Here is a 120,290-nt window from a genome sequence, read left to right on the forward strand (position 1 = left end):
ATCTGTAAGACACTTTAGATGGATAAACTAATAGTACATTGAGATGTAGTTTTATATAAAGAAACCTGATAATTACCTTTTATTTAAACAACCCATGATCACACTTTATTTTAAGGTAAATTCTGGCTATTAACAAACCATTAACTACGACTTTTGCCTCAATAAACTCCTAATTTGCTGCTTATTAATAGGCAGTTGTTAAATTTAGGTGTTGGGTAGGATTAGGGATGTAGAATATGGTCATGCAGAATATGTGCTTTATAAGTACTAATAAACAGTCAATATGTTAATAATAGGCATGCTAATAAGCAACTAATTAATAGCGAGAATTGGTCCCTATACTAAAATGTTACCAAACTCAAATATCATATTAAATTACATATGCATCTCTAATATGTACTGAATTACAGATTTGTGCTGATGAAACAAATATTAGCAAAACACTCCACCATATAGACTACTGCCACATTCATATTAAGTCAAGTTAAGTCACCTTTATTTATATAGCGCTTTTAACAATGCAAATGGTGTCAAAGCAACTGCACAGTATCAAAAAAGGAAAATAGTGTGTCAATAATGTAAAATGAAAAGATTAAAAAAAAAGATTTTCCAGTTAAAGGCATTTCATTACTGAATTCAGTGATGTCATCATCCAGCTCAGTTCAGTTTAAATAGTGTCTTTGCACTCAGAAATGAAAAGCCACATACACACAACCCAAGGCCCGTAGAGGTCCAGATCAGCAGATCTTCAGGAGACTGACATGGTGACTGCTGACTGCAGATCTGACACTAATAATCAATCAGTTCATTAGTTCAGTCTCAGCCCTCATTACACACTTTCACAAGTTTCTCACTCAAAACACACGTGCTGTCTGTAATGTTTGTAGCTGAGATCAGCTAACTACAGATAAAGAAGCAGCAACAGCAGCAACATCAACTCATCACAAACATAGTGTATCATGTATCAACGTCTATGACAAATAATGATATACAAGGGAAATCTTTAAAAATATCGGAAAATTCTTAGTAATGCAATCTTTGCATTCATGTTGTTTTTTAATCTTTTGTACTATCATCAGAAAAAAATACATGATGGTAAACTTGGTGTAACCACTGTGCAAAATATGCATTTTTGAATATTTTCCTAGGGTTTTACAATTTGACATGAACCTAAACTAATCCCAAATTATCTGAAATGTTATTATCTTCACAAGGATCTACAAGAAGGACTATTTCCTGTTCCAGGAGGGTCACTGTCTAAAGAATTTAGTTTCAACCCAACATGAAAGCGTGTAATTTTAAGGTCATTGACAGGAGATCCCAAGGTTATCTCAACCATTTTTGCTGCTGTGATAATGGGCTTTGAACCTAATGTTATCTGTGAGGTTTTTAGCCTTTTCTCAGGATTTACATAAGGATCACTGGTTTTGAGTTGGTTCTTCCTGTAGGAGAGATGATACTGAATCATTCATGAGAATATCACATTCCCTATCTGACCAAAAGCAGAGCACACAACACCCTCAGGACAGAAACAACACTTCCACCTGTCAGCAGCAGCTTACATAAGAGGCTTTCAGATATGATTTTTTTTTTTACCCAGCAGATGGGGCAACAACATCACATCTGAGCTCTAGTTACCAGCACTGAACTATGAAACCAGAAAATAAATCTCAGAAGTCTTGTGATGTTCTAAATTTACTCTTTCTTTCTTTGAGAGTGGAAGATGAACATCAGGAGAATTAGTTTTTGACATAAAAATTATTACTCACTGTGGCAAGTTGGCTGCCTCCCCCCTTATTATCATCACCACCCCATCCCTTATTCGCCGCCCTTCACCAGGCTCCCGACGGGAGTGGGTGTGTGAGAGAGGAGGGGTGCTGAAACAGCCCGGGCTGGCGGCGTGTGATGAGGCGCACCTGATCCGAATAGAGCCTCATCACCGCCGCTGCTTAAATGCTCGAGAGACCGGTCTCTTTCCTGTGCATGCATGCTGGTGTCCTCGTGGGTCCAGGAAGGGAGCGTAGAGGGACTCCCGCACCACCAGAGACGTGAGCTGCCGGACCTGCAGTCCAAACTCCGTTCAGGAGCATAGTGTGAGGATTATTTTTTTCTCCTTCCTTTCCTCATGTTGTGCTGTATTTTTCTTCTCTATTGTATTTCGTTGCCTTGTATCTACATGTGCAATGACAATAAATTGAATCCAATCCAATCCAATCCAAACGAAACCGCACCCGTGATACGGTCATCGGGCCAGGATGCCGGGCCGACTAGTCTCGTCGAGCGCCGTGGTCCTAGAGGTAGACAAAGCCGCTGGAGAAGCCACCGTCCCTCGTGCCCCGGACCTCAGAGGGGAGTGCGTGCGACCGCCGGACTCCGCCCCTTACCTGGACCCTTCCTTCCAGAACACTGCCCTCCTTCACGAACCAGCACGACGAGGACATCAGATCCCCTGTTTATTTGGACACTTTATCCCCTTTGGACACTTTATTTTATTATTTCTGTTTAATAAAAGCCTCTCCGAGGCCTGACGCCACACCCACTGTGTCTGTCGTTTGCTCTTCCCGCCACAACACCTATTAATTGCCTCCTAATAATAAGATGTACTGGTTAAAGCTTGGGTCCAGTAAGTAAAGATTGGTGGTAAAAGAACAATAAAACTTCTGTTCACCTCTCAGACAATAAAACAGGTGAATAAATCTCATAAAGAGGGACCAAAATATCTACTTGACTTAAGCTAGAAGCAACCACCCAGAACAGAGTAGCAGAAACTTAGTAATGCCCTTAAAATGAACCTGAACACCCTTAAAGCTACATAATAACTCATAAAACCACTCAGAACTTAATATCAACTCCCACGTAACCAGCCATAACACACCAGCCACCGCATCCTTTAAAGTGAATACAAAAGAAGAATGATAATAATCAATTCACATATTGTGTGGCCTGTGTGGGTCCTAAAGGCCATGACACACCAAACCAACATCAAAGAAAGCTGACTTTGTTGTCGCCTGCATCTGGGCCAAAAACGTTGTGCTTGAACATACCACAAAGACTAAAGTCAACAGTCAACGAAGATTCTTCTTGTGCAATGGTTTGTTAAGCTCAACAGGCAATCAAGTGCTGCGTTTTACTCAGTTGGCCAAAAAGCAGACAACAAGGTCTGACTAGCTTTGTCGGTGTGGAAAAAACTGAGATGACAGACGCTCAATGACAGCCCGACTTTGACCGATGGACGACCATCATCATGTGTCATATCCTTAATCCCCAGTATATTGATGCAGACATTGTTTGGATGATATTTAGACTCTCTGCAATCATTAAAAATCCCACAATTGTAAACAAAAGCTGCCACCACAATGGAGACGTACAGCACTGTCTGTAACCACTGTAAAACAGGTAAAAAGTAGAAAAAAATAACCAAATTGATACAACATGTGACCTCTTGCCTGTAAAATCCTAAGAAACAGGGCAGCATGTGGATGAGTTTAAGTGATGTATGGCGTGCTGAAACACCTGACAGTCTCTGTTAATGCAAAAACAATCTACTGTAGCCTACAGCACACACACTAAACACTCCTAACAGTGCTGTCCACTCGAGTGTTTCCAGCTGTTTCCCGTCAGTCTGAACGCTGCTGACTGCAGCTCTACAGAACACAACTATATGAGCTTCAGCTGGGGAAACCCAGGCTCTAATAATACACTGGGAATGAAATGCAAAGCAAACACTCACACACACACACACGCATGCATTGCAGTGTTGCAGCACGACAAAGCCCCGCCCCTCGGCTCCCTGCAGCCAATCCCTTTGCTCTCTGAACCCAGCCCCCTTCGCCTGAGTCCCGCCCCTCAGCTCTATGAGCCCCGCCCCTTTTCTTAGAGCCCCATCTCTGTTTTACCATCAGCATCCCACTCCATCTGATCCCAGAGACCCATCCGCCGGCCAGTCATGGAAGTTACATTAACATTTATTTGTTTAGAAGACACTAATAACAAAAGTGACCAACAAATGAGGAACATCGAGTGCAAATTCAGTTTTCATGTCTCCTGTGTTCAATAAAGATTAGGGAGGATCAAATGGATCAAAAGGATAAAATAACATCAAACTGAAATTACAAATGGTTTGTTTAATTTTCACTTCACAAAGAGCAGCTTAATTTTTTCCATGCCAGCATTTTTGATCATTTTCACAAAACTTTCATGGTCCCCAGAACATTTTGTTGTATTAATATCTGGATTTGTTTTTTACACTTGAATATGGGTACTAAATTAATTAGGAATTAAAATGGCAAAATTTTTAACAAAAAGCTGAGAAAATGGCACGTTTGTCTCTCTCTCTCTCTCTCTCACACACACACACACACACACACACATACACACAAACGACGCGTTACTCTACAGTGTGCAAAACAGTCAATTTGAACAAAACATTTGAACAGTCAATAGCAAATACTTCAACTAATAGCAAAACATACTTACAGTCGCTGATTCAGAAGCGCTAGATTGTCAGAGCAAAGTCAGAATTGTCTCTTTTTTTGTTTTAGAAATAGCCTTCGTGCACAGCCGGCCTTGTACTCTCCTAGGTTCACAAAACTGTCCTCCATAAAATGCGTTGCACAAATTCGAACATTTGGATTGTGCTGTTGTACTGTAAACAAATCTTAACAATGATTCCTAATTGCATCTACTTTCAGAAGGCCAAATAAAGTGCTTTTGCTTTCACATAAAAACACACAGCATCTCCCTGACATGGCTGCATCAACACTACTGCGGTTACTGAAACCATGCCTTTCCTTGCTTGAACTTTTGGGCGGCATTATGTAAATATTTCCACATCGTGATGTAGACATGTGAGGGCGTTTGAATGAGGCGTTTCAGCTTGTATCAGCCTTCTCTTTTAGATAGAATAAATCCTTTAGTGGGAGACTTTGAGCTTTGTAACTCTACAGATCTTATACATGCACAAACAGCTACATAACACACTAAAGAGAAGGAAAAAGAGAAATCGAATCATATGACTCCTTTAAGGTTAGTTTATGACGGTTATTTGTGCTGGTTTAATTGACTAGCAGCTGGTTCTGTTTAATTGATTTGAAATTGTGATAAATATTCCCTTAGCACCAACGATGTGAATGTGAGATACTAGGTTTCATTTTATCTGAAGCTGCAAATTGGAATATCGCTTAAAACATTTGCGAATAAAGCACTGTGTCCACCCCATGTGTTCAAGGGAACAAAATCTTCACTTCCTGGGTAACGGATATTTGGGAACACAATGGTGTTTTAAAGGGTGTTTTAATTATACCAAATAATTTTGATGACAGACTAAGACATTTCAAAACGACTAAAACAATATTTTAGATGGTGTGCAATTTGATTGGTGCACTGTTTAGTCCGGTTCAGACATGACAACTCTCAAAATGGATATGGCAATGTTAATGTATTTGGTCTTGGTGGAAAAGATCTGCTAAGCTTCTGCTGCTGTTGATTACTGTTGATTCTGCGGCTGAGCAAGTACAGAGACTTGACACTGGCAATTTATCCAAAGACATACTGCTGTGAGCTTGTAAGATATGCTGCTGCTGCACAAATAGCATACATTGAATCACCCGTAGCAGACCTATGCAGGTGGAGCTGGGGGAGGTGGAGGGTACAGACTAACTTACAGCAAACACAGAACCAAGCTTTGTCAAGCAGCAAGCTTACTGTCTACAGATGCAGAAGAAACCAAGCTTGTGCCATGTAATGATCATGTGATATCTAGCATTATGGACCCGTCTGTGTGCATCTAGAGTCTCGTGACTGAATTATATATTTATCGAATCACATGATCTGTTGAGGCAAAGCCACATGAGCTTTGATTGTGCATATTTGAGGCATGTTTTCTATTTCCATCCAGCATTTTGTAAAGGATTTTTTTCAAAGTACAATACAGAAAAAAAACAAACAACATTGTCTCAGACTGCACATGCACCCACAAAGAAAATAATAAATAAATAAATAAGAATAAAATAATTAGAAATTATACAAAATAGTTATATAAATATTAATAATAATATAAATAATAATAATAATAATAAATATTTAAATTGAATAATAACAATAAAAAATACACATACAGTATATGCAATATCTTAGACATAAATTATAATGCTAACAATAATAAATAAGGTAAATGTACCCATTAAGCACACTTTCATTTTGAGCTCAGATTATAAAAAGTAATACTAATTGATTATCCTACTTGATGTCTTCACCAATTGATGTGTTTGTTAATACATACCTCCAGTAATTTGAAGTCAATCAGATGATCACACGCTGAGATATGAGTCTGCATGTGTTCTCTCTGTCTGACGGACATTTAGAAAGCTGTCTAAAAACTCTCACCAAAACAGGAGCCCTTTAAATTTGCATTTTTTTTTTAGATGTTTAAGCCTTTATTTTGGGTAAATTCCCCTACTTACTGTAAAATTAAGAGATTAATGTTTGGACTTTTGCACATTTATAACCTGGAATTTGGATGTGGGAAATAATTACATTAGATCCAAAAGATGGTTTTAGCAACAGATGCTACAGAACACAGTTAGCTGACTAGCTGGATAAGATTGTGTGCTACGCTAACATATTACTGCACAAGCATTACTGGCTTGTACTTTTACATCCATAATATTATACATTGACAGTTTATTGCTGGTCTGTGGTTTTACAGTGCTGTAATTTTTTAAGATTTCATATTATTTTAAGATGAGCTTAAAGGCTGCACTACTATGAAAATCACAGCTTCAGAGTGACATCAATAAGAACAATTATAATTTCATAGGAATTGTTAATAATAGTTGTTCATATTAAAATATGAACTTAATAAATTAACTAGATTATTTATTTAGCAAAATCTTGTCATTTTAGTAAATATTGCATGAAATGTATTACAAATAGTTGCTGCTCTATTTAAGCTCTTCCACATTGAACATCTGTGTAAATACTTCAGAAACAGACTTCACATATTAACTGATGGCTGTCACTTTAAGTTAATCTTTATAAAATGTCTAGTAACTTATTTTAACAGCTTTAAGATGACAAAATCAAGACATAACTATAGTTTATGCCCAAAGATGAAAGAGGCATGTCGTCCATCAGAAACCTGTCGTATCTGTCCAGGAAAAAAGCAACTAAAGGCTGGAATACACTACATGCCTTTTAAAATGTGAACAATTTGTAAAACACCAGGCATCATACACTTAACGAATAGTCCCAAAGGAAAACTGGCCATCGTACACTAAACGACTGAGGATCACACACTAGCAGACTTTAAATCCCTTCCGATCACAACAAACTCACACAGAAATGTGCGCTTTGCTTCGTGATCATCCCCATGAATGAAATGTTTTATTAGTGTGTTTTCTTTCATTTTTGAATGTGTTATTTAGCTGAAAGTGGACTAGTATAGATGTTGATGTGTGCTTAGATGACACTTCATTATGAATATATAACTGATCAAATTGAATGCCCTGTTGCTTGATTTTAGTGGGTTTTTTTGTTTTGTGTTTTTTTGATTGACTTTGTACCTTCAAATAAGGGGTGTGCTTAAAGGGTACACAAATGTACCCATTAAGCGCAGCCAGACTTTTTTGCATTTAATGATGTATATCTTAATTGAAATTCTTTTGTCATTTAAAATAAAATTTAATATTTTTATGTGAGAGATTAACATTTTATTTTAACATAACTTTTTGTACCAAAACCAGTATCTTGTGCACTAAAAATGTCTCAATGTAGATTTTGGTGAGCTTAATAGGTGCGTTTACCCTACAGGTTAAGTAGTTAGACATACCATTAGAGGTTGTTTGGGCAGCTAGTTTGTCTAAATGTCCAAGAAATGATCCCCAGACAACAGAAAACTTTTCAATGGAGTTAGACCTCAGAAATCAAATTCTTTCCATTTGTATGACAGAGATCATGTCCATAATCCAAATTTGAAAAAAGGGAGGTGAGGATGACTTCCAGTTCTTTAATATAAGTCTTCTATCCAGCATTTTTAATGCAATCCCTCAACATTTGCATAAAAATGTGCATTCTCTTTTAATGTCATGCATACTACAGACAAATGATTGATTATCTGTAAAGAGCAAGAAAACTGACTGAACACATTCTACTCATGATAAAACTGAAGGATTAGGCAAAGTCTAACAAACGTGTTTTTCACTATACTAAAGACTAGTAAGCTCAACATTCATTAGACTATGAATGTGTGTTCAATGAATGAAAAAGAGAGGCACACTCACGTCCCGGGCAGCACACAGGAGCTCAGAGAAGACCACTGGTGTCAGCCAAAGACACAAGCACCTTCAACACAACAATCAGACAGCACTGAATGATCTATGAGCCGTGTGCTGGCCCAATCTGCTGCAGGCTGGGACAGTCAGTAAATAAGTAATGCTGTCTGCTGTCTCAGATGAGTAGATCAAGTTATCTGAGGTCTCCAATGTCACGCTGCTTCTTTACTGAGAGTTTCTTCTCACAAACATCATCTACTTCACAGAAACTCCAATTCAAATGGAGTTTTTGCTTTAATTGGCTTCACAAAAAAAAAACAACAACATAAAATTGCAACCCGAATTCTGGAAATGTTGGGACATTTTAAAAATTTGAATAAAATGAAAACTAAAAGACTTTCAAATCATATATATTTTATATATTTTACATATATTCACAATATTTTATTCACAACTGAATGTAGAGAACATAAATGTTTAAACAGATACATTTTTACTAAATGAGCTCAATACAAATTTGATGCCTGCTACAGGTTTCAAAAAAAGGGGCAACAAAGGGCTGAAAAAGCAAGACATTTTAATTAGCTTTAAAAGGGATGTCTTGGAGAGGCAGTGTCTCTCAGAAGGAAAGATGGGCAGAGGCTCTCCAATCTGTGAAAGAGCACGTAAAAAGATTGTAGAATACTTTAAAAACAATGTTCCTCAACGTCAAATTGTAAAGGCTTTGCAAATCTCATCATCTACAGTGCTTATATAACATCATCAAAAGATTCAGAGAAACTGGAGAAATCTCTGTGCGTAAGGGACAAGGCCAAAGACCTTTGTTGTTGCCAAGGCTCATTTAAAATGGATGGTTTCAAAGTAGAAAAGTGTTCTATGGTCAGACGAGTACAAATCTGACATTCTTCATGGACGCCGTGTCCTCCGGGCTAAAGAGAAAGGAGACCTTCCAGCATGTTATCAGCGTTCAGTTCAAAAGCCAGCATCTCTGATGGTATGGGGGTGCATAAGTGCATACGGTATGGGCAGCTTGCATGTTTTGGAAGGCACTATGAATTCTGAAAGGTATATAAAGGTTTTAGAGCAACATATGCTCCCCTCCAGATGACGTGTATTTCAGCAGGACAATGCAAAACCACATACATCCGCTATTACAACAGCATGGCTTCGTAGTAGAAGAGTCCAGGTGCTGAATTGGCCTGCAGTCCAGCTCTTTCACCTATAGAGAACATTTGGTGCATCATTAAATGAAAAATACATCAAAGATGACCACGAACTCTTCAGAAGCTGGAAACCTATATCAGGCAAGAATGAGACCAAATTTCAACACCAAAACTCCAGAAACTCATAACCTCGATGCCCAAACATCTTCAAACTGTTTTGAAAAGAAGAGATGTTACAGCATGGTAAACATGCCACCGTCCCAACTATTTTGAGACCTGTAGCAGGCATCACATTTGAAATGAGCTCATTTTGTGCATTAATTTGTACAATTCTTTGTCAGTTTAAACATTTGTTGTGTTATCTATGTTCTATTGTGAATAAAATATTGGCTCATGTGATTTGAAATTCTTTTAGCTTTCATTTTATTCAAATTTTAAAAAATGTCCCAACATTTCCAGAATTTGGGTTGTACATGAATACAAGAACATCAGTATGAAAGTATCTGTTTCACATATTAATTAATATTTTCCCTGTGGGGAAAAGTAGACTGGTAAAATAACTACAAAATAAAATAAATAAAATATGAAAAGATATCTTTATAAATCAAGCTTTTTAGAACCATTCATATTTATTTTGTCATTAATTTTATTTTTATCTCAGATATAAAAATATAATTGTGAGTATATGTTGCCATCTGTCTTTCTCTCTGTTGGGCCATTTGTTTCATATTCTGTGCTCTATTGTGTGTTTACATGTTCATTTGGACTTTTATTTTGTGCTTTCTGTTTTCATAGTTTCCTGTTTCTGTTTGTAGTCAGTTTGTAGTTTTTCTAGTCTCTGTCATTAGCCCTAGTCTCTCACCTATGTCTCATTTCCTTGATTAGTTCCCAAGTGTAGGCTATTTATTCCTTGTTATCCGCTCAGTTTGGTGACTGCTGTTGTCTATCTAGGGTGTTTCATGTGTGTTGTCATCAGTTTTGCCCATGTTTCCACATGTTTGGATTTATTTTTATTAAATATTTTATGCTGCACTTGGATCCTACACTCTCTGTCTTCTCTGAGTCATGCGTTATGCATCAAAGTAGTAATTGTTGTTCTATATTAAAACAATCCAACAAACAAACATAAATCTATATCCCTCTATATCCTGACATAACTGGAGCACATATGAAGCATTCGACACAATTTGTCCCAAACTCCCACAAACAGGCAGCCTGTTGTAAAGCAAGAGAGATGCCACATTCTCGGTAAGAAAGGTTCACTGGGGTTCTGCTGTAGATTAGTTTCTTTTAAATGTGCAGTATTTGGGGGTTTTAGAAGACCTTATTCCTTTAAAATCTCATGTTACTGGAGCTGTTTTCAGAATTGTGTAGTCTGACCACCAGAACCCTTCATGATAGGAAGCCATGAGACCATGGTCCGCATATTCAGACTACACCTTTATGTCCAGTTAATCCCACAATCCCACACCCAGAAACCTCCCCAGACTGTTAAAATAATTCTCTCTCTTTAAAGGGGTCATGACATGAGAAACCACATTTCCACATATCCATCTTTTGACACAGAAGAGGTCTTTGTACGCTTAATACATCCTGCAAGTTCCAGAACTTAAAATGTCCTCATCATCAACAAAAGAAAAAGCGCTTATAAAGACCCTCAGAAAATGGTTTGTTTTAGATCCTATGGGACAAGGTGATGTTATCCGGGTGCAGTCTTTTGCATAAACACCGCCTCCAAATGCGAGTGTCGCATCGGGTCAAAAACTAATAGAAATTACGATTACTGTCGCTATCTTGTCTATACTGGATACAGTCAAAGACTACAGAAATACAAAGACGGTTCACTTCTATACTTATGAATGGGAGAAACTGCAACACGCAACATGGCGGGATAGTCCCGCCTTCTAAATGAAAGAACCAATCGCTGAATGGTAAAGTCATTGCATCACTGCAGCATCCGTTATAAGCTCCGGTTCCCATAGAAACCTGAGGCTAGACCAGCCAATGCACAGTCTTAAGCACATTATAACTGAACATGCGCATTGGCTAGTCTAGCCTGAAAAATACGCTTTTTAAATGCTATTTGAGCAGAAGAAACAATATTCATGGGGCAGTTCATTTTAGATTTTGTTGCTGATTTGAAATATGCTATTTAATTACGAGTTCAGCAGGCAGTTTTTGCCCCATTCCTGATTCCTGACAAGCCTTAAAGGACACGCCCCTTAAAACAGGTAAAAAATAATAAATAAATAATAATAATTTTTCCACATTTATTAGTTGTATTTTGTGCAAAAAACTTTATTAACATTATAAGTAAACCTCAAGGAACGTTTTAAAATAATAAAAAATCCATGTCATGACCCTTTTAAAATGTGTCAAAAACTCTTAGAAACCCCTGAACCAGAAAAAATGTTCAATCTGCAAATAAAATTGTAAGAAAGTGCAACTTCTATTCAAATGACTAAAATTCTTCAAGTAATGTTTGATATAATTAAATTCATAGATCACCACTAAAGTCAAATACTGTAGTACAGACTTTATGACCCTCAGTATGCAGTAGTAGTTGAGAGAATTGTGTTACCTTGATTAAAACACGTTTGATCAGGAGTTAAAACACCCCATTTTAATTCCATAATGTGGTATATTTTACAGTTAAACAGAATATTTAATGAGAAAATGTGCAGGGCAAGACTGTTATCCCTCTGGAATTGATGGGATGATGAAAAGTGGCTGATCTTTACTAGCACAGAGTCAGAGCTGAGCGTGAGCTGACGGTGGAAACACACTTCTGAAGAGGCTTTTTGACTGGGATAGAGCATGTGCATGCACCCCTTGTCAAATCTAGCATTACATGCTATTGTTTCTGTAACAATAATGACAAAAGCCACAAAATACTGAATAAACCATTTGCAAGATTTCAGAAGGACTGCTTTACCAACCATAACCAGCTGAAAACATTGCCTAAACAGCTGTTAGTGTATTGGTAACATTTACAGTAGCCCACATGGTCAAGGTGACATCAGTTGACAAGTCATTTAAATTCAATCTTAAAACACAAAACAACTGTTCAAATAGGATCAATTATGATTGCCATGTTCAATATAAATTCAGCTTGTGTTGTCAATCCAAAATTATTTTAAGAGCATGCAACATGTTTATTATTTAACAGACAACTCACACTTACCTTTTGAAAAATGCGCTATTAGGCTGCAGGCACAAAAACTGCCAATAATCCAAACACAGGGCTTTAAATCTTGACATGTTCAGGGCTGAACGCTCAGTCACATGGCAAAATGATCAAGCTCCGTTTTCGCCTGAGAGACGCAAGCCAAAGATTCGTGCAGCAGAGAAGATCTCTGTGCGTGTTACATGCTGTTTGCAGGTCGTGCAATGCTGCAATGGATCTGACGGGCCAAACACACCTGACAGTCCCACCGTCCAGCTTTCTGCTTCCTCTTGCAGCTGTGAAGAACCCAAAGCATCCTCCAGAGCTCACAGACAAGCCCGGTACACTCTGTGTATCCAGGAGGAGAGTCCTACAGCGTTCGGCTCCTTGATAAGGAAACCAGGTCAGCTCCAGATCCACCCTCACTGCATCAGCTTCAGCGTCTTCACATATAGATCCAGAAAACACCCAGAGGATGGAGTCTCTGACATGCACCTCGGAGTATACTGTATAAACCGTATCAGATTGACATCTGAGAGTGAACTTCCAGTGCTGCAGGATTTTCCTCAGCTGTTCCCTACGAGTGCATTACAGCCACTGCATCCATGAAGAAATCTCCACCTATATATGCTGAATGCTGGTTGCCTGGCAACAACATCACTACTGAACTTGCAAATGGTTTGCTGACAATCCCCCGGTGGTTCGCTGTCAGAGGGGAGGGACTCCCTCATCCTCAATACTATGATGTCATGTACATAAACCACAGTGTATATTAATTCTACTGCATTGAAAAATAGTGCGGTCTTGCAGTAAATAGAGAAATGCAAAGCAGCTTTTCTCATCAGACCCATCTGTAAGGCTCAAGCGCTCCTCCAAATGGCCATTATTACAATGATTCACAACAGAACCACTAAGAAGCATGAGAAATGCACAGCATTTAGTGGTGTGATTGGCTGAGAAACATTTTGAGAGACATTTGATGGCTCATGCCCAGCTAACAGGGAATGTTCTCACAACTTTCAACATGTTTTAACAGTTAAATAAATGTTAGGACAAAACGTACTTAGAACATCATTCACGAAATATCCTTGTGACATTATTCATACTTGATGATTCATACATTATTCATACTCGTCCTTATGATGTTATTTGTACTTAAACATTCTAAGAAATGTTTTTTGTAACCTTTCAATGGCGTTCTAATCATGACATTCAACATTCTTAGAATATTACAAATAAACATTCCAAAAATGTTTTATTATGGGTGAAAATAAAATCGATGTAAGAAAAAAAATGGTAACCTTTAAATAACTACAAGACAACTGGACATTTCAAAGTTTTAGAAACATTACTAAACAATGTTCTTACAATGTTTTTATTCCCTAAATTTGTTACCTGGGTAGACAAGAAAAAGAGTTTAAAGAGTAAAGTGCAGTTTTGCTTCTGGAGTCTTTTTTTTTTTTTTGTATAATAACTATATTTTTACATTTGCAAAAAATGTGAGACACTGTTTCCTTAAAACATGCCCCTATTATGTTAGGGTGTTGCTAAATGAGTTTGTGAAGGTTTTCTGAACGGTTGTTAGCTTGTAAATATGCTAGCTGTTCAGTTGGTTAATAATCTAAGGCCCAGTTTCACAAATAGGCCTTAGCTTAAACCAGGACTAGGCCTTAGTTAAATTAAGATACTTAAGTAACTTTTACAAAAATGCCTTAGAAGAAAACATTAAGGTGTGCATCTTGACACATATTTTGGCATATTTTAAGATGTTTCAGAGCAAGATATTTTCAGTTGAGACAGCTCAAACATGCATTTTAGTCTGGGACTAGCTTAAGCCTTGTCTGTGAAACCGGGATAAGTGTTTGCTTTTTGGTCACATCAAAAAAGCATATTCTCAAGATGCAGAAAGGTTAATTCATTAATAACTTCAAGGCCAAAGCATCGGTTGTAATATGATGAGTATAATTCAACACATAATACTTACAAAGTGTAAAAATATGCTATCTACTCCGCTTTGCTGCAATGCTGCATTCATGCAAGCTAGTATTCTTTTTAATAGGTCACACCATAATTTATCAATCTCCTGTCGATCGCAAACTTTGACTTTGGAAAGCATTGAAATTCGAGTGAACTTGAGTTGCCTGTCTACTTCATTAGCATTCACATGAAATGAAGGAAAATTAAATGAAATGCCCCTTTACTGTTTTTATTTTTTGTCTAATAATAAAGGGACATCAATTAGACCCTATCAGAGCTTTGAGTCATAGACAGAGGTAGCATGCAGGTATCATGGGGTAATTACCCAGGTGAAAAACAAGTGCACTTCCATAATGCACTTAAAGTGCTCTATTTTCGCGCACTAATTTTGTACATAATATACTAAAAAATATCCTTTTGTACTTCTTAAGATAAACTTAAGATCATCTAAGTGTACTCAACTGTGCTATTTTGAGACACCATGAATATGAACTAAAATGCACTTTTAACATACTGTCTTTGTATTTAAAAAATGTATTTAGCTACCACTTGTAGTACACTTGAACCCATCTTTCATACACTAGTACACACTGGAAGCAATTCAGTGTGTACTAGTGGGCAACACAACATTATAATGCCATCATATTCACTCCAAACCTCCTTCTATGAGCGCTGCACCTTCAAGCTGAAAGCACATTGATTGATTAGTGCAGCTCACAGCAGAGACAGTCACAGTTTATAGCATGTACTGATGCACTGAAGTATTCATGAGAGTCTGTGAGCATCAGCCATCAGCATTGAAAGAAACTGCCGTCAATAAATCAGTCATAAAGGGCTCACAAAGAAGAGAACACACACAAATTATACAGTTTTAAAACAGCTGCAAATTATTCTAATTGTCACAAGAAAAACTGCATCAATGATGAAATGATTTCTTCATGTTGTAAGCATAAACTTTATAAAACATTGTAAAAATGTACGCACAGAAAAGCAGCATGTTAAGAAAAAAAGAGTACTGGTAGAATCCAGCACTTATGTGAATTTTGTCTTCTTCATTTATAAATGTAATAATTCTGCATTTTGTTTACTACAGGGATTTAATTGTAAAAAACTTTTTAATTGTAAAAAACCCAGCGTCTCTGGCCTTAGGCGGAAACAACCTGGACGGATGGTAAGTCCATCACAGGGCTCACACACACACACACACACACACACTTACAGGCAGTTTATTGTGCACTAAAAAAAATGATACATTGAATTTGCTAATTTTTTTTAAGGTAAGTGGTTGCAATCAATTTATTTTAGCTACATTTAAATAATTTTTTTTTTACTGAAAGTTAGTCAACTATATTTGATTATTTAAATGTAGCTAAAATAAATTGATTGCAACCACTTACCTTAAAAAAAATTGTAAATTCAATGTATCATTGTTTTCAGTGTGTCTACTTCACTGATGCTGCATGTCTTTTGGATTGTGAGGAAACCTGTGCTCCACCCAGAGGAACCCACGCAGACACAGGGAGAACATGCAAACTCCACAGAAAGACCTCCTAGCTCGGCCGGGACTGGAAACAGGGACCTTCTAACAAGAAGGATGCTGATCGTGCTTAAGCCCACTGCCTACTACTCAATAAACTGCAGCTCTATCTCCATATTTCAGGCTGCTGGACAGACTACAACTCTTTCTTCCCGCCAGATAGCAGTGACACATCCTGATCAACATCACACCATGTTCATTCTTTTAGGCCAGAAGAGAACTGGATCTTTCTGTCAGCTGATGGAGTTTGGGTTCTTTGCCACTGTTGCCTTTGGCTTAATTAGTTGAGGTCTGAAAGACACTTAACATTAGGGGCTTTCACACCGCGTAGTTAGGAGCTCAGCTCTAGGAACTAGCCAGCAGGGTGGTTCCTAGAGAACCAATTAGAGAACCAATTTCCCCCTCGGGCCGTTTTCCTGGATGCATTTGCACCGGCAGCAGGAACTTTGAAGCGGCCGACAGCAAAGTCTTTATGCGCTGCATTTACATACGTCACCAATCGTTGAATGGAGGACGCCATGATCTGAGCTGTTTTTGTTTTGGGTTTGTGATAATGGAGATGGAATGTAAATGCACAATTTACTCGACTGAAAGAGCAAAAAGTTGGGCTAAGAGACGAAATCTCCTATGACAACTTGCAGTGTTACATATTGAGGCTGAGAAAAGAACACAACGCTGCAGACAACAGGTAAATACCATTATCCCTGTTTTCCATGTTCATGGAGTAAGTATTTTTATATGGCTTTTTGAAAATGGCATGCGTTTGGCCAATCAGCGTACACTTACGTCACTAGTAGTTCCTATAGAACTGTTTTAGACCCTACTCTGAAGTAGGAGCTAATTTAGTTCCTAGAACTAAAACCATGCCTAGTTCCTGCGGTGCGAACACGCCAAAAAGCGGGTACTTCCGCCAATAGTTCAGGTACAATGAAAAATTTCCCGCTGTGCGAAAGGCCCTATTGAGTAATAACATCGATTTGACGGCACTGTTACTATCGGATGAGAACAAAACTTGAACTGAATAATGACACTAACCGTATTCAGTAGAGCTGTTAGTAACACTTTAGTTTAGGGACCAATTCTCACTATTAACTGGTTGCTCATAAACATGCCTGTTATTAACATATTGCCTGTTTATTAGTATTTATAAAGCAGTATAGACGTTTCATCGGGCGCACATGCGCCTGGCCCGAAGTTAACTTCTGGTCTGTGTTTGTTTATCGGTCTGGTTAGTGGCGCCGACTACAAACGCAGTTAAAGTGATGAGTAAGTTTGGCTCAGGTTGTTGTGCTGTGGGATGTGTTTCCCATACATTTATTTATTTGTGGCGACCTGCCACAATATCAAAACTGATCGATTTTCCAAAAGGCTTCGTTGAATAAACATGACCACGTACTGCACGTTTAAAAATAAAAAAATCACCGTATTTCTGAAGGAAGACTGTCTTTAGAAAATGTTCAAATGTCATTCATTTTCATTTCATCTTGCAAGAAATGGAGGTTTACTCGGTAATGCCTGATAAAGCTTGCAAGTAATGCCTGATAAAGCAGCGTTTGTGAGCTCAGCACTGCTATGTGTACAGCCGTTACTGAGTAAACCTCCATTTCTCCCGCTTTAAAGTGCCTCCTGCTGGCAGAGAATGAATTAGCATTTTCAATAAGTCCGTCTGATTTACGCAGCAAACACATTTTGCTCGTTATCAAAAATAATCTACTCTAGAGAGACATAGCTGTTGTTATTGATTCTATTTGGAAGTCTACCGGAAGTGAAGTTAGGGCCACAAAAGTAACGTTTATGTCGTTGCCGCTGAAACGTCTATATTCTACATCTCTAATCCCACCCAATACCTAAACTTAAAAACTACCGCATTAACTATTAATAGGCAACAAATTAGGAGTTTATTGGGTTACACTTTTTGATAGTTCACTTTAGACATTCTACTAACTATAAGTAACTTTGTAACTACATGTCAACTAATTCTCATTAATTTGCAACTACATGTCTACTAACTCTCAGATTATACTGTTAGGGTAGGTTTAGGGTTAGTAGAATAAGTTGACATATACTTGCAAAGTTTCTAATACTCAGTATGTTGTATGTTGTGAACCCATCAAAATAAAGTGTTAGAAGATATTAAGCAGACAGTCTACTGATACTCTAATGACTGACATGTAGCTGCAAAGTTACTTACTGTTAGTAGAATGTCTAAAGTGGACGATCAAAATAAAGTGTTACCGTTTATTGAGACAAAAGTCGTAGCTAATGGTTTGTTAATAGCGAAAATTGGACCTTAAAATAAAGTGTGACCAAGCTGTTTATAGTTGAATTGAACTTATTTCAGGTGGAGTGAACTTTACACACTTATTGAACTGAACTGAATCAACACTGAACTGACTGGAGCTGAATAATGACACTATATGCTCTCACTACAGACGCTTTAAAGCCCAATTTGGATTTGCATCATTTTTGACGTGTATGTCATTGATCCTGTTACTTTCCGGTTTAATACTGTGAAGCTTCTTTGAAACAATCTCTACTGTACAAGTGACATAACAATATCAATTCATACACTATCCACCCAATACACCCAATAAGATAGAGAGATTGAGTAATGTGTCCCAAATCAAAGGATTTTGAAAATACTACACCAAAGGTTCTTGGACAGCATACTGTTGCATCAGCAAATAACATACTTTTCATATTTAGAAGTATGAACTGGGATTGAGCCAAGATCTTGATGTAATGGTCTGTGTCGTCCACTAGAGGCAGCACAAGGGCTTTTCACTCATGAACTATTCTAGTCATCCTAAACCCCGGGTAACACAATCCTGTACGCATGTAGTATGAATAAAATATGGGCATACAACATCCAGAAAGTTGGCACTGTCATATATATTATTTTTATTTCATCGCAAAATGTAAACTATATTATCAGCCAGCTCTTTATATAAAGTTAGCTATATTTGTTCAACAATGTACTCACATAGGGTGATATTTACTATGTACTGTAGCAAATGTCAACTGCTTAATTGCTCGTATCATCTCAAAATGTGAACTAAATTATCACCCAGCTCTAATCTGCTAAATGCAACTATAAAGGAAGATAGTAAGAATAAGATATAAACATTATAAAACATCAACATCATGATTTTCTGTAAAGCTGCTTTGTAACAATGTGTATTGTGAAAAGCTCTATATAAATAAACTTGACTTACAGTACAACATCAGCCACATTGCTATTCCCAGCCATTACCTGTCATTTACAGTGTGACAAATGAACAGGAAGTATCAGCCTGAACTTGTTCTTAAATCAGTATTTGACAAGACAGGCAAGAGTAAAGTGATTTTACCACACAATTTGATAATAAAAAAAAGAAAGAAAAGCAACATAAATATATGATGAGATGATGCAATGTAACGAGGTCATGTGGCAAACATGCAGCATACTACTGTTTAAACATACTCCTATTTTATCATTACATAGTGTTTCACATGAAAATAAACACGGTAAGCAGTATACAGCACTTACTGAGTAGAATGCAACAAGCTAGTATGCCAATCTGAACACAGTCCTTATTAATCCCTCAAGAATAACTAAAAAAACAATCCACACATGAAAGAAAAACACAATATTGAGTGCAAATAAATAAATAAATACAAAAATAATAAATCATATACAAGAGGGTAAAAAATGAAACTTTTAATTTGAATCTTGTTACACATTCAAGACAATAAGCTACTGATATCAAGCAAAGCAAATACAGCTATGATGTAGTAATTGGTTTTTAAATAGATATTGCTTTTTCATTTCATGCATCACTCGGAGAACTGAATGAAGTTGCTCTTCCACTCGTTTTACTCTTCCACACTGTGCAACACACTCAGTTCTGCATCCTTGTATTAGAGGTACATGTTTGAGGTTCAACACTCGACTGTATGCATACGTTCTAGCGCTACAGTTGTGTTCTTCCAGCGTTCATGAAATGAACTACTGCAGGAAGACTTCCATCTGTGCTACATGTGAATGCGACAGCACACACAGTGACATTTATTCCCTCAGAGAAACACAGTGTTCCCTCAGGAGACGGATGGATGGATGCTTGTATGAAGAACGCTTTGAGAGAGAGGACAGATCCGTGGCCGGCTGGAGATGTCATTCCTGCTATCTTGAAGGACTGCTGCTTCCAGACGGAGGACAGCAGAACTGATGCAGAACATTATCATCCCTGTGAGAGAAGCACACTATAAGAACAGCACACTTCAATGTGACGCACTGCATACTCTAGGCCAGCGCTTCTCAGCCACCACTGCTCAGGACGCAGGTTTTATACTGGACATCATGTGGCGGCCCAAACACGTCATCAAACTTGTTTATCGTACAAAGGTGAACAGAAATGTTCTGACCTTCATCTGCATAGATGCAACATACATTTTTGTTGCTGATGTTTGACCAAACTATTTTGGCACATTTATTGAATGAGAAAGAAGATATTTTGAAGAATGTGGGTAACCAAACAGTTTCTGGTCCCCATTGACTTGCATTGCATGTTTTATTTATTTATTTTATTTTTTCCATATGGAAGTCAATATGAACCAGAAATGTTATCTCTTTAACATGGCTAAATAGACATGGCTTAAAAGGCTAAATAAGCAAATCAATTATTTTGTTGATCAGAAGTGCAATTTACCCATTTACCTGTATTTAAATGTAGACAGGTTACCTTTTGTAGTTTTGTTTATGCTCTTGTTGGCGATTATCGTCAATTTGATTTCACAGATACTATTTAAACTAAACTGATATAGACAATGACATCTCTGAATTCAATAATGAAATGCCTTTAACTGAAAAGTGAGTGTTTAATCTTATTATTATACATTACTGACACTCTATCATCCAATCTGATACGGTTAAGTGCTTTGACACAATCTGTATTATTAAAAGCACTATATAAATAAAGCTGACTTGACTTGTTGGCATCTGTATCATTTGGCCTCCAATAAATGTGCCAAAATACCAAGAGTTGGTCAGATGTAGGGTTGCAAAAAGTTGGAAAATTGTCAGTAAATTTTGGAAACTTTCCGGGAAATTTTGGAATCTTCCTGGGATTTTTGGAAAGGCTGAAAAGTTTTTTCCACTGGTTGCATTTTATTATTTGTATTTTATTACCCGATTGTATTTCCCAAACAGATCTGAGACTGATTTTAGGGTCAGTTGAGAACCGCTGGTCTAGGGATCCTAAAGCACTTATCATCTGACTTCTCTCTAGGCTGTTTACTATATTCCTGTGTATAGACCAATCCCAAAGTCTGCAGCACATGTACACTCAATGATGGCAGAAAACCAGCAGCATGTTGTATCCAAACAACTAGCTAGCCAAGTCACAACAAAATTCAAAAGAGAATTGGTCTGACAGTTTTCCACTATTTACTAAAATGAGGGAACAAATTTGTGAATCATGGCCACAATTTAACTAAAAATAAACAAATGAAGACTGAATTCTTAATATGTGGCCACAATACAGTATACAGTTGGGTAAAAAAGTATTTAGTCAGCCACCAATTGCGCAAGTTCTCCCACTTAAAAAGATGAGAGAGGCCTGTAATTTTCATCATAGGTACACTTCAACTATGAGAGACAGAATGGGGGAAAGAATCCAGGAAATCACATTGTAGGATTTTTAATGAATTAATTGGTAAATTCCTCTGTAAAATAAGTATTTGGTCACCTACAAACAAGCAAGATTTCTGGCTCTCACAGACCTGTAACTTCTTCTTTAAGAGGCTCCTCTGTCCTCCACTCGTTACCTGTATTAATGGCACCTGTTTGAACTCGTTATGAGTATAAAAGACACCTGTCCACAACCTCAAACAGTCACGCTCCAAACTCCACTATGGCCAAGACCAAAGAGCTGTCGAAGGACACCAGAAACAAAATTGTAGACCTGCACCAGGCTGGGAAGACTGAATCTGCAATAGGCAAGCAGCTTGGTGTGAAGAAATCAACTGTGGGAGCAATTATTAGAAAATGGAAGACATACAAGACCACTGATAATCTCCCTCGATCTGGGGCTCCACGCAAGATCTCACCCCGTGGGGTCAAAATGATCACAAGAACGGTGAGCAAAAATCCCAGAACCATACGGGGGGACCTAGTGAATGACCTGCAGAGAGCTGGGACCAAAGTAACAAAGGCTACCATCAGTAACACACTACGCCGCCAGGGACTCAGTGCCAGACGTGTCCCCCTGCTTAAGCCAGTACATGTCCGGGCCCGTCTGAAGTTTGCTAGAGAGCATTTGGATGATCCAGAAGAGGATTGGGAGAATGTCATATGGTCAGATGAAACCAAAATAGAACTTTTTGGTAAAAACTCAACTCGTCATGTTTGGAGGAGAAAGAATGCTGAGTTGCATCCAAAGAGCACCATACCTACTGTGAAGCATGGGGGTGGAAACATCATGCTTTGGGGCTGTTTTTCTGCAAAGGGACCAGGACGACTGATCTGTGTAAAGGAAAGAATGAATGGGGCGATGTATCGTGAGATTTTGAGTGAAAACCTCAAAATCAATGCTCAATCAGCAAGGGCATTGAAGATGAAACGTGGCTGGGTCTTTCAGTATGACAATGATCCCAAACACACCGCCCGGGCAACGAAGGAGTGGCTTCGTAAGAAGCATTTCAAGGTCCTGGAGTGGCCTAGCCAGTCTCCAGATCTCAACCCCATAGAAAATCTTTGGAGGGAGTTGAAAGTCCATGTTGCCCAGCGACAGCCCCAAAACATCACTGCTCTAGAGGAGATCTGCATGGAGGAATGGGCCAAAATACCAGCAACAGTGTGAGAAAACCTTGTGAAGACTTACAGAAAACGCTTGACCTTTGTAATTGCCAACAAAGGGTATATAACAAAGTATTGAGATCAACTTTTGTTATTGGCCAAATACTTATTCTCCACCATAATTTGCAAATAAATTCTTTAAAAATCCTCCAATGTGATTTCCTGGATTCTTTCCCCCCATTCTGTCTCTCATAGTTGAAGTGTAGCTATGATGAAAATTACAGGCCTCTCTCATCTTTTTAAGTGGGAGAACTTGCACAATTGGTGGCTGACTAAATACTTTTTTGCCCAACTGTGTATATATATATATATATATATATATATATATATTTTTTTTTTTTTTTTTTTTTTTTTCGCTGCATGGCATGTAGGGTAAACGCACCTATTAAGCTCACCAAAATCTACATTGAGACATTTTTAGTGCACAAGATACTGGTTTCGGTACAAAAAGTTCATCTCTCACATAAAAATATTTAATTTTATTTTAAATGTCAAAAGAATTTCTATTAAGATATACATCACTAAATGGAAAAGGTCTGGCTGCGCTTAATGGGTACATTTGTGTACCCTTTAAGCACACCCCTGTTCCCATTAAACTCACATCATGTTTTATTAAAAATTCTTGTTTATTTTTAAAAACTTTTTTAAAGAATAATTGAAAAATGTTTTATTTGAAGTCAATCAATAAAAAAAAAAAAAAAAAACCCTACTAAAATCAAGCAACAGGGCATTCAATTTGATCAGTTATATATTCATAATGAAGTGTCATCTAAGCACACATCAACATCTATACTAGTCCACTTTCAGCTAAATAACACATTCAAAAATGAAAGAAAACACACTAATAAAACATTTCATTCATGGGGATGATCACGAAGCAAAGCGCACATTTCTGTGTGAGTTTGTTGTGATCGGAAGGGATTTAAAGTCTGCTAGTGTGTGATCCTCAGTCGTTTAGTGTACGATGGCCAGTTTTCCTTTGTGACTATTCGTTAAGTGTATGATGCCTGGTGTTTTACAAATTGTTCACATTTTAAAAGTCATGTAGTGTATTCCAGCCTTTAGTTGCTTTTTTCCTGGACAGATACGACAGGTTTCTGATGGACGACATGCCTCTTTCATCTTTGGGCATAAACTATAGTTATGTCTTGATTTTGTCATCTTAAAGCTGTTAAAATAAGTTACTAGACATTTTATAAAGATTAACTTAAAGTGACAGCCATCAGTTAATACTTAAAGTCTGTTTCTGAAGTATTTACACAGATGTTCAATGTGGAAGAGCTTAAATAGAGCAGCAACTATTTGTAATACATTTCATGCAATATTTATTAAAATGACAAGATTTTGCTAAATAAATAATCTAGTTAATTTATTAAATTCATATTTTAATATGAACAACTATTATTAACAATTCCTATGAAATTATAATTGTTCTTATTGATGTCACTCTGAAGCTGTGATTTTCATAGTAGTGCAGCCTTTAAGCTCATCTTAAAATAATATGAAACCTTTAACAATTACAGCACTGTAAAACCACAGACCAGCAATAAACTGTCAATTTATAATATTATGGATGTAAAAGTACAAGCCAGTAATGCTTGTGCAGTAATATGTTAGCGTAGCACACAGTCTTATCCAGCTAGTCAGCTAACTGTGTTCTGTAGCATCTGCGCTATGTTGCTAAAACCATCTTTTGGATCTAATGTAATTATTTCCCACATCCAAGTTCCAGGTTATAAATGTGCAAAAGTCCAAACATTAATCTCTTAATTTTACAAAATGTAGTGAAACTTACCCAAAATAAAGGCTTAAACATCTAAAAAATGCACATTTAAAGGGCTCCTGTTTTGGTGAGAGTTTTTAGACAGCTTTCTAAATGTCCGTCAGACAGAGAGAACACATGCAGACTCATATCTCAGCGTGTGATCATCTGATTGACTTCAAATTACTGGAGGTATGTATTAACAAACACATCAATTGGTGAAGATATTAAGTAGGATAATCAATTATTTTTACTTTTTATAATCTGAGCTCAAAAATGAAGTGTGCTTAATGGGTATGAGAGCTTAATAGGTGCGTTTACCCTATATCAAAATGAATTTAGATGTAACACAATATATCATTGTGTCAAAATTTAATCCAAAGTACAATTCCACAATGATTCCCATGTACTTTGATGGCAAAGGATTCAGTGAGGTTATCAGCCACATCGCAAAAAAAGATGCTACAGGCCTCTAGCGTACAGTAGATATAGCGATGCTCAGAGCATCAAATGCTTTGTGAGTGAGAGAGAATGTGTTGTTTTGACAGAAACAGCTCAGCACAACACTGTAGTCCCTCAACAGCACTGGGCTTATGCTTCGAGTCGCTCTTTTGAGTGTAACTACTTGGGACATTTTTGCCACTGGTTTATTGTGTGACAAGCTGTGACGCTGACAAGAGATTGGTCTACAATTTCAAAAATAAGCTAATAAGATTCCAGTTCATGAGAATAATAGGACAGACAGCAGATTTGTGAAACAGCTCTAAAAACTAATCTAATCAAGCGTCGAAATCAAGAAAAAAATCAGACATTAAACAAATCTTATTAAAAACAATACTAACAAAAATCTAACAAAAAAAAACCTGCCGACCATACATAAAAATGTTTACTCAACTAGGGAGCAAACTGAGTCACATTCAAAGATTCAACAGGCTACATTTACACAGCAGAGTCAGAACAAGAGATTCACAACCGACAGAAAATAATGCAGCTGTCAGTCGCAAACACTGAACTGATTCACAATGCTTCAGACTTGAATTAGGCAAAATCACAAAGAAGTGCTTTGAGGATATATATATACTGTATACACACACATTTTGTTGGTTGTTTAAATCACATGGGTTGTAATTTTATCCAATCATCGTCTTGCTTAAAATGAACCAATTTCAATCACATCACATGACATTTCACAGGATGTTATTCTCGTTAAACCTCATTAGACAGCTTGATATAGAAACAAACAAAACTTATTCTAATGAACTGGAATTACAATAAACCATGTAAAAAAAAGCATACAGGAGAAAACAGTCACATCACATTTCTGAATATTTGCCCTGACACTAGAAATTTCATATTTACAAATATCTTCAAATACCCCAAAGCAAAGACTTCAAGTTCATTAAACAACAATTACATTTGTCGTCTACCATTAAATTCAGGTACTGTAATTGTGAACCACTAAAATATTCAAATTGCTACTGTTCCATCATATTATTTGTGATGAACCTAGCCAACAGTGTTATTACTGACAACTTATATTATACAGTACATAAAACCTTTAAAATGAGAGACAGACCAAAATATGAAAGAAGCTGATGTAATGCATTTAACTTGACTATAACAGATACAACAAACAGCAGGGCTACTGAAAGTTTGCACAGAGCATTACGTAACGTCTAATAGGATTGAGTGTGGACAGCAGTTTGATAGGATGCATTCTGACTAGAGCGCCTCTTACCTGCACTCAGAGAGAGGAGCAGGTACAGCTAGCTGCTTAGAGCGCAACGGCGCGGGACAGCAGTACTGGTGCAAAGCATTTACATACCTACGACACAAGGAGAAACAAAGACGTCATCTACTCCACACTACAAACACACTTCAGCCCATCACTCTCACAGATCAGCTGCCTCGTGTCCTGCAGTACTCTGCTCAGTGTGTTGATATGAGGATTCTAATACAAGTTCATTCTCAGACAGGACAATCAAATTATTTTATACTCTTTTCTTTTTTTTTTTACATTTGAATAAAATGAAAACTAAAAGAATTTCAAATCACATGAGCCAATATTTTATCCACAATAGAACATTGATAACGTAAATGTTACAACTGAGAAATTTTACAATTTTATGCACAAAATGAGCTCATTTCAAATGTGATGCCTGCTACAGGTCTCAAAATAGTTGGGACGGTGGCATGTTTATCATGGTGTAGCATCTCTTCTTTTCAAAACAGTTTGAAGATGTTTTGAAGTCTGGGCATCGAGGTTATGAGTTCCTGGAGTTTTGGTGTTGGAATTTGGTCACATTTTTGCCTGATATAGATTTCCAGCTGCTGAAGAGTTCGTGGTCGTCTTTGACATATTTTTCGTTTAATGATGGGCCAAATGTTCTCTATAGGTGAAAGATCTGGACTGCAGGCAGGCCAATTCAGCAGCCGGACTCTTCTACTATGAAGCCATGCTGTTGTAATAGCTGCAGAATGTGGTTTTGCATTGACATACACATCATCTGGAGGGGAGCATATGTTGCTCTAAAACCTTTATATACCTTTCAGCATTCATAGTGCCTTCCATAACATGCAAGCTGCCCATACTGTATGCACTTATGCACCCCCCTACCATCAGAGATGCTGGCTTTTGAACTGAACGCTGATGACACGCTGGAAGGTCTCCTTTCTCTTTAGCCCGGAGGACACGGCGTCCATGATTTCCAACAAGAATGTCAAATTTGAACTCGTCTGACCATAGAACACTTTTCTACTTTGAAAGCATCCGTTTTAAATGAGCCTTGGTCCACAGGACATGACGGCGCTTCTGGACCATGTTCACATGGCTGCCTTTTTGCATGATAGAGCTTTAGTTGGCATCTGCAGATGGCACGGCGGATTGTGTTTACCGACAGTGGTTTCTGGAAGTATTCCTGGGCCCATTTAGTAATGTCAATGACAGAATCATGCAGATGAGTGATGCCGTGTCGTCTGAGGGCCCGAAGCCGAAGACCACGGGCATCCAACAAAGGTCTTCGGCCTTGTCACTTATGCACAGAGATTTCTCCAGTTTCTCTGAAACTTTTGACTTTGCACTGTAGATGATGAGATTAGCAAAGCCTTTGCAATTTGACGTTGAGGAACGTTGTTTTTAAAGTATTCCACAATCTTTTTATGCACTCTTTCACAGATTGGAGAGCCTCTGCCCATCTTTACTTCTGAGAGACTCTCCAAGACATCCCTTTTATAGCTAATCATGTAACTAGATGTTCTCCCAGCTGAATCTTTTCTAAATGTATTGCTTTTTTAGTCCTTCGTTGCCCCCGTGCCAACTTTTTTGAGACCTGCAGCAGGCATAAAATTTGAAATGAGCTCATATGGTGGATAAAAGTAAAATTTCTCTGTTTAAACATTTGTTATGTTCTCTATGCTGTATTGTGAATAAAATATTGGCGCATGTGATTTGAAAGTCTTTTAGTTCTCATTTTATTCAAATAAAAAAAAAAAACGTCTCACCACTTCTGGAATTCGGGTTGTTGGAGAATTAAATGCTTTTTAGCATATTCTCATTTCCAGATAACATTACGAATGCTCTCATCCTGTGAAACAATAGGCTTATAAAGAGTTTGCTGGGTAAATGGCGATTCGTGTCTGATATTGATGTATAAATGACTAGTGAAGATGTCAGTTCATTTCTCGATGAGTACTCAGGTCTTTATGTAACTCTGCACCAGACTGCTGTCACATACACAACGTTACTGCTTCAGACACAGATTCTCATACACTTACATCAACGTAAGAGGAATATTTCACAAAGAGAGCTTAAATGTCATTAATGCATTCAAATGTTTGTCAAACATAATCACTTTACATTGGGGATCACATGCAACTCTTTTAAGAGTGTTTTTTTTTTTTTATAATACATCCACAAAAAATATGAATTACATCATCTTGGCCACCTAATATTAAGTGGCAAATTATGTTCCTGGCTGTAACATAGGCCTAATAAATAAAGGTTGTTGCTTATTGTTAATAATAATAATAATAATAATAAATAAAAATAAAAATAGGATGTCTTGTTCCTACTTCCTGTTTTTCATTTAGAAATAATAATAATTATTATTTTTATTATTATTATTATTATTATTATTATTATCATCATCATTATGTAACCATATTAATCTATAAATAAAAACATTTTGGCCAGCAAACCTGTAAAAAACAATTCTGAAACTGTAGCTCTAAATACAAGCAAAGAAATACAAGAGCTTTATTTACAACAATATCTGTCATACAACAAAATAACTAACTAAATATATATCTGATTATAATGATAACTGGATGCCACTGGCTGAATTAAATGCAATGTGATGAAAGTGAAGTGACATTCAGCCAAGTATGGTGACCCATATTCGGAATATGTGCTCTGCATTTAACCCATCCAACGTGCACACACATAGCAGTGAACACACACACACCGTGACACACACACACACACCGTGAACATACACCCGGAGCAGTGGGCAGCATTTATGCTGCGGCGCCCGGGGAGCAGTTGGGGGTTCGGTGTCTTGCTCAAGGGCACCTCAGTCGTGGTATTGAGGGTGGAGAGAGCACTGGACATTCACTCCTCCCACCTACAATCCCTGCCGGCCCGAGACTCGAACCCACAACCTTTGGATCACGAGTCCGACTCTCTAACCATTAGGTCATGAGACAACAATGCGACATACAGCTAATGGAAATGTTATCGTTGCACACATCATACTGATTTGCATGCTATTTGAAAAATAAATAAATAAATGAATAATAAATAAATAGCTATCAGTTTAAAGTACACACTGTACAGTATAAGCAGGATGCTAGTGTTCCTTACTGAATCACTTTAAATTCACAGCTGGAACGTCCTACAAAGTGCCCAAATAGCCATAAACCCATGAACTAGTGCTAAAGTGCCCTTCAGTTTAACCTCAGTCACCTTGAGAGGACTGAATCTCCAATAAACACTCATACATCTCTGATGCTGCTTTCAGATGCTTATAGTACGCTTTATATACTGACAAGAGCAAGAATAAACAAATTGCAAAAATAAAAATCCAAAGCATCAAAAAGATTTCGGCAGTTATTAATGAGACAGATGGCCAGACTGAACACTGCACGTGAAGGAGAAATACATCACAAATCAGAGTCTTTAGCAGCACATTGTGCTCAAAGCATGTGACTGTGAAATTGCGTCATAATGCACATCAGCTACAACCAAACACACACACACACACACACACACACACACAGAGGGTCACAGCTCCTCGTGTTTATGCGACACATGAAAACACCTCAGCTCAGCAAAGCAAGCACAGAGCTGTCACTGCCATTTACAGCAACAGTCAAGTCAAGTCACCTTTATTTACATCACACTTTTAACAATACAGATTGTGTCAAAGCAGCTTTACAGTATCAAATAGGAAAATAGTGTCAATAATGCAAAAGGCCAATAGTAAACACTCAATTTTCAGTTAAAGGCAGTTCATCGATTCATCGTGTCATCGTCCAGCTCAGTTCAGTTTAAAGCAACAGCGCATCCCAAACACATTATGACCAATGCAGAACTCGCCTCACCATCCAGACATTAGTCCATCACCACAAGCTCAATCGCACAGCCTCTGTGTAAAACACATGAGCGCTGTAATGCATGCAGACCACGGATCTGATACTCACATGACGCCGAGTCTGTGTGCCATGGCCGCCGGTCTCATTCAGTCTGCTCAACGCTACAGCGCTGTGCTCCTGGCCTGCGACGTCACACAAGCATCACACACTTACATCAGCAAGCGAACACTGACACTGCGCAGAACGAGGACAGCAATTCACAGATGCTGCTGAGGAAATGTGCGTGTGTGTGTGAGAGAGATTTCTTAATGTGTAGGACATGTGCTGCCTCCTCCATCTGCAGCCTTTAGTACAGTCCACAGCCAGGGCAGCTGATTGGCTCTCTGGTCTCCATAGAAACAGGAGGAGAGAGATCCTGAACGCAGCACCCATTACACACGTAATACATCAACATCACAGCCAGAGGTCAAGCAAGGAAGAGAGAATCGCTTTCTGTTCTGAAAGAGAAATGAAACCGCATGGCCAGTAAATTAATCATTTGTTAATGTGAATGATATGTGGTAAAAAGGTCATGAATATAATGTCACTATATGAAAATATGAAAAATTTAGATTGAAAAATGTTCAATTATGTCATGATTTTATTAGTTTTTTAAAGGGTAAAATATGGCCTGGAGATGGAGGTTTCATAAAAGCGGTCCATTAAAAATTATTATTATTACCCACCACCTGTCCACTATTCAATTAAATATCAAACATATTTTGGTGCTACTGCTACAATATTGTGGCACATGAAAGTAAATCTAGTCTGAGCGTCGAATGGAGCTCAAGTGTAGTTCAGGCAGACCACAGCGTGCCTGCAGCATCAGCTGACGCTCAGCTGATCGTAACTCCTCCCACTACAATTGAATAAGATATAAAAGATCATCTGTACTCACACTTGCCAGAGTCGCATAGACATGCGCTTACCCTCCTCCATCCCCAGCTCCTCCTTATGCAGATACACGGTCACTAACTGCTTGCCCACAGAGATATATCATCTGTCCAGCTCATTGCTAAATTTGTCCAAATTTATTCACAGTACTTTATTACTCTACTTGGAATATGCAACTGTTGCATATAAAATATCTGGCAATTGCTTAGGCTTCAGGGGGGTTCAAACCTCAGTGAGGTTTGCCTGTGGATAGCTCAGAATCTGAACCCTTCAGAGCGAAGCCTGCCGCCAAATATAGAGTTCAGGACCTCTACAACAATCTTACTCAAACAGAGTGGTCCTGACTGAAATCAAATAAATTCCACCTGACTAAAAATAAAACTAAAACTGTACAGTGGTCCAGAGTTCACTGGAGAAACTATTGACACTTCACAGGTGTTCATGAACGCTGATGTTCTGTACAAATCCACTGCTGCTGGACATACTGTAGGAGAAATAGAGATGGAAATGTGCACAGAAAAAGAGACTGAAAGGGTCCAGTTTATGTTGGGAGATGCAATTTTAAGGAATGTTCAGTAACACTTTATTTTAAGGTGTCCTTGTGACATGTTACATGTACTTACTATTTTAATAACAATAAATTATGCATAATTACATGCAAGTAACCTTAAGCCAAACCCTAACCCTAACCATATAGTAAGTACATGTAGTTAATTAATATTACTCAGTACTTAAATGTATAATTACACTGTAACAAGGACACCTTAAAATAAAGTGTAACAAAATGTTCATTCTAGGTTTCATCTGTATTAAAGTTTATCTAACATACATAATAGTTCAATTCCTACTGAAGTTCCTGGAAACACATGGCACTATTAAGGGATGTAATGTGAACTGAAACTCAGGATGAGATGATATCGAGAGCCTCATCCCCTTTTATACATTTTGTTTTATTCAAGTCACAGCCAGGCAAAGCCTCATTTGACTGTGTGTGGCGGCCACAGCTGTATTAAAGCCAGTTCACACCATCAAAGACAGACGCAGAGAGAACCAAAGCCACATTCACTTAGTTTAGTCGGATCAGTGTGTTACCCAGTCAGCATCTGATTTTCGGAGATTGAACATGCTGAATCTGTCTTTCTCTGGTGTTGGAATGCCTGTGCATTATGGAATGAAATTAGTTTCAAATTTACTAACAAGTGCATACACAATAATCCATGAACTTGATAAATGTTGCAAATGAATCTCACTATCCACAATCAAATGCCTGTCAATTTGTGTCTGTGAAATTCAGAATTACATGAACATGCAGCGATTTGTACAAACAGAAACATGTTTGTGAATGCAGATGTTTTCATTTGCATTATTGTATCAGTTTGTGCATGCAACAAGGAAGATGAGCATGTGTGCATCAAGTGGCACGTGTGCATTCGTTGGCATCTTTTCCGAGTCAATCCTATTTGATTCATTTGGATTTTGAGACTTTCTTTGCACAGTTATCAGCATTTCACAACCCACTGTGGTGGTTTTTGTGACACTGACACAAACCGGGCTTTATTCGCCTCAAAGAACAGCATATTTAGACGGTCTGAATCATTCACTGTCCCCTATACAGTGCACAATTACCAGACAGACAACAGTTAAAGTCTGAATAATTGACTGATTTCAGGCACAGCTTTAGAGTCATTTTATCAAGGTGGTGGGTCAGATCAGATTTTGAATCAAAAATGTTGATCTGCTTCTGCATTGGTGATAGAGAGACTATAAAATCTGAATGCATATACAGTAACTTGTAAATTTGAATTTTATCATGCATGTCATTATATTCATAATAACAGACAAAAACTTTATTTATTTATTTTCAGTTGAGATTTAAATTCTAAGAAGTGCCCCATTGTGTCCCATGGAAAGCAAGCAGCGATACAGCAGCAGTGATGGTGCATGGCTGGGAATCCTGCTTCTGCTTCACCCCTCAGACTGTTTTCTGCTGTGTACCTGTGCTAAAAATGGACCTGAGAGCGTGTCTGCACTGCTCTGCCATGCAAGTGTAACAATGGGCTGTTTCCACAGACTAAAACACAAGACAGATTTAACTCTAATATACACAAGCTGAGGCAGAACTGGCGTTAAAATAGCATGTGAAGCTGCAGTATTTGACCTCTTTGACCTCTCAATGATGCCCGGGATGTCACCACTGATTCAAGAAATAAACCAGCTCGGTCTGCCAGAAAGCTCTCAACAAATCACACACACCTTTCTTACAGCTTTCTAAAAATATTCCCATCACGTCATTTGTCACAATTAATGTATTTATTTATTTCCAGTTTCAATATTTTATATGAAATTAAAGTGGACAACAATGCTTTACGAAGTTTAAATGTGTGGTCACAAAAAAGTAAGATCAGTTATGGTCAGTAAGATGAATTGTAGTTATCACCCCTGAAATCAGCTTTGGGAAATCTTTCACCGCCACGCAAAATTCTTATAGAAAATGACAGAATCTCATCCACGAAAATTCGCCAAACAACGGTATATGTGATAGCACCTTAAAGCTGCAGGTCAGAGGAGTCATAATAATAATAAACTTGTTTTTATATAGCGCCTTTAAAAGTAGCATCTCAAAGCACTTTACATACAAATACAAATATGAAGTAAAAAAGATACACACAAAAGTACAGGCAGTAAAAAACAAATAAAACAATACAAGGTCAATATAAAAAAAACAAAGTAATCACATAAAAGCTACCCTTTTAAGTTTTAAGGGACGATTTAAAAACACTAAGGGATTCTGCATTTCTGATCTCAGAGGGCAGGGAATTCCACAATTTAGGAGCCAATGAAGAGAAAGCCCGATCAGCCGTAGTTTTAAGCCGAGTTGATTGAACAGTTAAAAGACCAGCTTCAGATGAGCGTAGAACACGTGTAGGTGTGTAGGGGGTTAAAAGCTCTGACAAATATTGAGGAGACAGATCAAGGCCTTTTATGCAAGCATGAGAATTTTAAAATCGATACGAAAACTAACAGGAAGCCTGTGCAATTTTTCCAAGACAGGTATGATGTGCTCCCTTGCACTGGTCCTAGTCAGTATTCTGGCAGCTGAAGTTTGTACCAACTGTAATTTACTTAGGGTAGCTATGGGTAATCAACCAGTAAGATTACTGCACAGACTGTGTTTGAACACATGATCACAGAATGAAAAATTGAGATTTTAACTTTGTCATTTGCTATTTTGCCAGAAATTTGCCATGTCAACAAAAAATAAGGTCACACACATAAATGGTTCATAGGAATGATCTGAGGTCAGGTTGTCTAATGACTGACAAAAATACTAAAGGCTCCACAATCATTAAGCATATATATCTAAAATAAATAGGCACATTTCTTGATGATGGGGTTCCGTAGCATAATATAGCCACCAGATGGCATTACAGTTAACTACCAGTTCAGAAACAAATCCAGAGACCACAGACCATGCCAAATGGGTCACATCAGATGAACGCCTGTGCCACTGAAAGATGTTGCAATAGTGTGTAAAGAATTGAATTAAAGGGCTAATTCAATTATCTTCAAAAGGGATTCATTAGCATGCAATTAAAATTTCAACATTCAACAAAACAAGCTCAGGTTGTATAGACAGGAGAAAATCAATTCACAGGCAGCATAAATGATGATGAAAAGCCTAATGTTTAAATGTTGTGATATATATTTACTAAGAAATCCATTTTGGGATATTTTTTCGTAACCCAAAATAAAACAAGCTGTTGGAATATGTATAGATGGCTGTTCTCACAAAACAAACATGCATTTCCCTGTAGGACATCATGTGATCGGACACATTTAGACTACACTGTTAACGTGACTGCCATCTGTAAAGCTTTAGGGCACAGATGAACCACGATCAGAATCCTTCTATCCAAATAGAGAGAGCTTGGAATAGACCCTTTTAGGGCTGACATCACAATTACATCACAGCGCTAGCTGGAGGCAAAGCAGAGCAAAAACTGGAGGACGGCCAATTCAAAGCAGCACAGATTCGGCTACACAAGGAGCTTAAAATATCATCTTGTTGTGATGTTGGGTGCCCGAATCGATGTAGTGGAGGCTCCTATTTGAAATGAACGCATACCTGCTGCCACTGCCAGACAAAAAAACTGACCACTGCTGTGGTTAAACGTGATAAAACGAGCAGACTGGACAGAAAAAGTCATCAAAAATGCTTGTGTTTGCAACATTTTATCAGAAAAGGTTAAAGTACTGTATTTTGTTGTTTTGGGCACATCTAAAGATTTCTTATGCATCTCACTGCTATGTAAATTAAATAATGTCTGTGTGCATGTGTGTAAAACAACAAACTGATGATTTATATACTTAATCATTTGTAATTGTATATACATTGTTGTGATTAATTGTGGCTGGAATAATAATGTAGCTGTAAAAATAGTTGCCAGCTGAAATTTAAATATATACACGTCTTCATGACTAGATAGACACGGTGAGTTTGTCTTAACTATACATGTTAGATGTGAGTCACTCAACCGGAGGGAATCCTGTCAGATCGTCCATGCTTTCAGTAGAAGCGTGTGCGGGTCGGCCAATCTGGTTTCGTCCGTTAAAGGTAACCTTTTCAAATAACAATCGCGGTCCCAGACAATGAGTGACCTTACATATGCAAGTAAATTCAGAATTTCTCCAGTTTATTGTTAAAACAAGCTAACAAACTTCATAGATCGTGTTAGTGAAGCAGTCAGGGGAATCTTTCTGCCTCCAGCTAAGCTCCACCATCAGAAAAAACGTCACAATGTTTACTAACAGAAAAAGGGTCTATAGTTGCTATTCTTCCACCTGTATGATCCTGGATGAATTCTGGATCAAAGGACTTATGAACAGATACAGTACAAGCAGAATGCAACACAGGCCCTGTAATGTTAGGCAAAATCCCCAAACATACACACACTGGTAGTATGGTGTTTGGGGATGTTCTACTGCATCAGGACCTGGGCATCTTGCCATCATTCTATGAATTTTGTTCTCCGAGAATTAACTAACAGTTGGGTCGTGCAGCAAGATAGCAAGCAAGTCTACCTCAGAAAGAATGACAAAGTGTTGGAGTGATCAAGTCCAGCTTAAACTCTTTTGAAATGCTCACAGATGCCAAAATTAGTCTGTGTAAATGGACTGTTACACATGATACATACATCATCTTGTGTTTTTATTCATGAAGAATCAGTTTTGTTAATTTTGTATGTTTTTATTGAAGATCTAATGACATGCAGGGCCATATTTTAAGAGTGATGCATCTTGAGGCCATTTGTCATATACATCTAGCAGTGGGCCTAAGTCTCAGGTATAAGTAATAAGTAATTCATCTTTAATCATATAAATTAAACACTACACTATGGCTAGTATTCACTGTACTGTGATTATCATGTTATGTTCCACTGGCTGAGAACATGCACATTGACAGCACCTGCTGGTGGAATCCCTCAACTGCAAATGAGTTTAGACTTTATTAGACTTTGACATTGTTTTTAGATGTCTAACATGCAATATCTACTCATCACAAAAATAGTGCTCCTTTATTTATTTGGACATCCCATTTTGTACATGTCCTGGCACAAGAATCACAGCTTAATTTAGTGCACTTATGAAAACTGCACAAGACTCACTTTTTACAGCACTGGTCATTTCTAGTAAAACAAATATTATAGGTGTTTATTACTGTATGCTTTTGAAAAAGCATATAATTGCATATAAAGCATATAATTGTCATGTAAGATAATTATACAGAAATACTTTGACAACAGTCTTTGCTCAAGCATTTCAGAATGACCATAACAACATATACATGCTGTGAATGAGATCGGTCCGCTGGTTAGTCAAGATATCCCGTCTCATAGCGCAAAGTCACATTACTTTTTCGATGCGCATAGAGGAATTTATTCGGTATATATGTTTGGTAGTTTATGCACATTTTGTCTTATTGGATAAAAAGTTTATCCTACTCAAATGTCCGCATAAGTTTTTTTATGTGCATTTTTAGAAATTATGCGCATCTTGGCATTTCCATCCAGCATTTTGTCAATGTGATATTCCAAATTGTGCATAAAAATGGGTGGATGGAAACATAGCTACTGATAATGGGTCCAGAAAGATCACACAGTGATGCATGTTAAAGGGGTCATTGAATGCAAAATTCACTTTTACATGTTGTTTGAACATAAATGTGTGTTGGCAGTGTTTGTACACATCCACCCTATAATTATAAAAATCCACCCAGTGTTTTTTTTTTTAATCCCTATAAATAATATCCCCTTTCTCAAATCAAGCCGTTCTCCAGATCTCAGGCTCCTCCCATGATTGTTGATTGACACTGTTTTACCTTAGACCTGCCCTGAGTCAATAGTCTGCCATTGTTTCGATGCCGGAGCAGGGGTAGACAAGAATGTCTCGGAAACAATTGAGGTGTTTTGTTGTTGGATGTAATAATGAACATAGTATTATATTCGTCAACGAACCTTTTTTCTGTGACTAAGACAAGACGTTGACGAGCTAAAACTAATATCTGATGATAAAAACTATGACGGAATTTATGCCACATCTTCGTTAACAAGACGAGACGGTACTAAAATGTTATTTGAGGACTACCGGACATTCAAAATACATCCTATAGGCTAAGTTAACTGTCTTGTCTTTCAAAATGTCTCTGTCATTGGATAAGGTGCGTTTGCATGGCAGCCGCGGTGGACGGATAGGCTACCAAAACGCGAACTAGCGATCTGAAACAATGGCCTCAGCACCCGAAGGGTTAGGGAGTGGGTGACCAGACATCCCGTTTTTCCCGGGAGTCACAATTCATTGTCGATTAACTTAAAGTTAGTGAAGGTGCGATAGGCGGAAACGCGCTGATAGAAGTGCTCTCTCTCGCGCGCGCTCCACTTCTTCAGTTCTCATACAGCGCGCGATCAGTTATCAGTGCTCAAATACACACACAGCAGTCCACATGTCTCTCATGTAGAGTATCTCACGGAAATACAGTCCGTTATGGTTTAAGTGAGCTTAAACAGGTGGGTGAAAACTGAATGTATGTCAGTAGGCTATTACATACATACCTTCCGTCTTAAATGGACAGCATTCCTAATTATCTGTCATAAATGTTAACCAACAAAAGATGTTAAATAAATGTATACTTACTGTAGTAAGTAAACCTACTGTATCTGAAAAATACCAGTTTTTCCAAATTCAATCCTTGATTCAAATTTCTCATAACTAAGCTTGATTGATTTGGTCTAAAGAGAGAAGAATTAATGACTATTTTTGTTTGAATACTACATATAAAATAGCTACCAAAATAAATGTTGGTAACTGCAGTTTGACTAAAAGTAATGACTAAAAGTTGACAAAAATGCAATGACTTTTTGTCGACTAAAACTATGAAAGACTCAAATGACTAAAATGTGACTAAGACTATTAAGCTTTTTCGTCTCAAGATAAAGACTAAGACTAAATCAAAAATGCCTGCCAAAATTAACACTGCATCTGAGCCGCTGAAGATGCAGTGGATTGCATTTGTTTTTAAAGGGAATGCACACCCCGATCTACCCATGTTCACACAAATCATTCATGGTCCAGCCTAACCTACAGAAGAAGTGAGTATAAGGTTTTTTAAAGAATCTTTGCAAATTGCCTTTCCTAATAACATGCTAGTTAACAAGTTCCGCAGCTAAATGCGGCTAAATTAAACAGTCTCATGAGAACTAATGGTCACCCCACAGAAGAGAGGGGCGGGATGAGCAGAGCTCATGAGCATTTAAAGAGACATGCACTAAAACGGCTTGTTTTACATCACCATTGAGAATTTTTTTGATTCACTGAGACACATGGCAATGGATATATGATAATGAGTGTGGATTGTGTGTGCAGCAATGTGTGCAAGAACCAGCATGGATGAAATGGGTACTGATGGTGAGTCGCAGCCCTCAGGAACTACGCCCCGAAAACTTTCTTGTCTTGAACAAGGGAACCTATGACGCTCTGGCTCCCGGTAAACATTGGACTATGGTGGCTGGTGTCTCTATTTTCACATTCCGCACAATAGAACTGTCAATAACTAGAGCACTTTCATCAGGTTTCTCAGTGGGTGCATCACTGGATGGGTGCATGGGGGAAGTCGTGGCCTAATGGTTAGAGAGTCGGACTCGTAACCCAAAGGGATTGTAGGTGGAGTGAATGTACAGCGCTCTCAATACCACGACTGAGGTGCCCTTGAGCAAGGCACCGAACCCCCAGGCGCCGCAGCATAAATGGCTGCCCACTGCTCCGGGTGTGTGTTCATGGTGTGTGTGTGTTCACTGCTGTGTGTGTTAACTTTGGATGGGTTAAATGTAGAGCATGAATTCCGAGTATGGGTCACCCAGTTGTCCTGCTACGGGGGCTCTGTAACCGGAACCAAATAATGTACATGGTTCGCTAAGCTAGTCACATCCAAAGCCATATCTAGAGCCCTCACATTCTTACTGTCCTCAATTAAAGTTTGAATGTGTGTCTCTAATTCTGAAATCTTCTCTGTCAGCCTAACTATTTCCCTGCATTTATCACATGTGAATCCCTCGCTGCTGACAGAGACAGATACACTGAACATGTGGCAAGAGGTGCAGGTGACAATGCAAGAACGCATTACTCACCGTGATTGTAGAATAATTCTGACACACCACAGTTGTTTGATGGACTCATAAAAGAATGGAGCGAGACCGAGAGAAAAAAAAAACAGCGGTATGAAATGCGAATGGGGACGTTTTTAACATGCTAATGGAATGCTAATGCGCTGCTAACGCGAAAAAGTGCCAGTCTTGGCCAAGCACCAATTCCAGCTTTGGCTCCAGCCTCAGTGGAAAAGCGGTATGTAAGACCTTGATCTGTCTACCAAAACCAACTGTGTAATTTGACAGTAAGGAGCCCAGCTGGAAAGAGGTGCAGGAGGTGTTCAAAAAAGCAAGAACAAGCTCAGCCCCAGGACTGAGGGGGGTACTTTACAGGGTCTGTAAAAATTGCCCAGGCTACTCCACAGACTATGGAGAATCCTGAAGGTGATGTGGAGGAGGGGCAAGGTAGCCCACCAGTGGAGGTACACAGAAGGAGCGTGGATTCTGAAGGAGAAAAAAAATCAAAGAACTTTGATCAATTCAGAATCATCTTTCTGCTCAGTGTTGAAGGAAATATATTCTTTAGCATTGTTGCAAGGCACCTTACAGACTACCTCCTCCAATGCATACATTGATACTTCTGTCCAGGAAGGAGGAATCCCGAACGGGCCAGGGTGTACAGAACACACAGGTGTGGTCACCCTGATCAGGGAGGCCCAGGAAAACAAGGGGGACCTGGTGGTACTGTGGCTTGACTTCACAAACGCTTATGGATCCACACCCCACAAGCAAATAGAGGTGGCTCTGGCTTGGTACCATACACCAGTCAAGTTCACAGATCTCATCTTGGACTATTACAATGGTTTCAGCCTAAGATTCTCTTCCAGGGTCCATACTTCTGAGTGCCTTGAGCTCAGAAAAGGGATCAACACCATTTCAGTGATCCATTTCTCACTTGCCATGAACATGTTGGTGAAGTGGTAAAGCTCGGTTGAGGTGCAGTGTAAAGGACCCCCTCAAAGACTGGCATCCGACAACCACCAATTAAAGCTTTTATGGATGACCTGACTGTGAGCGAGTGGATACTGGAGGGCCTGGAAGAGCTGATGACCTGGGCTCGCATGAGATTTAAGCCAGCAGGTTTAAGTCCAGATCCCTGGTGTTGAAGAAAGGAAAGGTCACAGACAAGTTAAACTTTTTGCTTGGTAATACCCAGATACCATCTATCACAGAAATAAACTGTTAAGAGCCTGGGGAAGATGTTTGACTGCAGTCTGAGAGACACAGCATCCATCCGAACCACCAACCAAGAGCTAGAAGTCTGGCTAGGTGTGGTGGAAATGACAGGCCTATCTGGAAAGTTTAAGGTCTGGATTTACCAACATGGGATCCTGCCGAGGATTCTTTACCCCTTTTAGTCTATGGGGTTCCAATTTACACAGTGGAGGATTTTACGCAAGTAGCTTGGATTACCCCAAAGCCTAAGCAGCATCGTCTTAAATGAGCAAAACAACAAGCTGAAACTCCCCATCAGCAGTGTGAATGAAGAATTCATTGTGACCTGTCCTAGGCAGGTGCTGCAATACTGGGAGTCGTGTAACCCGAAAATCTCTTAGGCAGAGTAGGGAGCCTGGACAAGGCTGGAACAAGTAGTAGAACGTAGAGTTACTTGGGCCGAGCTCTGGAAATCTGAGTCCCACCAAATTAAATTCTTATTCCAGGCTGCCTATGACATACTACCAAGCCCATTCAATTGGTTCTGCTAGGAAAAGGCAGAGTCACCAGCTACAACATGCTGGGCATCAGAGGGGCCAGTAAGCAAAGGGACATTAATGGCGTTTTTCCACTGCATGGTACGATTCGGCTTGGCATGGCTCGGTACGGCTCAGCTTGGTTTGCGTTTCCACTGCAGTTTAGTACCGCTTTAGTGTGGGCGGGATTATACTCATCACCCCATAAAGCTCTCGCTGGAGCTGCTCCTCTGCTATCAATGAGAGGAACGTCTGTACTTCCTCCACAGACCACGAAACAGCCATTTTTGGTTGTTAAAAAAAAGGTGCGCTCGTTTAAAATAGTTGCATTCGTTCAAAAAAAAAATTCACGTTTGACCCTTCGCTGGCTGTGCTGATTTAAATCTAGAGGGTCTGGTGTCTCGTGTCACAAGTTCATTGACGCGGGTAGTGACGATTCTCTCCGGCCAATCAGTGAACAGCAGGGTTTACATATCACATTTTGGTAATGGTACGGCTCGCTTGGAATCTCAGCCGAGGTGGTACTGAAAAAAGTACCAGGTACCAGGTACTGTACCCAGTGGAAAACCCGCAGAACCTGATTTTACCAAGTGCGAGATGTTCCTGGATCAACATCTTTGTTGACCCTGGAACAACATTGTGATGAACCAATAAGATTTGAAGAACCAGTTTATAGTTTTTGTGTAGTTTAAGCTTACAATCAGTGTTTGGTGCTTGTACATCAGTGCCATTCATCTATCATTTCCTCTGATTTTAGGGATTACTCGTGGTTAAGTTTAGGTGTAGGGATATGGTCAAAACTAAATTTTTGGATTAAAATGTTGTTCCAGGGTCAACAAAATATGTTGATCTAGGAACACATCTAACTCAGCAAAATCAGGACGTGCAGAAAACCCCCCAATAGTGAGCCGTACCGAACCATACCATGCCATACTATGCAGTGGAAAGCGGAATCATGGGTGGGGTAGTGCTACCTGGACACAAGTCAGGTCAACCTTGATCTTGATCAACTTGATCAACCCTGGCTGGGTCACCTAGGCAAGGGTGTCTGATTGTTAAATGACCCAAAACACATGATGACCCCAGGAAACATCTCTGATGATGTGCACAGAAGCATAACATGGTGATCAAAGGTCGCGTTAACTGAAAATTTTCCATCATTGATAGAATTTTTTTAGCACTGACGGAAAAATCTGAAGGCCATCCATCACTTTGACAGATTACACTGAGGGTGATCTATTGTAATTTATAACTGTAATTTCCACCCTTGTCCAGTTGGTAGCAAGTGCGCTCCAGTTTGGCAGCAGAGCTCTTGATCATCAGCTTCAGAACAATAATAAAACTCACTAGTCTTTGCTATGCCTTTGATTACACACAGGCGAGCATCCACTAGTAAAGCAAAAGAGATGATCAGTTCCACTTCGCTTGATCTAAGGTGTCTACAGCGATCTATCACGCCACATTAAAGAGCGCCAAAACGGCATTTACTGCTTTAATTTCCTAAAGAATTGGTCAAATCTGAGACTGTTTCATATCAAAAGTAACAACGCACAAAGGGGCGTAAATTTCCTCTAACAGCAGGGGGGGACAATAAACATAAAATTTAAATGCATGAATTAGTATTTCTGTATTTGACGTTGAGAGCATAGGTCACAATGCAGATATGTTTTTGAGATGGAAAAAAACTGTTTTACAGATGCTAGAAACATGGCTTTCAAATGAAAAATTGCTATCAAACAACACACCTGGGTTCCTAACTGATGAAGAAGAATTGACAGAGCAGCCATAAAATACGACCATATTAGCCCGGTTCTCTCAACACTGCACTGGCTCCCTATCAAACATTGTATAGATGTTAAAATCTTGTTAATTACTTATAAAGCCCTGAATGGTTTAGCTTAGTATTTGAGCGAGCTCTTATTGCATTATAGTCCTCCACGTCAGCTACGTTCTCAAAACTCTGGCCATTTGATAATACCTAGAATATCAAAATCGACTGCGGGCGGCAGATCCTTTTCCTATTGAGCACCCAAACTCTGGAACAATCTACCTAACACTGTTTGGGAGGCAGACACACTCTGTCAGTTTAAATCTAGATTAAAGACACATCTCTTTCACCTGGCTGACACATAACACACTAATACACTTCTATTATTCAAATCCGTTAAAGGATTGTTAGGCTGCATTAATTAGATCAACCGGAACCGGGAACACTCCTCATAACACATGATGTACTCGTTACATCATAAGAAGAATGGCATCTACTCTAATATTTGTCTATTTCTATTCTGTTTCTCAGTCCGTGTCCGGATCAGATGGTGGATCAGTGCCGAGAGATGATGCATGTGGCCCTGATCGTTGGCGGAGGCCGGACAAATACCAAAAAATATAATAAAATACCGAACTACATAATACTATTATTGTTAGAAATTGCAACAATATAAAAATAGAAATATAATACATTTATACATTTAAAATTTAAATGAAAACAATAAGTAAACAATAAATAAACAATAATATCCTGGCCAGAGGAGAACTGGCCCCCCGACTGAGTCTGGTTTCTCCCAAGGTTTTTTCTCCATTCTGTCTCAGAGGGAGTTTTGGTTCCTTCCTGCTGTCGCCTCTGGCTTGCTCAGTTGGGGACACTTCATTTCTAGCGATTATCGTTAATTTGATTTCACAGATACTATTTAAACTAAACTGAGCTAGACAATGACATCTCTGAATTCAATAATGAAATGCCTTTAACTGAAAATTGAGTGTTTAATCTTATTATTATACATTACTGACACTCTATCCTCCAATCTGATACTGTTAAGTGCTTTGACACAATCTGTATTGTTAAAAGCACTATATAAATAAAGCTGACTTGACTATTTGCAAAATATATGGTAGCAAATAGCATAATTATACAGGGGTGCGTTTCACAAAAGCATCGTTAGCTAACTATGGTGGAAGTCCCATTGAACTCTATTGGTAATGACGGTACTTGTGACCATAGTTGCTTTTGGGAAACGCACCCCAGAACGTTAATTAGGTAAAATGATACACAAATTGAAAGGGGAAATAATAAAATATTATATTTATATGAAATAAATATAAAAATATAGCCCTAGCAAGTTAATATAACCTAATTATAATAATAATAATAATATGCAAATGTTAAATGAAATGTTTAATGTTAATAAAAATGTTTTATCCATCTCTGATAATCCCAGGTTGCTATGGTCACATAGGTTTGTTTACACATTAAACTCGTGGCCACGATAAAAATGTCGTTCCCTCAACGTAAGAAGTCGTGGCCACGAGAAATGGATGTTGTTTCAACATAGCATCTAAAGGCCACAGTATAAGGATGTTGTTACCTCGACAAAGCGTTCTCGTGGCCACGACATAGTCAAGTCAATTCAATATTATTTGTATAGCGCTTTTAACAATGCAAATTGTGTCAAAAGTAGCTTTACATCGGCTTGATATAAAGCTGGGTGGCTTTATATCAGCTTGACAGTATTTAGACGGGGAAACAGTTTGTCGAAATAGTGTAAATCACGCATATACGAATATCACGTTCCCACGAGTTAATATGTCATGGCCACGACAAAACTAAGTGAACCGAAGACGGCCCCTCCCGGGCATCGTACGACGCCGACGCGATCCCTTACATAACAGAGGAAAGCAATATAAATGCCTGCTTTATTTTATTTACTTCCGCAATAAGAACAAAACGTTACGAATTGCTTTTATAAAATAACAGGGTGCGCTTTCTGGCGCGCCTTGTTATGTCTAAAGGTCTTCTTAAATAAAACAATCGAAAACAAACTTGTGTTTATTTCATTCGTATAGCCTAAATCCAACAAGAGGTACTGTACATCCAGTGAGCTCCTCTGTACTATTGTGCTCACCAGGCGCAGCGCAGCCTATTCCTTCAGTATAAAGCACAGCCTGGAATAACCCATAAGAAGAACACGATGTGCGCGCTTTCACCAAAAGATCATTTAATAATATAACATCATTAATACACAATTCATATATAATCAGACTAAAGTAGCTATCAAGGCCACCCACACATGTGAAACCAATATTAAAGCTGCTCATTTGTTTACCCACGAACAAAAATAGGCCTACGAAAAATCCAGCTTAATTTTCAAACAGAACGAAAAAATAATAATAATTATTATTATTATTATTAACCTATTAGAAAATCTTTATTTCTTTTTGTTCATATTTCGATTTGTTGTTAAATCAAACTTCAGTCTTTCAAATGAAGAAATATTCAAAGTAACTGTTTTGATCTGATCATATAGCCTAGCTTAAACAAGTCATGGGTCTGAGTGCAGTTATTGGATAGCACTATATTGTAGACAGATTGGAGATTAATTCTAATAACGTGCCGCTACAATTAAAGCCATTACATTAAAAATACATTTAAAAAAGTGTATTTCAATTCAGCAGCATGCAGATCCTCATTTATGTCAGACAGCAGCGTGGACAATCGCTCACATAATGTACCATATATCTATTATAACGGAAAACATATCGTTTTTATGACATAATATGTCATTATTACAAGAAAAAATGTTGTTTTATTGAGAAAAGATGTTGTTTTAACGAGATAACTGTTGTTTTAAGGACATCTCGTTTTTACGAGAAAAGATGTCGTTAAAACGAGAAAAGATGTCGTTAGATGACATATCTCGTTATTACGACATAATTGAGTGTTAAAAATAATATGCGTATGGCAACAATGCATCACCGTAATTTTAAGTATATGTCTATTATATTATTTTCAATACACAGAGTCGCTTGTGATGATATTTTTAGGGGGGACAACCCTCAGATGGGGGGGGGTCCTGTCCTCCCTCCCGTCAATTACGTCTACGGATGGGAGGCGCATTATATGTACTCGTCATTCATCAAGTGAAAACAGAATAGAATGGGATTTAAGAATCGATATTGGTTCCTAAAAATGAGAATCTATTAAAATCGAGAAATCGTTGTTTTTTTGTTTTACCCAGCCCTAGCATGTTTTGTTGTTTTTAGTTGCCTCCGCTGTCACTGCAGGTGTGTGGCTTTGAACATAAAAAGTGAATAAATAAATAAATGCATAAGCCTATATGCTCGTCCTGTAGGTTCATTAATAAAAATGAAAATGTGAACAAAAATAAAAGCAATTAAATATGTTAGTATAGCCTAATTAAAAAGCCTAATGAACATTAAAATGACGGATAATAATAGATTATGACGGAATTGTTTCGACCCTATCCGTCAAAATGAAGGACAATGTTAAAGTCTAATGCAACCTCTGATGGTGATGTATGTTAAAAGAAATACAAATAATAAAAATAATGTAAATTATTAAATCATAATTTTATGGAATATAACAATTTTCATCCATGTTTTAATTTAAACATTAAACCTCTGTTAAGCAGCACCAAAAAATTAAATGAATTAGTCATTTTCATTTGATTGCATTTGAAAATATTTATTAAACTGTTAAAGTTTTATGCATTCATTTAATTACCATCAAGTTAACTGATAATAAAATTTGTATTGGCAGACTGAGGTGCCTTTGAGCAAGATACCGAACCCCCAACTGCTCCCCGGGCGCCGCAGCATAAATGCTGCCCACTGCTCCGGGTGTGTGTTCACGGTGTGTGTGTGTGTGTGTTCACGGTGTGTGTGTGTGTGTGTTCACTGCTGTGTGTGTGTGTGTGTGTTCACTGCTGTGTGTGTGTGTGTGTGTTCACTGCTGTGTGTGTGTGTGTGTGTTCACTGCTGTGTGTGTGTGTGTGTGTTCACTGCTGTGTGTGTGTGTGTGTTCACTGCTGTGTGTGTGTGTGTGTTCACTGCTGTGTGTGTGTGTTCACTGCTGTGTGTGTGTTCACTGCTGTGTGTGTTCACTGCTGTGTGTGTGTGTGTTCACTGCTGTGTGTGTGTGTGTTCACTGCTGTGTGTGTGTGTTCACTGCTGTGTGTGTGTGTGTGTGTGTTCACGGTGTGTGTGTGTTCACTGCTGTGTGTGTGTTCACTGCTGTGTGTGTGTTCACTGTTGTGTGTGTGTGTTCTCACTGCTGTGTGTGTGTGTGTTCACTGCTGTGTGTGTGTTCACTGCTGTGTGTGTGTTCACTGCTGTGTGTGTGTGTGTGTGTTCACTGCTGTGTGTGTGTGTTCACTGCTGTGTGTGTGTGTGTGTGTTCACTGCTGTGTGTGTGTGTGTGTGTTCACTGCTGTGTGTGTGTGTGTGTGTTCACTGCTGTGTGTGTGTGTGTGTGTTCACTGCTGTGTGTGTGTGTTCACTGCTGTGTGTGTGTTCACTGCTGTGTGTGTTCACGGTGTGTGTGTGTTCACTGCTGTGTGTGTGTGTGTTCACTGCTGTGTGTGTGTGTGTTCACTGCTGTGTGTGTGTGTGTTCACTGCTGTGTGTGTGTGTTCACTGCTGTGTGTGTGTGTGTGTGTGTGTGTTCACGGTGTGTGTGTGTTCACTGCTGTGTGTGTGTTCACTGCTGTGTGTGTGTTCACTGTTGTGTGTGTGTGTTCTCACTGCTGTGTGTGTGTGTGTTCACTGCTGTGTGTGTGTTCACTGCTGTGTGTGTGTGTGTGTTCACTGCTGTGTGTGTGTGTGTTCACTGCTGTGTGTGTGTGTTCACTGCTGTGTGTGTGTGTTCACTGCTGTGTGTGTGTGTTCACGGTGTGTGTGTGTGTTCACGGTGTGTGTGTGTTCACTGCTGTGTGTGTGTGTGTGTGTGTTCACGGTGTGTGTGTGTGTTCACTGCTGTGTGTGTGTGTTCACTGCTGTGTGTGTGTGTGTTCACTGCTGTGTGTGTGTGTGTTCACTGCTGTGTGTGTGTGTTCACTGCTGTGTGTGTGTTCACTGCTGTGTGTGTGTGTGTGTTCACTGCTGTGTGTGTGTGTGTGTGTGTTCACTGCTGTGTGTGTGTTCACTGCTGTGTGTGTGTGTTCACTGCTGTGTGTGTGTGTTCACGGTGTGTGTGTGTGTTCACGGTGTGTGTGTGTTCACTGCTGTGTGTGTGTGTGTGTTCACGGTGTGTGTGTTCACGGTGTGTGTGTGTGTGTTCACGGTGTGTGTGTGTGTTCACTGCTGTGTGTGTGTGTTCACTGCTGTGTGTGTGTGTGTTCACGGTGTGTGTGTGTTCACTGCTGTGTGTGTGTGTGTTCACTGCTGTGTGTGTGTTCACTGCTGTGTGTGTGTTCACTGCTGTGTGTGTTCACTGCTGTGTGTGTTCACTGCTGTGTGTGTGTGTGTTCACTGCTGTGTGTGTGCACGTTGGATGGATGCAGTGCAGAGCATGAATTCCGAGTATGGATCACTATACTTGGCAGTATGTCACTTCACTTCACTAATGACCTGAAGATATTGATGTTGTTGAAGATGTTCTGTATGTTGTACGACCTATAATATACCATCAGGTGTAAAAATGACAAGCGACTATCAATATGTTATCAAATTGGACAAAGGAAATAATCACAATGTAGCCAAACAATGCATTCCATTTGCTATGACTTACTGTCACTGATAAAATAATCAAATTCTAGTATAGTATACAAACACCCTTCAATATGATCTAAACAAAGACGAGAGTTTACTGTACCCGAAGGATGCAGACTTCCACTGTCGGCACGGCACAGTTCTCCTGCACACGGCTGATCTGAGTCTGCTGGGACTGTCCGTCCTTTCCACAGGAAGAGAGGCATGTCTTCTGTAGACAGAAACACAACACAGACTCCAGACACTTCACAAGAGTCTGCAGCAGAATGTCCGAGCTGATGCTGCTCCAGGACAGCTGCTGTCACTGAATGTGATGCACCCAAATGAACACTCAAACACCTAGCAGGGTGTTAGCAACCCAACACTCACAGAGTAATGTGCTTTATAATCAACCAGTTTAAAATATTTGAAAATTCAGACAATATTCACCAGTGCAATAGAAGCAAACATACAACTTACCTGACGATTCTTGCACTGCCATATTCTGGCCTGAAACACGCAAAAATAATTTTTTAGGAAAACATATCTAAACAGAGTAGAACAAATCAAAATCACATTTCAAGTCACACTGGAATGAAAAACAGCAATTAAGCAAACCTTCATTTATTGTAAATACATATGCTTTTTAACAAGTGTCACTACATAATTATGACAAGTTTCAGCATATAATTCAGAAATTTCAGTTTTTTCAGCTGCTTAGACACTTTTTCAAAACTTTGCCTCTCTTTTTCAGAACTTTACACACAAATCCAAGAATTGCACACAAAATGCCTCACATCTCTTGCAAAAATGAAGCACTGCATTCAAAATATCACAAAAGCAAACATTTGCAAACACATTTGCCATAATATGAATTCCTGTTAGATTTGTGTGTGTTCCATAGAGAACTGCGTGTTGTGTTTTGCAAAAAGTGTTTCATGAGATTGAAAACTGAGTCAAAGGCAGATAATTAGTGTCTGGTTTTGCAGATTTGGTGTGTGCTTCTGCTGTTTGAGTGTCAGCTTTCAGAAACTGTGTGACGAGTAAAGATTTTGTGTGGAAGCAGCTGAAAAAACTGTAATAAAGTGTTTTCCTGCTGCAACGTGACATCAAAACCCGGAAGACTAAGTCCTTTGAGTTTTTATAATTCATGAGTAAAATAAGGTCTGCAGTAAACATAACTTGACAATACTTGGACATTTTGCTCCACAACGTAATTCAAACAAACAAATTAAACAAGAATTTTAAGGCAGTTATTTATTTGTCTGTAACTACATAAGGTTTGTGTTGTGTGCGCAGTTTACGTTGTACAACAGTCAACACTTATTTTGTAAATACATACAAAATACATCATCAACACTTATTTTGCTCATGACTTTTATTAAAACCCCATTATAAAACCCACAGGAAAATCTCAAGGGAAACCAGTGGTGAATTAGTCTTCCTGGTTTTGACGTCACGGCTGCAGAACTCTGTACTGTCAGCATCTGTGGCCATGAACCAGCTCATATATTAGTATATATATATATATATTAGTGTTCTCATGTCAAATATCAGCTTCGGTGAGGGTAGAATTATGAATTGTATAGGCCTCGATAATAATGGCTTTAATCTGTAAAGGTCTGACTGAATGCAAACATCATTTTGGAGCTGGATGACAAATGCCTGCGGATCTACCGGATCTCAGGACTGTTACATTAGAACAGAAGGCTTTAGAAGTGGGTCTTCTCTCAGCTGCCCACTGCACTGTTTGAAGACGCCACTGTAATAAACATCAGGCCACTCCATGAGAAAAGATGCAATAAACACATTGACTACTGCTCTGATTTACTGCTGGCTTCCTGTGTTATACATAACCCCCTAAATGTCCGTTTGCTCCTCACATAAAACCATGGCTTCAGAAGAAAGCATTCATAGTGTACGGGTCATATACTTTTGTGAAAAAGATGTGCATTCAACTGTACTGAATGTGCTTCGAATCTTATCTTCTTAAAAGTATATTTTTAAGGGAAGCACATTTGTGAAAATGTCTCTGAATTACTGCCACAGCTTTTTGATGAAAACACTGATGGACTTTCAACATATTCCATCTGCTGTAAACAGAGAGCTTATTGATTTCTATACGCTGTTCTAATGGTGGAGGGTGTGAGGTCACTAAAAGGCTAAGCATTAGTTCATGAATATCAGCACAAATAATAAAGCTTTTATAATTTTGATGAATAACTTGTCTGTGTGATTTATTATGTTACTGAAATATCTAATGTAATTAACAAAAAGAAAGTATGATTGTAACTGAACTTATATTTCATTCAGTAGTAAAACTTACCATTTCAAAATCAAATTACTAAATTGTTTCAACCACCTTTTTGTGTGATATGTATTATATATTTTAAGAATTGCATTAGCTAAGTAACATGGCATGTCAGCATTTCCCATACATTGATTTATTTGTGGCAGCCCACCACAATATTAGAAAAGACCGTCACAGATAGATGTGGGTGAAGTCGGGTGTTTGGGGTGCAGGTGTTTTTTATATGAATGTATCTCTAAAGGGAACCAACTGTCTTCAGAAAAGTTTCAATAGCATTTTCATTTCATCGTATACGTATAAAGCCTGATAAAGTAGCATTAATTAGCCTACAAACTTTACATTTACAAAAATTATGGTTTTCAGTTTAATGACTAAGTGAGTAATTTGACTCATTAACTGTTTGGACCAGAATAGTGAACTGGATTAACTGATTTACTTAAACAAATTTGACAGAAAAGAATGACACAATTGTTTCAACCGAGTTCTGCTCGACAATACATCAATACAGTATGCAAGCAAGGAGAACAGTACAGGTCCGATTACAGAGCCTTGTGGGACACCAGTGCTCGGACTCATGGTAGAGTCAACAGACTCATATGTTGGTGTCTATTCTGAAGATATTCTGTCTATAATCAAAGATCCAGTTACGGAGAGAATGTTACTGAATCCCATACTGTGGTGAAATATCAATCTCGTATTTGTTCCTCTCTTATTCTAGGAGTCATGAAGCAATAAGGAGATGTCACGTGCTTTGCCTCAAACAACAGATTTGCAACTAGACAGCAGTCATTCTGCTAAGTGACTCTGCCTTTTTTGTTGAAATCAAAATAGCAGTTTTATTAATATATGAAATAACTACAGACTGGGCAAGAGAAAGAAAATCAACCAGAAAAACCAGTAGACTAATGTGTTATGTGGTGATTCGGAGTATGAAAATCTACTTGCACTCTAAACAAAATCTGTAAAAATAGGGCACAATAAACTGTATAATTTCAAGGAATGTTTCCGTATTTATTTTTCACAGGTGTTTTACCAGTATTTTGAATTTTACACTTCATTGCATTGTGTTTTAGAGTTAACAGAAATGTCTGTAAAATTAATGTCATGTGTAATGAGCCGCCAGTACTTTTTCTGTTACTTTACCTATTTATTTTTACAGTGTATCTCACCTGACATGCTTTCGAGTTGCAGCAGAGGTGTGAAATACAGGGGTAGCAGAGGGTTTCCTAAACTTCATTAACATCTAAACTGTGGGAGTCCCTCATAACAAACTTTAGACATTTGATCACTTGGTGCTTATTTTTTCTTGAACTTGATTGCTGATTTCAGCAGATTTAACCAACATCTGCAACACTGCTGTCTTGGAGCCTGCTTATGGGATCTCTTCAGTCAGAAATTCATCACACACACCAATTCAGAATGCCACTTTCAATACAGAAAACACTTTAGTTAGTTTAGCTAGACAGTATCTAAATCTTAAACCAGCCTAAGCTGGTTGGTTAGATCTGTAGGTGTTTTTATATGGTTTTGGGCACATTATGGTCAGGCTGGGAGACTAGCCTATTGCTGAAAGCATTAACTGCTGCAGCTATTAGAAAAAAAGAAGCACAATCTACTTTAATAGTATTCTGGACATACCAAACACTGCAATTATGTATTTTTCAAAATCAAACTAACCAAACATGCTCCAAAATGAGACGAACTCTAAAAACAATACAATAGCCTATAAATAAAATGTTAAAATAAGCGTCCTGTGTATTGTCGTTGACCTAGCTTGTAATATCTGATTGAGAAGCAGGTTTTTGAAGGAAGTGTATAAGAGGAGTCTTACTGCTGTTGCGGGCTGTTTTCCTGGATGGAGCGCAGTCTGCAGGTGAGCAGGTGCCGCTGGTACTCTTGTCTCAGGCGGCTGTTCTCGGCGCACAGATCGGACACATGCTGCTCCAGCTCAAAGATGCGCATCTTCTGCCGCTCCAGCAGCGTCTGCTGGGTCTCTATGATCTTATTCAGCTCCTTCAGATAGCCCGCTGCCTTCGTCGGATTCTCGGCCCGGCTGTCCATCTCCTTCTTCCTCTCTTACTAACCAATAACGCTAGTCTTTTCTCCAGGTAAAGACGCGCTGTGATATATGAGAGGCGCGCTCAGCCATGCTTCTGAACACTGACTCTGCGTCTCCTGCGGTGGCTTTGTGCCACTAGAGGTTAAATGTGGCTATAGGTTAACATCGTTTCTGTCACACTTCTGGAAGCAGTTCGTGGTGCAGTAGAGAATATTTAATCCACTTTCCATACACTGGAATGCACTTATAAATGGTGGCGCAGTAACACCCTGAATACACCGCATGCAACGCGACGCGACAACGCAGCTGTCTACACTGCGAACGCGCGACGTCGAATAAACCCGCCGCACGCGTAAACAAAGGCTCTGATTGGTCGACTGGGGGTCTGCGTCACGATTCCACCGCAGTCCTGACGGACGCGTCAAGTTTCGCGTCGCGTCGCGTCTAGCAGTTTTTGACCTGTATTTAATCATCGCTTAGATACAGTTCAGGGCCTTAACATCCCAATATATGGCAGTTTTGACTTTTTTCTGATTTTAAAGATAGAGATTTTCCCATTTAGTAGGCCTACTGTTTATTCTAAACACATGGCACTTATTTTGATGTAGTCTATAACGCAAAGACATTTTTATCTGTGGCAAAAGTGTCCAAATAGGGTTCTAAGGCTCAGAGGATCTCCAGAAGGCAGGCACCAGCTCGTGCAGTGCTCCAGGAATCTCGCAGCAGCTACAAAGGAGCTGGATATTACTCTAGTTAGTTCTATCCTAGCAGTGCAGAATATAAACATATTGCTATAAATCGTTCTTTATCGTTTATAAAGTGAAAAATGACAGTAGCTACACCAATAAGAGTAAACAATATTTGAATGCATTTTGATTTATTAATTTGCAGACATGTTTTAATGATAATGTGGATGAATAGTTTCAAGATAGGGCACATATGTTAACTACTACACTGCCTTTGAATACTGACAGCAACTGCTGGAATTTGGTCTGGCTGAACAACCTCTAAACACAACCCTCAAAGAAAATCACAAACATTATTAAGTTTCATAAGTACAAACAAATGCAAGCGTATGTTGGTGTTCAGACTTTTAACTGTCATTTCTAATTCTTGCTTTTCTATTCAATGCAATCATTTCCCTTTAAGAAGCTAATGTTAAATGACTGGCTTTATGTTTAAGGAGATGCAAGCTTTCTCTCTCTTTCTCTCTTTAATATTTAAGGAATAATTTACAATGGGCCATTGTTTTTGAAAATTAATGAAAAATCCAAGGGGATTATGCAGGGAGAGAGAATTCTATGAATATTAAAAAAGTAATTTCTGAAGAAAACATGCATATCCCATTATTTGTCATCTGCTTGATCGATGTCTTTGTGTTTTTGGCTCTTTTACTGTGGTATGATGGGAGGACTGTAAGGATCTTTGAAGTAATTTGGTGAAATTAGATGAACTGTAATGCTGTCTGGACCTGGAATGACTTGATGTGAGGCATGCACCACATTAACAGATTGAGTTCTAGCAGTGCATTCAGACATCTGATCTGTTTTTCACCATCATCTGTACTCTTCAGTATCAGGCAAGTGTTTTAGTGTAGATTTATGACTAATATAGTGAGCAGCACAGCATTACAACACATCTAATGTTTTTGTTAAATGAAAGATTTATTTCCCAAAATAATGAAAACTGTCAGAAGAGGGACAGAACTATCTCAGCTTTCAAAACATCTGTATTAGTCTTCTATACACATATCATGATAGTTTAAATATTAGAAAATCAAAAAGAACATGAAATGTCTTAATGAGTTTAGAAATGGACAAAAGCAGATGTTTCTATGGAATCTTCAAAAAAAAAGGAAAGAAAGAATATTAAAATATTGCATTTTTATGTATCATGTGTAACATATGACCACTCATCACTGCTCACAAAAACTCGTTTGTTAAAAAAAGACATTGTACTTAACACTATGTGACTATATGACTGGTAGAAAAAAGCTCAATAGTCAATGTAGAATGGATTATTCCATATAATTGAATTTCTCTGGAAATGAGCAGCAGTCGAACACACACAGGCTGTGGGGTTATTTGGTATGACATTTGCAAGGAGCACAAAGAACAAGCATTGCAGGATAATGAGGCTACAGATCCTGTTTCAAGACATGATAACAGCAGAGCACTGGACCATTCCTCAGTCACAGATGCTGAAAGACAAGTTTCAGAAGATGACATTGATGTTGCATCAGAGGAAGTGCATGGTGATGGGGCAACAAGACCAATTTTGCAAGAAAGGTTTGAAAGCCATAGGACAATCATCATCATCCAAAAATAAATAAAAAACCCCTGACCAAACTGGTGATGTGGGCCAGGATAAGCTAAATTTGAAATAGCATTCCTGCATAATACTCCAGCTACACTGTGTGCATACTTATTACGCTGTTTTTCATGACTAACTTTACTGCTGAAGAGATACAATACTAGAAGTCCCAAACTTTATTTTATTTTTTAAAAAAAGGGGTTTGTCTCTCTAAAGGGAATTACAACAACTTTCCCAAATATTTGTGCGCACAATTATAAGGCAATTAGATTATAAAGGATTGCTATTCATTTATCTCATTGTGTAACAGTAAAAATGTTCTAATCCACAGAATTAGTGTCTTGATCAGTTCTCGATCAACTAGTTGATGCAGTCACTGTAGTCAATTAAGTTTAATTCAAGGGGGGCAGGCCATCGTTCTGTCACCTCTGGAGAGCTTTCTGGCGAGCCAAACACTGAAATACTTGGCTGCGATAGATAGATCGTCATGCATAAAGACCATGACCTTTCTAAATGCTGGTGAATTGTTAGAGTCTGAATTGAAAGAGTTTGACAATTTCAACCACACCATCACGCATCAGCAATTACACATCACCTTAAAATGATTATTCTCCCTGATTATTAAGATGTATGTAGTTTGGAACTTGAAATGTGTTTGGAAAAAACCCATATGATCAGAATATGCACTTGCCTAATAATTACACAGTATATTTGCCATCTAAGGATATTGCAGTAGCATGCTAATATACTATTCTGAATTCAGCCTTCCGTTCATTAAACACCAGCGCTTTTGAAATTCACATATTACATTCTCACAACTGATTTTTTAAAAGTGATTTCCTCTAAAAGGCTAACCCCTAATCAAACTCAATCAAAGGTCAAATTAATTCCACATTCGTGTTTTTTATTCAAATGGCAAATATGTAAAAACCACTGTGAACAGGTGATACTTAACAAGAGTGTATTTAATGTTTATAGATCACAAACATGCTGCACAAAGCTCAGCGTAAATAAAGCAACGAGCGGTGAACTTTTGAGAAAGTTATGAATGACAGAAGAGCACACATACATTGACAGACTCAGAAGTGGTTACATCATCAAGTCAAAGGTTATGACAGATTCACAATTCCTGGTTTTATTCAGTGCAGCAGCTCTGAGTCACATTATGGCTCTTGCTTACAAAGGCAGTTACTAGAAAAGCCTTCACTCGGTTTCACTTAAACAGGCTCACAAGGCTGAGGTGCTTTTTCGGTCAAAAATAGTCACATATACTTAAATCAACACACAGTTCCGGATGTATCAGCGTAATGTATCTATAGTGGGACTGAGGCTTCATCTGAACAGCAAACAATCATGTCAGAGTACCAGTCAGTCCTTTCAGAAGCCCTTTATATCTAAAGCAACTGAATTAAGCCCTTAAACAGATTTAACATTCACATTAATAACTGAAAGAAGCTGCACTTAGAAGAGTTCAATATCTCATTAAAATCAATTCATATTGTTCCTAAACTAAAACAAAACGACTGGCCGTTAGTTCCTGCACAACAAACACATGTAGAGCACTTTGGACGGAATCAGTGGTTGCACTATTCACAAATCAACAGAGCCGTTTCACATTACATCTCAAAAACTGTCCTGAGCTTCAGAAATTTGAATTTACCGTCGCAATTCAATAAAAATTACAATGTCTCAAGCTATATTGGGGAAAAAAAAAACTGTAAATAATTATAATAAATGAGTTCACACATCAAACGTTTAAATAATCAAACAAAAAGCAGACAAAACAATATGCAGCCCTGCCATATTCAGTCAGATATGCAGCATTTCATCACACGAGGATTCAAATGAAAAAGCTATCGTTTTAAGCATGCAAGCAATACTCTCACAAGTATTTTCCAGCACGCTTCTTATACTCCTGCATTCAGTGGGAAGGCACTTTCTTCTGTCTTCAAGCGGAGACGGTTTATCTGGAGTTATAGTTTGGTGAATACAAGTGTAATCTGGGGCTTGCCTTCGTGTTTGGAGACATGCTGCTGTTGAAGGGGCTTTCAGTCAGCTTCGCTACACCTGCAGAAACAGCAGCATTTACACATGAGTGCTCAATTCAAAGTCCACAGAAGATCCACTACACTGTAAAAAATCTAAAGTTGACAAAGCTTAAATGTGTTTTTTTTTTATTGCATAAAGAACTGTATACACATTTCGCATATCAAAAATAAAAGTTAATGTTCAGTTGAGTTGTTTCAGTGATTCAGATTATGTTTGGTTATGTTCCTGCATGAGTATTTTCCAGATGCATGTACCTGCAGGAGGCGGAGTCTTCTGGATGAATGCAGGATGATGGACAGGATCTCTCGGGGAAAACAGCGCATGGCACACTACAGAAACAGCAAAATACGATGATATTGAAACAGGAACAATCACTGTCTGAAAACCCATCATTCATGATACTGAAACATGTTAGGCAGGATGTGGAAGCATTTACCGATGATGATGACAGCGGTGGCAGCCAAGAGCGAGAATAAAGTGAAGAACATCACTTGATAGGAGTCAATGAACTGTTGAAGAATATTGGGCCCGTCCACTCCATCTACTATATGTGCTACGAGAAAAGTGAAGCATCATGGGTCAGTATAAGACAAACATTAAAGGGCTCATGACATGGATTTTTTTAGGCAGCGGCTATTTGCACATTATAAGTAAAGCTCAAGGAGCATATTAAAATAATAAAAAAATCCATGTCACGAAAACACAATCTGCATTAAAATGCTCCAAAGAACATATAATCTTCCATCATAATCAGGACGCCATTAAAAACCATCCCACTTGTTCCTGATGCTGGAATCCTTCCGAAGGATCCTTCTCACTATGAGGTCAGACAGATGCTGAGGAACAAACCTTGCACAGAAGTGCTGCCGGCTGAGAGATGCATGACAGACACCGGGATGTGCAGCACCTGAGCACTGGACGCGCTGCTCACAGACACAGACGCCGTCAGAGACCCCTGCATCCTCACCACTCTGACCGCGTACCTGATGAAGCTGGGAACGCTGAGAGAAACCTCCTTCTCCTCGATCACAACCGCAGGAGAACTGCTCTTCACCTGAACACGAGAGAGCCAGTCACACAGCTGCTGACCACAATAACACTTACTTCAACTAGGGCTGGGCGATATGGCCAAAAAATGGAGCACCACCATAATTTTTTTTCATACATTTAGTCATTTAACAGACGCTTTTATCCAAAGCATCTTACAAATGAAGACAATGGAAGCAATCAAAACCAACAAAAGAGCAATGATATGCAAGTGCTAAAACAAGTCTCATTTAGCTTAACACAGTACACATAGTAAGTTTTTATATAATAAATAAAAGAAAACGGATAGAATAGAAAAAGAATAAAGCAAGCTATAGTGTTAGAGGCCTCTTTTGCTTTTTGTTAATTGTATAATAAATAAAAAGAAAATGCATAGAATACAAAAAGAATAAATAAGCTAGTGTTAGTTTAAAAAAAGAAAAGAAAACAAGCAGTTAGTAAATGAATAGTGTGTCTAAAAGGGCTAATTATTATATTTTTCATATCAGTTGATATCGATAATTATCACGACACGTCAAATCTTAATTTCTTTTTAAGTTTAAAGCCAGATTGTTCTTCTAAAGTGAGTTATAGAAACCAAAATAAATATCTTAATAGAAAAATGTATTTCTTAGTTTCTGCAGATAATCAATAATAATTAGGGTTGGACGATGTCTACAGTGAAACATCACGATTAACGATGACTACGGGGGGTGGTTTAGCCTGAAGCGTGAATCGTATTCAGAAAGGCATGGAAAACAAATACCGACTGCTAACGGTTGCCTGTTACATTACGGTACTTAAAATTTCACTTACCACAGAAACAGAGTAAGGAGAGATGCCTGAGGATGATGGCCAATGATTTACAGATCCTGAGCACCACTGACAAACATCTAATCTTGTAAAATGTGTGGTAAGTGCTGCCGCTCCACAGTATAAACAGATTAGGTGCGATCGCGAATCTCGAAAGTGAAAGTAAAAATGATCATGCATTCAAAAGCAGTTTCAATGCCAGGTATAATACTCTCTGATGCCCGCAATTTATATACAGTATAATTACCTAATGATATAACTGCGAGAGAATGTATTGACATATGTATTTTCCTACCATCTCGTATTTATTCCCTTTAGGGGTTCTGTATAGGCTACACGTCATTTTCTTTCCGAACACTGTATTGGGATGCAGGGGGAATGGGGGGGGTCACGATGTCTGCTCAACATCGCAATGTCTATCAGCCATCAGCAATGGCATCGTCCCTAATAATAATAATTACTTTGTCTCTTAGAAATGCACATAGTAGTAGTAGCTTGAGTTAGGATGCAGATGTAACGTTTTGTTCATTATCAAAATCAGTAGCATCTGTAAAAATTGTAGCAACCTCATTTTTATATGGCGAAATCTAATTATTTTATTCTAAATAAAGTTTTTTTTTTTTTATTATTAATCATTGTTCTCCCATATTAGCATAAATTTAAATCATGATGAACAGTTAAAACCACACATATAGCACCTCAGTACCATGGTAAAAATATAACTATATTGTTTTTAGGTATTTGTATGAAAAACAGTAACGTTAGTCTAAAAACATTCAGTATAAATGCACACATGCAATAGCTTAATCACAAATACATTCTATAATTATGTTCAATTACTCCTATAAAAAAAATTAAATATGAATATATCCCACATTTCTGCCACAATACCAACGGTTAGTGTTACTACAGTAAACCATGGTAAATGATGGCGATTTGTAGACTGAAAAGCCTTCTGATCATCATTGCACACAGTGTTTCTCCTGTTCATCTGCTGTAAACTAGTTTAAATCACCGAGTCATTTGTGTTCTTGGCTGAACTCAAGCGCGTCACACTGAATCTCACAGCGCTGCTTAGTGAATAAACACATCTGCTCGCTCTGCGCCGCTGTTTGAACTCTGATCCGAGCGGATAAACGGTCAACATGGCACGCTTCAAATGAGTCGCGCTGTTTCCTTCCACTTTTGGCGCATAAAAATTATATTAAGGATGTGCCGATACCAATACTTTTATTTTTGGTACTTGCCGATACAGAGTACCGATACCGATATTTTCACTGTATTCGTAAATGTTTTTAAACATTAGGTACAGAAACCAAAAGAATATGTATAATGTTAGTTGGTTAACTTCATTTACCAAATAGATATATCCTTCAGTTATTTTCACAGTTAATTATGCCTATTAAAATGTATTTTACAAGTTTTAGTTACTTTCACTCATTTTTTTGCTCTCTGGTACATCATCTTTAATTTAATAACATTAGAGCGGCTCAGTGCTGTAATCACACGTTTTGCTGTAATAATGCAGGGAACCACTTGTTATAAATCTTTCAGAAAAATACGTAGTGTTTTTTCATCTGAAATGTGCTTTATATTCCAAATGCAGAAACACTCATGAAGCAAGCAAAACACGCTCAACGCACGCATGTATTTGTATCGGTGCAGAATGAGAGCGACAAGTACAGCCAAGAGCATTTCACACAGGCTATTAGTTTCACTTTCGCCAGAAAGTCGTGTATGCTTAAGGTTGAAAATAAATGTTGTTTATGGCAAATGCCCCAATAAATGTTGTTTTATATCGATAAGTAAATTGTAATCCAAATAATGTGTGTGCTAAGTGAACGAACATCAAATACTCTCCCTCCCTCCCTACAGTTAAGTAACTTGTGCATTGTGTTACTTGTTTTTGACATACCTGACCGAACTACAAACTTTCCAGTGATGTCTATGCGAAATGGATATTAACTCGACAAGCTCGCGCATCTGCGCCGCCACGCGCTCAATCCACTCAGCCTGCTTTTCGCGCACATCAGCTCTACAGGCGTTAATACAGAATGTTTAACATTATATTCATTGCATACATATACTTTGTAGACATCCTTAATCTCTAATAACTCCATTCTGCTGTCTGTTGTTGGTGTTTCTTTGTCTGAATACAGCACTTATCACATGCTGTGTGGTATCGGGGCATTTTAACGAGTACAGGAGCTCAGTATCGGCGCATCCCTAAATTATATCAAACTCTTCATATCGTTTTATCGAGAAAAATTATATTGCGATAATTATCGATTTATCACCCAGCCCTAATTTCAACAAAAACATTTCACTTTACAGACAAAGAGACAAGGATGCAAACGTTACGTCTAGCTGCTGAAGAGCGCCTGCCGGCCCGTAGATGGTCAGCTCCGCAGACGTGTGCTGATTGCTCAGGATGATGTCTGTCTGATCGGCGTAGATCCCTGGACTGACAGGCAGCCGGGCGCTGATCTGCTCTCCGCTGAAGACCGATCCCTGCACGCCGGCCCTCACCTCCACGTCCGTCATAGACAGGCTCAACACCTTCACCTGCTGGTCGCTCATGGGCTTAAAGCTCAACACGCAGCTGTAGAAACCTGACGGTCAGAGGAGACACAGATCAAGGGGTTACACCTGTCAGTGTGAAGTCAGGCTGAAGTCCAAGGTTCATGTGAGAGACCTGTGCTGGCGTCGAATGCCGTGTGAGTGTGGTAGACATCATGAGCGGAGAAATCCACGGCGCTGCTGGTGAAGCGCAGCTGACAGCTGACGGAGGACTCTGGGTGGAGCAGAGCGATGCTGTCAGACTGAAACGACGAGCAGCTTCCTGTGGACAGAGGAAACATGTGTTAGGATGCTGTTCAGAAAAGCACTACGATTTAAATAAATGGACCACAGCACCTGTTTATGAGACTTTTACATTTGCTCAATTTACATTGAGCTGTTTCAACTGAAATAAACTTGCACTGACTGATCTTAAAATATATCAGTGCCTTTGTTTTGTCTCAAGATGGACACCAGTAATGTTTTTTCTAAGGCATGTTAATAAAAATGACTTCAATATCCTAATTGAACTATGGCCGAATCCTGGCTTAGTCTAAGACCTGTCTGTGAAACCGGACTTATGACATTTAAGACCTAATAAAATTAATACCACATGAGCAGGGTAGGGCAATGTCTATAGTAAACTGTAAAATGCACGATTTACAGTCTAGATAAAAGTTTTCACAAAAACAAAAAGTTTTATAAAATAATACACTTAACATTTCAGCCTTTCAACCAGTTGAAAGAAAAAGTATGCTGAAAAGTATTAGATTTAAACAATTATCAATAAATTATATTAATTACATTACATGTATATACATTTGACTGTTTAGATATTTATAATGCATTATCTTCTTATCGATCCACCAGCTCTGCGTGTTTGCAACATAAAAATATGGGTTGATTTTTGCATTGGTCTGAACAAAAACAACAGGCTTATATAAAATGCACATTCATTCCCTGCCAGTAGGTGGCGCCTTCGGAACGGCAGAAATATATTTGTTTCCATGGCAACACAGGACTCTCATATTTATTTAATGAAATAAGGGCTGCACGATAAATCGAAGTGAAATCAAAATCGCGATTAGACAGAAGTTGCGATTGTCATGCGCATCTTTCAGTGAAGCATGGTTCTGTGATCAGTAGTAAATCTTCCTCCGAAGGCCAGAGGGCGCTCTAGCAAGGAAACTCCAAATACACCTCGCAGAAGAAACCCAGGAAATGCCAATCGCTGCAGATGAATAAACAGAAGATTTAACTGCTTTCATTTTTTATCTGAGTTCTTATTATTATATTTTTCATTATAAAAGTATATCTATAATGCAATGCTAATCGACATAGCCTTTATCACTGCTTAGAATGCTATGAAATATGTTGCGTGCCTTATTCTGTGTAAGAAGCCACATCATCTCACAGAAGGATTTATTTCAACACTCGACTGATGTTATGAAGTGAGTTTGGAGTAAAATCATGTTATTATATATAAATATTAAACATTATTGCAAACGATTTCATAATTGCACAATTATATTGTTATTATTTCCTAATCGTACGATTATATCGTCATTTTTTTTGCGTAGCTTGTCAGTGAACTACGACACTGCGTAGTAAATGCTGCTCCATCTGAAAGCAGGTGATGGGAGATTTACTACTGATCACAGAACCGGCTTTAGTGCATGTAACAATAGCCTTCGATTAATCGTGCAGCCCTATATGAAATCATAACCTTTTTAAGTTTAATCTTCACATAAGCCATATCACAATTCTGGTCTTTCAATCCCCAAATTTAAGACCTCTTCAAATCATAATTTCAAAATTGTACTTTCTTGTACAATTTAAGACATTTTACGACCTTAAATTTGATACAACTAAATGTAAGACTTTAAGAACCCTGAAAATGCTAATTTAAAAGAAAAATCTTTTGCATTCGTGATTCTTAGGAATCAAACCCATGACGTTAGTGTTGCTAGTGGGGCCCTTCGAAATCAGTTTAATTTTGACCAAATTCTGTTTATTTTTCCTGGATTTCAATGTAATGGTTAAAAACACTGAACAGTTGTGTTATATGTCAAGCATGATTCAGTCTCTCTCTAATGCAATTCCAGCAGTGTTTTGTACCGATGAGGTTGCTTCCCGTGTCCCTGGTTGACATCAAAACTTTAGAGTCTCTGTCCTTCTTCACTGCGGGAATCACGACAGACGTCCGAGAAGCACCTTCAATAAGAACCTAAACAAAATACAGCATTACAGCACAATCCCAATAATCTTTACATGCAGTTTAACAGGCATCACACTGTTGGACCAAAGAACCTTCACGATTTTTTCATTTTAAACTCATATTTCATGTGATTAGCTTCACCTCTCTGTAAGTGTGGAGTTGACCGGGTATCTCATAGTACACCGTGACTGTGCCCTTGTCTCTGGCTACTGCAGCTCCAGTCCTGGGATCGATCTCCAGCAGAGCGCTGGACGATGAGCTCCACACACCTGGTGCACCTGCACATGAACAATGACTTGAATACTCACAGAAAGCCACGCGTCTGTAAATGCTATCAATATTTGTATGTGTCCGTGTTTTCTCTTACCCTCTTGATTAACAAACTGTGCAGAAAAACACACAACGTCTCCCACGATCAGCCGCTGGGCTTTAGCCGGATGAATGGCATGTTGGACCGGTATTGCGAGGAAATCTGCGAGTCCGGTCTGCTCCGAGTCCCAAACCCCCAGCAGAGTCAGACCCACATTCACCGTCCGCACCATCAGCGTGCCGTTACTCGAACCCTTACCGACCTGCACCAAATCATCCCTGCACATGAGACAGATCATTAATACACACTGATCCAAGTAAAAAAAAAAAAGCATATGCACGGATTATCTCTGACTTTTATCTGCAATTACCACTTTTAACATATTGTTTCTAACGCCTGAATATTTGTAAAAAAAATAAATAAATACAGCAACAGCAACATTTATTTGTTTTTGATTTGCAACCATATTTGACACTTCAGATGAGGAGGAATGGGGTTTGATTTTGTGTTATTAAATTAAGATAATGTTATTGCAATAAATGGGACAAAACCATGGAAGAAAAGTGAAAATGTTTACATCATATTAAAAATACAGCTGATATGGAAGCTAGTATATGAAAGATTTAGAAAGGACTTTGAAAAACATTATATTTCGAGTTACAGAGTCTCCTTCACAAGGGAAATAAAACATAGCAAAATACATTATGTACATCATTACTTGTGCTTTTTTTGTCTCTAAAGTGGAGTTTCAGAAGGAAATTCTAAATAAACTAATGTTTGTTGCTGTTAGGGCTGATCAAATTTTGATTTTTACATTGAATCAATTTATTACTTTCTGATTAGTCAATTTATCATTACCAATAAACTTAATTAACCTACCAATAATTACTAACTTCTGGCGATGTCCATAACACAGGGAAGTTTTATCAGACTTAGATTAGTCCAACTGAGGCACAAGTTTATCCATTATATATATATATATATATATATATATATATATATATATATATATATATATATATATATATATATATATATATATATATATATATATATATATGTTAAAGAACCAACAACAACTTCAAATGCATTATTTCAACCCTAGCTGCTGTTGAATTTTGACGTGAAATGTTTAGTCCATGTTTGATAATGGTTATCTTCAATATTATATTAAACAAACAAGTGGAGGCCTCTGGAAGTTTTGTTGATGATAGGAGTGGTGTAGTTGTGTCTTGATGCTGGTTTGCAGTGAAGGAACGGTGTAAGTGTTGCATTCAAAGGCACAGCGGTCATGTAGATCTGCTGTAGATGGCTGTGATTCTGTTACCTGTTGGTGGAGAAGCGGAGCACTGAGTTGTGGCTGTGTAAGGTTTCTCCTGTGCTGTCGTGGAAGTGAACGGTGAAGGTCAGAACGGCTCCCAGCGGGATGGCAGACACCGTCTCTCTGTTAGATGTGTACACGACTGGACTAGTGCTCAGACGCAGGTACGAGACGGTCACCACCTGGCAACAAACACCAGCTCCGTGTCACACCAGTAGCTTACATGCTTGACTGCTGACACTGAATGCCAACTACTGAATCATTCATTCACAGTTAACAGCTATTGTGAATGGCAAAACATTATACAGATAAGTAAGGGATAATGTACAGTCATTAAATCGCTAAATTCACCAATATGTACTGTAGGCATCACCCTGAAGTTACTATCCCACTGCATGACTCTAAATAAATAAACTAGTGCTGTCAAACGATTAATCGCATCCAAGATATTCGTTTTTGTTTACATAATATATGTAAGTGCACGGTTTATTTATTATGTATATATCAATACACACATACAGTAAATATTTTTAAAATATTTACATGTATATATTTATATTCTTATATTTTATATAAAAATATTTAACAAACATAACATTTATCTTAAATATATACATGCATATATTTGTATTTATATATACATAATAAATATACAATGTATACACACAAATATTATGCAAACAAAAACTTATTTTGGATGTGATTAATCGTTTGACAGCACTAATAAAAACATACAGATTGCCATATATTTCACTGACAAGCTATGAGCAATGGACTATGAGTACGGAAGAAAATAATGACATGTCTCTGAAGCAAAAAAGCACGTTGAATTGCACTAACTGAAAAAATAATGCATTGTATTTTCAGGGCTTGCATTTTTTAAAAATTGTGAATTTGTAAAGTGAAATAAAATGGACCGAAAATTACCTGTTGAATATTATACATCGTATTTTTAAACAGATTTCAGAAGTGAATTCTGGAAGGTGAATATGAATTAATGAATTTTTAATTACGAAAATGTGTGAATTGTTTTGAATTTAAATATACATATCTTAAATAAACACATATGTTCAATTTCAGCCCCTAAACATCCAAGCCCTGAAAATACAAGGCATTGAAATGCAGACACTGTTAATACAATGCATTATTTTTTCAATTAGTGCAATTCAACATGCTTTTGTTTCAAAGACATTTGTCATTATTTTTCTTCCATATATGAGCTAATTGTTTTTTTTCATCTTAATTGTAGATTAAACTGTAATATTATAATATGAATTTATGCATTATTACTAATCTGCAATTCAAATAAATACCTTCACAGCGACAATGATGGTTTGATTGACGCCGAATGTTTCCTGCGAGCTGATCTGTAGCGATGCTGTTCCTGTCAGAGATCCAGACGTCAGGTGACCTTTATCATCCACCTGAACGAGAGCAGCTCTGTCCGGACAGTCCAGCACCCGGTAGGACAGGGAGCCCAGGCCATCTCTACAGGACAGAACACACATCATACAGCTATAATGAGCACTGCTCAACACAACGATCTGAAGATCTGGAACTTGTTTAAGATCCAATTTTGATCTGTTACTCAATATTAATTTGGATCTCTGGAGCACTTAATTCTAAGTTATCTACTCAATTTTAACATTTAATTTATAGCAGTTAAATTAGAATTAAGTACACAACCCTTCTATCATTTCACTTAAAAGCAATATCATACTCTGAATATCAGATATAATGATTTACAACAGCACGATACAGGCGTGACATTGCTTAAATATTAATTCCACATACATATTTATGTTAGTTTAGTCAAAATGTGTTCCTTTAAAAACACAAACACAATATTTAACTGCAAGTACCTTCTGAATTTGAAGTGGAGACACTTTTAATTAAACATGTAATATGTGGTCTGTACTGCATTTCTGTCGCACTAGTTTGTGTGTATTTGTAGGGCAGCACAGCATGGATATCTGACGGGGTTCAGTCTAACTGTAACTGTGTGTGTGTGTGTGTGGACCTGAAGGGTTTCTGCTGAGGCACCTGTTGGTTTGGAGTTTGAGCAGGGAGTTTGGGGACATCAGGATCTCCTCGGCTTGAACTTCTGGGTTCAACAGCTGCAGTTTCTCATAAACCTGAAATTCAGTAAATGGCAACAAATGTTCTTCAAAATACAGTTTTGCAATGGCTATGATGATTTACAGTCAAAATAACAGTCAAATCTATTCAGACACTTTCAGCATTTCTCACATTTTCATAGTTTATTCGCTATAGTTTAGAAAATGGTAATAAAATATGACAAGAACTCAGAGTTAAACTGTGTCAGAACAAATTGATCTTGATAAAGTCAGATAACTTTGATAGAAAGGTATGTAATGAATTGGGTTGAATAGCTGTCAGCTGGTAAGTTTAAGTACACAATTAGATAAAACCAATTTAGCTCAACCAATCACCAAGCAATGCTTCATTTAGTTCAGTCTGTGGTGTGAAAAGGTCACATTAGCAATTAAAGAAAAACATTTCAGCAAAACATGCTCTGTGTCTGAATCATTTTTGGTCCCAAATTTGTATTAATTTTACTGGTAGTCCACTGTATGAACATTTTTTTGTTCATACAATGATATCTGCAGTCTGAATAATTTTTGGCTGGACTGTATATAGAAAAAAGAAAACATTCCGTGCTTGATATGGGGTTTGTTTTTGAAAGCCAGTCACACAGAATACAGTGTTGCTCTGTGAATGACAGACGGAGATTTAGTCTACCTGTATCTGTATCTCATCATGGAGCTCCAGGGCACTGTCCTGCAGATGTCCAGCCAGAGGAGCGCTGGCCTTCACCACCACCCTCAGTCCTGTGCGGCCTTTACTCCTGCCAAACACACTCATGGCAAAGTTGTGCTCGGCGCTGAGCTGTACAGACGCCTGCAGGACAGATCACACACACACACACTGATTTATCTGAACCGCAACACCAGCACACACTGGAGTGAAGGTTTACCACAGAAATGTGTAGTTTTCAAAAAAACTTTTCATGACAGATAGATGATTAACAGTGAATAAGCTCCTCTCTAGTGTTTTTCATAGCTAACTAACCAACTGTGAACACTGGATAACTTTCCTCAGGCAAATGCAACACAAGCTGTTTTACTGACATCTTTTTGCGGTTGAAACATCTGAGTGATTACATGATATATTGTATTATAATTTTCAATATACCCTCTGATGATCATTCATGTTTATTTTACACTATAACTTGTGTTAAAGTGGAAGAGACTTGGGTTCTGTGCTGCCGCTTGAACTGAAGCGTTTGAACAATAAAGAGCATCAAAACTGCATATATGTGACCCTGGAGCACAAAACCAGTCTTCAGTCGCTGGGGTATATTCATAGCAATAGCCAACAATAACATTGTATGGGTCAAAATTATTCATTTTTCTTTTATGCCAAAAAAATCATTAGGGTATTAAGTAAAGATCATGTTCCATGAAGATATTTTGTAAATTTCCTACCGTAAATATATCAAAACTTCATTTTTGATTAGTAATATGCATTGATAAGAACTTCATTTGAACAACTTTAAAGATGATTTGTTGCTCCCTCAGATTCCAGATTTTCTAATAGTTGTATCTCAGACAAATATTGTCCTATCATAACAAACCATACATCAATGGAAAGATTATTTATTCAGTTGATGATGCATAAATCTCAATTTCAGAAAATTGACCCTTATGACTGGTTTTGTGGTCCAGGTGTTTGAATTTTGTGATAAAATGGACAGAAATATATGTATGCTACAAATAATGTTTGGTAAATATGATTTTGAATGTTCTTTTTGTGTTCATTCTGTAAAAATCAGTAAGTGGTCAATAGGTTGTTAAACCTATCTCCAAGAAAAATACTGAGATACCAGCCCAAACTGTGATAAAGTTCAAATCAACACAACAAATACTGGAATCAAGCACTGTAGAGCACAGGGAGAGAGTGTTATCCTGACCTCTGCATGGCGCGTGTGAACGTCCAGAATGTCTCTCTTGGTCACAGACCAGTGGAAGGTCAGTCCAGGAAGAGCGTTCCCGAAGGAGAACGGCGTCTCGCTGCTGGTCAGGCCCATCACATACACCGGCATCTACCGCCAGACACCAAACCTTCATCACAACCTTCTCACAATACTCTGCAGATAAAAACTGAACTCATAATGTGTGTTTACCAGCGTTCCTGTCTTCATTCTGGTGATGGGAGCTCGGATCCTAATAGCCTTCAGCTGGACCACCTCCACATCCACCTGATCCTGTAAGAGACGGTGTTTAACTCACTCATCACACACATCAATGCGCTTTCTGCTAGAGATGCACCAATTGCAATTTTCCCGGCCGATTCAGCTGTATTTACACAGACTGTTTGATGAAGCTGAAGTGCCATAAATGCATTTACACTGCAGAATTCTGAACAGTGTTGGGGATAACGCATTACAAGTAACGCGAGTTACGTAATCAGAGGCGTTGTGTGCGCTGTGTGAACATGACGTTACTGTAGTTCTAGACTAAATGTCAACCTATTAATTCATCTCTCTCGCAAAAAACAGATTTAGTATTCCTCAATTAATTAAAACAGTTAAATGCAAACTCAGAATATGACGCAAACCTGCAATAATTAAATGTTAATTAACACAAATGTATCTAATCCCATTTTATAAACCAATGTCTTTGCTGCTGACCTTTGATGATCCAGTTCAACCAGACTAATAAGCTAAAATGACTTTAGATAAACTAACAATTGTGCTTCATTGTTTTTTTTTATTGCTGAAGAGTGTTGAACCTTCTCCTGCGTACAGACGTGAATTTACTCTTCCTTCAGCCTGAGGTTTATTCATGACACTTTTTGATATGAAAGGGCTTTTACATTTGCTATAAATAGAACTTGTTATATTAAACACAAATCAAGCCCTGCTCATATTTAGCGCAAAAGTAACTCAACGCATTACTTTTCATAAAAAGTAACCAAGTAATATAATTGGTTACTTTTTAAGGTAATAACGCAATATTGTAATGCATTACTTTTAAAAGTAACTTTCCCCAACACTGATTTTGAATGCAAAAAGAATTTTATAAGATTAATGTTTTAAATAGTTTTTAAACATACCATTAAAAAATGTTGGGAAAAATGCAATGATAGTTTTAAATATGAAACCAAACCAGTAGGTGGCAGCAAACGACTGATTGAGTGAATGAGTCATTTAGTCCTTTATTCAACAGATTCGTTCAAACGGCTGATTCATTCAGAAACGAGGCAAGTGACTCCTGTCTTTATGAATGGGTTACTGAATCACTGACTCTCTTGATTCGTTCAAAAACATGGATTCATTCAGTAACGAAACACCTCTTTGTTGTTCGGAGACACTGCTGTGACTTTGATTGGAATATTTTCATCAGCGAAATTGAGCAAAAACAGTCAATATTGTGTCTAAAATGTAAGTCACTTAATTTTAACTTCTTGTATATTGAACTACTATTGTATAAAACCACATTGCAATTGTGTTGAAACATTTTAGTCGTGCAATGTTGTGTACCTAAATCAAATTATAAATGTCTTATTGTTTACTACCGCAGTATACATCTATAAGTTTCTGTGAATTCCTGTGCTGGAATCGGTTAATTCCGGCTCCTGGCCGGTCAATCGGTCGAGCATCTCTAGTTTCTGCACATCTGTCTGCGGAGCATCACCTTCGACACCACCACCAGTTTGCCGGTTTCTGTGTCGACCGCCTGAACGACGCCGGTCACGCTCATGTTGCCCACCGACAGGCCCTTGACATGACCCAGACTGCTGACAGAGGCGATGCTCTCGTGGGACAGAGAGAAGAGGATGTTGGACTGGGGCTGTGGTCCTCCCTCTGACGTGATCTACAAATGAACAGGTGCAATGCATCCAGTCAGTCTATCTCTGAAGATGATCACCGATCACAGACATCAGACCCAGTTAGATTGTGACAGCACATGAAAACAATTCTCACTATTAACTAGTTGCTTATTAGCATGCATATCACTAGCATATTGGCTGTTTATTAGTACATATAAAGCCCATTTTAAAGCCTTGTTCTTCATGATCATATTTTATATCCAACCCATTCCAAAACTAAACAACTAACTTACTAACTACTAATAAGCAGCAAATTAGGAGTTTGAGACAAAAGCCATAGTTAATAGTGAGAAGTGGACCCCAAACTAAAGTGTGACCCAAATTTCATTCCAGTTGTAAAGTGTGGTATATTCCTTTTATAATCCAGATTATAATCCTTGTCATTCGAGTTATCTGGGAAGCAGACATCTATGTCATAACCTGAGATGTTTGCCAGTGGCAGTCCAACTATTATTTCATCCATAATGCAAAACAATGCCAGCACACGAGGGAACACATGCATGATGTATGCATAAGAGTGCAGGCTTCGCTTGTGTTGTGTGTTGATCTGCTCACTCACATCAGATCTGAGTGCATTAGACAAGTGAAGTGTGCTGTATTAAATGAGACCAATCTGAGAAAGTGGATGACTTACCTGCATCATTGCTCCGACTATAAGAGTGACTTTCCTGGGCAGCAGTCTGAAGGGAGGAAATACCTACAGATCAAAAAAGACAAAACAATACTTTTTTAGGATTCTCTATCGCCACAAACAAACTAAGCATCTAATTTGAATTTTTAGTAGCAACCTGTTTGTGTAGCTTCAAGAGAGTAGCTTTCTCCATTCTTCATTTATTCAGCTATTATTTAGAAATAATCATTTACATCAATTTGATCATTAATACCATTTATTGCACATTATCATTTACTCAGTCATTTTTTATAGTATTAATAATAGGGATGCACGATATTTATCGGACAGATAAATTATCGACCGATATGAGAGAAAATGACTTCATTTTTATTGCTCCGATAAATAAATTAAATCCAATAACTAGATCCGATAAAGTATGCTTGCTGGTAAATCAATCAATCAGTCTGATTTATCTGAGATTCATCATCTTTCCGAGTGCAAGTGATTGCAGCTGTAAACTGCAGTGACTCTCAGCATGTGTTGTGCTCATTACGTCATCATTTGTGAACATGTCTTCGCCGGTCTGGAAGCTTTTCTCGGTGGCAGAGGAGGACAATTTCGTGTGTTCAGCAAGGATTCCGAAAGGAGGAAAAAAGGCATCAAGTAGGGTTGTGACAGTGAGGAAATGTTCCCACTGGTTAATCGACGTGTGTCAACACCTTACCGGTATCACGTCGTTTGAGTCTTCTCTCTTTTCCTCGCTTTCCTTTGGTTTTAAATAGCTTGTAAGCTCTGTGCTCGTTTTATTTTCACTTTTAAATTAGTGTCAATTCGGCGTCAAGCAGTTGTTTGTTTTTAGTTCGCTTGAGTTTTCTCACTTTCCTTTGCTTAAATAGCTTGTAAAAGCACCGTGCGTATTTTATTTTCACTTTTAAGTTAACGGCAATTCGAAATCAATTGCTTGAATTCAAGCAACAACAAAATACAACATAGAACATATAGCTAACTTTTATTAACAAAACGAATAAAAATGCACCATGCTATATGCCGAATATAAAATAACAGATAACTTACAAATTTTAAATATGCATGGTAGGCCTATACAAAACTGAAAATCAGTAAAGACTGAGGAACAAATAATTATAAAACGTAGAGCGTTTATTAGTGAGATGGAAAGTTTTGAGGCACATTCACCTTGATGTAAAATAATGGGAAAAATATCAGTTTAAATAAAATAAAATCAGCAAATACTGTGGAACCAAATAGGCTAAATGAGAAACAAATGTTTAATAAATAAATAAATAAATAAATAAATAGACCTTCCAATATCACCTTAGATAAATGGCAGGTCAACAGACTTTTCAAAATCCCAAAATATTTTTAAAACAGGCGCTTTTACATTTGGTTTTGAAACTCTTCTGCCATCGTCTTGTGTTTTTCACCTCACTCTTGTCAGTCAGCTCGCCTCACTCTCCTCAGGTGATCAATGAAATCTGATCTGTGATGCGCGACTGTCGTTCGTTCGGTGTGCTGCATTGAGCAGCCGCGTTCAGTTTTAATTGTAGTGTCTGTTCTCTAACTGAACTAAATGATTTGTATTACTATTAAAAAAATCTAAATGACAGTGAGAGACGGTGCTGCGGTGGCAAAGTGATAACCGGTGTTGCGACTTAACCTTGGTATGAGGATGCACTTTATTTTTGTTGAGCATGCACTTTTGTTTTTCATTTTTTGCGAGGCTGACAAATGTGAATGCATTTTTTTTATAATGTATTTGAAAACACGTGACTTAAAGACAGTGTTGTGCAAGTTACTTCCAAACTGTAATACATTACAGATGACTTGTTACTGTTATTCAAAAGTAATTCCTTACCTTACAATATTACTGTGTCAGAATTGTAATGCGTTACATGACTCCTGTATTACTTTTGAGTTACTTTCACCAAATATCTACAGAAGTAGAACTTAACATTCTAAAATGACAAAATGTACTAGAGCCCTGCCCCAATGGCAAAGTGTTTATATTTCGTTCTGACTTTTTATTAAGATCATTTAGAAAAAATGTTTGGAGCATTTTTTGTTCATTAAATAAATTTTTTCTTTCTTAAAGTAACGACCAAGCGGCCAGCGGCAGACCGGCAGGCTGATCATAGTTTATGTTTGATCAATTTAGCCTTTTCAAATCATCATGACTTGCCTAAAATAAAATCTATAGATATACTGCCGCAATTTTTTTTCATCAATAATTGATGGATGTCTAAAATATAAAGATAAGGAGAAGCCTAAAACAGGCCCGAGGCCCAGCCCGCGTCTGAACTATGATGTTAATATTGGCCCGAAGCCCAGTCCTAGGGACATAAAAAAGTAGGAGCCCGACTTTAAATTAAATAAAAAAAAATAATAATAATAATTGGGGGCTAAACGTGTGTAGTAATGCAAGCGTTACTGAACATGTACAGAGTAAAATATTACTGAAAATTGATTAGTAATGCCTTACAATACTGCGTTACAGCAAAAAGTAATGTTACTGTAATGCATTACTTTTGTAACGCCTTACTCCCAACACTGCTTAAACACTATATAACTTTCTCATCCTCGTGCACTAAATAAATATAAATTTGTTGTTAATGAGTTGTTAATTGCAGATAAACCATAGTTCTGTCATAATTCTGTTAAACCATTTCTGTTACAAAGTATTGTGGTGCCTTACACACAAAATAAAAAACATTTGAAGAGTCAGGACTGATGTTTGCTATAGTTAGGCCAGAGCTACTAAAATATCAGTTTAATCAGTGAATCTTAGACTTTGTATTCTCCTGGGTGCACAAACCGCAGATTATATGAAAATTATAATATAAAAATATGAATTTATCGGTATCGGCCATGAGAAGGACTTAATTATCGGTATCGATAAAAATTTTTTTTCATATCATGCATCCCTAATTAATATATTTTTATTATTTTCCCATTTCACTGCTTGATAAGTGAAAAGGCGTGAGCTTGACACTAAAATATAATAAATTCACTAATCGTATGATTGTCAAATAATTAAAAAATATAAATAAATAACTTCACCTTTCTACGTATTCAGTGTTTTGGAGCAGCTCAAGCTGTTTCTCATCACGCTGTGTGAAATACAGACTAAACGGCGGCTCAAAACCGCTGTATGAGCATATGATACGCAAACTACTGCTCTCGGCTGGATAAATCAAGCCAGGGTCGCACTAATAAAGGTTTGATGGATGGCGATTGTAATCAAGGTAAAGACGATTATAGTTTTATTAAATTGAGATTTATACATCATCTGAAAGCTGAATAAATAAGCTTTGATGATTGATGTCTGGTTTGTTAGGATAGGACGATATCTGGCTGAGATGCAACTATTTGAAAATCTGGAATCTGAGGGTGCAAAAAAAAAAAAAAATCTAAATACTGAGAAAATCACCTTTAAAGTTGTCTCCATGAAGTTATTAGCAATGCATATTACTAATAAAAAAATAAGTTTTGATCTATTTATGGTAGGAACTTTACAAAATATCTTCATGGAACATGATCTTTACTTAATATCCTAATGATTTTTGGCATAAAAGAAAAATCGATCATTTTGACCCATGCAATGTATTGTTGGCTATTGCTACAAATATCCCCGGGTGATTTAAGACTGGTTTTGTGCTCCAGGATCACATATATTTGGCACGCATGTGTCTGTCATTATTCCTGCGCAAACGATCCGTGTACGTGTGCTCTCGTCGCACTGATCCCTATAACAGATTTCTTCTTGAACACAGTTCAGTATATTCACGTAGTTGTATACAGTGAGTGTTTTATAACAGATGCTCGCCTGTTTTGGAGAAGTTTTTGAGGATCAGTGATGTTTATGTATATAGGGGCATCAGACGCTCCAAACATGATCGCTTGTTCTGACAGAGGAACTACTCACTGATGACATCGAGCCGCCTTCAGATCGCTGCGTTTCCACACATTCAAAATGGTTTCATTTTTAATTTGTATTTTGGTGCGTTTAGTGATTCTGAATAGATCCGTATAGTGGTTTATATGCAGTCCTTTGGCAAATATTAGTACTTACCTATATGGCCCTAAATGGTTTAGCTCCTGGGTACCTAACTCAGTGTTTCCCACACATAGACGAATCTGTGGCGGTGCGCCACAGATTAAATTCCGACCGCCACAGATTCAACACCGATTTTAAAAAAACAATACCGACCGTCACATATTGCGTTTCGTTATTCTTTTTTACGCTATTTAAAACACGCAGCGAATTCGTTCAACTGCATTTCCTTTCCCTGCTCTCTCTTCCTCTCTCTGTCACTCACGCGTCTCTCCCTCACACACACACAGACACACACACACACACACACACACACACACACACACACACACACAGCCCCTCCCCTCCGTGCACACCACATCTGTATGGATCATCTGTGGAGAGAAGACGGCTTGCGAAAGGTTGGTATCTCGTGAACACTTTTAACACACAATCACAGATTAAAAAGTGCTATAAAATATTTTATATTCTGAATACAATAGTTTCAGTGTGTTGATGTTACTGTAAGTCCCGACCCTTAGCAAACGCGATTGCGCCTTCTTTAGAAAGTTAACTAGTCGCAAGTTTGCGGTAAAATGTAGGCTAGCCTAGTTGGGTTGTCGAGGTCAAAACACTATATGTAGCAGCCGTGAATCAAATAAACGTATTATAAATTATGTCGTTTCTTTACACCGAATGTTTGCTGCTTCAATCCAGATGAGTATTGAAAAGTATTTTCCGCGACTGAAAAAGGCACGTGTTGAGGATGAGGACCATCCTGAACCGGAGGTATCAGTCTGAAACAGAGCTTAGTCCGACCAGTGTAATTAGTTATGTTATTGTTTACAATATTTTCAGGCTTCAACTAGTGCTGCTCAAGCAGAAAGACAAGGTCAGGGAGAGAAAGAAATAGATTTGTTAGGCATTGAAGAAAGAGTAGGAGAGGAGGAGAGAATTAATGTAATAAAGTTCTGTGTAACCAATTATTAACAGTTCCATCACGCTCCCTAAGGTCGACTTTTGGTAGTACCTAGGATAACAAAGTCCACTAAAGGAGGTAGAGCTTTTTCGCACTTGGCTCCCAAACTCTGGAACAGCCTTCCTGATAACATTCAGGGTTCAGACACACTCGCTCTGCTTGGCTAAAGAGATGTGTCTGTAATCTAGATTTAAACATTCACATAATGCATCTCATAAACTTGTACTTCAGTTACATCTGATCACATGCACATTATTATTCTTTAGCTTGGGTTGAACAAATCATTTTTGCTTAATTGGAACAGCAGCTACACTAATTATGTCTCTTTGTTTCTCTGTTTCTGCCATGGGATTGACATCCCGAGGTGACTAGGAATTACACAAGCTTCAGTCTGGATCCCTTACAAAGACCTGAGACGACAGAACACCTGAGAAGAGATGATGCCAACCCCCCAGAGGACCTCAGATGATGCTAACCCTGAAACAACACATAGAACTACCAAACTTTGCTATACGTTTGATTGCAACATATAATCATTGCTGTTAATAGTGTTCATCGTAGGGGTGGGCGATATGGGAAAAATATCATATCACGATTTTTTATAGAAATATCACGATTCACGATTTTTATCCCGATTCTTTGTTAGTTTTACTATTTTGGTTTTACAAGTTGTCTGAGCATTACAGCCAAACTAGAAACACAAAGATGCATGGCAGATATTTAGGCCAAAGTGGGTGAAGATAAAAAATCTTTGTCATTATTTTATTTTTCTTATTAAAAAATAAGAACAAAGATACACATTACAAATACACATAATATACAAATAAAACAAACAATGCTTTATTTTCAGGTACAATAGGTGTATTTAGCAGAGCATTCAATGAAATTGAATGAACAAGTATAAAAATAAAACACTACATAGACTGATTCCTAAAGCAACTGTATTAAAGTTTTTCAGTCAAGAATAGTGAGTGATTTTTCTCTTTTGCGTTTTGTTGTTTTGTTAACGTTAAATGAATAGTTCCCCCACAAATTAATATTCTGTCATCTGTCTGTCAATTCTGTCATAATGTTTTATTTTTATACCATCATTTACTCAAAAGTTGTTTTAAACCGGAATGAGTTTCTTTCTTCTGCTGAACATAAATGCTATTTTGAAGAAGGTGGAAAACCAAACAGTTGCTGGTCCTCAGTGACTTCCATAGGATTTTTCTTTCCTACTATCAAAGTCAATGTGGACCAGCAGCTGTTTGGTTTTCCACTGAATAAATAATGACAGAAATTCAATTTTAGGGTGAACTATCCCTTTAATGACAGTCGACAGCACGTTTAGTGTCCTGTCTCTTTAAGAGCTGCACGCATCTAATATACAGTACAGGCACGCATCCGTTTCTCTCTTAACTATTTACTTTCATTTTAGACATAACCAACTCAGTCTGTATGTAAACCTTGTGTGTTTTGACAGTATTAGCGCAAAATATAACTTAGTTGAATAATCAGGCGCTGTTAGACAGGCGTTTTAGTGCGTGCTTCAGGTGTATGCGCTCAGAACAAGCGCACGTCAGACCAGCGCGCGAATGAAACATTTAACTAGCAAGGCTTGTGTGCAAATAATGTACTTTTGCGATCGCGAATAAGTGCAGTGTCCAGTCTGAGTAACTCTACTGCTGTATGTCGTGTTGTACAGTAAATAGAGACGGAGGAGCCAGAACTGTATTTGACAATGTGCGCTGTAGCACGATACTACCATATTTCTTCAAAAGCAGATCGTGGAGACATTTTTATCGTCCACGATCAAAAATCGTCATATCGCACACCCCTAGTTCATCGTCTGTTTAATTAAGTCATTAACTGATTTTTACCGTACATTTCTGCCATATGTACATCAACGTGACAGTCACCACTGATAAGCTACTACTAAATATATTGTAGAAACTTGATTTCTTTGTAAAGCTGCTTTGCAACAATTTGTATCGTGAAAAGCGCTATACAAATAAACTTGAATTAAATTGAACTGAAGCTATCTCCCTGTTGTAATAACACTAGAATACAAAGGTTTTAATAGAAAAGGTTGGGGGGTCTTGCAGTATTGATTTAGAGAGGAGGGGGTCTTGGAGTAAAAAAGGTTGAGAACCACTACTTTAGGTAAATGCAGGCCCGGTTCTACAGGGGTACTAAGAATCTGAACATTATTATTGTTATTATTTTAAATTAATAATTAAAGCAATATAAAGATACATCCCAACAAGCTTTTTTATTTATTTTATAGGTATTTTATTTATTTATGCATTTATTTTTCACTTGGTAGATCTCGGCGAGTTTCTCATTTAAAAAAATAAAATAAACTAGATCCCCACACAAAAGAGTGTGGGATCCCCTGGTTCTTCATGCTAGCAATATTAGATCCAGTCCCTCTACTACATCCATCAAAACAGATCCCTTTTGTCTGGTACTCAAACCCCAGTCAGCAGCGTTTTATCTGACACCCACAACCAGTTAACAGCAAGTCCCAAACCTATACTGACTGGGTTATGAACAACAGACAAAAAGCATATGAAGAGTTTATTTGCAAAAACAGATAACTCCGTTTTTGAACATTTTCAAAAATCATGTTTTTTATTACGTTATGTTTTATTGTGCTAGTCAGCTGTTTTAGTTATTTTTTAACCTAGTCAAAAGGTAGTGCAAAAAAAACACATACTATATAATCTATACACATTAAGCTTGGCACAAACCATTCATAAAGCTGTAAATGATGGCACAGGAGAGGCTTACTTCAATTTGCTGGGGTGCAGAGGTGATTTTCCTGCCATTGTTGTCTATGACGACAGCAGACACACTAGTTTGTCCGATCACCAGACCTTTGACCAGAAACGTGGCTGTATCTTCTTCTGAGGAATCAGGCAGAGCTCTGACAAACAGCAGAGGTTTATTAGCTCTCTCAGACAGCAGAACATCAAGCTCAGGAGATCTAGAAAGGGTTACTCACTGCAGGGATATAATGGAGGACGCTGCCCTCAGCTTCAGGTTCATGACAGAGAAATATTTGGCCAGGAAAGGCTTCTTGTTGCCATCCAAAACCCGAACATATGCTTTGACGGACTTGCCGATCTCCACCTGAAATGAATGTCATCTGAATTTTACGTCTGATTTCAAAATCATTTTATAAACGATTATAAAATGCTCATGCATGGAATTTCGAAAAACATTTGTTTTTGAGAAATTCTTTCTAGAAATATTTTAACATGAATGATTCTTTTTTTTTTTTTTTATTAGATGTCACCAACCTTGTCGACCACACGCACATAAACCTCCAGAATATCAGAGATGTGAACCGTAGCCGTAGCAGGAGAAGGGAAGGTCAGGCAAAGGTCATGAACCATCACCTGCAAGACCCCCGCCTGAGCCGGGACCACCTGAGTCACAACCACATGAGATTACATTCAAAGCAAAACACAGAAGAAACAAGTTATTAACAACTGATATTGTGCAGTCAGCTGTAAGGCTCACTAATGGCTCGTTTCCACCGAGCGGTACGGGTCAGTACAGCACGGTTCGGGACAGGACGCCCTGATCCAGCTTGCGTTTCCACCACCAACAGTACCCTTACTTCATAGGTGTGGTGTATGCCGGAAAGTAGCGATTGACGGTAAAGCATGACAATAAGCACAACTCTGCCTCTTATGTCATTTTTAATGAACAATAATAGCCATTATAAAAGTATAAGTACAAAGTATAAGAGGATTATATAAGAAGAAATAAAGACAAAAGCAAACAATTCAGTCAAGCGTATGCTACAATGTCAGCGCTGTACTACAGTAAAGTTCAAAATAAATATATAAAGTTAAACATAACTTTGTGCTCAGCCAAAACGATATGACCAGGAACAAATACATTTACATTTATGCATTTAGCAGACTCTTTTCTCCAAAGCAACTTACATTGCATTCAAGTTACATCTTTTACAGTTTTATCAGCTCTTGCTTTCCCTGGGAATCGAACCCATGATCTTGGCGTTGCTAGCGCCATGCTCTACTATTTGAGCTACAGGAAAGGAACAAATAATAGATTCATGAGACCACGAATGCCTGTTAGATATACCCAAAACGAATTGTATCTCATGTTTAATCACTACAGAGACATCAGAGCCAGTGGCAAATGTCGTAAGGACTAGCCGAGCTAATGCTGCTCGAGGCGGATACATGAGCCCTGAGCGTCCGGTGATCGCCTGGAGCTCTGAAATCGCCATAGCAAATTTCATAGCAAAATCTTTATAAATAAACAGATTTGAGTTTTAAACAACTACATTCTTGCCTGAAAAACTGTTAAAACTACATTTCATGACAGAATAACAGTAATATTTTAAAAATTATGCAGGTTTTTGGGCAATGATGTTTCACAAGTCCACAAGAACACATATTGAGAAATGGCTATTGTCTGTGTGAAAATATAAAATAAAATACACTTTGCGTTTGAGCACTCTGATGTAAATAAGCTGAACACTCATGGACAACAGAGCGGAACGAGTGAAGGAGAAGTTTTATCCTCTTGTATCACGCAAAAGTGACGATTCTAGTCAACCAATCAACATTCTGCAGTGAGTTTAGCTCCACCCTTTTGGTACCCTTTGCTGTGCTAGGTACCCCAAAGCAAGGGTACCAAAAACGTGGTACGGTACGGTACGGTACGGTTCATTACCGCTCCGTGGAAACGAGCCATAACAGAAGTCAACTCAAGTCATTGAAAGTAACAGTAAGTGTCATTTTTTTTTCATAGTCATTTTAATACACAAATATCACAGACAGCAGTCACCAGCCTGGAAATACCAGAAACTATGCATGGATTTTGTGAAATATTTTGTTGAAGTAATGCTCCAGGTTCATGCTCTAGGAAAAAAAAAAAAACTAGTGTAACAGACATGTCAGCGTAAAGTGTCTGTAAATTTGATATCATAAAGGTTTTAAGAATAAGCGAATAAAGAATACTATACTTAAATGTGAACAATGTAATGTTTTTGGACACCTAAAATTGAATATTTATTGCAATTAAATGAAAATGTATTATAGTTTAAATTGATATTAAAAGCAAATAGTTAACTTAAGAGTGCTTTTTCCCCATGTAATTTCATAACTACTTCCATCGTCTTTGAAATATGATTAAATGTTCTGCCAATTGTACTGAACAAACATTTACGCTAAATCAAAATAATGCCATTTCTAACAAGACTTGTATGTCATGTATTTAAACAGTTAAAATAACACATTTGTAATGAAGTTGTAATTCACTTCAAATATATTCAACTTAACACAGAACAACACAATTAAATCATAAATATTAAAAGTTAAAAGATTAAAAGTAATTAAATCTGCTTTAGTATGTTAGACAACACATCAAAACAACAACTTTTTAAAAAGCATAAAACATTCTTAAAACAATGATAGAAAAATAAGTTAAAGCACAACTTCATTTGAGAATTACAAAAATAACATTTTTAAAATGTACTTTGTAACATTTCTACAATTTTTAAAAGTAGACTGATGTTTTTTCGTTAATATTTTAATTGCATGTAGTTTTTTTTTTTTTAAATATAGTTCATTATTATTATTATAGTTAATTCACTATATTTAAAGAAGGACACAGAATAGGATTGTTTGCATAAATAAAAATCCAACAAACTCAATACAACTATTCGTTTTGTTAAGTCTAATTTTACGAACCAATTTTAACTTTTGCAGTGGTTGCTTTCTGGCATTTTATTCACTTGATTTTCATTGTGGTTTTCACAAAACGACACACTGAGATTGATTTCTGATTGATTTCTCAAGTCTACTGTATTCTAGAGCAGAGATGTACAGGCCTTCCACACTTGTTTAATGAGAATAGATTGAATATTTACAGGTTTATTATACCCTAAACCCCAGGCAACACCTAAAATATGGTTAAAATTTGTACCACACCACTGGACAAAATTTGCTATTTCAGATTTTCTTCCTCATGCTATGCAGAGTGAGCTTATCTATTACTTTCATCTTAAATGTTACCTGAGCGATTCCCTGGGACTCCTGGAACGTGATGTCTGCGATTCCGCCGACGCTCGCATTGACGTAGAAATACCCCGAGCCCTGCTGCAGAATCAGATCAGCCTGCAGAGGAGAAAACACAGCAGCAGGTGTCACACGCCAGACAATCTCTCCCAGACGATCCAGAGCAATCAGGCACGTATGCGCTTACCGTCACATCGGGATGGTTGTATATGGTGATGGTGTCAGGGGTCACCTTCACGTCCTCTACTAACAGCAGGTCAAGCGTGGCAGAGACGGGGCTCAGAGGATCAAACTACACACACGTGAACATAACACACATCAGTCAGAGCTCAACTTCAGACAGAAGTTCAATAATGACTGAATATTAGGGATGCAACGATATCAATCTCACGATACAATATTTATTGCAATGTTTAAAAAAAAAGTCAAAGAATTGGGGAAAAAAATGAAAACATTGTATATTTTAAAAGGTAAATTATTCTATCTAATGCACTTTGAGAATTCCAAATAAAGAGCTCAAACCCATGTTCTTAACTAAGAAAACTTAAGTCAGAAAAAAAGTCACTTGTATCAACCCTCTTTTTATTTGTGATACACGGTCTCAGTCTAAATTATATTCACACTGGTGTTTTAGGAGGCCAGACAAATTAGAATAGAATAATAACAATTTTATATTATTCCTATGACAATAATAGCCATATATTGTAAAACAATTGCACTAAAATAAATGAAAATGTATATTTCATAGCTATATTATTCTTGCTTTACACTAGAGTAGGGAAATTGCAATACTTCTTTCCAAATTTCTACACTTGAAAGAGATGGACTGCATTTAAACTGCTAGCTGTCAGCAATTCATACTGCACTTTAAGCTTTTATTTTGATGGAAACGGCAGTAGAGCTTTTATTTAGAAGGAAAACTCAAGTTTCAGTGAAAACTTACAAAAAGCTTACAAAAACGCACCTTTAAAGACCTTTGTGTGTTAGAATAAGAAATTTAAATATATTATAAAAACTACATTTTTTGCCTGGAATGTCTATCGTTTTATATAACGTCATGTGACCAAGATAATATTGAGACGGTTTTGCTACCGCAATACCAAGATATTGATAATTGTTACATCCCTACTGAATATGTACAAATAAGAGGAATTATCCTCTTAATTATTGTTAACTTGGCATCATGCTAATACGACTAGGATAGGAATAACATTATATATGTGGCACTAATGTTTTCGCATAAAAAGGAGTTGCTGCCCATGAAGAGCCTTTCAAATGAACTTAGGCTCAGTTAGAAAGTAGCTGGCAAGGTATTTTTGAGGTATCACCATTTCAGCTTCCTGTGTGGGTTAGTTTTGTTGTTGGCAACAGTAACTGTAGTGATGGTGTGGGCTGATGTGTGTGGTTAGAGAGCATCGTTCTGCTGAGGAAATGAAACTTCTTGTTTTCCAAAAACAGCGGGTTAGCCACTCCCTGAGCCTCAGGCAGCTTTCACGTTCGGTTCGATGCTTTATCTAAACCAAAGACTCATTGTAGTAGACAAACAAACAAGTCAACTTCATGTTATTGGTTGCTGGCTGACTATTCTAGAGTCGTAATAAAGAATCAACTCCTAAAGAGTCAATTCTGGAACAGGAGGTGACTCCCATTGTTCACCCTGCTGCAGTGTTCATTTGTTCACTCATTCAGTACTATATAATTTAAATAGTGCACCATATCAGTTCAATAGTGCGATAGATCAGTTTAATAGTGCACTATATCAGTTTAATAGTGCACAAGATCAGTTCAATAGCGCACCAGATAAGTTCAATAGCACACCATATCAGTTCAATAGTGCACCAGATCAGTTCAATAGCACACCATATCAGTTCAATAGTGCACTAGATCAGTTTAATAGTGCATAAGATCAGTTTAATAGTGCATAAGATCAGTTCAATAGTGCACTAGATCAGTTCAATAGTGCACAAAATCAGTTCAATAGTGCACAAAATCAGTTCAATAGTGCACCAGATCAGTTCAATAGCACACAAGATCAGTTCAATAGCGCACAAGATCAGTTCAATGGTGAATTAGATCAGTTCAATAGTGCATCATATCAGTCAAGTCACTATTATTTGTATAACGCTTTTAACAATGCAAATTCTGTCAAAGTAGCTTTACATCAGCTTGATATAAAGGTGGGTGGCTTTATATCAGCTTTACAGTATTTCAATGGTGAATTAGATCAGTTCAATAGCGCACAAGATCAGTTCAATGCACCAGATCAGTGCAATAGCGCACCAGATCAGTTCAATAGCACACCATATCAGTTCAATAGTGCACTAGATCAGTTTAATAGTGCATAAGATCAGTTCAATAGTGCACTAGATCAGTTCAATAGTGCACAAAATCAGTTCAATAGTGCACAAAATCAGTTCAATAGTGCACCAGATCAGTTCAATAGCGCAACATATCAGTTCAATAGTGCACCAGATCAGTTCAATGGTGAATTAGATCAGTTCAATAGTGCATCATATCAGTCAAGTCACTATTATTTGTATAACGCTTTTAACAATGCAAATTCTGTCAAAGTAGCTTTACATCAGCTTGATATAAAGGTGGGTGGCTTTATATCAGCTTTACAGTATTTCAATGGTGAATTAGATCAGTTCAATAGCGCACAAGATCAGTTCAATGCACCAGATCAGTGCAATAGCGCACCAGATCAGTTCAATAGCGCATCAGTTCAATAGCGCACCATATCAGTTCAATAGCGCATCAGTTCAATAGCGCACCAGATAAGTGCAATAGCGCACCAGATCAGTTCAATAGCGCACCAGATCAGTTCAATAGCGAATTAGATCAGTTCAATAGGGCACCAGATCAGTTCAATAGCGCACCAGATAAGTTCAATAGTGAATTAGATCAGTTCAACAGTGCACCATATCAGTTAAAAAGCGCACCAGATCAGTTCAATAGCGCACCGGATCAGTTCAATGGTGAATTAGATCAGTTCAATAGCGCACAAGATCAGTTCAATGCACCAGATCAGTGCAATAGTGCACCAGATCGGTTCAATAGCGCATCAGTTCAATAGCGCATTAGTTCAATAGCGCACCAGATCAGTGCAATAGCGCACCAGATCAGTGCAATAGCGCACCAGATCAGTTCAATAGCGCATCAGTTCAATAGCGCACCAGATCAGTTCAATAGCGCATCAGTTCAATAGCGCACCATATCAGTGCAATAGCGCACCAGATCAGTTCAATAGAGAATTGGACCAGTGCAATAGCGCGCAAGATCAGTTCAATAGTGCGCCATATCAGTTCAATACCGCACCAGATCAGTTCAATAGCGCACCAGATCAGTTCAATAGCGCACCATATCAGTTCAACAGTGAATTAGATCAGTTCAATAGCGCACCAGATCAGTGCAATAGCGCACCAGATCAGTGCAACAGCGCACCAGATCAGTTCAATAGTGAATTAGATCAGTTCAACAGCGCACCATATCAGTTCAATAGCGCACCAGATCAGTTCAATAGCGCACCAGATCAGTTCAATAGCGCACCAGATAAGTTCAATAGAGAATTGAATCAGTTCAATAGCGCACCAGATCAGTTCAATAGCACACCAGATCAGTTCAACAGCACACCAGATCAGTTTAATAGCGCACCATATTAGTTCAATAGCGCACCAGATAAGTTCAATAGTGAATTAGATCAGTTCAATAGCACACCAGATCAGTGCAATAGCGCACCAGATCAGTTCAATAGCGCACCAGATCAGTTCAATGGTGAATTAGAGCAGTTCAATAGCGCACAAGATCAGTTCAATGCACCAGATCAGTTCAATAGTGAATTAGATCAGTTCAATAGCGCACCAGATCAGTGCAATAGCACACCATATCAGTTCAATAGTTCACCAGATCAGTGCACTAGCGCACCAGATCAGTTCAATAGTGCACCATATTCAATATCAATGATATTGATCAAGTTTCAATGATCAAGTTCAATAGTGAAGTAGATCAGCCATGAGTGAACGAATTTTAACACTCAAGTACTACTCCATGCACCAAAGACTTTGTAATTGTACATTGTAATTATACAGGTCCTTCTCAAAAAATTAGCATATTGTGATAAAGTTCATTATTTTCTGTAATGTACTGATAAACATTAGACTTTCATATATTTTAGATTCATTACAACACAACTGAAGTAGTTGAAGCCTTTTATTGTTTTAATATTGATGATTTTGGCATACAGCTCATGAAAACCCAAAATTCCTATCTCAAAAAATTAGCATATCATGAAAAGGTTCTCTAAACGAGCTATTAACCTAATCATCTGAATCAACTAATTAACTCTAAACACCTGCAAAAGATTCCTGAGGCTTTTAAAAACTCCCAGCCTGCTTCATTACTCAAAACCGCAATCATGGGTAAGACTGCTGACCTGACTGGTGTCCAGAAGGCCATCATTGACACCCTCAAGCAAGAGGGTAAGACACAGAAAGAAATTTCTGAACGAGTAGGCTGTTCCCAAAGTGCTGTATCAAGGCACCTCAGTGGGAAGTCTGTGGGAAGGAAAAAGTGTGGCAGAAAACGCAGCACAACGAGAAGAGGTGACCGGACCCTGAGGAAGATTGTGGAGAAGGACCGATTCCAGACCTTGGGGGACCTGCGGAAGCAGTGGACTGAGTCTGGAGTAGAAACATCCAGAGCCACCGTGTACAGGCGTGTGCAGGAAATGGGCTACAGGTGCCGCATTCCCCAGGTCAAGCCACTTTTGAACCAGAAACAGCGGCAGAAGCGCCTGACCTGGGCTACAGAGAAGCAGCACTGGACTGTTGCTCAGTGGTCCAAAGTACTTTTTTCAGATGAACGCAAATTTTGCATGTCATTCGGAAATCAAGGTGCCAGAGTCTGGAGGAAGACTGGGGAGAGGGAAATGCCAAAATGCCTGAAGTCCAGTGTCAAGTACCCACAGTCAGTGATGCTGGTGTTGGTCCACTGTGTTTTATCAAGGGCAGGGTCAATGCAGCTAGCTATCAGGAGATTTTGGAGCACTTCATGCTTCCATCTGCTGAAAAGCTTTATGGAGATGAAGATTTCATTTTTCAGCACGACCTGGCACCTGCTCACAGTGCCAAAACCACTGGTAAATGGTTTACTGACCATGGTATTACTGTGCTCAATTGGCCTGCCAACTCTACTGACCTGAACCCCATAGAGAATCTGTGGGATATTGTGAAGAGAAAGTTGAGAGACGCAAGACCCAACACTCTGGATGAGCTTAAGGCCGCTATCGAAGCATCCTGGGCCTATCGAAGTGTCACAGGCTGATTGCCTCCATGCCACGCCGCATTGAAGCAGTCATTTCTGCAAAAGGATTCCCGACCAAGTATTGAGTGCATAAATGAACATAATGGCCATTCTTTTATTGGTCGGATGAAATATGCTAATTTTTTGAGATAGGAATTTTGGGTTTTCATGAGCTGTATGCCAAAATCATCAATATTAAAACAATAAAAGGCTTCAACTACTTCAGTTGTGTTGTAATGAATCTAAAATATATGAAAGTCTAATGTTTATCAGTACATTACAGAAAATAATGAACTTTATCACAATATGCTAATTTTTTGAGAAGGACCTGTACATACCTCAATGTCATATCAACATAAATATTTTGGTTTGCCATGTTTATCCTAATTTTAAAAAAAATCTGCCAACATCAATAAACACATTAGTAAGTGTACACTATTGAAGCTTTTTGCGTCTAAGAAAAGAGATGACAATGGACAATAAATCACATCTAACTCTAAAATAACATCTGACCAACTTGTTTGCTTTTGACAGAATGTAACACCCATTCCATTTTACTGATGACTTGGTGGGGGTTTGAAAATTGATTTCATAAAAAAAAAAAATCTGATTTTGAGTCTGCACTATACTATTGTGGAAAAAATGTGATAGAGCATTGCATGGGATACTACAGATGAACTCACTCCACTCAGAACGGCTGCTGCCTCTAGATGGGACGTCTGATAGCCGACTGCGGACACAGTGATGGCTGCCAAGCCGGATTCACGATGGACAAGAACCGTCTGATGACCTGTGGAAAACATCACATACATACATACATACATACATATGAGCATTAGGGCTGAGCGGTGAAATGTGTAAACTGGTAGAATATGCGGTGTAATTAAATTTAATAATTAAAAGAACTTCAGACACAGTGGTTATGTATATAGGCATCGACAGAGTCATGTGACCATTTATAATTTATGCTTGCAATTAGTGCAGCAGGAGGTTAGATTTCACATGAAGAGAGTGAGAGTGCTGCAGGTTTCCAAGCAAAAAGCAAAAGTGCCTGTTTGCCGATTTTCTGATATTAAAAGACCACTTCTTAAACTAGAGAAGGTGAATATGATGGTTTTCTTTGGCAAAATTTTTTTTTAAATTAAATAAAAACATGCAAGCACTGTCACCACAGCCAGTTTAGTTTCAATTTTCTTTTTAAAAAGCCTGTTGATTTTTGCTATTTACCTGACGTTACACTACATTGTGGGAGACTTTTATTTTTATTTTTTTATTTGTTTCCAGGTATTTGCTAAACTTTCTGTAATTTATTAGTAACTATTTAATACAGCATGTGGTGTATGCCATGCCTCGTCTTATTCTTTTTTATTAATAAAAGTTATATAAGCTACAGTGGTTTGTCATTGTACTGTTTTATTTAGGTTTGTGCTGATAGACGATAGTATCTTGTATCGACGTTAGTCAGAGATATCCTCTGTGGCTGATGCCTTTGACGATAGCAAGACGATTATTAATATTATTATCAGGCTAGTAATACTATTTAATTAAAATTAGGGCTTAATTGTTCCATCATATTTCTTTTTCAGAGTTTTTACAGTGTTGCGCGTTATAACCAAGTCACATACAGTGAAATGCCTTTAACTGAAAATTGAGTGTTTAATCTTATTATTATACATTACTGACACTCTATCCTCCAATCTGATACTGTTAATTGCTTTGACACAATCTGTATTGTTAAAAGCACTATATAAATAAAGGTGACTTGACTTACGATAATGTTTTTGAACACAGTGGCCAATCAGAGGCGTTCAGATGAGTCGTTGTTCTATACGCGCTTGTTAACTGAACTCTGCTCTTTTGCAAATTTTCTCATCATAAACAACAAAGTGCAGATGTACGTGTAAGTATAAGAGATTTATTCATCATACAGTGCAGAGCTTCACTGATTATAACAGGAGTGTTTTGTGAAGTGCATAAACTCGTAATAGACTGAAGTCAGTGATGATGTTCTTTGGTGATTTAAATGTTCTTTGCTCGTTTTCTGTAGCTGATGTTTTGCTGATGCCTTATGAATAGTACCTTATAATTCTATTAAATTGTTATCATTTTAAATGCATATTAAAAACATTAGGCTGCTTTTAGCCTTACCCTGGAGTTGGTTCACTCTCCGGCTATGAAACCAAGTAAATAATTAAATAAATTAGCACGAAATAATACAAGTATCGGTGATCTTACATGCTGACGATATGACAATTGAGTAAATCGCCCAACACTAGTTGTATTGTTGTGCTTTTCATTAAGAATAATAATAAATCAATCTTTCAAGCATTTGTTTTAGTCTTAGAAAGTGAAAGGAGTAAAAATGTAAGCGTAACAGACAATTATCTTTTTCTTGTAAAACGTGACACCAAGACCAAAAAATTCGAGAATGAAAGCGAAAGCGTCCAAACCGCTTACCGGTAATACCGGTTTTGGCACAAGTTTAAAATTTTCTCACCGTGACATCCCTAATTGTGATATATGCTCTTGTGCAATCTACTGTTTAATTTCTAAAAGCAGTATGATTTTTTTTCATTCCATCTATTCCTAATACATACTTTGATTACTTCAGACCATTGAGAATGATGAAATACGTGTGAGGTACCGTGGAGTTTTTTCTGTTTGTTGTCGTCCTCCTGTACGTGTAGCTGCATGGGCATGGTTGGTTCGATGCTCGCCAGGGAAACTTTGGAGGACTCCCAGATCATACTCAAAGAGCTGAAGTTATCAAACTTCCTGCCCTGCTGGTCAAAGGCTGCCACATCCAGCTCTGGGTTGTGATAATTGGAAACTGGCACCTACAGAACAAGCACAAATGCTCCTGAACTTCCTGTCATAATAAGACTACATCTATGTCTGAGAGTTTGAGCGCTCACCACTTGTTTGTTCTGCTGCAGCAGAGGGCAGGACACATCCAGCTGAGGGTTCAGGTATATGGGCGTCAGTGTGAGACGTGACGGAGGCGCGCACACAAACCTCACCACAGCCGGCTCCACAGCAGGGAAGGGGTTCGTCACAGTGGGCTGGTTTCCAACCGTCACTGCTAAGACCTGCAAAGTCACAATTATTTGAGTATTTCAAGCATATCAGTCAACATTTCTAGAAGATAGTAATGTTAATTTTGTTAACGAAAACTATGATGAAATTTTTCACTGACAAGCTTTTTTCCATGACTAAAACGAGACGATGACGAGATGACAACAAGGTCAATAAACGATAACGGTGACTATATCAACATACAATATCGTTGACGATGAAAGATGAGACTAAAAAGTATTCAAAAAATGAAAACTTCACCAAAATCTATTTTTATTTTCGTCAAAAAAGGATACAATATATTATTCCACACAGTTGTTTTAATAGAGAAACATTATTGCAATTTGGGGTTATTGGATTTAGCCTACTATTAGGACTTTTTAGTTTTTTACCAGTTTTCATAATGCAGACAGAGATAGTGCAGAAGTCTTATTAATATACATATAGAAGTTATTAATATACAGTCATGGCCAGGGGGAAGTCGTGGCCTATTGGTTAGAGAGTCGGACTCGTAATCCAAAGGTTGCAGGTTCGAGTCTCGGGCCGGCAGGGATTGTAGGTGGGGGGAGTGAATGTCCAGCGCTCTCTCCACCCTCAATACCACGACTGAGGTGCCCTTGAGCAAGACACCAAACCCCCAACTGCTCCCCGGGCGCCGCAGCATAAATGCTGCCCACTGCTCCGGGTGTGTGTGTTCACTGCTGTGTGTGTGTGTTCACTGTGTGTGTGTGTGTTCACTGCTGTGTGTATGTGTTCACGGTGTGTGTGTGTTCACTGCTGTGTGTGTGTGTGTGTGTGTGTGTGTGTGTTCACTGCTGTGTGTGTGCACGTTGGATGGGTTAAATGCAGAGCACGAATTCCGAGTATGGGTCACCATACTTGGCAGTATGTCACTTCACTTCACTTAAAATATCAGCACCCTTGTAATTCTTTCAGAACACGCAACACTTCTCTTAGAAAATTGTTCCAATTGCAAATGTTTTGGTATCCATGTGCTTATTGTTTTTGTTTGCACTGCAACAACACAAAAAAACAGAAGAAAAGTCAAACTTGATAAAATTTCACACAGAACACAAAAATGGACTGGACAAAACTATTGGCTCCTTGTCAAAATTGCTTTTCAAGTAACAGGTGTGGGCAATATAGTAATCACACTTGCAACCAGTTAAAATGGAGAAAAGTTGACTCAACCTTTGTGTTGTGTGTCACACTGAGCAAGGAGAAAAGAAAGAAGTGTAAAGAGTTGTCTGTGGATTTGAGAGAAAAACATTGTGGAAAAACATGGACAATCTCAAGGCTACAAGTCCATCTCCAGAGATCTTAATGTTCCTGTGTCCACGATGCATAATATCATCAAGAGGTTTACAGCCCATAGCACTGTAGCTAACCTCCCTGGACGTGGACGGAATGAAACGAAGGATTGTTCAAATGGTGGATAAAAAACCCTGATTAACTTCCAAACAAATTCAAGCTGATCTGCAGACACAGGGTACAACAGTGTCAGCTTGCACTATCCGTCGCCATCTAAATGAAAAGGGACGCTATGGTAGGAGACCCAGGAGGACACCACTGCTGGCACAAAGGCATAAAAAAGCAAGACTGGAGTTTGTCCCTACAGTCAAACATGGTGGAGGTTCAAAGATGTTTTGGGGTTGCTTTGCTGCTTCTGGCACTGGATGCCTTGACTGTTTACCAAATAATTTTGGGGCGCAACGTAGTGGCCAGTGTCAGAAAGCACTCAGAAAAGGTTACAAACAAAGCGCTGGAGAATTCTGAAATGAGTCCAGATCTGAATCCCATAGAACACCTGTGGAGAGATCTCAAAACAGCAGTTGGGAGAAGGCATCCTTCAAATCTGAATGACCTGGAGCAGTTTGCAAAAGAAGAGTGGTCCAAAATTCCAGTAGAGAGGTGTAAGAAACTCATTCATGGTTACAGGAAGCGACTGATTTCAGTTATTTTTTCCAAAGGGGGTGCTACCAAATATTAAGTTAAGGGTGCCAATAATTTTGTCCATTTTTTGGGTTCTGAAATTGTATCAGATTTGATTTTTCTTCTGTTTTTTGTGTGTTGTTCAAAGCAAACAAAAAATAAATAAACATGCGAGTACCAAAACATTTGCAACTGCAACAATTTTCTGAGAGAAGGGTTGCATTTTCTGGCAGAATTGCAAGGGTGCCAATATTTTTGGCCATGACTGTATATATTAAATAGCTTATAATAAAATCAGTACAATATGTGAGGTAAGAAATCATGTGTACGAGTTGACATTCTATTGATTTGTGCTGAAATGCAAAAATAAATCTCAAATGACAACATTATGATTATAATTGAGCAAAATAATTTTTTTTATCAGTTTAACCATTATAAACCATGATGAAAATGTGACTAAAAAAACAGGACAAGGTTGACTAAATATGACAATAATTAAATTCAACACAGGACTAATAATACTCATTTAAAAAAAACTAAGACTAAATTAAAAATGGCTGACAAAATTAGCACTAGAGGATAGTCCACAGAATATGACATCACAGGCTCCTCTGACCTGTTCTCCCAGAGCTCGGCATGTGGCTCTGACCAAATGGCTGGAGTATGTTCGCGAGGCGGGTCCATACAGAGACAGAGCGACGCTACTGTGGTCCTCAGCTGTCAGGTTTCTGAAGAACTTGGAGGGCTCCAGCACCCAGGGCCGGGGGCCTCCTTCAAATGTCATGTCTTTAGAGGAGCCTAACGTCACCACAGCCACAGACACGGGGTCAATCGGCTGTCAGAGAAAACATGCATGGCCATCAAATCACTGCCCACTGATCCTCCTCCAGCTTTAGAGCACAGCGTATTTAAACACTCACCCTGAGAGGGGGGTAGGCAGCAATGGTGATCTTTGCACTGAGGTGGACATTACCATGGGTGTAGCTAACCAATAGGTTGGTGTAACTGGGGGTCAAGGCCTTAACTCGAACCCCACTGCAGTGGCCCTGACCTGGGGGAAGTCGACCTGAACACACACAAACAGTCAAAATACTACAACTATACACAGACTCCAAAATTAATTACATAACATTGTTAAATCTGCAAACAAACATTGAAATCAGTCACACTCTGAACACTGAAATCGGAAACTGAGTCAGAACAGCTTGTGTGACCTTTGCCATGTTCATATTTTATGATAATTATCCATTTCACTGGCTCTTATTCATTTTCCCACATGAAAACGTAACTAAACAGTGGTGCCCAATCCTGTTCCCGAAGATCCACCTTCCTGCAGAGTTCAATGCCAATGTGACCTATCTGTAATTATCAAATGCTACTGAAGATCTTAATTCAGAGATGGTCCTGTTATTGGGAGACTCCAAGGGCTCTGCCATTGAAGAAAGCTTAAAAAAATCCAATTGTGATTTTTCTGGTACAAATCCTAATTGCAAGCATTAAACTATCCGACTATTATTTTGACAGAAAACCATAGGAAACCTTTTAAGCTTTTCTTTTGTTGACAAGCACTTCTCATTACAAGTATGGGAAGGTGGTTGATGTGTTGCATTTCCAAATAAACATAAGTGACCCAAATTAGGAGCAGATGCTTTCCATAAGACGACCATAAGACTTTCAATCACACATTTTCAATGAAATCTGATAGATTTCTGTCCCTCCATTGACAGTTTACACAAATACCAATTTTACACTGCAAAAAGTCATAAAGATTGTAAAACTAATCCATATGAATTGAGCCGTTTAGTCCGAATTTTCTGAAGAGGCTCAATCATTTTATGAACAGATTTAGATTGATCAGTAAACAAACTCAACCGTACTTGCTTGACGCGTAATAAAAAAATCATATAGGTTGCACTTCCAATTGCCATAACTAGTGTGTGCGTTTATGAAGGTTTATATCTGAATAAAAGCCTCAATTAAAACCGTTCATAAAGCGATCAAGTCTCTTCTGAAAATTTGGAGTAAACCGCACAATCCATATGGTGTTAAAGTGGTAGTTGTGTAGACGGTCAATGGAGGAACACACACATCTCAGATTGAATTACAAATACCTTCATTTGTGTTCTGAAGAAGAAGGAAAGTCTTACGGGTTTGGAATGACATGAGGGTATGTAAATTATGACAATTTTCATTTTTGGGTGAATTAACCCTTTAATATTTGTCTGTTACTCTACTAACAGGCTTCCTTCGGTCAGCACTATTTCGACAGCCCTCCTAACTGTACTTTTGCTCTATGGAAGCTCATCTTCAAAACCTCTGCTTTTTTGTTCAACACAAGTAAGAAAATCTTCTAACATCATCTCGACTCACCCTCCATTAGCTGAAAGACGCTGTGACTCTCCATGTCCACCTGCATGTCGAAGTGAGAGCAGTCACTGAGGGTCACTCTCTCTCCGGCCAGCTGACCGAAGATTCGCAGCGGCAGGTCCAGACTCAATCCCACGCGGGCCTCCACCACACACGGGCTGAACTCCATCCCCACCGGCTCGATCACATACACCTGCAGCAGCAACACACAGCAGGTTAGCTCAATATCTACACTGCACATGCTCGTCACTTAAAAATATCTAATAAAATCCTGGAATATTCAATCCATAACAGTAGGACCCTGGACCACACAACCAGCCATAAGGGTCAATTATTTTAAATTGAGATTTATATATCATCCGAAAGCTGAAATATAAAATAAATAATCTTTCCATTGATGTATGGTTTGTTATGATCGGACTATATTTGTCTGAGATACAACTATTAGAAAATCTGGAATCTGAGGGTGCAAAAAAATCGAAATACTGAGAAAATCTCCTTTAAAGTTGTTCAAATGAAGTTCTTAGCAATGCATATTACTAATCAAAAATGAAGTTTTGATATATTTACGGTAGAAGATTTACAAAATATCTTCATGGAACATGATCTTTTCTTAATATCCTAATGATTTTTGGCATAAAAGAAAAATGGATAATTTTGACCCATACAATGTATTGTTTGGCTACAAATATACCTGTGCTACTCATGACTGCTTTTTTGGTCACATTTGTACATGCATGATTGCTGGCATCACCTTCATGTCTCCGTAGTGCAGCGGGTTTCTCATGTCATGGGCGTAAATCACACTGACTCCAACGTCTCTGACCGTGGTCATCATGCCTCTCACTGTGACTGTGGCGACTGCAGAGTTAGTGGACGTCCAGCTGAAGTTGCCACTTCCTCCAGTCGCCTGAAACAGAGGCAACATCACATTAACGTAAAGATTCAACCACAGCCGGAAAACTAAATTCAAACTTTATTTCCTCTCATGCAGGGCCCTATGATTTCTGTGATGCCGAAAACACGGACGGAATCCAGTCGTAAAAATGGATTTTACTGTACAACGCGGAAAGTCATGGAATTTGCCAAATTTTGGATGAATAAATCAAAAGTAGGTCAGTATGCTTAAATCAAAATGCGATATGGACTAGTGTCTGTGCATGTTAAGCTGCAAAAAGAGTCATGAATCATGCTTCTGCGCATCTCTGTGTGAATGAATGTTTCCTTTACTACACACATACTAAAGCACGGGACGCTCGCGGTGTTTTCAGCCTCTGCCACCTTAATATAAGGGTTCATGAACACAAGCAATCTCTAGAACTGCTCTGAGAGTCACTTCATCAGCATTTTACAGTTTCAAGTTTCTTTTGAGTAAATCTATCGTCATATCATAAACAGAAACCAAAAGATCTTCACAGCAACACTATAACTTGAAGAAACAGTGACAGAAATTACTTAATATAATGATAGTACTACTACTAATAAAAATTATTATTAAAACATTAAAGGAATATTTACCAGAGAAATTATTTACCAGAATTTATTTAACAAAATAATAAAACATATTTCATAGGGCCTTGAAAATGTCATTTTTGTTAAACTTTTTAATAAACTGTTGTTTAATACTGTAATTAATTAGACATGCTTTTCGATATATTATATTATATTTCGAAATAACATTTTATTTAACCATTAAAACAGCGTTTAGAAAAAAACAGAAAAAAAAAACAGGAACAAAACGGAATTCAGAAAAATTAAACGATTTGGAAATTTGGAAAAATTATGAAAAAAAAAAAAAACAGGATTTGGGAAGAATAAAACAGATTTCCTAGCGCCCTACTCATCCAATTAGACAATGATGTCTGATGAAAGAAAAGAACACTGTCAGACACCTTGATGGTGTACTGGTACGCTCCCTCTTTAGGCTGCCATGGGAATGTGAGGATGGCGGGAGTGAGGACGATGGGGTCGTAGATCTCCACATCCTGCTCATTACGCACAGGAACAGAGAGTGCGTGGACACTTCCTGCCTGAAGACACAAATGAGGAGACAATGAACTACAACAGCATCAACCCAACAACACTGAACACTGGGAAGACCCTAAATGCTTAAACAGGAGACAAAAACCTACTTGATCAACAACCGCTTTCAGCGTGCCATCAATGATGGTCTGACCGCGCTTCAAAGCTTTCACGTGGTGGTAAGATCCATTAACAGACGAGACCAGCATCTCAAAGTACTCTGTAGGGAACGTGGTTTCTATTCGGATATTCTGTGAAAACATGAATGTTTAATTTAAAAAAAAAACTACCACAAGATGGGAATTTAACACAAAATATAGGGAAACTATTTGTTAAAGAATCTTCCAATGCCATGTGTTCAAGAGAACAGAAGCTTCACTTCCAGGAAAACTGATGCAAAACAGAAATTGGAGTTGAAGTCATTGAGGAAACCAAACCACTGTGTGTTTTTTTTAATAAATGTACTTAGGATGGTTTGGAAGTGCACGCTAAACCATGACAAACTTCATGCCTGTGAGTGATTAGTGGCAGATGTCTTATGTCTGGGACGACAGCAGGGTTGCCAAATCTGCGTCTTCCCACAGAATTGGGATCATTTTAAACGGTTGCCGCGGGTTGCTTTTCTTTCCCGCTAAAAGGTTAAAGGTTTGACATATTGCATATCTGAATGAAATGATTTTATTGAAATATTTTACGCATTTTATTTTCTACCAATGATAAACTGCACTGTAGGAGCCTTTGAGCTCCTGTATGCTTCTTTATGCTGCCAATGGATAGACAAAAATGTCAAAAATATCTTCATCATGAGGATGGGTAAATAAAGACAAGTTTCATTTTTGGTTAAGTAACCCTTTAATTTAACTCGTGATTAACTTTTCAGATTCTCCACTAATACTGAAATGAGAAGAGGACGGATTTAATTCCATGACATTGAAAATATTCAAAACCAAAGACATTTAAACATCCAAACCTGACTTACATCAGACAGATAAATCTTGTGTCCTGACTTATCAAACACTTCAATGAAGATCTCATATTTCCTCCCTGTCTCAAGGACCCAGCGATCCTCAGGATGAATCTTGAATGCTAGAACACAAGACAATAAAAAAGCCTTTCATTACACCATTTCAATCAATTACACTCAAAGTGTTATTCATTTAGTTATCAATTTAATAAGATTACAAGTTGTCAAATGCTGAGTGTAAGTTCTTTATGCAAAGCTAATGAAGAGACAAACCCAAGTATCCAGGCTCCACGACATAGATGGTGCTGTTGGGAAGTCGGGAAGCGCCCTGCATCCCGAGACCTTTACATTCAGAATGAAGGAAACCTCAGAGTAAAGTTATCAAAGCAACTGATGCAAATGCACAGTCATCTCTAAACATCCCATGCTACAGAAACACCCCTATCTTCAGGAAAGAAAATCTCAGAACGCTACTGAAGCTGGGAAACGTCAGCATGTTTGTCTCTGGTGTGAAGGATACTCTTGTGGTCCAGCACGATGTTGGTGTGTCCATGCTGAAGCGCAAACACCGTCGAGCTGCTCTGGTCCATGTTTGCCACGGGGGCATCTGGGTTTCCGTGAGGGGCGACCACACTGTTCTGAAGGTGAAGCTCATACTGATCACAGGGCATGGACAGCTCTGAAAGAGAGAAGGACACGCTCAGAAACAGACAAAGCATGTCCACTGCAATAAGAGCCAACATGGCCAACCTAAAAAAGACGTTTGGGTCCATTCGCCTTTTTCTAGGGATGTGCCGATACCAATTCTGGTACCGATACTTGGATTAAAACTAAATCATAAACATAAAACAACATTTATAGGGGCATTCACTATAAACAACATTTATTTTCACGCATGCACGACTATGGTGAAAGTGAAACTATGGGCCAGAGTGAAATGTGCTTGGCTGTTCTGTACTTGTCCCCTGTACTAGTACAAATACGTGCACATGCTTGCTTCATGAGTGTTTCTGCATTATAGGAGTCGCTTCGGAATATAAATCACAGCACGTTTTAGATGAAAAAAAAGCTACTTATATTACTGAAAGATTTATAACAAGTGGTTCCCTGCATTATTACAGCAAAACATGTGATTACAGCACTGAGCCGCTCTAATGCTGTTAAATTAAAGATGATGTACCAGAGAGCAAAAAACTACAGTGAAACTAACTAAAACTTGTAAAATACATTTTAATAGGCATAATTAAGTGTGAAAAAAACTGAAAGATATATCTATTTGATAAATCAAGTTAACCAACTAACATTATACATATTCTTTTGGTTTCTGTACCTAATATTTAATTATTATAATTTTTTTAAATACGTACAATGAAAATATCAGTATCAGTACTCATATCGGCAAGTACCAAAAATAAAAGTATTGGTATCGTCCGAGTACAGGAAAAAGTGTTATCAGAGGATCCCTAGTCCCCCCCCATATTTAAATTAATCTTAAATTAAGTCAACCAGAAGAATAATTAAAAGAATAAATAAAACAAAAATTTGCATTGGCAAAGTCACGCAGCTCGTTAACGGCTGGTCTATGTGGTAATACATCGGGCAAGACATCCAAACACTCGCCTATCATCGACCTCAAATATGACTCATTTATGATCATAATATGATCATCTGAAATATGAAAGTATTAGCAACTTTACATGGCGCTCAATGTAATTTGTGCACTGTTCAGTGTCTGTGTGGAGTGTGGAGCTCAACAGTAGCTCACTGCAGGGCAGATGGAGGCGCTCACTTGCTCTTAAAATACTCCCTCGTTTTTGGTCGTACAGATAAGAGTAATACGTTTCGAATCTGTAAAGACTTTACGTTTATTTGTGTGCACTCACAATAACAACAAAACACTGCGGCTTTTGTAAAATAATGAAAGCAAACAGGATGCGCTTTCTGAGCGGGAAACTCTGTGTATATCTTTGCCTTACAGATATTAAAATATATCTATGAACAGTGAAAGGTCTACTTTCAAATGAATCAATTCAAATTCAAATGAAATACAAATATTCTCCAATTATGTAATCCGTCTGAAACATGCAGACAGTCAGGGTCGACTTCATCTCTTAAACCGAACACAAAGAAAGATTATCAAGAAGTTATTCAAATGTTAATGCAACCTGCTTACTATTTTCAGTTTTAAGTTCACCTGTAATCTTTCCCTGCCGAATCTTCTGGACTTTGTATTTGATGGAGGTGCCAGCAAGCAGATAAACGTCATATGCAGGACTCAGAAGGATGTTTTCCAGAATCAGCAATCTGACCTCAGCAGCACCAACATCCTGAAAACAGTTAGAAGAGTCAACCAAAAGTAAGCCATGTTCAGAAAAACACCTTCACATATTCATATCCGTTATAGCATTCTCAAAATATGAACATATAAAGTGTAAAAGCAATCACAAAAGTGGCACACACCTTGTAGACTGCTTCTTGTATTTTGGCTTTGAGTTTGGCATGGCCGGTTTTGATTCCTGAAACTAGGATGATATCTCCCTGATGTCCCACTCGCTCCATCTCAGAAATATACGCAGGAGGAGTGTACGCTGACTCCGCAAACCTCAGCACCCTGGAGACAGACGCAGTAGTAACTAAAAACAAGGATGTGAAGCATAGCCGGACGGTCTCATTTTCATTTTTTTTGTCACCAGGAATGGTTTTTGGAAAGTCGTATCTTCAAAAGTCGCAGCACAGCCTCGTTGTCATTCATTAATAATTAGAAGGATAGATCGCCCAAAAATCTGACTACATCATTTACTCACCCTCATGTCTTTCCAAACTTCCTTTCTTCCATAAAAAGATGATATTTTGAAAAATGTTGCTTTGGACTCTTCTAAATATCTTCTCTTTGTGTTCTACGAAGCGGTCTTAAAACTTTGGAATAAACTGAGGATGATTAAATGACAGAATTTGTATTTTTGGGTGAACTACCCCTTTAAACATGGTGTCCAGCCCAGCTAATGGATAAAATCCCTTTGGTGTTGATACCGAAATCCAGAATAATTTAATCTCCGTATGCTATTAAAAAAAAAAAAACGTGTTTATGAATATTCAATTGTAACTAGTCAAACATGAGGAAACTGGATCAAAGCAAAAGCCTGATTTGGTCCTTATTTGACAGGTGTGCTCTTACCGCAGGGTGTTGTAGGAGTCGGGGAAGCCGGCCATCTCAGCGTCCTTCACGATCGTCCACTCAAACAGCAGACTGGCTAGAGTACTGAAGGTGTTTCCTGAAGACAGGAGGAGGAATACTTTACCCAGACTGCACATTAACAGCATGACACAACCCTTCATCACTGGAAGCCTAAAACGGTTTCATGTGTGCAGCGTACAAGCAGAGATAACAACAATGCATGCGGTAACTGTTATAATGCTTAATGCCAAACACTGTGTTCCTTTAAAGAAAAAATATTTGAATAAGATTTCGTTTCCAGATGTTTTTAGAAAAACACTCCTGTGGTAATGTTTTCAACTTTAATCACTTGTGCTAATGGTTTAAATTTAATTTCTATAAAAAATATATGTGAGTGTACATGAGTGTCTTAATATACATACATATACACACACACATATATATATACTTTTTTTTTTTCTTAAGTAAAAATATTTCTCCAAGTACACAAGTATTTTTATTTTACAAATTTTAAGAATTTAAATATCATTCAAAATTAGTATTCTGTAAAATATTCTAATATTCAGTAAAATGCAGTATTTTGGGCACCACAGCATGTGACATTATGCAACCTCAGCAAACCCAGTTTTGTCATTAAAAAAGAAAATGCTCTGATACTTTAAGTCAGGGGTTTTCAAACTTTTTTGCCAGCCGAACCCCTTTGACCTAAATTATTTACTTCAAGTACCCCGAGATTTTAAGTAAATATTTCAATGATTTAATGGCACATTTGCATGTTTAACTTTAAAAACATTTTGTATCATTTTTAAAGTTTCAGTAATATTTAAGTAATAATATTGTTATTATTACACTCAACAAATTATAAAAATTCCTATTACTGTAATTTATAATGTATAAAAAATTTTCCACAATATTTTTTAAATGAAGGGTTTTCCCAAAAAGAGAATTATTTTTACACATTTAAGATTTGACAATTATATGACATTTGTATAAACCTGTAACATTTCTTTGCAAAAACATTGTAATTTAATTGTTATTTTTTATCAATTCACTAATGGTATACACTCATAGGCATGCCGTGTATAGGGTGACCACCTGGCAATAGATCTGTTGCAAGACAGTAGATGTGATTTTGCGGGACAATGCAGGACACGTGAGGCAGATACATTGACTACAGGTATGCTCTGTAAATACGGAGTTACATCCGTTGTCATATGTGCTTATTTATGTTTCTGAGTGTGCACAAGTAAGCGAGAGAAAGAGAGAAAGCGCGTCTGTTTTGTGTGAGAGTGAAGAGAATCCCCCTGCGAGGGAAGAGATTTGTGCTCGCGCATTACAATGTGCTCTGGACATTTGTCATTAAAATAACGCCATATTACTGCCTCAAATTATTTCCTTACAGATGGTAAATCACAATTGCGTTATAAATCAAAGTATTGTTTTTGGTCAGTGGCACCAATGAAAGTGAGCAGATCTGAAAGTCCATCACGAGCTGCACTCACCTTCAGAGTCCAGTGCATGGATCTTCAGCTCCAGCGGCGAATCCTCCAGATGAAGCTCTCGTGTGGTGGACACGATCTGGATCTCACTGATCACATCCACTATAGCATCACAGCGCAGCACCTGTCCGGTCACTGACACACACACAGCACAATCATCAGCAGTGCACACAGATGGACATCTCCTGAGACGATGGACAACAACTGCTGATAACACAGCCAAACCACAACAGGAAAACAATCCCCACTCTTAGTGGAAACATTAAAGGGGTCATATGATGCGATTTCAAGTTTTCCTTTCTCTTTGGAGTGTTACAAGCTGTTTGTGCATAGATAAGATCCCTGAAGTAGCAAAGACTTAAGTCTCAAAACCAAAGAGATATTCTTTATCAAAGTTAAGACTCTGGCACGCCCCCCTAAAATGCCTCATTCAAACACGCCCCCACATGTCCACGTCACGATGTGGGGAGATTTGGAAAACACCGCCCAAATGTTTACGCAAAGAAAGAAGTGATTTTTATTCTGGCTGTAGTGTTGTTGCTGCCGCTGGCGTCATGTCCTGGAGACGCTGTGTTTCGTTGTGAGAGTGAAAGTACTTTGTTTGGGCTTCCAAAAGAGGACACAACTAGAAATCAGTGGTTAAGTTGTGTTTACAACACTGTTCCAGAACAGTACAACCCAAATATTGGAGTGTGTGCAGCGCATTTTACAGAGGACTATTTCCAGAACCTGGAAGAGTAACGTTAGCCTACGATGCTGGCTGCACAAAGACTGTTTCTATAAAGTGGGGCAACTTCAACTTTGCAAGAACAGTCTGGTGCTTCTGACTCACAGCCTGTAAGTATGTTTCTGCTACTGACGAATCAAACGCAGTGAGTTTTGAGCAGTGTAGAGTAGTGCTTGTTGTTTGTCATTTCTCCGTTCACAAATGCAGACATGGTAATGTTTATGCAGCGCGATGCAACGCGACGAATAAAAAGACATTATGAGTCATTATAATCAGTAATTATGTCCTCACTGGATGCAACAAATGCATCGTTTATAATGAGTTTTATTGTTTTAGTCTCGTCACACCGGGACACGGCATCACAACATGGTAAGGGGCGTAACATTTCCAACTCGCGCTTGAGGTATTCGCCCAATCCCAAGACACTGCATAGCTGGCCAATCAGAGCACACCTCGCTTCTCAGAATGATGAGCTTTGTAAAAACCGACGCTTGTTAGCAGCTTTTTGGCGTTCGAGTTAAAGAGAGAAGTTGTGAACAAATTGATGTTTTGAGTTGAGGTGGGATTGAGGAGCGCTAACATTAGACTGATCCAGCAGCAGTGGACAAGTATCAACATATACAAATTTACATTAAAAGTCAAAGTTATAATATATTTTAGATGGCTTGTAATATAGCACAGGTCATTCAGACCATTTTTATACATTAATGGTACTAATGCACATCCTTCCTGAAGCTCAAAAACTCAGCTCACTGTAAACTCATAGAAACGAACAGCCAGTAGATTCCACAGAATCTCTTCTTGAGTTCCCAGAAAGTCATACATTTGTGTAACAATATATAAGGGTGAGTACATGACAATTGTTAAATTTGGTAAACGAAAGCATCTCTAAGTGTGGGTAATAATGCAAAAAACTGATATCAGAGTGTATATGGCATTGCTTCTGCAATGATTACAAACAACCATCAAATGACGAAGCTACACCAGCAATGAGAGGAGGAGTCAGCAGCACTCACAGATGTCCTCGGCGAGTATGATGCTGGTGAGTCTGGACGCCTGCGTGGAGCGGGCCTGAAGAACTGCTTTATGAGAGCACTGCCGCTCATCCACATCCAGCGCCTCTATACTGGCCACCTCCGGCCTGTTAGACGACCTGCGAGAGAGAGAACACACTTCACTTTACTAGCAGTGCTGGGAAGGCTGCTTTGCAAACCTTTGCAATAATGGTTTGCTCTGTAAAGTGACCTTGGGTTTTAGAAATGCATGCCGTTCCACAGGATGTTACCGGGTTCTAATCATGGATTGAGGGCATACAGTTGTGTTTTTCTTGGAAACTCGCAAGCACAGTGAATCAAAGGAACTGGAATCAATAATGAACTATATAAAAAAAATTAACTGATATGAATAGAGTGTGATGTAGAAAATAAGAGTGCAATGTTAAAAGAGGTTAGGGACAGGTTTGGTGGTCTGGGTAGGTTTAAGGGTTGGTTAATGTGTGAGGGATGGTTCAACAGTGTAATTATAAATGTAATTAAATAAATTAATTATAGATGTAATCACATGCTGGTGTTTTTTTTTTATATAAGTGCAATGTAAAAACATGCATGTACACAATAAGTGCATTGTATCAAGTGATTCATTTAAATGCAATTAGTAATTAAGGCCATCTAATATAAAGTGGGACCAAAAAATGAGCTCTGAGGTGCTACAGCAGATCAAACATCCCAGCATCCCTCACAACAGCACCACGTGCTTCATCTTTACACAAGCAACAGCTTTATTGTTACTTTATCAAAAATTCATAAGGTATCCACCATGTTCCTTGTACTGTATTTTCTCATTTGACCCGTCACGGAACACGTGTTTGATGTTACAAGGCATCTTATTAACGAGGTAAGGTATATTATATATGTGTGTGCTTTATTGCATTCTTAATATAACTTAGCAGTATTTCTTAATGACTCTGTAAGTATATGCTATATTCAGTGCACTTACCATCGATAACATCCTTCAGTTGCTTCCAGTGTAAAATTAATCTTCGTGCCTTTGGCAAGAGGTAATAAAACTTTAGGTATGTTGAGTTTGGCCGCGTGCGTCAAACTGCAGATGAAGGTCAGAATAACGAGCGCACGAGCGTTCATCATCTTCACAGATTCACTATTCACGAAGATATGTCAAGTCAAGGTTATGAGATAATTTGGTTTCTCCAGTAGCTTCATGCAGAAACTCAAGCTCCCGCCACATTCCTCAAAGCACTGAGCCAGTGTCAGAAATGAGCAGTGCATGCATCAGACTAACGTTACAGCAGCAGCACGCGCACTCACTGTCACCGGCAATACTACTTTCATTATTGCTGCTTCAGATATTCAGCGCTTCAGATATTTAAACAAGAACAAAAACCGTGGAGATTTAAAATATAAGTCCGAAAAACGGGACAAAACTTTAAGCGGAGCATGCAAAAAGATTTATATGTTTTGAACACATAGTAGCATGGAAATACCCGCCGTGGGTTACTATTGAGGCGCCGTAATGCATGCTGGGACATGAACTCCGTCATTGTGAAAAGAGTGACGAGTTTCCTTAAAGGCACACGGTACTAAAGCGCATACAGTGTTGGTTAAAAAATAACAATAATTCACAAAATATAGACGTATTTTAAATGAATGAATGAATAAGAGACACAGTTTAATTCCGCTGGTCCTTACAGGCCTGGTTCCAGAATCAAATCACAGAGGGTGCTTCTAAAACTAGTGAGGCTGCTCTAGAAACTCCTGAGTCTGGTGTCTAGACCAGTGGGTTTCAAACCTGTCCTGGAGGCATCTCTGCCCTGCTCATGTATGTCTCCCTTATCAGACACACCTGATTCAACTCATCAGTTTTACATTTGAAATAGAGTAACTTGTCATCTGTAACCTATTACATTTCCAAAGTAACCTTCCCAACACTGACTGTCAAGGATATTTTCAATACATTTCTGTTAGACTCTTTTTGTCTGATGAATTGGGTAAAGCTTAAAAATGTAATATGTACTGTTATGGGCCTGCTTACTGTAATGCTTCATATACAGCAGTCCACTTGCATTGTACAGTATATGCCTTACAGAGACATACTGAGGCACATGTGTGTATATAAATATAGCAGATAAAATAAGTATTGAACGTCAACATTTTTCTCAGTAAATATATTTCTAAAGGTGCTGTTGATATGAAATTTTCACCAGATGTCGGTAACAACCCAAGTAATCCATACATACAAAGAAAACAAAACAAATAAGTTCAGAAATTAAGTGAAGTGTAATCAAATGGAACGACACATGGAAAAAAGTATTGAACACATGAAGAAAGGGAGGTGCAAAAAGCCATGAAAGTCAAGACACCAGCTGAAATCTATCAGTAATTAGAAAGTAATCTTGCCCCTCGTCAGTGGAAATTAATATTAGCTTCAGTCCCAACACCTACAGTACCAGGATGATGAAGATGAAACAAGGGTGAGAATGATCCCAAACACAGCCAAGGAAACTCTCGACTGGTTTCAGAGAAAGAAAATAATGGCAGCCTGACTAGAATCCAATAGAAAAACAGAACTAAAGGTCAGAGTTCATAGAAGAAGCCACAGATCCTTCAGGATTTGAAGACTCTGAGCAATGCATGCGGCTAGTTTCTCCTGCAGGAGGCGTCTTGAAGCTCTCATCACCAACAAAGGCTTTTGTATGAAATAATAAATACATTTCTTTAAGTGTGTTCAATACTTTTCCCCTGTCATGACATTTTATTACACATAACTTAATCATTTCTATTTGTTTTGTTTTCTTTGTATGTATGGATTACTTGGGTTGTTACCGACATCTGGTGAAAATATCATGTCAACAGCACCTTTAGAAATATATTTACTGAGAAAAACAGTGCCGTGTTCAATACTTATTTTACCCGATGTATATAGTCTCTTACAATCAATATACCATATACTGTAATGTGTAAATTTGTCAATTTTAGTGGTCACTGTGCCTCTCTCAGAGAAGCAGACCCTTGGTGACTTCAGTATGTGATGTGGTCCTTTCAGCACTTACATAATATACATATGAACCATTTACAGCTAAGAAAACCACATCAATGTTTTCATCTCTTGTGCTCAAATATCTTGTTCTCAAGTAAGTACTTATACCAGAATGAAATCAAATGAAACATGTAGCACTCAAGGTCATGGGTTTTCATGGGGTTGTTTCTCAGAGAATGCGTGAAAGGATAAAATGTATTTGACCCTGCAGCACAAAAGCAGTCTTCAGTCGCTAGGCTATATTTGGAGCAATAGCCAAAAATACATTGTATGGGTCAAAATTATCCATTCTTCTTTTATGCCAAAAATCATTAGGATATTAAGAAAAGATCATGTTCCATGAAGATATTTTGTAAACTTTCTACAGTAAATATATCAAAATGTAATTTTTGATTAGTAATAAGCATTGCTAAGAACTTCATTTGAACAACTTTAAAGGAGATTTTCTCAATATTTAGATTTTTTGCACCCTCAGATTCCAGATTTTCAAATAGTTGTATCTCAGACAAATATTGTCCTATCATAACAAATTAATTAATTAAATCCTTACATTAATGGAAAGCTTTTTTTTCTTTTCTTTTTAAATTGACCCTTATGACTGGTTTCGTGGTTCAGGGTCACATATATACCTTGAAATGCGATGTAAATTGTCTTGGATAAAACGGCTACCGTAAGTAAAAACCTTTATTTCAGACAATGTCCATGTAAGCAAGATGAGAACAAAGTGGCACCTATACTAACCACAGTACTAACATGATCCATCCATGATTCATTTATTTGTAAAATAATCACTGTATACCCCATAATATGCACATATTCATGCAGAATGGCAACAGAATTGTAGTGTTTTGTTCTTTTTTTTTTTAAAGTGAATTAGATGACAGCACACTAGAAAAGAGATCTCAATATAAATGTAAATCAAGAGAAACAAGTTTTTTGAATATTTGAGTAATTCAAATTTTACAACAGAAACGTTTTGATCTGATGAGGTGAAATTATTTTTAGCCTGTGCTGGGTTATGTGTATATAGGTTATATATCTAAAATACAAAGGCAATGCAACTCGCTCCTCAAAGTTCACTTGACTACCTTCATGTAGAAGCAGGTTCAGATAGAGCTGATTTTCACTGTAACTGATGACGTTTCACAGATACTCTGAAAGAATGGAAAGAGTGTCTCTCTAAAGGTGGTCCTAAATCTACGCAGTTGTGTGTTAGTTACAGGGTCAGAGAGACACTTTTCCACCGTCCCAGTCCAGATGAACTCTCATACGCCGGAGCTTGTCTTTAACGGGAAAGCGAGCGGCAGGTTGCTCAGGAGACTGTGAAATATACTCTTTCCCCGTGTACTGCACGTACCAGACACCTTCGTTGAGGAAATTATCTCCTTTCCTTTGGTACGATTCTGCGATTATTCCCACAGTCCAAGCTGAATTGTTTCCCACCTCCACGTCCCAGCAATGAGCTCCTGATTTAAAGCCCTCCGAACCCAAAACACAGTGAAAGAAGTCAAATCTCTCTGGATTATCAGGAAGCGGTTGCCTGCTCTTGTTGCATGTCAGACTGGTCAGATCATCAGACAGCACGAGCTGTGGACTTGCAGTGTTTGGATCCAGAGTCACTGGAGCTGATGAGAGGAAACAATCAGCAGCTGCTCTTATTCAGATATTAACAGGACTTTCAAGAGTAGAACCATAAAAAAATACTTAATAATAATACTAATTAAATAAACTGTACTGTTGAGATGTTATCAGAACTAGTATGATCCTCACTTACTACAAACCCTCAAATAATCTGCTTTTGTTTCTATTTTCTATTCACAGCGCAGATTTTGGTCCCACTTTATATTAAGTGGCCTTAAATACTGTGTGCTTACATGAAAAATAAGTACAATGTACTTATTGTGTTCATATTGTTTTGCAAAACAGTAACACTTTATTTTAAGGTGTCTTTGTTACACGTTACATGTACCTACTATTATAATTACAATAAATTATGCAATAACGTGCATGTAACCCTAAGCCAAACCCTAATCCTAACCCTAACAATGTAGTAAATACATGTAGTTAATTAATATTGCTTAGTACTTCAATGTATAATTACACTGAAACAATGACACCTTAAAATAAATTGTAACCAAAACACTTCTGCAGCTATTGAGGTGGGATATGGGTGAGGTTAGGGCAGGTTTGGTGGTATGGGTAGATTTAAGGGTGGGTTAAGGTGTAGAAATGTGTCAACAGTGCAATTATACATTTATTTAATAAATTAGTTACAGATGTAATTACATGCAGGTATTTTTAAAATACAAATACAATGTAAAAACATTTATGTATATATACACAATAGGTGCATTGTATCAAATTATTAACTTAAATGTAAGTACATAGTAGTTAAGTCCACCTAATATAAAGTAGGACCCAGATCTTTAGTGACTCACTGTCTTGGGCAATGTCTTGCATCTTCTTCCAGACTCTGAATGCCAGATTGCCCAAGTAATGCGGTACATCAATCAAAGCTCCAAAGCACCTCTCTGGATCGGGCCGGGCTCTGGAATAACATGCGGGTGTCAGTACAGCAGTGAGTTTGAGCTCATAATGGGCTCAGAATGCCATAACCAAAGAACCCTTTGGAGAACTTCTAGCTTTCTATTAAAAATGACAATTCTCTGAATGGACGCCATAAGTTCCTGCACAAACTCTCCAGACTGTCAATGGTTCCTCAACCCTGTTGAAACATGGCAGCTGGTTTGAGCTGGTTTCAGATGGTAATTTGCTGGTCCGAAGCAACTACCTCCTGCTCAGGAGCAGCTCATAACCAGTTTATAACCAGCTCAGGACCAGCATAAACTAGTTTATAACCAGCTCAGGACCAGCTGAGGACCATCTTAAACCAGCTAAGGACCAGTTTAAACCAGCTTATAACCAGCTCAGGACCAGTATAAACTAGTTTATAACCAGCTCAGGACCAGCTGAGGACCATCTTAAACCAGCTAAGGACCAGTTTAAACCAGCTTATAACCAGCTCAGGACCAGCTTAAACCAGTTTATAACCAGCTCAGGTGTAGTTTATAACCAGCTCAGGACCAGTATAAACTAGCTTATAACCAGCTCAGGACCAGCTGAGGACCATCTTAAACCAGCTAAGGACCAGTTTAAACCAGCTTATAACCAGCTCAGGACCAGCTTAAACCAGTTTATAACCAGCTCAGGTGTAGTTTATAACCAGCTCAGGACCAGTATAAACTAGCTTATAACCAGCTCAGGACCAGCTGAGGACCATCTTAAACCAGCTCAGGACCAGTTTAAACCAGCTTATAACCAGCTCAGGACCAGCTTAAACCAGTTTATAACCAGCTCAGGTGTAGTTTATAACCAGCTCAGGACCAGCATAAACTAGTTTATAACCAGCTCAGGACCAGCTTAAACCAGTTTATAACCAGCTCAGGTGTAGTTTATAACCAGCTCAGGACCAGCATAAACTAGTTTATAACCAGCTCAGGGCCAGCTGAGGACCAGTTTAAACCAGCTTATAACCAGCTCAGGACCAGCTTAAAACAGTTTATAACCAGCTCAGGTGTAGTTTATAACCAGCTCAGGACCAGCATAAACTAGCTTATAACCAGCTGAGGACCATCTTAAACCAGCTAAGGACCAGTTTAAACCAGCTTATAACCAGCTCAGGACCAGCTTAAAACAGTTTATAACCAGCTCAGGTGTAGTTTATAACCAGCTCAGGACCAGCATAAACTAGCTTATAACCAGCTGAGGACCATCTTAAACCAGCTAAGGACCAGTTTAAACCAGTTTATAACCAGCTTAAACCAGTTTATAACCACCTCAGGACCAGCTGAGGACCATCTTAAACCAGCTGCAATGCTTCAAAACATAACTATAACCGACATATACTCTTTTTTCAACAGGGAAGTATCCCCATTATAAGATAAGTTTTGAGGCACTTGAAATAGTTAATTGAGTATAGGATATTTGAGACACCGTGAGAAGGTTCCTAGAGGTTCTCCAAAGGGTTCTTCAGAACTAACAGGGTGCTTTTTGTTTGCCATACAGCATGGAGAGGAGAGACATGAGCAGCTCACTTACCTTTCCTTTGTGACATTAAAGTTCTGGAAAATAAACAGTGTGGAAAACACATTATTATCTCAATCAGTGTATGAATGAATGAGTCTCTCATACAGAGTTTGATGATCACCTTTAGAAACGAGACGTCATTGGCTTTCATTCTTTCCTCAATGTCTTTGATGGTGTGTGAAAGAGCTGAGATGTGTCCGTTCATCTCCTCCAGCTTCTCCTTCATCATCTGCTGCTTCTTCTCCTCTTCCTCTCTCAGTGCAGTGATCAGTGCTTTTTCTTCATCTCTGAGAAACTGATGAAGCTTCTCAAACTCCTGTTGAATCTGACGCTCTGTGTGCTCAGCTTGAGTCTGAAATCACATCACATTTGGTTCAATCAGCTCTGCATTAACACACAACAGATGACGCATTTCCACGATATCCAAATCAGCCCTAGTGAAACATAAATATATATATATAAATAAGTGGTACTCCAAAGTTTAATTTTTATATCAGTAAGTCTCGAGTGATATACGTCAATAGATTTGAACTACACTTAGTATGAAGTGTACTTAAATAAGTGTTTTAAGAAACATAGTCCTAAAAGTCTCTTTAAGTACACTTTTGTTTTAATGCCAATCTTAAAAAAGCAAAGGAAGTTGAGAATCTTTACCTTTATGTGTTGAACAGTTTTATTGTACTCTCCTCTAATCTCTTCTCTGTATGTAAGTTTTTCTCGTAAGGACTCGTTTAAGCTCCTCCTAGAATTTAAAAGATGGTTAAATTCTTCACAAATATGTGAAAATCAGTGAACTGTGAGGAGATTTGAACATGCACACTCTTAAAAATAAAGATTTTGTGGCTATTGAAGGTTCTTCAGATTATAAAAAGGTAAGAAAGAGATTGACTGAATGGTTCTTCTGTGGCATCGCTGTGAAGAACCTTTTAAGCACCTTTATTTTGAAGAGTTTAGACTGTAGAGGCAAGTGCTTATACATGGTGTTACTCAGCGAGAGTAATGGTGAAAACATTAGTGAATGTTATTTATTGCTCCTTGCATATACGTAAAGAAGAAAATCTAGTCCTACCTTGTAAGATGGAACAACTTCATTGATTGGCTGAAATGTGTGATGAGTGTGTTTCTGTGAATCTCTGCACACTATAGCACACGGGCTCTTTATCCTTCAGACAGAAGAGCTTGAGTTTCTCTCTGTGTGAACTGCAGATGTCCTCAGGTGAGCTCTCGCTTCTGTCCCTCAGGAACGACTCGCACAAGTTTTTTAAAGCGAGGTTATACGGTGGCTCCTGTTTTGAGGATCTTCTCCTGCAGACGGGACACTTCTGAGTGTTTTTGGTTTTCCAGAACTGCAGAAGACACGCTTTACAGACACTGTGACTACAGGACAGAAGCACAGGAGCCTTGAAGATTTTATAGCACACGGGACAGGAAAGCTCCTCCACAGAGAGTGAATCCATTTTGGCTGTACTTTCACTTTCTGGATGTTGGTTTCAAAAATATAAAAGAGAGAGAGATCAAAGGTCTGCAGAGAAAGCTCTATTCTGAGTCCTTGGAGAAATACATTTTCTTATGATTTTTTTCTTCTTCATTTCCTTGTGCTCTTGTCCAGGATTTGAGAAAACACTCAGTGTGACATAGAGTGACGGTCACTTCCTGGTACGTGCTGTGAGAAGGTGGAGCTTCTGGCATCTCATGTGCATTTACAGCTCAAGTGTGATTTATTACCATTTATGTCTCATTTTACAGCTATGTTTAATCCTCTTGTTAAGGAAACCTGATGCAGTATAAAGAACTGGGACAGAAACACATGAAAGTAAATGATAAATAATATGAGATATTTCCACATAATTTGAGACACATTCATTTTACATTTTTGCACAGACACAAACCTTACAGTCTTGATTACCAAAAAGCTTTTTAACATTTTCACCATAACTGCCCAATCATTATTGGAAAGAATATATGTTGTTATTAACTTGTAACAAGTTGTGTATTATAGGCTTTTTAATGGTAGTTAAGTAAACTTTAAAAAAGTGTTAAATCAGTCAATCAAGCAATGAACAATTAATGAAATAACTAAATTTTATCAAAATATAAAGCAATTTTTAGCTAACAAGATTGTTATTAAATAAATTGTATAAATTTATGATCTCAGCCTGCTAGATGATTTTTAAAAGTATTATTCAGAGACAGTTAAAAGGTTTCAAATTTAAGTGGCCAGATATGCAATTATAGGTCCAAGATGAGCTGGGTCTACTGTGTAATGTATTATGAGCATTTTTGTCACATGTATACTGCAGTGTGAATTTGTGAGAAACTAATTTGTGATTATGGATTAAATCTTCTAACTGGATCAGACAGATGGTCTGATATCTTTTTGCCCTCTTCACTCCAGCTTTCCCTGTCTACCTTTTTACCAACTTTTTTGAAAACAGTGAGGAGAACTGACCTGGGCTGGAAAGAGTCTGACACTTTAAAACCTGCCTTGTTTAAACGTGGCACGAGATGCCGATAGTTTACCCAAAAATGAAAACACTGTCATCATTTACTCATCCTCAGATTATTCCAAACCTGTATGAGTTTCTTGCTTCTGTTGAACATAAAAGAAGATATTTTGAAGAATGTTGTAACCAAACAGTTGCTGGTAGCCATCTGTGAAAATCAATGGCAGAATCATCCTGTGGTTCCTGTCACAAACACTTTGTCTTGAATCATTGAGCCAACAATCTCTCCAATGATGTCTCCTGTATGTTAAACCTCTGGATCCCTTAGATCTCTGACCTCAGCCATCCTGGAGTGAACTATAGGCTAGCATGTGGCTAGGACACTCGATGTACACTCCAGTACACACTGCTTCATTGCAATCTGCCCTGAATAGCATCTGAGAATAGAATTGGGCACCTGTTCTGTGGCCTGAGTCTGAGCTGCTTTCACATTCACATGATTCACGCTATCACAACCGTACTCAGAGCCGCTACAGGTAGCCTTATGTTCAGTACCATGGTGCTCTTCATACAACCCATATGGGACGAAAGCCTCATTATTGCGTCCCAAAGCAGAGTATAGAAATCAATGTGCCTCAGGACTGCTGTAAAAATTAAAAACAGCTTTGTTCTGGTTGTAAGGTCAGGCGAAAATCATTGATGAAGCTCATTAAGTAGAAAATTACCTGAACATAAAATAGTTTGATTAATATAATACATCTGCAAACATATATTGCTATATAACTTATATATATATATATATATATAAAATATTGCTAGAAATATAACTTTTATAAAGACATGAATAGCCCAACAGCAATGCAGATAAGTCTGGCCCACAAATACCACTTCTACAAGCTTAATCTTTTCACTTTAATATGGTTTACAGTTTCTGTCACAGCACGGTAAGGGAACACACCGTGTAAACAGGGGTTTGGGTCCAAAAGCAGGTCTTTATTAACAAAAAGCAGACACAGTCCAAAAATGGAAACAGAAACAGATCAGACAAGATCTGAAAAACAACCCAGAGAGGCGTGGGGAAGGAGTGTAAATAGCCATCAGAATGGGCAGCAGCTGTGTGTGTGTGAGTAGGTGCACAGGTGTGTGGAGTTAAGGTAAGGGAGTCCGGGAGGATGGGCGATGGTGACCTCTGGTGGTGAGAGGGAGAAACACAGAGCCCAGTTTTTTTTTCAACTGCTTACACACAAAATCTTTCCGTGTCACACGGTTTCTGAAAGCTGACACTCAAACAGCAGAAGTACACATCAAATCTGCAAAACCAGACACTAATTCTCTGCCTTTGACTCAGTTTTGAATTTCATAAAACACTTTTTGCAAAACACAACACGCAGTTCTCTGTGTAACACACACAAATCTAACAGGAATTAATATTATGGCAAAGGTGTTTGCAAATGTTTGCTTTTGAGATGTGTTTGTGATATTTTTTAATGCAGTGCTTCATTTTGCAAGAGATGTGAGGCATTTTTTTGTGTGTAATGTTTTGAAAAAAAGAGGCAAAGTTTTGAAAATGTGGGTAAGCAGCTGAAAAAAACTGTAATGTGGACTGTATATGAATATGTAAACTGTGATGATTGACAGTGACAGGATGCACAAAAGGAAACACTGGTCTGTTGTGCAATAGCCTATTGTTGTTCTAAAATTGTTGATTAAATTTTATGATGTGCTAATATGTCTAATAACTTGCCTACTGTTCTGCTACACACTCAAAATGACTCTATGTACTTTTTCAACAGAAAAAGAGGACATACTTTTAAGGGCGTAGCAAGTGAAATTGGGCCACAGCAAATATCTGTTATTGCTCTGCACACTACTGTGTTAAAATACCTTACTAACAACCAAGACACATCTCTACACTGTTAAGACATTTCTGTAATTTCTACAGTTATTTACTGTATATCACCTAGTATAATACTGCAAATTCCCTTTACAGTAAATAACTGTAATACCCTTTGCATCATGGGAATTTTCTGTTTGCATCATGGGGCATCACTTTACTGTCAGCATCCACTGTAGTACAATCCACTATAGTATAATGGGTTCTATATTGTCTGTTGTCGAGTCGCACCACGCCACCGGATTTTTCCCGGGGATGAATCCGCGAGAGTGGGAGAGTTCCGGAGAACATCTGCACTGTGTCGCAAGTCGATTATTCTTGTCTGCCGTTCTACTGAGAGGTTTGCGATTGTAGCTCCGTGTAGCTTTGCTTTTCTGCTGAATTTTACTATCACTCTCTGTTGTTTAAAGTGATAAAATATAGCTTAATTCCCTCTATATGTCTGATGTTATCTATCAAACTATTCTGGCTAATTTGATCGTTCACTTTTAATCTATAACTGCGAGTACACGCGTTAGCAGGTTAGCTTGTCATTCGTGTTTCGCGTTTCTATTCGCACCTATTATTGTTTTCTTTTTCTCGCTCTGTTTTATCTCTCTCTCGCTCCGTTTGAACTCACAAGTTCATCAAACAACAGTGGTAAGTAAATCATTCATCAATCACGGTGAGTAATGGCTTCTCCTCTTGTTATTTGCACTTCATGTCACATGTATAGTTTATCTCTCTCTGTCGGCGATGAGGGATTCACATGTGATAAATGCAGGGAAATAGTTAGGCTACTGCTTTGGATGCAACTAGCTCAGCGAGTCATGTACATTGGTCGGTTCCAGCATTAGAGCCCATGCAGCAGGGCAACTGGGTGACTGTAAGGCGGCCTAGTCGCGGGTCAAAACACCGCTCTTCCGTTCCGATCAAAACATCAAACAGGTTCTCCCCACTCAGTGATGCACCCACTGAGAAACCTGATGAAAGAGCTAATTGGCGATTCTATTGTACGGAACGTGAAAATACCATAGTCCAATGTTCGGGAGCCAGAGCGCCTGACATCTTGGCAAATTTAAAAGTGCTGGCTAATGCTAAACGTAAATTCAGTAAGATTGTTATTCACGTTGGTACTAATGATGTTCGACTTCGCCAGTCGGAGATCACTAAAAAATTATTTTAAAGAGGTGTGTGAACTTGCAAGTACGATGTCAGACACTGTAATATGCTCTAATAATACTGTAATATGGCACTGTAATATGGACACAGATAATAAAAGAATAACAACAAATAACCAAATAGGCAATGTACAAAGCAGCAAAAACACAATATATAATATAGACAACCATGTATGTACAGGTCAAGTATGTGCAAATTAGAAATGAGAAAATAAAAATAAAATCAGTGAGTGTGGTGAATGGATAATTGTCAGTCCTGTGTCTTGTTTCCCCCTCCTCCCGTGTCTCTATTTTGCCTTCCTGTTCCTGTCATTATTAGTTAATTAGTCCCGAGCCCCGTTTGATTAGTCCACACCTGTTCCTTGTTGATTTCCTTGTGTTTATAAGCCATGTGTTTCCCTGCCCCTGTGTCCGGTATTGAACGTCAGATGTGTTCGTCTCTCCCCAAGCTCCTCGTCCTGTGTGTGTTCAATAAAAGGCTTTATTGAATCTCCTTGTCTCCGTGCCCCTTGTCTCCCAAGAGGGAACGTGACAATAATGTATTATAGTTGTGTGTTCCATGTTTATTGTTGAGTGGTCATGAGATGTATTGCCTGAGGGAAGAAACTGTTCCTATGTCTGGTCATTCTGGTGCTCAGAGCTCTGTAGCGTCGACCAGACGGTAACAGTTCAAAGAGGGAGTGTGCTGGATGTGAGGGGTCCAGAGTGATTTTACCAGCCTTTTTGCTCACTCTGGATAAGTACAGTTCTTGGAGAGTGGGGAGGGTTGTACCAATGATTCACTCAGCAGTCCGGACTACCCTCCGTAGTCTTCTGAAGTCAGATTTGGTAGCTGAGCTGAACCAGACAGTTATAGAAGTGCAGAGGATGGATTCAATGATGGCGGAGTAGAACTGTTTCAGCAGCTCCTGTGGCAGGTTGAACTTCCTCAGCTGGTGAAGAAAGTACAACCTCTGCTGGGCCTTTCTGACAATGGAGTCTATGTGAGTATCCCACTTCAGGTCCTGGGAGATGGTGGTGCCCAGGAATCTGAATGACTCCACTGCAGTCACAGTGCTGTTCATGATTCGGGAGGGGGGGGGGGTTTCTCCTGAAGTCCACTATCATCTCCACAGTTTTGAGCGTGTTAAGCTCCAGGTTGTTGAGACTGCACCATACAGCCAGCTCCTTAACCTCCTGTCTGTAAGCAGACTCGTCACCGTCCTGGATGAGGCAGATCAGTGTGGTGTCGTCTGCAAACTTCAGGAGCTTGACAGAGGGGTCTTTAGAGGTGCAGTCGTTGGTGTAGAGGGAGAAGAGCAGTGGGGAGAGAACGCAGCCCTGAGGAGCTCCAGTGCTGATGGTACGAGTGCTGGATGTGAATTTACCAAGCTTTACTAACTGAGAAACAACACAGAGAAACAATTGATAAAACTTGGCTTACTGAACATCAGGTCCCTTTCTACAAAAGCATTTTTTGTAAATGATTTGATCAATGATCATAACCTATATTTGCTCTGTTTGACAGAAACATGGCTAAAACCAGATGAATACATTACTTTAAATGAGTCTACCCCCCAAGATTACTGCTATAAAAATGAGCCACGTCCAAAAGTTAAAGGGGGAGGTACTCCTCGAAATCATACTCTAGATTTAATACTGTCACATGGAATTGATGATAGTGGTGTTCTGCAGCAAAGCGATGATATCTCAAATCATTATCTAGTCTTGTGTAAACTCCATATAGCTAAAACTGTAAATTCTACTCCTTGTTACAAGTATGGTAGAACCATCACTTCTACCACAAAAGACTGCTTTGTAAGTAATCTTCCTGATTTATCTCAATTCCTCAGCATATCCAACAGCGCAGAACAACTTGATGATGTAACAGAAACTATGGACTCTCTCGTTTCTAGCACTTTA

General features: G+C 38.2%; 3 protein-coding genes across 4 annotated transcripts; all 3 read right to left on the reverse strand.

The window, feature by feature from the left end:
- Positions 1–18,992: 18,992 nt before the first annotated feature.
- On the reverse strand, positions 18,993–53,817 carry LOC306859787 (uncharacterized protein). Of its 2 annotated transcripts, XM_079401043.1 has the most exons (5): positions 53,253–53,817; positions 49,591–49,620; positions 49,235–49,342; positions 26,449–26,535; positions 18,993–20,339 (listed from the first exon to the last, which is right to left on the reverse strand). In XM_079401043.1, exons 1-5 carry the CDS (start codon positions 53,480–53,482, stop codon positions 20,276–20,278), a joined length of 519 nt encoding a protein of 172 aa, XP_079257169.1. In that variant the 5' UTR covers positions 53,483–53,817; the 3' UTR covers positions 18,993–20,275. The 2 variants fall into 2 exon arrangements, with proteins under 2 accessions (XP_079257169.1, XP_079257170.1); XM_079401044.1 differs by lacking the exon at positions 26,449–26,535 and having other exon boundaries at positions 18,997–20,339; positions 53,253–53,797.
- A 2,856-nt stretch (positions 53,818–56,673) lies between these two features.
- LOC306859436 (nuclear pore membrane glycoprotein 210-like) lies at positions 56,674–107,306 on the reverse strand. The gene is made up of 40 exons (XM_079400454.1): positions 106,747–107,306; positions 105,768–105,904; positions 104,028–104,159; positions 102,526–102,622; positions 101,811–101,961; positions 101,545–101,677; positions 99,871–100,029; positions 99,624–99,692; positions 99,366–99,472; positions 98,497–98,637; positions 98,257–98,394; positions 97,119–97,274; positions 96,368–96,557; positions 94,918–95,063; positions 94,614–94,832; positions 91,906–92,079; positions 91,635–91,827; positions 89,674–89,780; positions 83,877–83,981; positions 83,687–83,788; positions 80,933–81,061; positions 80,635–80,762; positions 80,421–80,556; positions 72,640–72,702; positions 71,810–71,989; positions 70,297–70,377; positions 70,084–70,215; positions 68,853–69,011; positions 68,133–68,224; positions 67,403–67,577; positions 66,096–66,271; positions 64,826–65,046; positions 64,600–64,736; positions 64,359–64,467; positions 62,377–62,523; positions 62,043–62,293; positions 58,692–58,896; positions 58,279–58,395; positions 58,097–58,171; positions 56,674–57,860 (listed from the first exon to the last, which is right to left on the reverse strand). Exons 1-40 carry the CDS (start codon positions 106,893–106,895, stop codon positions 57,757–57,759), a joined length of 5,622 nt encoding a protein of 1,873 aa, XP_079256580.1. The 5' UTR covers positions 106,896–107,306; the 3' UTR covers positions 56,674–57,756.
- Positions 107,307–109,471: 2,165 nt separating this feature from the next.
- On the reverse strand, positions 109,472–114,545 carry LOC306859941 (E3 ubiquitin-protein ligase TRIM35-like). Its single transcript, XM_079401364.1, has 6 exons — positions 113,960–114,545; positions 113,545–113,632; positions 113,012–113,242; positions 112,903–112,925; positions 111,243–111,352; positions 109,472–110,429 (listed from the first exon to the last, which is right to left on the reverse strand). The coding sequence occupies exons 1-6, from the start codon at positions 113,980–113,982 to the stop codon at positions 110,029–110,031; spliced, it is 876 nt and encodes a 291-aa protein (XP_079257490.1). The 5' UTR covers positions 113,983–114,545; the 3' UTR covers positions 109,472–110,028.
- Positions 114,546–120,290: the final 5,745 nt, after the last annotated feature.

Source organism: Barbus barbus (assembly GCF_936440315.1).
Source record: "Barbus barbus genome assembly, chromosome: 40".
NCBI classification, from domain to species: domain Eukaryota; kingdom Metazoa; phylum Chordata; class Actinopteri; order Cypriniformes; family Cyprinidae; genus Barbus; species Barbus barbus.

What these genes read in the sequence shown, in the direction of transcription:
- LOC306859787 (XM_079401043.1), bottom strand. Translation starts at nt 53,482, where the DNA reads ATGGACAGCCGGGCCGAGAATCCGACGAAGGCAGCGGGCTATCTGAAG. An exon ending in GGCAGTGCAAGAATCGTCAG is followed by an intron (nt 49,343 to 49,590) that starts GTAAGTTGTATG and finishes TTCTGTCTACAG; the next exon opens with AAGACATGCCTCTCTTCCTG. An exon ending in TGGAAGTCTGCATCCTTCGG is followed by an intron (nt 26,536 to 49,234) that starts GTACAGTAAACT and finishes CTTGTGTCGTAG; the next exon opens with GTATGTAAATGCTTTGCACC.
- LOC306859436 (XM_079400454.1), bottom strand. Translation starts at nt 106,895, where the DNA reads ATGATGAACGCTCGTGCGCTCGTTATTCTGACCTTCATCTGCAGTTTG. An exon ending in TAGTCGGAGCAATGATGCAG is followed by an intron (nt 71,990 to 72,639) that starts GTAAGTCATCCA and finishes GTTCATTTGTAG; the next exon opens with ATCACGTCAGAGGGAGGACC. An exon ending in ACAGTTTGTTAATCAAGAGG is followed by an intron (nt 64,737 to 64,825) that starts GTAAGAGAAAAC and finishes GTTCATGTGCAG; the next exon opens with GTGCACCAGGTGTGTGGAGC.
- LOC306859941 (XM_079401364.1), bottom strand. Translation starts at nt 113,982, where the DNA reads ATGAAGTTGTTCCATCTTACAAG. An exon ending in AAGTTGTTCCATCTTACAAG is followed by an intron (nt 113,633 to 113,959) that starts GTAGGACTAGAT and finishes TTTAAATTCTAG; the next exon opens with GAGGAGCTTAAACGAGTCCT. An exon ending in ATGACGTCTCGTTTCTAAAG is followed by an intron (nt 112,926 to 113,011) that starts GTGATCATCAAA and finishes TTTATTTTCCAG; the next exon opens with AACTTTAATGTCACAAAGGA.